Raw genomic sequence first — 116,283 nt, 5'->3', positions numbered from 1 at the left:
ATTTTTACGATCCTGTTATATAAGATTTTGGCACTTTCAGTGCATTTTCCCCATGTCGATAATTTTGTGGGAAACAAAAAAAATTGCAGATAATAAGAAAGTTTGAAAAATAGGAAAAGGTGAATGATGATTGAGAACATCGATTATTTAAACGAAATTTAGTGGACTCAATTGAATAATAAGAGGAAGAGTCAAGGTAATGAGAGATCAAATCCGATAGATGATTGATTGGCCTTCATGTGAATAGGTGTTTGATAAATATCTCACGAAATGAATTACGAATGAGATATGCTAGCTTAAAGAGAGATCTGATTGAAATTCGATGGAATCGCTGCTAACTATTTTAAAAGTTTAAGTTTGTTTAAGTTTTTAGATGAATGTGTGATTTAATATTTAATTATTCTAAAGCTCCCCCTCACACTTTAGTCGGTCGTTTTTTGCTTGGTACTAAACGTAGATATATTTTATTACGAAAGCACATGGGGTCTGAAAAGATTTGAATTCATGATCTCTAACTCTGATACCATGTTAGATTTGATGGGACCGCCATCAACTATTTTAAAAGTTTAAGCTTTTAGATAAATGTATAATTTAATATTTAATTATTGTAATAATATGAATAATGGGAAAGCGGCATGAGAGGGTCATGGGAATGTAAAATGAGATACGTACAAGAGCGTGTTAGGCAAAAGAGCCTCGGATGATGGGACATAATTTATGATATATAAAAGACCCATACTCATGTTGAGGCATGGTATTTCTTTATGCGTACCTCAACTCAACCTGATAACTAAATACAAAATTTAACATATATTTATTTTACGGAAAATAAATGATATGAAAAAAATTTTCCTAAAAATATCATTCATATCGTTTAAAATAATTAGTAAATAAAAAATATTTTGACAATTTATAGCTCGGCATTTAAGTGAATAATTCATTTTTTTATTAATTCATTTTTAAGTAATATAAACGATCATTTTTTAAAAAATATTTTCTAAATCATTCATTTGTCGCTAAACAAACGCACCATTAATTCTTTGAGAGGACGATACATTAGTCCCTCAAAGTTTAACGATTGAGGTTAGCTTATCGTTTTTTTTTTCTTTTCACTTTTCTTTCTTTCCTTCTCTTCCTCTTCCACAAGTGCCTCCTCCTTCTCTAGGTGCATCCTATCACAACCTTCCGCCGCTGCCACTGCTAGTGCTCGCTACGACGATCGTGCTCTCAATGCTGGCCTCTGTCTCACGATCAACGGTCAGAAGACCTCCACGCAGCCAATTCGATCGGTGGTCCCCACCGCGAATCAATCACTTATTTTTCGTGCTCTTTCACTCACACAAATACACATGCAATATCATTATGTTTCAATTATTTATATAGAAGATAAATTTTAAATGTGACCGTATACTCAAACTTTGGAGTATAGTGTAGATACTTATTGTGGACTGCACAATATCTTCCCCATCCTCAGTTAGATTGTTTTTAACGAATAGCTCGGCGCACCGAGGTGGCTAGTCGAATCGAGTAAGGCTTAATTCATGGGGCCTAGAGTCCTTTTGATCAAAAAGTCCTAAATCAATTACACTTTTGCCAATTCAGTCTTAAATCTTTCAATTTTGTCGATTGAATCCTAAACATTTTCATTTCTTGCTAATTAAGTCCATCTAACCGAGAATCGCTGACATGGACGCCGGACGGCCACGTGGCACTAACGTGGACATTTTAAAATAATATTTTAATAATTTATGATTTTTTTATGTTTTTTTTCCTTTTCTCTATTCGTTATCTGGGTTTTGAAATTAGGGCCGGCGAGGGTGGTCAGCCGACCCTCACTGGCTTTGGGCGAGAGCGTGCCGGCCCTCACCTGCCAAAGTGAGGGCGTGCGAGCCCTCACCCAGATCCGACGAGGGTCTCGACGCCTTCGCCAGATCTAGCCAGGCGAGGGCTTGGCGGCCCTCACCGGCCCCAGGCAAGGGCGTGGGGCCAAAGCGAGGCCGCCAAGTGCCTCGCCTGGCCAAATATGGCGAGGGTATCGCGACCCTCGCTTGTGGCCGATGAGGGTCGCTGGCCTTGCCGATGGCCCGCGAAAGTCGACCAGCCACCCTCGCCGACCCTAACTTCAGAACACAGAAAAAGAAGAGAGAAAAGGAAATTAAAAAAAAAAGAGAAAAAAACATAAAAAAATTCATTAATTATCAAAATATTATTTAAAAATGTCCACGGCAGCGCCACGTGACCGTCCAGTGTCTACGTCAGTGATATCTGACCAAAATTGGTTGGATAGACTCAATTGGCAAGAAATGAAAAGGTTTAGGACACAATTGGCAAAATTAAAAGGTTTAAGACTGAATTGGCAAAAGTATAATATGTTTAGGACTTTTTGGACAATTTTCCCCACCGAGGTGGCTGGTCGAATCGAGTAAGGCTTAATTCATGGGGCCTGGAGTCCTTTTGATCAAAAGTTCAAATCTCTCGATCCTCTTCAGTCTGAAAACTTTTCGAGAATAATCTCTATTATTTCTCTTTCGCGGTATTGCTCAAAATGAGCGATACATGTAGCTCAAACTAAATAGTTTGACTAGGGATGAAGTTGCGGTCTTGTCACATCTACTTTTCTATATGATCTTTGCTCCTAGATAATGGATAATGATATAAATGATCTTCGATCTTTAGCTTAATGTATAATGTTGTTTATGAACTTTTGATTTATTTGATGTGGTCTATAAATTTTATCTCAACGTATAATGTTGTCATTTTATTACTTCAAATTTAAGGACTAAATTAAATATATATTAAAAATTTAAAAATCATATTAAATAAATTAAAAAATTATATTATATGCTGAGTTAAAGTTTACGAATTACCTACCTATTTTTTCCTCGAGATAACGATTTGATAGAGTCTACCTCAAAGTCGTCGGGGGAGAAACCAAAAGCAAGCCGACCCTCGTTTTCCATGTGTCGAGAGATTATTAAAAGAAGGACTGGCCATCACCGTCATCCATCAATACGAAGTGATGGCGATGTTGCTGCTTTCGGGATGGTCCGGAACATTTGTCAATCCCCCTAATGCCTAGCCACACTTGTACCACATGATCCCACGTGGCCGGACGGCGACGTTCCACCATTATTCATCTACTTTCTTGATATTGATTGAGAGGCAGAGAGTATCTTTCTTGAGAACTAGTTGTGTCCTGAGCTAGTGAATAGGGATCACCACAAGCTTGCCAACAAAAAAATGAGAATAGGGATCTCTAGAAATAGAGAAATGACAAAATGAATTTTTTTTTAAAGTAAACAAGAAAGAATATATCTGCAAAAAGTAGAATACTTTAAGGGCACGAATAAAAATCATTATCTTTTTCAGTTTAATTTTTTGCTAAAAAATCAGGTTTGATAACGATATAAAATTTATGTTCCCGAAATATAAATTCATTTAATAAGTTATTTTTATATTTTTGTTGCCGGCGGCTGGCAGTGGCTGCGGGCAGGGGCGACTGGTGGCCTTGGGGGGCGGCGGCCGGCGGTAAGGGCGAGCAATAAGAAAAGTTATTATTTTTGTTTCTGTTCCAAAAATAGAAAAGCAAAAAAAAAACTACTTCTCAATTCTATTCCAAACCTATTTCTGGGCAAATTTGTCTCGTAACTAAATAAAAAATGAAGTTGTGTTGTCAAACAGATTTTTGTTTCAAACCTATTCTTGGGAATAAAAAAAATAGAAAACTAGGGAAACCGAATAGTTATTATTCGCGCCTTACATAGTTGGCAAAAAAAAAACACGCTCTATATAAAATTAGACAATAACCTTTATCAAGCACGAGGCAGTCTAGCCTTTGTAAAGTCTCAGGAAAACAGTTTCTTATGAAGAAATTTTGACTGATAAAATTATGATGAAGAAAATGTTAATTTACTGTAATACAGTTATAATGTGATAAAACTCCTCAAAGTCATTATGTAAATGCCAACCTTATAAAAGATAGCCAAAAGATAGGATATTGATTTCTTGGTTAGGTCGACCCGACAATAACAGTTGGATTGGATATGAGAAAATCCAGACATACTCTTGGAGCTCAACTCATCGTATTACTTGCTCGACATACTCATGGCAATCAAAATTGTATTATCGTGATTGATTTGGCCCGACCCCTCTTTGGAGAGAAATGATGATGTGGGAACATCTAGCATTTTTTTTATATAATAATATCATAAAGGTTGTATGAAAAGGAAAGAATTATTCTCAATGCTTGCCAAAAGAAAAATCTCAATGCGAAACTTCTGATAGATAAGAAATCATCATTTTAAACTCATTTTAGTTTTAACACACAATAATTTTTGTGTAATTTCGTTAGAAAAATACCTATATTACCTGCGATAAAGTCATTGTCCCAATTTTCAAGGTTATTATTTCGAAAGATATCTTTGATTTTCAAGGTTACGAAGTCCTTGGCATAGATTTTAATTATGGAATGATATCATTGATTATCAATCTCAAAGTATATCTACGCGAAAGACTCCATTGGCAATTATCATGAAGATGAAATACTTTCCATAGGCGAGCTACTCTATTTTTGGGAATCAATATTTGATCGTATGGGCCACCAAATTCTTTGGGGATTTTGATTGATCGACATTAACGGCTACCTAATCTTCTCAACAATCATGCAACAAGTAGATTGGAGATCGATCCTCTTAAAGATTGTCCAATAAAAAATTTAGAAGTTGAGGAGTATTAAGGGCGCGTTTGGCAACCGGCCAAATAGTAACTATTTCTATTCTTTTATTCCCAGAATCAGTTTTGGAATAGAAATTCGTTTGATAAATTTTTTATTCCCGGGCACAAATTTGCAAAAATTTGTTCCAGAATCAGTTTTGGAATGGAATCAAGAAACAAAAAAAAGTTGCTTATTGATTTTGGGAACAAGAATCAGAAATGAAAAAGAAATTTTCTTCTTCTTCTTCTTTTTCTTCTTCTTGTTTTTCTTCATCTTCTTCTTCATGGCCTGTGGCCAGTCGCCGACTGCCAGCCATCGGCAACTGGCCACAGGCCAGGGCCGGCAAGGTAGTTGTGACCCTCGCCAGATCTAGCATAGGCGACCCTCGTCGCCGCCCTCGCTGAATCTGGCGAGGGTCCAAGCCTCGCCGGAGCCGACGAGGGTAGCCCTTGCCGACCCTAGCCTGTGGCCAGTCGCCGGTTGCCGGCGCCGGCGACCTGGCCATGGCCAAGGAAGGGGAAGAAGAAGAAAAAGAAAAATTAAAAGAAAGAAATATTAAAAAATTCAAAATATTATTAATAAAAAGAAATTTTGTGCTGTTGTTCTTTTTCTATTCCAAGAATAGAAATTTTGGGCAGTTATCAGATACCTTCAAAAGCTTAGAAATTATTTTCAGGAACATAATGATTAACAAATGCACCTTAAAGAACCCAGACATCGAAGAGAATACGAGAAATCAAGAGTTCACAATTCCAAATTTCAAAGGAGCTTCACATATTTTCGTATGTATTCCGTGAGCTTACAATTGTAATCATTTGAGAAGTATTGGCATATTTTAAGTGTGTGCTTAGGTTGAGATAGATTGGGTATGAGTAGCTTGAATAAACGCTTGTGTATAAGTAGGCACATATGACTGTAACTTCTCATTGATTGACTAGTAGAATCCATCTAACAGGCTTCAACATGGGTGAGTGGATGTAGGATTACACTAAATCGAAACACTATAAGCTCTACATCCATTGTCTTCTATCTCTCTACTCATATTCAATCTCTGCTTAATAGAAACACTACGCGGCACTACTTGAATATTATCATAATTTGTTTATATTCATATTCAGTTTTACTTGGTTACTCTATTTTCAAACTTAGCGCTTTTAATTCCGCACTACTTTGCCAAGATTTTTTTAAATCACCTATTCACTCCTCTCTAATTGATATTGTTAGCCAACATCACGTGTAGGTACTGCCCTTCTTATTAATTTTCTCTTTACTTTGTTGGAATGGAATGTTTCTTTTTTTTTTAAAAAAAACTCTTAGCAAATGTCCTAAGACGCTATTTTAACCTCCCTTTTTGTTTGAACAACACTCACGTATCTCGGTTTTGTGCGGGTGGTGCTTAAAAGAGGACCCATGTCTCTAATTGCAAACATTGGAATTCATTCTAGACTTAAAGTAACTTTATCTAAATGCCTTTTTTAAAGCACGATTTAATTGGTTCCCTATACGTATAGATGCAAGATTTTCAGGACCCTCATATCTTATTAGACAGCGACTTGAGAGAAGATAATACCTAGCATATTATAGCCATTATCACTTGACATTAAGTGTGGTGAGACATGTATGTATTATGGATTTAATAGTACGAGAAGCTCTGCTTCAGCTCTTTAACTTGTAGAGGTTTGATCCGACGAGCGATCAATCAAAATTTCTGATTGAATTGATCCATGAACTTCAAAACTTGCACTTCTTGAATGTGGACACTAGGCAATCATCATAATCGTCTACGCTTTGTTTACATGACTTGAGCCAATTCTCTCAATTGCAAATTTCAGGTTAGGGTTTGAAGAATGTTGCCCAATTCCTCAATTTGGGCTTAGGGTTTGAAGAATTAAGCCCTAATTCATTAATTTGGGGCAAATAAATGGGCTAAACGATGTAGTTTAAGCACTATTCTGGCGACTTCATTTTGCCAATAAGCTACGTCGACTAGTTAAATTAAATTAATGACACATTTGATTTTCTAGCCACACAAATCACCAATTGTCGTCAAGGGCACAAATGATAAACATTTTGTTTATTTTTTCTTTCATTTTTTTGTACCCGAGAATAGGTTTGAAACAGAAATCCGTTTGGTAAAACAATTTCATTTTTTCTATTTCCGGCACAAATTTTTAGCCTAGAAATAGGTTTGGAACAAAAATGAAAAGCAAAAATTTTCTACTTTTTTGTTTTTGGAAATGAAATAATAATTCTTTTTAGAGCTCGCTCTTGCCACCCGCTGCCCGTCGCCGCCCGCCGATGTACGAATTCTATACCAGCGCTATCAAAAGAATTTCTTTTTCTGGAATAGAAATTTTGTGTCGTTATCAAATGCTAGTTTTTCCTCATAAACTCGTCTAGGGAATAAAACTATTTCTAGCCAGAAATTGGGCCCAAGAAGAGAATGGTTATCATTCGTATCCCAAATAAATGAGTTTTAATCAATTTGAGACTCAAGTGATCGAAAAAAAAAGTTATGATACTCAAATGACCGCCATATGAAAATTAAGACACTTGTGGTGTCTTTTTTCCTATAAACCACAATATGAGAATAGTTAGATGGCCCTATATCCCACAAAATTTGCAGAAACCCAAATGTCCATTTCCCTATATAAGAAGATATGTCAACTATAATGTAAAGAGGCTTGCAAAAGTTATCCCCATTCCACCTGAACATTTGAAGAAACATAATTCTCTGTGTAATTCATCCTTCTAATATAAAAGTGCAAATTTTATAATTTTACTACTTGAAAGATCTCGTGCATCACACATGTTAATGGAAAAATTGACAAAGGATTAAAGGCTTAATAAAAATAAAATTTCAAAGCGTGTTATGTAACGTTTGAAAGTTAAGAGTAAATACATGCCGCCTCCAAAATTCAGGAGGCTTTTACGTAATTTGCCTGAACTTCTATCAAAGTACCCAAAACAATTATCTTTTAAACTGATAACTCAAAAATCATATCATTAGAGGTTATATTGAAGGTAAGGACCCTTATTTTGTAAGCTATGATAGTTACCGACAAGTTTCAGAAAGTAAAATGTTTACCTTATACGTAGCATATATGCACATCTCATCACAGGTTGCCTGGGATCTAGTTAGGCATTCTTTTGACTTGTGAGCTCTACCTGAATTCATTTTTAGCTATTTATTTCTTTTGAGGACCACGTGTCACATAAACCAAACTCAAAACTTCTTGCCACTATCTTAAAGTATGTAACTGTTCCACATCAAAAAAGCAAATAACTGTTTGTTCAAATAATACAAAGTAGCATGTCGATTCAATTGTTTAATTATGACAACTTTTACTTCGAAGATCCCATCATAATTATGGGATAATGCCATAAATAATCTCAAATCAAACATTAAAGAAAATTCGATCTAATCTTAGTTTCTGTTTGTTTCGAAAAAAATATAACATTTCTAGAACATGTTTTCAAAGAAGCCATTATTTTCCGGTGATTGACTGAAGCCTGAAAAAAAACTAGAAAATATTTTCAGTCGTTTGATATAGAAAATCTGATCTAGTTTTCCTCCGTGCACTCTTTTTTTATAATTTTTTTTCTTTTCTTTTTTTAAAAAAATCAAAATTGTAATTATTTTTATTTTATCTTTTCTCTTCTTTTTTTTAAAAGATAATTCCCAAGCTTGACCTCAATAGACTCGGGCTCGGGCGCTGAAGATCTGGTCCTAAACATCAGGGATCCGAGAACTAGTATTGGAGTTTTTTTGTACCAAAGCGTAGAATTTCAAGTTCAAGCGTTGATATCTAATCATATTTAAGGAAAAATATTCCTCGTTTTTCAGAGAAAGAAATCATTTTCTTGAATTTAAGCATAAATTTTTCATTAACTAGGAAAACATTTTTCGTTTACTTATTTTCACAAGCAAACCAAAGCCAGAAAATGAGAAAAATGTTTTCTCGATAAATATTTTTCGCAAAAAAAAGAGAGCCTTAGTTAGTTTTGGAGAAATACATGGTAAGTAATTTAAAAGGATATTAGATGGAAGTTAACTTATGATAAATTTATTATGTTTGTACTGATTTATGATTTTTTGTGATATGAAATTTTTTTTAGAAATAAAGGTAATACGTACCAACCTTTTCGAGATTTTTGTGGTAAGATATTAATTTTAGGTATAAGTATGCTAGTGACCTAGCTAAATAGGGACAAGTCTACCAAAAACAAATTCTTCTTCCACTTTTCTTTCTTTTTGGAAACCGGATGACTCCATCAAAAGTCATGTCCAATCAACTCAAATAAAAGAAAGCAACGTAGGAAGGCGTGCAAAGAGATGACCCAGCAGAAGGGACAGTCTTGCAGAGCGTGCTCGTGCTCACTTATTATAGAGCATAGACTAGGAAACACATCGTTCAGAATCCATGTACCTAAGACTGAAACGCCGTGGCCCCTCCTCATCTTGATTTCCAAGGAAAACGACGTTGTCCGTTTTTACTCACACGCTCGTGCAAGTTAATGCACAGACTGCACATGCATTGTCGCTGACTCGGGCACCCACACATCCTGTTGAGATAGAAAAGACTGCAACTACGATGATGTGGAGGTGGAGATGAAAAACCCACACTTGGCAGATGCACTGGAATGTCATACTGAAAATTAATGGGCCAATCTTAACTGCACATATTATTTAGTAAAAATCATACACATTTCACATATTGTTTTGGGAATGAGTAAGTTCCGTTTGCTTCGTCGAAAATAAATGATTTTCCTGAAAAACGATCGCTTGTATCGCTTGAAATAATTAATCAATTAAAAAAATATTTTCATTATCAATAACAATTTATGTCTAAGCATTTTCGTGGACGGTAGTAATATCTTTTGCTCGTTCATTTCTGTAAACAATACAAACGATCATTTTTAGAAAGATTATTTTCAAATAATTCATTTATTATGAAACAAATGGACCCTTAATGTCCAGCTACAACATGATCTTGCCAAATCATATAATAGTAAACAATTTTTTCATTTCTCTAAGTGCAGATGATAAATTTACAACTTGAATTGCTTCCTATTAAAAGTTGGTGCATTAACATACTATCTTTTTAATCATGGCTGAGATTTGTTTTTTATTTTATTTCTTTTTCCTCTCTATCACGCTAAATCAGCACCAAAATCCTTTCACACCGCTGTTCCGAACACCGCTACCACGTCTTTATCATCGAACCTCCTTCAGTTATAGCAGCCACCATCAGCCCTCTCGCTCCCAATCTCTTCAAATCCCCCCCGATCTACTTTAGTCAACCCTACACCTGTCAAAATGCGTCATAGACCCATTTTTCAACCCATATTTAATGGGCTGTGTTATTATATGAATTAGTTATATTAAGTAAATGGGTCATAAATGGGTTTAGAATGGTAAAACCCAAAATAATACGAGTGTTAAATGAAACCATAATTTTCTTCGACTCAACCCACATTTATGGCTCTCTCTTCACTATCTCTAGCTTTCATGACTCTCTCTTCACTATCTCTAGCCCTTATTCGATCTTGTGCTCGCTCACTTCTTGCTCTCACCTCAATTTGAGTATGAGTTTTCTTAAATTGAGTTTAATATTAAAGTGTTTTAGCAATATGGCTTGGGTCCGGTATGTGTTAGGTTGGATATGGGTCACTATATTTATATTACATGGAAATGGGTCATAATGGATCAAATGAGTTAATTTGGATTTGACCATTTTCAACCCGATCCATCCATTTGAAGGGTTTAGGCAACCCACCCCAACACCCCCCATATAGTGGAAATTAATATAATGGAAATAAATGGAAGAAATATTCCAAGCTAGACATATACGTTCAATTTGGGTGTCCCTACTCCCCCTTCAAGCTCTAGTAGCTCAACTAGGATGAATTTCACTAATTATGTCAAAATAGGGAAATTGCTGAATCAGTCATAAACTTTTCAATTTTGACAACTTACTCATAAATCTTTGCACAAATTGAATGTAATCATTACGGCCAATTTTCACCGAAATCACTAATGTGGTGGTGTACAGTCGACAATGATTGGATCGCCACATCAGTGTATTCTGGTGAAAATTGGCTGAAAAAACTATATTAGAATTTTGCACAAAGGTTTAGGACTAAATTGACAAAATTGAAATGTTTAGTACTAAACTGACATCCGTATAATAGGTTTAGGACTGATTGGATAATTTTCCTATGCTAAAAGTCTAAATACTACCTCGCTACAAGTTTAGAAGCTTCCATTGAGTTGAAATAGACTCTTTCTACAACAACCCAGATATAGATCCAATCGCTGTTGGAACCCTTTAATAGTTGCTTACACACCCTGCAAGCATATCATAGTAGATCCTCTGCACAAATTATAAATCACGTCTCTAGTGTTTACAAAGAATCCGCTATGCTCTTTTTAGACAAATGCCTTCCCCTTGAGGACAACAACTTTCTGTTGTGTTTACAAATGTGTTTTTCACTCTTGCTAACTCTTAGGAACAATACTCAATTTGGTATTACAAGCTTACAAAAGAAACATACTCAAAACCTCTAAACAATGCTCAATTTCTCTTGTTTTTGCGCTTGTCAAAGGTCTCGCTCCTGTCCAAGTTTTATCCCTTTTATAGTGCTTCTAGTTCGAATGTTACAATTAAATTTTGTGGCCGTTCAAAAACCTCAATAAAATTCCTTAAAAAATCGTGCTTCACATTACCTCAATATGGGCAGTCGATCACATATTCTAATAACGGCAGGTTTTGATTGAGCTATTTCACTAATCTTCTAAGCCTATTCGTCCGTGATTTTTGGCATAAATGGTCTAGGAATATCGTACTTAATTGCTATAAGCTGGGTCTTCATTTTAGGAACTCCAATGGGTGTCAAATCTATCTTTGAAAAGTCCCCAGTAGCACAGTCTGACTTGTTGCAGAACCTATGTTCTGTTCTACACCATTCCTTCTTTAGTTTTACAGACCAAACAAAATTTGATTCCTACGGAGACTCTGAACCTAGCTTCCACATGGTTTACGTACAAGCCTCTGCACACTTAAACGGGTTCTATAGTTATTAATTAATATGAATTAAGTTATGTTATCATTAAAGTCATTTAGGGAAATTTCCAACAGAATCCATGAAATTAGATTCTTAATTTAATGTAAAATAATATCATAACAGGTAAATTTTAAGTCTTTAAAAAAGATGGAACTTCATGAAAGAAACCTAAAATAATTCATGAATAAAATAATTTCAATAATACTCTTCAGAATGTTTATGTCAATAAAAAAAAAAGGCAAAATAGCGGAAGAGGTCTTTTAAGTTTTTTTGATTTGTGTTATTGCGTCCTTTAATTTTATTTTTCTTTCGTGTAATCGACTCGTTAACCTATGTATTTGATTTTTCATGTAAGTCCATCCCTTAGAAAACCAAAGATTGATTAACATTGATGCTGAGTGTTAAGAAGCCGTTAAATGCCACGTTGGCTCCTAACGAACAACCACATGGCGCCTATCTATCTAGTACAAAATTTAAAAAATTTTAAAACATAATTTTATACTTTTTGTGGTCAGAAATGCGAAAAAAAAAATCTGATTCAGTAGGATTGATTAACAGAGAACGTTGCCGCCGCCTCTTAACAACGGACAAGGGCCCAACCACCCCCACGAAGCATAGATGACGGTGGGATCGCCTTTACCCATCACACACACATACAACGAGCGAAGCAAGGCCATTTTCCTTGCCGATGTCACCATTGACTACTGAGGACTGTGACCCTTGTTGCTTATTTGGGTACGGGTCACGACCTTCACGTCGAACTTGCAACCATCGAGAACCCTCGTCACAAATCCAACATGAGGATCTACAATGAGTGTCATTGGCCTCGCGATTGCCCGCGAGGCCAATGACGACCAAGACCCAGTTACCAACTAGGGTCACAAGACTCTGGAGGCTCACCAACGCTACCTACCTTCTCATCTTACTCTTTCTCTCTCTCTCACTCTAGGGTTCGCAAGATCCACTCTATCTTTTTCTCTGACAGATGGTCGGAACCTCATTCTTATTTGAGTCCCACCAAGAAGTCCACTAGAGATCAGAAATTGTTGAGGAAATAACAAGATTTTTTTTTTTGTCCTCTCCAGGCGATTGGAAAATAAAGAAACGGTTAATATTTTTCAAGACAATTACGTAAATAAGACACCGTTCGGAGGTTGCAAAAAAAATTTCTTGCTTTATTCCGGTTGAAGGTTCGTGATGTTTTATTCTGCAGATCGAGCTATAAAGTTCTCAATACAGAAAAGGTGCACGCATTCGTTTTTTTCCACCCTTCATTCATTTGCCAACCCTAACAAAGATGATGACAGCACAAGGGACTCCCTTGGAGAGCCTGCTCTCGAAACCACTTAGAGCTTTAGACTAGGAAAACACGTAGTTCAAGATCCCCCACGTTGCAAAGCATTCCAACATACCTAAGGCTAAGGCCATGCCCTCATGTAGTTTCTAGGAATACGACGTTTCCTCTGCACTCACACACTCGTGCAGGTTTATGCACAAATCGCACATGGATTGTCGCTGACTCGGGCACTCCACATCCCGTCAAGATAGAAAAGACTGCAACTACGATGCTATGAAGGTGGAGATAAAAGAAGAGATATGCCCAATAGACTCGAACTCTATATTGAAAACGAATGGATTAATCCTAACTACACAAAGGCTCACGCTATTCTCATCCATTTATTCGCACCCGACACCCTCTGACCACATTGAATTGACTACATTATCTCTTGCAAGTCCTACTCTCGATTTAAGATTTTTTTTTCTTCTTTTTTTCAATTGTACTAAAAGAAAAACTTATTCACATACCTTTCAAAAAAAAAATTTCACCGCTTCTTCCACAACCACTACATATCAAGTTTCCTTCATGCTTGTCTTCTTTTGAACTTAGGCTCCGTTCGTTTGGCGGAAAATATTCTCATTTTGGAAAATATTTTCCCGGAAGTCATTTTCCTGGAAAATGTTTTTCCGGAACATAATTTTCCGGTGTTCGGTGACCAATATGAAAAAGTTCCGGAAAATATTTTTCACCGGCGACCGGCGGCGGCGGCGGCGGCGGCGGCGAGCGATCGGCGACGGCGGCGGCGGGCGGCCGGCGATCGGCGGCGGCGGCGGCGCGGCCGGCGGTGGCGGCGGGCAGCCAGCGACCGGCGATCAACTTCCTCTCCCACGGAAAATATTTTCCCTGCCATGGGCAATTTTGCCTTCAATTTGGGGGAAAATGATTTCCTCTTTGTGAAAAGAGGAAATCATTTTCCTCAAAACAATGAAGGATTTGGGGGTGGGGAAGGAAAATGTTTTCCCACGGAAAACATTTTCCGCTCCCAAACACCGGAAAACGCGGAAAATATTTTCCAGAAAAATATTTTTCCGCAAACGAACACAGCCTTAGTCTCCGTTATTGTAATATGAGCAAGCACTAATTATATATCGTGACCGTTAGTTTTATCTGCAAATTGTTTACTTTTATTTCCCTAAATTATCCTCGTGACCGTTAATTTTTCGACTTAGATTTTTGGTACAAATTTATGAGAATTTAATCAAAGATTGAATATTGTGGTTGATGCACATGCACTATACACAATGTACTCAAAGATTATCCTCTTACTTGTGCTTGAGTTATTTTTTGAACAATACATTACTAGTATAAAAACAAAAGAAATATACAACCCATTAACAAAATAATTAGTTTTTTGTGAGAAACACAATAATTAGATAGCAATCTGCCAAATAGACTTTTTTTTTTTTTGGAAAAGAGGTACACCAATTTTATTCCAAATGGAGAATAAAAAGGAAAAAACCAAAGAAGGAGAAAAGAAGGCAAGCATTAGTCTTAAATCAAGAGTGGGCTCCACATTTAACCTTAATAAAATATTGTCTAAGAGGAGCAAGGCAAAATTAAAACAAAAGAAAAAGAAGAAAAAATAATGTTGTAGAAGAGAGTATCAGGAGTCAATAAAGAGGTGAAAACAGTGTGAGCCTTACACAAATTATATAAATGTCCAACTTCGACATGATCTTGCCAAAGCATGTACTACGCAATCTTTTTAGATATTAGATTGGATTCTCTAAGTTTATGGGGCAAATTCACATCTCAAATTGCTCCCTATCGGAAATTGGTGCATTAGCATACTGCCTTTTACAATTATGGCTGAGATTTGCCTTTTTATGTCATTTCCTTTTCTTTCCCATCCCGCTGAATCAACACCAAAATCCTTCCACATCGCCATTTCGAGCACTGCTGTCACTTCGCTATCTTCATCGCCTCCTTCAGTCATAGCAGCCATTATCGTGCATATATATATTGTAATTAAAGTTTAGGAGGAGGGGAGGTTGTTCTCCCTATTAATTCTTTTCTTAGAAAATCTAACAGTTACATTGACGTGACCATTAAGACGCCGTTAAATGTCTCGTTGGCTTCTAACTGGCAATCACATGGCGCCTGTCGATTTAGTACAAAACAATAGTTCTATGCTTTTTGCGGAAACAAATGTGAAAAAAAGAAACTGCTTAAGCAGGATTTGAGCCAACGGAGGGCGCCACCGCCACCGCTTAGCTATCGACCGGCGAGGATCCGACCACCCCGGTTGAGCTCAACTGATATCATGATTGCCCTTATCCACGACACAAACCCCCTCGAGCATACGCGATGCGCAGAGTGAGGCCGCACCTCGCCGGCGTCTCCATTGACCGGTGACAATTGTGACCCCCCCACCGCAGATTTGGAAGTGGGTCACGACCTTCATGTCGAACTTGCACAGTGTGAAAGAAAGGTTGAATGGACCTCCCATGCCATTATGTCAAAATAAAAATACTTTTTCTTATTTCAACTTTTATATCGAGTCATCATTCAGTTTTTCTATATAAAATGACGAATAATTGAACCATTTATTAATGTACAGTAAAAAATTTCCTCCCTCCCCATTTCCATGATAATTCTCGCTTCATCACTGGTCTTTAACTAACAGTATTTTTAATAGAATATCCTATATTTCCCATTAATGACGATCCTAATATTGTGAAGACAGGCGAATCGAACAATGATATATCTAAAATTGGAATTAAGTTACACATCAAATTTACATCATTCGGTTGGTATGATCTACATTTTCGGGGAGTAGCAAAAAGCATTACTACAAATCAAGTTATATAATGGAAACTATTACTACACTTGATTCATTCAATCATTCTTATTTATTTCTAGGGCCCCAATGACACTAATAATCTCTTAGTGCTTGACTCACACAATTTTTCGTGAAATGATTATGCAATCACATAAAGGAAAGTACTTAAAACCATACCCCAAGATTTCATTGATTTAATAACTCCCGAATTTCTTCATGGAGTAATTAATGAGCATGCTTCACCTTGGATTGCATGCTGAACATATTGCACACAAGTCATGCTTGCATGCTCCGAGTGCAGTGAGCCTAATTACACAAACACCTTAAGACATAAGGGGTTCACATGGATCTCACATCATCCAACGGTACATATGCACTGGTTCACATCTATTTGGAACAAGCAATAATTCTTCCTTGTAAAACACACAGCGCACCAAACGAGCAGGGAGCCAAATCCCACACACCCTGAAGGATAATATCTAAATAACCACTACAAAAAAACACGAAATTTACGACGAAAATTTGCGACGAACGTTTTGCCGTCGCAAATTTGTGACGGAATTTGCGACGGATTTTGCGACGGTTTTATTTTCCGTCACAAATTTGCGACGGAAAATACAATCCGTCGCAAATTCCGTTGCAAATTTGCGACGGAAAAACGTTCGTCCCAAATTTCCGACGGAAAATAAAACCGTCGCAAAATCCGTCGCAAATTTGCGACGGCATTGTAAGTCCGTCACAAATTTGCGACGAAAACTGCGTCCGTCGCAAATATGTAGTTTATCAGCCCGTGATATTCCAACCCTATCTCTCTCTCTCTCTCTCTCTCTCTCTCTCTCTCTCTCTCTCTCTCTCTCTCTCTCGCTCTCTCTCGTTTTTCTCCCTCTTTCGTTTGTCTGAAATCAGCAAAATCCGCGCACGCACATATTAATCTCGGTGAAGCTTTTGTACCGGTAAGTGTCATAGCTAGCTTCGTGACTATTCGTCGTTGCATTGTAATTTCCGTTTTTTTAATATATGTTTATGTTTGTTTTTTTTTTTGTATCTGCATCACCGGTTTAACGACTGGCGACCGGCGACACCTCGCCGGCCTTTGGATGTGGCCGAACGGCCACGCCGTTTTGCGACGGAAATAGTTTCCGACGCAAATTTGCGACGAATAAATGAAAATTCTATTGCAAATTTGCGACAGATACTATGTGCCGTCGCAAATTTGCGACGGATACCTGATTCCGTCGCAAATTTGCGACGAATAAATGAAAATTCCGTCGCAAAATTTGCGACGGAAACCTGATTTCGTCGCAAATTTCCGACGAATAAATGAAAATTCCGTCGCAAAATTTGCGACGGAGTTGAGTATCCGTCGCAAATTTGCAACGCAAAACTAATTCCGTCGCAAATTTGCGACGGATACATTCCGTTTCCATCGCACATTAAAAAGTTATTAAAAAATGATTCTTAAGTGATTATTCTTTTTTGGGTATGTGCCTAATTGAAGGTCTCGCAATCCAAGTGGACGTTGCAATTCTCATCAAATTGATCACTTTCTCCTACAAATATTTCAGTCAAATAGCACCTGGTAAGTCTTCTTTACATTGTAGTTTTTTCTATTTTTGCAATTTGATATTAATTGTTGTGTGAATAACAAAAATTATAATTTCCAAAATTTTATGATTTTAATTAAGAACAATAGATATGATATTTTAAATATTTTACCAGAATTTTTTATTTTAATACAGACACAATGCAAAGAGAAAGGGCTTGGATGTATAGTTTTGAACTTACCTGGACGTCAAGGATTGACAGATGAGTTTCGTACTGGGTTGGAACTATTTTTAGACTTTGCTAGTAGTAAATATGAGTTTATGGATGGAAATAAGTTAAGGTGTCCGTGTAAAAAGTGCGGTAATGGTAAATTTCTTGTGTGTGATCAAGTTAGAGAACACCTTATTAGATTTGGGTTTACTCCGAACTATTATAATTGGACTTCCTATGGTGAACCATTTATATCTGATGAAGGATATGGAAGAAGTGATCAATTTTCAGTTAGGGAAGAATGTGGCTATTGTGAGCAATTGAACCCATACGAGAGGATGGTGATTGATGCAGCTAGTTATAATTTTGTCACAGAAGCAAATCATGCAAGTACTAGTTTTACTCCTACACGTGAACAAGTGGGTACTAGTCATGCTTCACAATTGGAAGATATAGGAGTAACGGGTTTTGAGGAGAATGTGTATAATGAAACTTTTCAATCTAATCAGTTCTGGGATATCTTGAAAGCAGCAGATGAACCTCTATGGACAGGTTATGAGGACCACACTAAGTTATCGGTGACAGCCCGACTATTAAATATCAAGGCAGAGCATAATGTGTCTGCGGATTGCTTCAACTCTTTTGTTGAAGTAATGCGGGAATCATTGCCTCATGATAACAACATGCCAAGTGATTTTTATGATATGAAAAAGCTAGTGGATAACTTAGGTCTTCCGGTTGTAAGGATTGATGTATGTAGTAGGGGTTGTATGATATATTGGAGAGATGATGAAAATGCGAGAATCTTGCAAATTCGTAGTCAACCTAGGTACAAGATTAACGGGAGGCGGGGTCGTAATCGAAGCGTAAACCATGCAAGCAAATGTTTTATCTGCCCTTAATCCCCAGATTGCAAAGGCTTTATGCGTCTAAAGCCAGCTTGAACACATGACTTGGCATGCAAATCATGAAACAGAAGAGGGTCTAATGTGTCATCCTTCGGATGCGAGAGGCATGGCAACATTTTGATAGAACATACCACGAGTTTGCAATGGAGCCTCGGAACATCGGGTTAGGTCTACGTGCCGATGGATTTGCTCCATTTGGGAGAACAGGAAAAAGTTATTCATGCTTTGGCCGATTATCTTAACGCCGTACAATCTTCCACCTGGTATGTGCATGAAGACACCTTATATGTTTTTGACATTGATCGTGATAGGGCCGCAAAATCCGAAAAAGTTGATAGATGTTTATATGCAACCATTGATTGAGGAGTTACAACGGCTATGGGTTGAAGGTGTCCCTACGTATGACGTTTCTACCGATCAAACATTTGTTATGAAGGCTGCCCTTCTTTGGACGATAAATGACTTTCCAGCTTACGGAATGTTATCTGGATAGAGTACAGCTGGGATCTTAGGATGCCCGATATGTTTGGAGAGGACAAAGTCATTTAGATTAAAACATGGAAAGAAGCCTAGCTATTTTGACTGTCACAGACAATTTTTACCGCCAAGTCATCCTTTCAGAAGGAATAAGAAAGAGTTCACAAGAATAGGACTGAAAGAACGCGTCCACCATTGAGGTTGACTGGTGATCAAATTTGGAAGCGTATGCAGGACTTTCCAACTGTTGTTGAAAACCCGCACGGCACGACTTTTGAGTACGGAAGTACACATAAGTGGACAAAACGCAGTATATTTTGGGATCTACCATATTGGAAGGCCCATCTTATTCATCATAATCTTGACGTCATGCACATAGAAAAGAATGTTTTCGACAATGTCATAAATACTGTGATGGATGTCGCCGGAAAAACAAAAGACAACTTGAACGCAAGAAAAGATATGAGAGATATTTGCGATCGGCCAATACTAGCTGTGGATGCAAGCAGCAGGGGACCAAAACCGAAAGCAGTTTATACATTGGATAAGGAGCAGAGGCGAGTTGTTTGTCAATGGTTGAAATCTGTGCGGTTTCCTGATGGATATGCTTCGAACATCGGGAGATGTGTTGATTTGAAGGAAAGCAAGTTGACAGGTTTGAAGAGTCATGATTGTCACATCCTGATGGAAAGACTAATTCCAATAGCTTTGAAGGAAGTTTTACCGAACTTTGTATGAGGCGCCATTACAGAATTAAGCAATTTCCTCCATGATATTTGCTCGACTGTGTTAAAAGTATCGCACATAGAAAAACTAGAGAGAGATATTCCAATTATTCTTTGCAACTTAGAAAGGATATTTCCTCCAGCGTTTTTTGATTCGATGGAGCATCTCTTAGTTCACTTGCCTTATGAGGCCAAAGTTGCAGGTCCCGTCCAATTTCGATGGATGTATCCATTTGAGAGGTAATGTTTTCTTTAAAATACAGTTCAAATGAGTTTATCATATAATATGTCCCGATAAGCTTCTTTCTATTTCAACTAGATTCTTATATCATTTGAAGAAAAAAGTGAAGAATAAGGCACATGTTAAAGCTTCAATTTGTAATGCATATATTGTGGAAGAAGTGACGACATTTGCATCATACTATTTTGAGCCGCACGTTCAATGCAAGAGGCGGAGAGCAGGCAGAAATGATGAGGGCCCCATTGATCCCAATTGCACAGCATTCTCTATTTTTAATTATCTGGGTCGACCAAGCGGCGCATGTCAGTTTTGTTACTTATCAGGCGAAGAACTTTATGCAGCCCATACTTATATTTTACTGAACTGTCCAGAAGTCGAGCCATACTTCAAGTAAGTGTAAATTTGTAAATATATGTTTTGCGTGTCAAATATTTGCTAATAATGATATGGTTTTTAATATTAGGATTTTCCAAACTTCAATGTTTGGACTACAACCAAATGAGTTTGACCGTTTGTGCGATGAATAATTTGCAGCATAGTTCAAGACATATGTAAGTTGCCTATGGATCAAAACCAAGTTATTAAAATTATATACATCATTTAGTTAAATATATATTATTAACTTTGCATGTGTAACCTTATAGGTTCACAGTAATTATGATGAAATTGGAGGGCAAGGATTGCTACATTATCTGTCATGGGGTCCACAGTTAAGAGTTCGAAGTTGACCAGCATATTTCATAAATGGATATAATTTTCATACTCAAGAATATGGAATGGGAAAATCCACAATGAATAGTGGTGTGTCGTTCGGTCATCCAATGGTGACAGGTTCGAAAGATGATTTTTATGGCTTGTTGGATGAAATCATAGAAATAGAGTACCCTGGACCATTAATGATGCGGGTTGTGTTATTTAAGTGCACGTGGTTCGACCCCGTCAAAGGAATGAAGGTGCATACGAAGTTCAATTTGGTTGAAATAAATCACAAGAAAATGTATATGAAGTATGAACCATTTGTCTTGGCACAACAAGCAATTCAAGTATGTTATGCATCATATCCTAGTTTGAAACGTGACAAAGCTGATTGGTGGGCTGTATGTAAAATCAAAGCACGGAGGAAAATCGAAGAACACTGGAAGGATAGAGCCTACCAACAGGAGGAAGTATCTAACACGGTTGAAATTGAGGAATATAACATACCAACTTTACGAGATCCGTGTGGAGCAATGATAGATGTGGAGCCAACTGAAATTTGCGAGTTAAATGTACAAGAATGTTCAGAATCTGATTTTCAGACAGATGACGAAGACGAGGACGAAGACGAAGACGAAGAATAAAATTTTTGTCACAAAACACTACAGATGTGTAATTATTAATGCTACAGATGCTATTTTGGTTGTTATCATTATTGTTCTTGTTATTATTGTTATTGTGCTTTTTTATTATTGTTATTGTCGATTATTCTTTTTATTTTAATTGATCGTTCGAAATTTTGTCCCTAAATGCCGACAAGTCTAATATTATTAACGTGCCCTAACATTTCTGATATTCTAATTTCTATTGCAACATTTGAGATGCCTAAATTTTGGATTGAAAAGAAAGATGTAGCAAATTTAGGACCCAAATAAATGAGATGCTAAATTTTTGACCGAAAAAAAAAATTCACAAAATTACAACGTTCATGTAGTATGTGCATATTTGCGCCGGACTCAAGCTGTCCGTCGCAAATTTTGCGAGAGAATTTGTACCGTTCGAAATTGTATACGGATAATTTAATCCGTCGCAAATTTGCAACGGAATTTTTTTTACGTCGCAAATTTGCGACGAATTTTTATTTCTGCCGGAAATTTTTTGTCGATCGCAAAATTTGCGATCGATATAGAAAGTCAGTTGCAAATTTGCGACGGAAAGTTGATTTTGCGATAAGATTTTTACCGCTCGAAATTTTCGGCGTAAAAAAAATCCATTGTAAATTTGCGACGGACTAAGATTTCCGTCGCAAAATTTGCGACGGACTATGATTTCCGTCGCAAAATTTGCGACGGACTAATCTGTCCGTCGCAAATTTGCCGTCAAAATTTTGCCGTTTAAATTTGCGACGGAAAAATTAATCCGTCGCAAATTTGCGACGGGAAAATTAATCGGTCGCAAATTTGCGACGGACTAAGCTGTCCGTCGCAAATTTTGCGACGAACAATTGAGTCCGTCGCAAAATTTGCGACGGACTGTGGTTGTCCGTCGCAAATTTTGCGAGGGAAATTTTGCCGTTCAAAGTGGCGACGGAAAAATTAATCCGTCGCAAATTTGCGACGGATTAATTTTTCCGTCGCGAATTTTTGTCGGTGGAAAATTTGCGACGGACTTGCTCGGTCCGTCGCAAATTTACATGTTATTACCCCTCCCCCCTTCCCCGACGCCGCCCCCCGCCCGATCTGCGCATTCCCCCCGCCCGTCGCCGTCGCAGCCATCGCCGTCGCCGCCCAGCTGTCGCCGCTCATCGCCGATCGGCCCGCAAGCCCCCGCCCATCGCCGGTCGCCCCGCGGGCCCCCGCCCGTCGCCGGTCGCCCCCAAGCCGCCCCGCGGCCCCCTCCCCCCGCGCCGTCGCGCCCCCCCCCCGCCACGGTCGCGCCCTCGCCCCCGCCTCGCCGACCGCCCCCACCTCGTCGCGCCTCGCCCCCGCCTCGTCGCCGCCTCCACCTCGCCGCCACCCCGCCGGCCCGTCGCCCGCCCCCACCGGTCGCCCCTTAGCTCCGCCTCGTCGCCCGCCCCCCCGGTGGTGTCCCGGCCACCGCAGCCGCCGTCGTCGCCGCCCGGCCTCGCCGCCGTCGCCCGCCCGCCAGGAGCCGGCCAGGCCGCCGCCGACGCCGTCGTCAGCTGTCGCACCGCCGGGCCGCCGGCGCGCCGTGCCGCCGCCGACCAGCCCGCCACCCGCCTCCCGGTCGCCGGCCGAGGCTGTGGCCGATCGGCCGCCGCCGCCCACGCCGTTGCCGCCGCGGACACCGTCGCCGCCTCGCGATGCCGTCGCCGCCAAGCTTCGTCGTCGTTCTCCCGGTCGTGGCCGAGCACCTGGCCGACTAGTCACCATTTGAGCTCACACTTGCACCGGGACCGCCACTGTTTTATCGGCCGATTTTTATTGTACTTGAACCAAGTAAGCAACTCTCTAAACCCTAGTTAGTATAATTAGGTAATTAGTCGGACTTGTTTAAGGATTATTTAGGATCACTTTTCGTTGGCTAAGTTACTGGTCGATTTCAGGATTGCATGTGGCTTTGATCGATGGTCGACTGGTTAATTTGTCTATTATGTGGATGATTAAGCGTTAAATGACGATAAGTTGATTGATTAAGCGTTTTCACAGAAAATGCTTGAAAATTGAACAATTCTATAAAAAATCAAGGAAAATTACGGAAAATTAAAACAATGGAATATGTTGGCAACAAATATGAAATTTGACCGTAAAAGTTTTTTAAACTTTTTAAAAAACAAAAATTTCAGAATATCACAAAATGGCAAAAATTAATAGTGACCACCCATTTTCAATGAAATTTAGATTTTTTAACGTTCCGGGGAAAAAAATATTAAAAAATTAAAAATTTCCATAACCTTATAAAATGGCTTAATATAAATGTGGTCACCCATTGTGAGGGAAATTTTTATTTTTTTTGGGTGAAAAAAAAATTTAAAAAATATAAAATTTCAATACTGCAAAGAATTGCCTAGAAAACATTTGGCCATCAACTTGCAGTGAAATGTAAATTTCTTTAGATGGCCAAAAAAAAATTAGAATTTAAAAATTTTCAAAACTTCACGGAATGACTTATAATACCTGTGGCCACCCACTTTTAGTTATATTTAATTTTTTTCACGTGCCCTAAAAATTATTAAAATAAATAAGGACAAAATTTTTGGAAATTTTATCTAATAGCTTAGACTACCTGTGGCCACCCAATTTTAGTATGGACAAATTTTTTTATTTCACGAAAAAAATTTATATTAAAAAATAATAATTTAAAAATGCTTAAAATTTTAAAATTTCAAAACTTTACAAAATGTCTTAGAATATCTGTGGCCACTAACTTTTAGTGAAATTTTTTTTTAGGGCCCAAAATTTTTTTTTGCAATAATAATAATTTTTTTCTTACAAAACTGTACAGAATGACTCAGAATACCTGTGGCCACTCACTTTCAGTGAAATTTAAATTTTTGTACGTTGGCAAAAAAAATTTAATCAAAATGAATGAGATTCATATAGTGATGTTTAATACCTGTAGCCACCCAAATCGTGCTCATACATTGATGTTTCATATCAAAATGAATGGGATTCATAGTATATTTGTTTGTAGGAAATTGCACGTCCTAAACACTAGACATTGGCTCATTTCAAGGAAACATTTTCTCAGTCTTTCCATCAAAATGGTAAGCTTCGTCATGTACATCATTATGTGTTCGTAATACGTGTCAATAGTTCTTTACATATTCGCATAACCTTCCTACTTGTCAGTTTAAACGTGGAGGTCACATGCCTAGAAGACAAGGCTCTTCCTCGTCCTCGTCCCCGTCCCTTTCCTCTTCCCCTATCCCGGCATCTAAACCTCAACCACAGTATGGTCCATCACAATATGGACACGTTGGCCCTTCCTCCAACGCTCAACAACATGTTACGGGACTTGGCCACATGCGAACTGAACGTTCTCCAGTTCAATCTCCTTTAGCTCCCTCTCCTTCCGTTCCACCCCATTATTCGGCGGAACAATCGAATATTGACGGAAACATAGGTCAAGAAGATAACCTATTCTTCATATGCCCATTTGGAGATTCGTAAGTACTTCATTTTTATTTTAGTATATGTAATATTTAGGGCTTTAGATATTGATGTCAATTGAATTGTCCATGTTGCACAATATTCATATGAATGCAGATTCACGGATGCTCCGTCTGTTGTGAGGGAATTGAACAAAATAGTAAGAAACTTTTGGATGGGAGAGTATATTACTTACAGAAATGTTTCACAAGAAGTGAAAGAAATGTGGTGGAATGAGTTCAAGGTAAGTTTTACATATTTTATTTTCTCACCAATTAAGTGTGGTGTAATATATTGATGGTCAAGAATGATGTAAACGGAACATAACAACTCTGTAGTTTTTGATACCTAAAGGACCAAATATTTTCCCCGACATGAACTTTACAAAATCTGTCTATATTTGTCTGGTGCATGGTTATGGATATGTAATCATCATAATAATTTTCAATTTGTGTTTTTATTCATTGCAGCGGAAGTTCAAGTGGGAGGAAGCGGAAGGCAATGAAGTGAGAAGAATTTTCGATAAGAAAATAAGTGATTTTATGCGAAATGTCATGAATAGAGCGAAGAGCAAGCAAGCGAAGCCGTATTTCTTTACAGCTGACAATTGGGAGGCAATTAACACATTTTGGGCATCTGAACAGAGTCGGCAACTCTGTGAGCAGAATAAGAAGAATCGATCTTCTAGTTCTAGTGATGGGTCAGCCACATATGCTGGGGGCTCTATCAACATTGCAGAGCATCGCAAACGAATGGTAAGTCTGTTAAATGAGTTATAAGTTAATTTAATTCAATTACTCATGTTTACATTTTGTAGGCACATGAATTGAGGACGGAACCGACATTTGCAGCTACATTTGAACGCACATTTCAAAAGAAAGATAAGACATGGACTGGCGATCGAGCAAAAGCTGTTAAGGTATGTAAGGTTATACTTTGGCTTATATGTAAACTATAATGAAAACCGTGAATGCTTTCAATATTTTTGGTAGATATATATATAGTGATTTTATTTTCATCTACATTGTTAATGTAGAAAAAATATGATGAATTTTAATGAGCAGTGCTAGTGGTAGTGATGATTGTCCTGAGTCCCGGCCACCAGTTGATAATATGGCATTATGAATGGAGGCAACGGGTGGGGCGAGAAAAGGGAAAATATTTGGGATGGGATCATTATCAAGGATGTACATGCCGAATAGTCCTGGAAGTTCATCATCCATTGGGACTGGTCGAAGGAGGTCACGACCAGACGAGCAATTGACCTAAGAAGTGCATCGTCTGAATAATTTACTTGTTAAGAAGGATGAACGAATATATAACTTGGAAGAACAAATGAGAGTCGTTATGCAACACCTTAACATCAATCGCTATGGCGATCCTCCTGTACCTCCAGCCAATCCAGTAGGTGATGGGAACAATGATGACCAACACATTGATGCCGAGAATGCTGCTGATGATGATGATGATGAAGATTTTCTCCGGTCTTTCTAGTTAAAATTCTCGAAATCGGGGGTAAGCTTGCTTCATAATCTTGGTTTTTCATAATTTCACTCATATTCATATGTAAGAACATTTATGTTCGTCCCGAAACGTATTTTTGTTAACCCTTTTGTTATTTTACACCTAGTTCCACATCCATGCATAAACGCTTTTTTTATATTCTGGACTGATTTATGTATCGACATTTCCTCAGGTATCGACAAAAGTGACTACTTTTGGTGTCCTGCCATCGTACCAAAGCCGCGTCTTCTTCTGTATGGTTTTTTTGCGTCTTCTATGGTTGTCCCGTCTCTTAGTTCATGTTTTGACTGTATTGTAAGATTGGATATCAAATAGTATCATGTCAGACTCTACAACTTTCCTTCTGTTATTTGTTTCAATTATATGTCATTGTGGCTGGTTTGCCAGAATTTATGGTTTGTTCGTTTTTCTGTTTCAATTATATATCATTGTCTCCTTTGATTGATATGGACAAGAATTTATGGCCGAAATGATATAAAAATAGCGACGAATATTTTAAGCCGAATTTTGCTATCATTAAAGTTTGTCACTAATTTGCGACGAAATTCGCGACGAATTTTCTGACGAAATTCGCGACAAATTTTACGACGATTTTGCGACGAAAATTGCGACGAAATTGCGACGGATTTTTGCGACGGACAGAGTCGTTGCAAATTTGCGACGAAATTTGCGACGGATTTTTGCGACGAATTTTGCGACGGACAAAGTTCGTCGCAAATTTTCGACGAAATTTGCGATGAATTTGCGACGGATTTTTGCGACGAATTTTGCGACGGATTGAGTTCGTCGGAAATTTGCGACGAAAATTGCGACGAATTTGCGACGGATTTTTGCGACGAATTTTGTGACGGACAAACGTTCGTCGCAAATTTTGCGAAATTTGCGACGAAATTGCGACGGATTTTTGCGACGAATTTTGCGATGGACAAACGTTCGTCGCAAATTTTGCGACGAAAATTGCGACGAATTTGCGACGAATTTTGCGACGGATAGAGTTCGTCGCAAATTTGCGACGAAATTTGCGACGGATATTTGCGACGGACAAAGTTCGTCGCAAATTTGCGACGGAATATTTGCGACGGACTATGTGCCGTCGCAAATTTGCGACGAATTTTGCGACGAATTTTTTTTCGTCGCAAATTTGCGACGAACTTGTGAATTTTCCGTCTCAAAATTTTGCGACGACCGAGTAGCGACGGAATTTTTTCCGTCGCAAATTCGATTTGCGATGGATTTTTCCACGTTTTCCGTCGCTAATCCGGTGTTTTTTTGTAGTGAACTTGGATCGTTGGCGAAATTAGAGAACAATCCTACTCCAACAGGGAAATTAATTTCCCTTTCCAAATTGCCCACCATCAGACTTGAAGTTATCAAAGTCTAATTTGGACTTTCTTTTTCATGAACCAGACTTCAAATGCGCTTCAATTCTTATCGGATTTTGTTCACAGACTCAAACTTGAAAGATAATTTACCGCTTAATGTCTCAATGAGAAACTTTTGCTTTAGAGGTTGCAGAAATTTTCTTGCTTTCTTCAGCTGAATGTTCGTGATGTTTTATTCTGCAAATCGAATAATAAAGTTCTTGATACAGAAAAGGTGCATGCATTCGTTCTTTTCACCCTTCATACTTAAGCAAACCCTAACAAATATACTCCAAATGAATCTTCCTTGTTTCAACGTGAACGACGAAAAACATAATCTATATAACCCTCATCTATTCTCCTGTTCTCTATTTGATAACTTTGTTTCTCTTTCTTGTTTTTTTGGCCAATCTTTAGTCAATTCATTCCGGAGAGATGCATAGGGAGAAACCCCAGAACTAAATTTCTCGTGAAACATTAGTAATCTTCTACGGGCCCGCAAGGGTACAATTAGCGTAAGCCCCACAGAAAAGGGGACTTCAATTGCTATGGCACGTGAAGTTGTGCAACTTGCATCCTCTGGCTTGGAAAGTTAAGTATAACTTTAGGCTTTAGCCCACCCTAGGCTATATCCACGCAAAATTTCACTTTTGATCTTGTTAACTTGCTTGCTTATGGTAACAATGTTCGAATAAGAGTTTTGACAATTAGAACAAGGTAGAAAAAGTAAATAAAAGAACATATTCGGAAGTGTGAAATTGGTTTTGGGTCGATTGTGCAGATGGGAAAGAAACTTTCGAAAGTAAATCGCATAACTAAAGTCATGCGAATTATTTAAACAAATATTAACACTATCACGTGTGCATTGAGTTAAGAATTGGATGAGGGGAAAGGGCACATTTCATCCATGTTGCACTTTTTTATGTGATTTTTAAACTAGTAATTGTACAAAAACCTTTGAATTTAGGGTTAATACTACGAAAAACCCCAACTGGTACACATGTGATAAATTTACCCCAAACTAATCTTTTGACCATCAAAAACTCCAAACTTGTACACCTGTGATAATTTTACCCAAAACTAATATTTTGACCACCAAAAATCTCAAACTGGTACATCTGCGACAAATTTACTTCAATTAAATTGGATTAATACAAAAAAAATCACAAAATAGTACACGTGACAAACGGAGAGTAAAACCCTAAACTGGTACATTCGTCAACTGCCATGTGTTATTTAACTTAGCAATTTGACAGTAAAATTTAATTGAAATTAACGGAGAGTAAATTTGTTACTGGTGTACTAATTTGGAGATTTTTTCGTGGTAATAACCCTTGAATTTATAAAGGCTTTTCCAATCAACTCGCTCTATGTACAATTCCGGCTGATTAAAGCCTGACGTGTAGATAAGTGTTTACCAAAATCCTAATGTTGAAGTAATCAGAGTCATTCTGACATAAAGGCTATTGATAACCTACAAATAGTTGATAAATTAATTAGGGAAACGTTGATAAGTCCTTGAAATTAAAGTTGGTATATTTCTGAGAGGGTTGGTAAGTTCGAAAGTTTCTAAGTTTATATGCACGGCCGCGGGAAAATTTGCCATGCGACCGTCGCGCATGGCGTGTGGGGCGAGGCGAGGCGGGGGACGGGGCATATTTGGTGTGGCGTAATGTCGTCCCACCCTATCAGAATTGGAAAAATCCAGCGATAATTTTTTTAAAAAAATTAGTGAATATTTCCCTATTTTGAAACATATTTAAGCAAAAGAATCACAAAAAGAAGACTTGCAAATTTCTAATCAACCACTCATAACATAAATATAGCAAAAGATATTTTTATCAGTTCTTCCAATTTAGTAGTATTATAAATATGGATAAGTTATCTTAATCCTTGGGTAGTTTACTTTATTGTAATGAAGTAATGTAAAGTCAAATACAAATTTATTCACGTAATAAAATATATGCACTTTAATTGTAAAAAAACTGTAATTTTAAATGGGCAATTTTGATACCATTAGTTATATTAAATTCATGTATTCATATTTTATTTTTAATTACCAGCTATATCACCTAACTAAAATATACAAACTTATGTAATAATTTATATACGTACATATTATATTTACCTATCATTTACATTAAATTAACTAAATATAAAACACATATTATATATATAAATGGGCACAAGGACCGGTTGGGGCGGAAAGTTACTACCCCCGTCCGGCCCCGCCCCGCCCCGCCAAAATCGCGACCTCGTCCCTCGCGGTTGTTCCCTCTAGGTTAGGGCCTCATGGGGGGCCAGCCCCGGTCTCATAATACCCATTCCTAGTTAAGTTATGTAAATAAAAGTTAGTAACTTGTTAGGAAAGTTGATCATTTACAAGCAATTAAAAAAATTGATAAATTCTTAAAAGCGTTGATAACTTATCGACAGGTGACCAAAAGAAAAGGTAACCGATCATACTTTTACCCACACTTCTTGATGCTTACCCAACATTTCTTGAATTTCGTCCGTTAAGGCATGATATCATGCCTTGACACATGATATCCTTTCCGTAACGACGACCCGTTCAATGTATTAAGACAAAGACTGTTATTGCAAGTACAGTAAATCTGATAATTAGCTAATCTATTCTGAAACAAAAATGATGGATTATGAGACTTAGCCCGATATCGCTAATCTGGTAGATTAAGTTAAAACCAGCTCGGGTTTAGGCCCAATACAATGTAGCCACATTTCTCGTCGATAAGACGAAATCCTAATTAATCATTATTAGCTCAAAGACACTACTAATCATCATAACAGGAGCTCATGATTTGTCAGTGTTAATTTATATGTCACTTGGACTAAAATTGATCATTGCATCGACCCTCGTACTAATGATAGTTAGTGGAGTGAGAATCATTAATTAGATGCACACCCCTATCCAATTAAGCACAAAATCATGATCGCATGTATTGCAATTGGCAGAGTTCAACGAACTTAATCATCGCATAAAAGGTCAGAATTCCGATTAGCATCATGGTGATCATAATGGCAAGCACGAGTGGACCGAATTCCTTCCTAGGGAAGAATGAAAATGATCGGAAGATGTTCAATGAATGTGCATTTATTTCACGAGAAATTAATGATTTCATAAATATTTTCTTTCAGAATGATTGTTTGTATTGTTTAGAAAAATTAGTCAACGGAATATATTTTCATTTTTAGCAAGAATCCCTACCTAAAAAATTTTCTTTGATGATGAAAATATATTTTTCATAAATTAATTTCTAAATTAATTTCTGTAAGCAATACGAGTGATCATTTTTAGAAAAATATTTTTATGTATTTTAAATATTTAGAGACTATGGTTTGTCAGAAACATGTGATATATCGATCATACAATGCGCAATTTAATTACATAAGATAAGTGAACTTTACTAAATAGACCTGATACCATATCTTCGAGTAATCATATCCACAACCTCATATCACGGGCTGGCTTTTAGTCGTGAATGAAATCACACATCAGAAGACATTCTTTAACATAGAGATTTAAATCATGTCGTAGATCAATTGTCTTCGTGAATCCGAACAATCTGGCAAATCTTTTGCTTTCAACTCTCGGCACACCACAGACCAAGAAATTCCCCCTGTATTGATCGCTGGAGGGACCCTCTGATGCTTAAGTCAGTAATAGCAAGTAACTTTAAAGCAAGCGTTGATAGAGTAATGTCCAAGTGTCATTAACATTCCTCTCTCTCAATACATTGTTTCTATACAATCTATAATTACTGAGGGGACCTGGTATTCCTTATCTATCAGAGGTGTGGGATCGTGGGGTAGCTTTCTCTGATAATGGGCGTAATTGACTTCATGCCACGCACATTATTTCTTTCCTACTTGTTAGAAACCAAAAAATTAAGTTATTAGGTAATGTGAAATATTTCAACACCTCCTCCCACATACAAGCTGGATTAAGAGTAGCTCGTAAAATTTGATGAATAGGGATGAACACATGCATGAAAGGGATAGAACTTGACTCTGACACCATGTTAAAAATTCCAACTCAAAAACCTAAGCTATTAAGTGAAGAGAGACCACGTGTATATAAAGAGCATATAAAACTCATCATCAAGCGATATGAGATATTTTAACATTGCTAAAGATTCAAGATATGACATTTAGATCCGGATCGCGGATTCCGATCATGTTAATGCCATCTGCTAGGCTCGCAAGTGATTCTTTTACGGATCACAAGTTGGGTCATCATTTGATTGTATATGCATCATTACTCAAGCCCCGCTTGTAGAACTTTCTCGCCGGTGTACCAAATAATTTTCTTGAATCTTTTAGCAGAAGGACAAAGAGGAGTTATTGTCAATAACAATGAAAACCATAGAAATGTAATGTAGTCAAGAATTGATGAATGAAAAGATAATGTACCCAAAAAGGGTGTAATAAATAAGGCAAAACCCACAAAAAATTACAAATTGGTACATCTTTGTCACATTTACCCCAAATTAGTTTCGTGCCACAATTCAAATAGGTAAACGTGTACCACATTTTCCCAAACTGATTTTCGTGTCACAAATAACACAAACTTGTACATCCGTGCCACATTAACCCCAAACTAAATTTTGTGTCACAAATAACCCAAATTGGTACACGAAAATTAGTTTAGTATTTTGAATGAAAGCTGAAAAGTAGACTTGTAGTTTGAGAAATGGATGAGAATTAGTTTGGAGTAAATGTGGTACGGGTGTACCAAATTGATATTTTTCATGACAAGAAAATTAGTTTTGGATAAACAAGGCATGAGTATACTAATTTAGAACTTTTGGTTATCAATAATATAAAACATGAATAAAGTTTTAGCATAAAAAAGGACATGAGGCTCTGAAATTTTTAACCACAAAAATGCCAAATCAAGTATAGTAGAATTATAATTTTTTTTTATTATAATAGAAATTTTCAAGCCAAAAAAATTTATTGTAATATTATAAAGGGAAAATACCACCAAAAACCTCAAACTATGCCACTTGTGATAAATTTACCATGAAATTTTTTTTGTGATACGAAAAACCCCAAACTATGTCACTTGTGACAAATTTACCCTGAACTTTTTCGCCGGCTTCCCTCCACCGGAGAGAAGAAAAGAAAAAAAAAGGAAAAAAAATAGAAAAAGGAAAAAGACGAAAATGTCCATGGGCCAAAGTATTGTAGGGTAAATGTGTCACAAGTGGCATAATTTGGGGTTTTTCATGTCACAAAAAAAAGTTCAGGGTAAATTTATCACAAGTGACATAGTTTGAGGTTTTTCGTGTCACAAAAAAAAATTAAGGATAAATTTATCATAAGTGACATAGTTTAGGATTTTTGGTGGTATTTTCCCTATTATAAAATATATCCATATGGAAAAAATGATATTGAGATACTATGGGTTAGTTTGGTATAGCTATAGCTGTGTCGTGGCTATGTTGTGTTGTGTTGAAGCACATGTGTTTGGCGACACTATTTTTAAAGGCGTGTGCTATGGCTCTAAATGGTTAATGTGTTTGGCAAAAGCTATTACAAAACAGTTGTCGTTTTTAATATGACGAAAAAGACCTATAGCATTGTTGTAGATTTGTTATTGACCCTTATATCTATATCATTAGAACTTTTGCAATATACCTTTTCCACCATATTATAATACTAATAGTAATAATATTTATTATGTTGTTTTTTATTGTTAAAATTTCATGTTTTTTTGTATATATATTGCCATTGCTATTATAAAATTTACATAGTGAGTTTATGTTATATTTCTAGAAAAGTTGTTATAACTTTCCTTCTAGGTTAAATATAGATGAATATTGGGAAATTTTATAATTATTATGATTAATATTGATGATTTTATTATTTTTTATGATCTCATGAAATGTATGGGTGTTTTAGAAGTTATAACATCTCAAAAATACTAGAGGGGGCTTTGTGGAAGTAGTTGCAAAAGTACATCTACTACGAGAGAAGTGCAACTGTGAGACTTTTACATATCTTTGTTGACACAAAAAAAAAAAAGACCAACTTTTAGTTATTATCGACAAGTGACAGACTTAATCGATGAGAGCAGAGTTTTGATCATTACAAGAGTCATCAATGAACTGAACAGTTGACTACTTAAAAGGAATCGACAACTCGATAGTAAAGAAATTGGCACATCATAAGTTGTCAACTAGAACCTTTACTAGTTGACAAGGTCATCTACACCAACATGAAATCGTCAAGGTGATGGAGTCGATGCAATCATTTTTTAACTGTTCCATGTGGGCTATAAATACTCCAACTATACTTGTTGTAAACCCACCCAATCAATTACATAACTCATGTTCTACAAATTTATTTTAATCTTTACTTTCCTGTAATTTACATTGTTGGCAATGATTGTTCCTAGTGCTCGTGCCTTTAAACACCTTGTCATTTACTTTATTGCCCAAAATCAACAAAAGACTATTTACAGCATTTGTTGATTCATATCTATTTTGATTTATATTTATCCATCCATATTCTAAAAGGTGTTTTGTCGACTTTTCGATGAAACATCTTTTTTGATGAGACATAGTTTGCTGTTTCAAGGAAATTACAATGGCAAGAGCCAAAAATCAACAAGAGTTCGACAATGTGGCTAGCAACAACATTCCAATGCCATAAATCGGTGTTGAGGTTGCTGCACATTTTGCATCTTTAGCCGTAGGGAGAGTTTTGGAAGGAAATCGACACAAAGAAGTTGATCTTTCAAGGCATCAAACTGAAGAGCAGTTAATGAATATTGCTCCAAAAGCCAACATTATGTCAAGCATAAGAAGATTGCTCAAAGAATAGGCAAATAATATGACTAATTACATTATGAGCCATATGTCGGATGTGCTCAAGCCAATGGTCAATGCTGTGAATGATGCTCTGTCAAAGCCGAGATCGTCCAATGAACTACCACATTCCAAGTCAATCTAGTGGTATCAGGGTATGTTCCTAGTTACTCTACTATTAATAATGGAAACAATGTTGGTCAAAATAATCAAATTGGTAGTAACAATTTGGTAAACCTGGTCGACAGATTAGTTAAACAACAAATATGAAAACCTCAAGGCATAGTGGTTGTTTTACCGTCACCTAATGTAAATATTCTTGTTTGCCTAATTTCCCGATTAACATTAACATAGATAATCAGGCAAGACCAGCATCACTGCCTAGAGAGCAAGATAGCCAAATGAATCCTCAATTAAACCCAATACAGTTTGCTGAAGAAGTTCGGCAATAGTTAAGTTCGGATAGGGGTGTTGTAAGACATGTATATAGGAAACCTTATTCTACATGGATGGATAATCAATCTTTTCCTAAAGGTTTTTAAATCCTCGACTTTGTCATCTTCACTAGCGAAGATGCACAATCAACCATCAAACACATTGGTCGATTTATAGCCAAGCGTGGGAGGCAGGAACAAATGAATTCTTAAAACTTAGGTTATTTCATTTGTTTTTATCAAAAACTGCATTTACCTAGTACACCAAATTACCACCCAATTCAGTATATGATTGCGCAATGATAGAAAGGCAATACCATTCTCAATTCTATAGAACGATATTTGAAGTATTTCTGATTTGGTCAAACTTCACCAATACAATCATGAGTCAATCAATTAATTTGTTACTCAATTCAAGAAAGCTAAAATTAGATGTCTCACTTCACTCTAAAAAAAAGAATTAACAGATTTTTTTTTCAATTAATTAAATTCAATTTGAAAGAAAGATTTGAAGGCCAAGACTTTTCCAATTTATTTCAATTGGCAACAAGAAAGTTTAAGTATGAGTAATTACTTATAAACATAGATAAAAGACTACATGAATAATTTGCACAAGATGTGGCTTCAATGGAAAGATATGAGTCAAAGGATGAATCTGAAATGAAAATATTGAAATAGCTATGAAAAAAATGGTGCTCCACAAACCTTATGTCGATGGCTCCTAATTATGTAATTTTAAAGAATTGAGTAATTGATTAATTATTCAATTCTTCTAAGGCTCCGTTCGTTTGCCGGAAAATATTCTCCTTTTGGAAAATATTTTCCCGGAAGTCATTTTCCTGAAAAATGTTTTCCTGGAACACAATTTTCTGGTGTTCGGCTAAAATTTGAAAAAGTTTCGGAAAATATTTTCTGGTGTCCGGCGACCGCCGATCCAGCGGTGTCCGGCGACCGGCGGCGACGATTGACAACCGACGGCGGTCGGCGGCGGCGGGGCGGGCGGTGACCGCCGGGCGCCGCGGCCGGCGGCGCCGGGCGGCGGCGCGCGACCGTCGACCGGGCGGGGGACCGTGCGACCGGCGGAGGCGGCGGCGGCGGCGGCGGCGCGCGGCGGCGGCGGCGGCGGCCGGAGACCGGGCGGCGGCGGCGGCCGGAGACCGGCGGCCGGCGGCGGCAGCGGCCGATGGCGATGACCGGCGATCAACTTTCTCTCCCACGAAAAATATTTTCCCTCCCATGGGCTATTTTGCCTTCACTTTGGGGGAAAATGATTTCCTCTTTGTGAAAAGAGGAAATCATTTTCCTCAAAACATTGAAGGATTTGGGGGTGGGGAAGGAAAATATTTTCCCACGGAAAACATTTTCCGCCCCCAAACACCGGAAAATGCGGAAAATGTTTTCCGGAAAAATATTTTTCCGGAAACGAACGGAGCCTAAAAGTGGACATATTTTGACACCAAAATATGAACAACTTTTAGTTATTATTGATAATTGATAAACTTAGTCGATGAAAGCAGAGTATGATCATTACAGGAGTCATCACTAAACAAGAGAGTGGACAACTCAAAGGAAATCGACAATTCCAATGAAGTCATCGACAGCAGAAATGACATATTATCAACGTAAGCATTCACCAGTCGACAAGGTCATCTACACCAGCATGTAACCATCAAGGTAGTGGAGTTGATGTAGCTATCAAGGTAGTGGGGTCATTGTAGCCATCAAGATAGTTGAGTCAATATAATCGTTTATGTATTCATTAAGGTAGTAGAGTCAATGTAACCGTTTGTGTATTTGTCACCTATGAGTTACAATTACCTTAAGTGTACTTTTTGTAAACCCACCCTTAATCAATTACAAAACTCAACTTCTTCTGCAAATTTACTGATATCTTACTTTTCTTCAATTTATCTTTCCTGCAAGTTACAATTCTGGCAATGATTATTTTTAGTGCTCATATTTTTAAACACCTTGTCATTTATTTTTCTATCCAAAATCAATAAATGACCCTTCACAATTAGAGGTGTGCAAAGGGACTAGGAATTGCCAAACCACCCAAAACCGGAATGGCCCGGAACCGGCGATTCCCATGGGGACCGGTCCGATTTCCGGTTCCAATGGAACCGGTAAGTCCTCATCCAATTCCTAGTTCTAGGCATGGAACCACCCACCCGTACTGAATTGGTATATATATATACACATACATACAAATACTTTTAAAAATAATTCATGCTATAGTTGTATTGTGAACTCTATTTATTTGATTTCACAAGAAGTAACATGCATGCATAAAGTCCAATGATTCTGGAAGCTGACAAATAAAACTCTTATTAGATGAAGTGATGAAATAATTCTTCGGAGAATGGTTTATGGTTTGCTTCCCTTGAGAATAACTTTGTCTCAATGTGTTTGCATAGAATCGGTACTTTTTTTTTTTATTAATTGCGTGATGAAACCGAAGAAGTACCTACATAGAAACTAAGTTAACCATAGTATTGATTGATGAATGCACTTTTGTAGAGATTGGGGATTGGTTTTATGGACCCACCTGGGAGCTGGATCGAACCGGACCGATGTTCCGATTCCCGAGTGGATCTATGGAACCAATGGGCGGTTCCCGGTTCCAAGGTCTTTCGCCGACTTTTGGGATAAACAATCTCAAAAAGCCAAATCACCACATTCTACAACTGTAGATGTCACACCCAATCCTACCAGAATGGGGGAATGACACAACCTTCTTTCTCCCCAAAGAATGCAGTCTCAAACTAACCCAAGTCTAACTCCTAAAGTCTCCATTGATATCGCTCTTGTTATAATGGCCACTAACCAAGGAACCTGATAAGATCGGGAATGAAAGGGGCGAGCAACCGCAGCCCAGTGAGTTATGCGTATCTCTTCTGAGCAGATTGAGCATCCACTATGCACTTTACAAAACAATATCAAAACTCACTTTTCTTAATTCTAGTGTATAATACACATAAAACATAAGAATGAGTTATATTGCTATAACATAATCGTATACATATAAGAAAATATTCGTTAAAACATTAATATCATAACAAATATTAATAGTCTAGTTCATTGATCAATCTCATCAATTCACACATATGAATGGTTTATTTCATTAATTAATCTCATAGACTCGCACATCAATGGTCCATTCCATTAACCAATTTATTACTCAATATCAAAGCATGGTCATGATACTACAACTAGTGACGAGGCAACCCAAATTCCTTCCTTGACAAGATCTCCACCTATTATCATCCGGTAGCTTGATCCAGAAGGATATCCTAAAATCGGTATGCATACCCAAAAACCCCTACCTGGGTTCACAGCAATATCGAGCATCAAACAATCATCCTCTAATAATCCACACTTCCAAATCCAGAAACTATTTCATAAATCACAATATATTTCCCAAACGATTTATGAATCAGGTTCATAATTCAATAGATAACCTTTCGCAACACAATTGTTAAAACAATTCTCAGACCATTCACAAATACCAAAACGTAGTGAATATCCGATCCAGATTTTTATGCAACAAACATGTTTATTCATAGTTCATATATTGAATCTCTATCGCTTTTAAGACATGAGTTTACAAATTCATAAAAGTGATAGCACTACTCACCTAGGATTGCACAAAAACTAAACAACGAAGCGCACTCGAGTCGACGATGTCGTAATTCTAACAATTAAACGAGAATCTACGTCAAAACCAAGGAAAATATTACCTCAACTACAAAACAGTTATACTAAGCTTAAACGCTAACAAAATAACTCTCACACGATAACAAATCGCTCAATCAAAGCGGTTATTCAAGTATAAATGCAGCACGGAACCTGCATGCGAAATCCTAAAATTCTCACTCTAACCAAACCATTGCTCTAAACCGACTCCGTCAAACCCATGACTCCACAACGCTATAATCAACAATTTCCATGAAATTCCATAGCTCAACAACTCAAAACTCGGACTTCGTGGCTCGAATTTTACAAAACCTCGAATTTGTGTCCTAAATCTAAAAACTTCTTTATTTGGAAGAGCGAAGGTTGCGAGCACTTACTGAGCATTACGATACGTAGTGAATCTGTTTGACGAAACTTCCGTTGCGTGTACGTGAACCCTTCTTTCTTTTTTACCTTCCTTTCCTTTTCTTTCTTTTGTGCTACTCTCGGCCTTTAAAAGGGCTGAAATCCCTATTGCTTCTTTATTGACTTTTCCACGCTTTCCTCTCTTTTTTTCTTTTCCCTTTGACTTGGTCAATACCCAAATATTACATTGGTTCACATTGTGACATCTCTAGATTAACTTACTTGAGATATTATCTGTTTACCCATCTCATACCAAGTCTTACGGTTTTGTCCTTTGGCATACGGATAGACACTTTCCCAAGAGGTCATCCATCCTGGTAGTGCACTAGCCTGAACACGCTTAACTTTGGTGTTCCAAAGCTACACTTGCCATTACGTCAAAAGGTACCTCCGTGAGTTAATTTCAGTTTTTACATATATATTTCAGAATCACTCTCCCCCTGTTCAATACATAATTCGATTTATTCATGCCCCCTTCACCATGTTAGAAGCCTGCCATGAGCCGCCCATTATTCAGGCTCTTTGGCCCGGGGACCACTCTTTGTCCTTGTCGAACTGGGTTGTTACGTTAGCAGCTATGAAAAAACCGTTCGAGCACACACTACTTCTCAAAATCTTTCTAGTATCATTTTTCTCCCTATCAAAAAGATATCGAGACGCAGTACTACGAGGATATACAAATGACTTGCTGAAAAGTAGTGAGCCATTTAAACCATTTAAAACTCCGTAAAATTATCTGGAAAGCATATCTTCTAGCACAAATGATTGCTTACATGCCAGCTCTTAGTCTTAACATATTCTCACATGATTTTGCTCTTAGTCTTAAAAGCAAAATCAAATGTGTATTGAAAACAAGCGAAGAAAAGTAAATCTTACAAAAGATAAAAATGGTGAGGAACAAGTGGACATGATAAGAGTGGAATGTTAGTGGAAAGTGAAACATGCTAAGAATAATGGGAATTTTTATTATTATGTCTAAGGTTTTAGAACCTTAAGAATCATTCATATCACCTTTACACTAACTTTTAAAATATATTTTTGTTTGCAACACCATGACGACGATCATGGCGCACGTGACGTGGCAGCTGATTAGTCTCCAATGCCCCATTACTTAAGCAATAACTAATTAATCTAATTAACCAATTAAAAGCAGCTATGAAATTTGGTCTCTTTCAACAGAGCAAAAGGGATCGGCAAAATCTCGACAATGTCTCAACTTTGCTTTCGAGAAGATCCCTTTTGGTCGTATTCTCATTCGATCCCTCCAAAATTGTCAATCAAAAGCAGCACAAGATAAGCTCTTTGTACTAATGTTAATGATGTAATCACGTCTTGGCCTAACTCTTGCCTTTGTTTTCCACTGATTTGTCTCCTTCGATAAAACATCTAGCTGGTTTTTTAGTATTTTTGTTAGATGGGTGTTGGGTTCCCACTTGATTTTTTTAATTTATAATTCTTGAAAACTTTATAAGTTGGATGCAATATTATATTAGGCCAAACCAAATCATTTCTCTAGGAAGGAGCTGTGGGTCTTCACCCCGAGAGGTCAGCAAGAAAATGCATTTGATATGATCATGTTATTGGAAAGGTAGTGAATTGCAATGCTTAATGGGGTACACATTTTGACAAAGAAGTCTTGGCAATGTTTCGCTTGACCTTGGACTCATTTCGGATGAAAAAAGATATACGTAGTTGTTTTTCAACCACAAATGAAAGCTCACTATTTCAGGAAAAGGAAAAATAAAATTGACTCCACATTAAAGACGAATAAAATCACTAACGTGATGATATCGAATATCAAAAATCAAATCAAAGTAATTTATGAAAGATTTTCGTGAAACTACTGTTAATTGTTCTAAAAAGTTAGACTTAGATGAAGGCGAGATTTAATAATAAAATATTTTAATGCTCCCCTTCACAGGTATGCCGAATTTTGACCTATCTTAGATGAATGCAGTATATAATAATTAGATACTTTTACATTACTCATCACTCATACGACGAACTTTGGCATAAGATAATTTTGGAAATATGTGAAAAGGGAGGCAAATGAGGAACCTGAAAAGATTTTAACCCAAAACCCTACCATGAAAGATTTTGTGAGATTATTATTAACTATTCTAAAACCCTAAATTTAGATTAATGCATGGTTTAATATTTAAATATTGTAACAATAAACACCAGAGATGACACATGTAGTTCTTCTTTACCAAGTAATAGAAAGAATTAATAGACATATACACTAACATTTCCTCTCACTTGCAAGCCAGATTAGAAATGGCATGAAACTTAACAAACATGAACGCATGCGAAAAATAAACCGGGCAAGAATCTAGTTATGATACCTTGTTAAGATATCCAATACAAAAGTTCAAGCTAATAGATGGAGGGAAACCACATGTATAGAAAGAGCAGATAAATCTCGCAAACAAGCGACGTGGGATACTCTTAGGAACCGCATAAATGAAATGCCTAATAACATAATACATTTGGATATATAAAAAGCTTGTTAGGGTATGTCTCACTTCTTTTTATATTTTTGTTGGAAAAGGAGGCCCACGCAAAATCATTGGTCGATTGCCTTCATGATATTAACATGTCTGCTAATCGAAAACTATTATTTTGCAGACATTAGGAATTGCACATACAACATTTTTTACTTTGAAGATACAAATGTTATGGTCATGGTCATATTGGGTTTGTTATTCCACAATCGCTCATATAAAATAATTTATTATCACCCAATATGATCAGTTCAATAACCTTATTTTTCTTTCAGTGGAAGGTTGATTAAGAGATTCAACCAATGAATTTCTATTTTCACGAGATAGATTTAACGTATTTTGAAATACGGAATAAATCCTGTGATTTACTAACCTTTTCCGTTACTCAAATATTTATTTATGACGAATAATTTTATGTCTCACTGTGCATCAAAGGAACCGATTTTACGGCTAATTACGACATGCATGAGAAATTGAGAACCCATGTTACACAAGTGAAGAGGAATAATGCTACGCCTACTTTGGCTTTTTAGGTTTGCTTCTCCGTTTGTTTTGCCATGTTGCTCGTCGTTTTTCCTTTTGTTTCTTCACTTCCTTCCACTCTACCTTCTTTAGTTGTATTTAAACAGGTCCTATGAACTAGAGTTGGTCAACCGGGTCAATTGAATCGGGAATCAAACCGAACCACCTTACCCGTCCAATTCCAGACCAATTCACACAGAGACAAAATAGGTTCGTGAGTAAAAAATTGGAGAACCAACCCACGTCGATTCTCGATTTTATACCGTGAGTTCCATATGAGAATCGGTTTTGAACTTTTTAACCCTTTTTTATTTTAAAAAAGATGGATATATTGGAGATAGGTTTCAAACCTAGAAAACCTACGAAATCCATCAATGCCCTACCACTATACCATTAATTATTTACATGATATGTTTTCCTAAAACAATTATAATTATATTACAGAAAGTTAGATCTGGTGCTCAAATCGACTCTGCAACCGGCCACAAATCAGTCGGTTCGGTTCTAGACCGGTTCCTAAGGGAATCATTTGATTACCAGTTTTGAAAAATCGAAATCGAAATTCTACTCTAACAGATAAGTTCCAAGTTCTTAGTTTGGAACCTACTTACAGTAAATTCAATCACCCCTACTATGATCTAATCATCTAATTGTTTATATTTGATGAAGCGCATCATATATGAAAAAGCAAGTTCTCACTACCCCAAGCCATCAGATACCCAACGACAAAAGCTAAACACCTCATAATTTGCACAAATTGGGCTGGTTGGTCTGAAAGCCATCATCATCATCATCGCGGAATATCTATTCGATGAAATTATTGTTTCATCTTCTGGTGCTGAGTTAGTGCTGGGATCTAGGGCTCCAAAGGCCACATAGCTATAGACATAATGCATAGGCACACTTTTGGCTGGAAAGCTTGAGCATATCACATGGCAATACAATAAACCGACACCCATAATTGCTCGATTTGAAATTGAGAATCGACGAAAAAAAAAAAAGTGACAAAATCATCTCTTTATGTGTAAATTTCACTTGCCAATATAAAAAATAAGATTTGCAGGCTGACTAGGAATGAAGACCTGGACATAATTTCTTGGCTGCTTCACCACATAATATAAAATAATGCATATGGACTGCTAAAGCCAAGAACCACGGGTACACCATCATTATGTGTGTATTTTATTATATTCTAAGCAGGATTTAAAGCCGCCATATCCGCTGAAAATTCAGCTCCGTCATTGGAGATAACACACCAATATTTGTGCACTTAGCAATTCAATTATGATGTATTCAACATTAACTTTGTCAAATGGGTCATGTTGGAGGGGAAGGGAAATCATCTATGAACTACACCAAAGTCTAGTCTTCTACACATGTACATATCCTGGAAAAGCTTGACAGATGATTAGTTGCAAGATCCATGTGATCTTAGTATTTGGATGTAGATGGTTTACACAATCGTTGGAAAATGGGGCCTTACTTAATATTCACCTGAAAAATATCTAAAGCAGATATTTGCACCTAGGTAGTTAAACCTTATTAATGAGCAGACCTAATCGCGTCGAGCCTATATTGAGCCTAAAGAACTTTGCCCAAACCCACAAGTAATTCTCAAATTTTTTTTAGATTTTTATATAAAATTGACAGAGCCTAACCAACCCGTCTCGAGAGGCCAACTGCTTGCTTAAAACTCAGGCATTATGCCTTGGGTTTGAGAGGGACCAACTGGTCTATTGACTCATGATTAGGGCTAGTAACTCTCGATACGACTTGGTTGCACGACACTACATGAAATGAGACATGTTTAAATTAGACTCCTTTATGACATGATTAAAATCGTGTCTTGCATGATAAACCCACTTAACCCGTTTAATCACATATTAAAGAGACATTTGTTTCAACACATCACTATTGAAACGTTTAATGCTAATATTTTAAATTCCTTTCTATCCTTAAAAGTTCATTAAAATAACACACATGTCGAAAGGAAAAAACAATAAAGTAAAAACGTAGTTGGGGATACAAAAAGTCGCTAAACATAAGGAAAAACCAATTCAATAACACATTTTAGTTAAATGTGTAGTTAAATTAGTTATATTATCTAGAGATGTATAAACGTGTTAACACAAGATCATGTATAAACATGTTTCGCGTATTTATAGTATATCTATAACCAATTAATTTATCATGCAGTGTCGACATTCGACAAAGTAACACATTTGGCAATTGTTTTAATTGGATCTTATTGTGTCAGGTTGGCCTTTCGACACGTTTATTAAATTAGCCATGTTTTTATTATGCGCTTGTTTAAATATAATACGATTGACACGACACGCCACAGATTACCCTAATTTGCATGCAGTTAGTGAAATTAACACATTGGATGGTTAATTTCTTAGCTGGAATTCTCCCGATACCCTAACCAATTGCAGCAACCTATATAGGTTGACAAAGTCAACGTTTCAAGTACACTGGATAATCGACCAAAAAAAAAAGGTACACTGGATAATCAGTTGAGCTTGAATATGTCACTGTACCATGTGTAGAACTTGTCCGAGCTTTCTAATCCTTCCCACCAAAAGTGCCCGGCCCTATGAATCTTTCAGTCTTCTCATCCTAAAAACAGTTCCCCCATATTGCATTTGGAAATCCATGCCTCGGCCATCAATCTCAGCGACAAGCTAGAACGGACAAGGTTAATACTAATTAGATACTTCGATACGTGTCTCTCCTTCGAAACTTTCACAATATATTGGAGAACATATTCATCAACGGGCAGACGAGGAAGTCCTCCGGTGCTCTTCTCTGCCAGCTGCATGTACTATACTAATTTTTGTTCTCTCTCCCTACCAAACTTTAGCACATAATCAAATTAGACTCAACATATGAGGACTTTCAGGAGGTCTAGAGCCAACACAGATCATATTCAATCTCTATTCGAGTAATTTAAGTATATTTGCTAAACAATTCATGAAAGAAAAGGTACGAGATCCGACTGCCAAACGTTTGTAAAAGTGACAAGTTTCGATGGAGCACACATTATGCGGAGAACCAAACATGGGCCAACTACACACAAAAAGAATGCAGTAAAATGCAAAAGTCAAAATCATTACCATCGAAAGTTGACCCCCACTGCCTGAAGAAAGCGCAGCACCCACAGACTTCTCACGACGCAATAATTGGGGGGGACTAGGGAGCTGAAATCAACGAGAAACATTTGTATATTAGGAAGAAAAGAAAAAAGATGCCATGTTGAAGTCTACGTATACCTGACAAGAACATAGTTTCACCCCAACATGTGATGTGGATTTCCACGAAACAGCCCTTCTTTTCTAATGCACAAAAATCTATGCATATAAACAAATAAAGAAATAACGATGTGGCTCGCTCGATCTTTACAAGAGTCGACGAAATCAACGTATTCAGTAACACATCGGACAAAATGGGAATTCAAAAAAACAATTCTTGATTGATTAGCCACTTAGCATATCGATTTCGTAGATCGATTTAAGCATGTACCTAACCATTTTCGAAAAAAGAAATTAAGGGCCGGCATAATTTGGCAAGAGACCCTGTGTTGGAATCTGACTTTCCCAATACAAACCAATTTTGATAGGTCAGAGCTTTTTAGTGTTCCTCCCATTCAAACTGTCCTCTCTTGGTCCACCTCCACAGATGTACCCCCAGGCCCCTACAAAGCTCAAACACCATCCGGAAGCTCCAAAAGTCATATATATATATATATATATATATATATATATATATATATATATATATATATATTCACACACATATTTATTGTATGAGTCATATCATTGACGTGATAGATAGAACTATAGGAACATTGCATATTTATGTAACTCGATGCGAAACTGCTAACTAATAAACGTTTCGAACTGTCGATAAGACTCGGGATCTAAATTTTTATAGTACGCATCACCAACACAGAAGACAAAACCAAAGCCGAAATCGCGTCGGCTTACGCAACTTGGATGCGTGCTATGCCCGCTTTTGAAAATATGTTAAGAGTAAGCCTATTTTGACCATTTGCCGAGAAGGGGTCTCCATAAATTTGGCGCCCCCCTACAACAGAACACACAAAAACGAACAGCCTTTCGTGCGCCTGCTGAACATCCTCTAGTGGTTCACTTTAGCGAAAGCCGTGAACCAATGTCACAGCGAGATCAGTGATCCTTTTCAAAGGTTCTTGAGGCTTAGCTTCATGAGTCGCCATCAGGGAATTGATTCTCAGGGAAAGTGACAGGTTCCCAAGGAGACAGAAGAGGCCCTGCCAAAATGCCTTTCAAAGCCAAGCCCTCGTGACATTCACGTGGCCCAGGACCCCACGCCTGTTCTGTGTTTTCCTCTGCCTTAGCCACCAGAGGGGGATGCCCTCTGAGCCAAAGATTTTATCAGGGACGAGAATGTTTGGCACAGCAACCCACACATGATGCAATAAGATCACCAAAACCCACGAGTTTACTTTTGAGTAAGCTTTAATAATATCTCAATGTTTGGGCAAAAAAAGCAGGAAAGAGCAGTAAGAGTTTCGTTGTCAAAATCTCTTTTGGGCGAAACAGAGAGATATCTTAATTGGTAGAGAACGGGGAAATGCCATAAGATATGACTGATTTCTAAGGAAAAAAGTGCTAAGATCTATTTTCTAAAAATTTGAGGACAGGAATGTTTGGTAAATCATATTTATGGTCCCCACTAAAGGCCCCATTTTGTAGGTGATTTCCCACAACAAACACACCAAGTAAACCTCATGAAAGAACACAAAATGTTCAGCCAAATGGTCTCAGCTCCTCGTGCGACACGCTGTAGGTTTCATGTAGTGGTTAGGGAATACGTGCGGGGTATATGATCAATCTGGCAAATTGTCTCGCATTTAGGATACTGTACCCGGAGTTTCGGCTTTGCACACCTGGCCATGAGATCGATGGGGTATTTCACGGGACCAATTCAGACTTATGAGGAAAAGGGCATTCCACATATCTCTCGATACATTATTCCTCATCCCTCGCTTTATCTAGAGATGCATAGAGTATCTGAAAAAGGAGCAACCAGAACTTCAGAACGAAACCCCCTTTTGAAAACAACATGACTATTGGGTCCAATAAAAGTCTGACTCTACTTCAGAGAACCACACCACAACACAAGACAATTACAACACTGAGTTGCTTTGTAGGGGCCAGCCCGCCAATCACTCTCCAACAGAAAACTGGATCCTTTGCCCCTTCAATCTGACGACACTTCTCAAGCACTTAGCAAGTTAAAGAGGAAATAAAGGAAAAGAAAGCACGCACACACAGAGGTCAAGTACATGTAGAAGTATTGGAATTGAGATTTTTGCTCCAAGTACGAAGCATCTTCTCATTTGGTAAATGAAGTACTAGTGCATGCTTTCACTTTGTTTCTCTCTCTCTCTCTCTCTCTCTCTCTCTCTCTCTCTCTCTCTCTCTCTCTCTCTCTCTCTCAATCTAGACCCAAAAAGAAAGTAAGAGAGAGCCAAAAAGGAGAAATTCTCAAAAGGTTGTGTACATGGTGTCTGTGTAGGCTGAGTCTATGGTCCCCATGAAACATCGTGCCTTTGGGTTTTCAACGTTGGATCAAAAAGCAAAAAATCGCAACCGTCCGAGTTAAATATGTGGAACGTCTGAAACCTGTTGCATTTCCATCCAATGGTAAAAGATTGTAAGGGGCATGGTGCCCCTGGAGACCATAGAATTACCATTATGTACCAAGTCACAAACGGAATATACTTGTGGACTATTGACCATGCAAGCCTAAAGCCTTCCCTTTATATTCCCCTCACTTCCTTTATTTCCCTGCGCACTTCTCACCCGCTTTCTCAAGCTCCTGCCTCACACCAAGCAGCACAACTCCCTCTCTCTCTCTCTCTCTCTCTCTCTAAAATACTATCAGAGAAAGATGGCTTCAAACCCTTCAGCCTTCCTGAAAGAGAACTTTATATTTCACAGGATCATTCTAGTCTTGCTCCTAAGTTGCACACCAGATAGCACCAACCTTTCTAATGATTCATCTCCTTCTCAGGAAATTTCTCCTCCCTATGTTCCTTCAATACCTTCATCACTGAGAACGCTTCCCCTAGATGGACACTTCAATTTTGAGGACATCCAATATGCAGCGAAGGACTTTGGTTGTAGGTACTACAATCTACCTTTTGCAGTCCTCCATCCGAAATCAGTTTCCGATATCTCGTCGACCATAAAATACGTTTTCAAATTGGGGTCTACTTCAGGGCTGACTGTAGCCGCTAGAGGCCACGGTCACTCCCTCCAAGGCCAGTCCCAAGCCCCCAATGGTGTGGTCATCCACATGGAATCGCTCCGACTGCCAAAGATGCAAGTTCACAGTGGGGGGTCTCCATATGTGGATGTTTCGGGTGGTGAGCTATGGATAAACATTCTGCATGAGACTCTCAAACATGGTCTCGCACCGAAATCATGGACCGATTACCTGCATCTCACTGTGGGTGGCACTTTGTCTAATGCCGGAATAAGCGGGCAAGCGTTCTGGCACGGGCCTCAAATCGACAACGTCTATGAGCTAGAGGTGGCTACAGGTACTAATAAAACCTCTTGACTCCCTCCCCGCAGTAACAAACATAGCATTGCTCAGCAAATATTGAAAATAAGGAACAAGACATTCATGAAATAATACAAGGGTGTCACCCGTTTCAGTACTATATAGACAGGTTTATGATAGAGAAGTCAGAGAGCAAGCATAGCAAGAATAAGACTGCCTGGAAATAGTTGGGGTTAAATTGCAGCAGTTTTGGATGAAAGTAACAGCTATGATGATTATTGACTACTGTGGTAACTTTATGCAGGAAAAGGAGAAGTGATTACCTGTTCGAGGAAGCAAAACGCTGATCTCTTCCATGCCGTTTTAGGAGGTCTAGGACAATTCGGCATCATTACCAGGGCCAAAATATCTCTAGGACCCGCGCCAGAAAGGGTACGAAATGTGTCTTGTTTGCCTCTTAAGTCTTCAATTGTGCGATCCTAATTCAGTAGATGATCCGCCGAATTTCGCAGGTTAAGTGGATTAGAATGCTCTACCATGACTTCTCCATGTTCTCCGGGGATCAAGAGCATCTTATATCTCGTAAGATTACCTTTGACTACATCGAAGGATTCGTCAATATCAACAAAACAGGCATCCTCCATAAATGGAGATCTTCCTTCAAACCGAGTGATCCGCTTCAAGCCAGCCAGTTCAAATCCGAAGGGAAAGTCCTATATTGTCTTGAGGTGGCACTGTACTTCAATCCCCACGAATCCAACATAATCAGCAAGGTAGGAATCCACCACAATGCTTGGTATATTACTTGTACACCAAGCAAATGTTATTTTCCGGAATGAAATATTCTAATCCTGTCAAAGTGTAATGCAGAAAGTCGATGAGCTGCTGTCTGAACTGAGTTATATACGTTCGACACTTTTCATGTCGGAGGTTTCTCTTGTGGAATTCCTAGACAGAGTGCACCTAGACGAGATGAAACTCCGAGCAAAAGGATTATGGGATGTTCCACATCCATGGCTCAATCTTCTCGTTCCAAAAAGCAAGATCGGTGACTTTGCTAAAGAAGTCTTCGGCAATATTCTCACAGACAATAGCAATGGCCCTATCCTCATCTACCCAGTGAACAAGTCAAAGTAACCATGTGAAAATTCCTAACACTACTACTATTGCTTCTCGAGTATCAAGGTCTTAAATCTGCCTCTTTTTTCTGCCTTACAGGTGGAACAACAAAACCTCCTTGGTCACCCCAGATGAAGACATCTTCTACATGGTGGCATTCCTGCCGTCTGCAGTGCCATCGCCTTCAGGAACGAAGAGCCTAGAACACATTTTAGCCCAGAATGAGAGGATCAAAAGTCTCAGCTCCACAATGTTTCTTGGAATAAAGCAATACCTTTGCCATTATAGCACCCAAGAAGAATGGCAAACTCACTTCGGCCCTCAGTGGGAAGTGTTCGTCCAGAGGAAATCGGAGTATGACCCTCTAGCTATTCTTGGTCCAGGACAGAGAATCTTCCAAAGGACAAGTGGCAAAAGGACAGTGGCCCGTGTACAAGTCACGTAACATGAACACCGGGAGCATCTTCCAAACCCGTATTAACGGAATGTAAATTCAGATAAATCAATTTAGCTCTCTCGCTCAGGCTTGACGGCAAGTGTAAAATAACTAGCAGACTCAGCTTTTCTTTTCTTTTTTTCCGGTGGTGAGCAGTGATATCTAAAGATGCTATTGCCATTGTCTTGTTCCCAGAACAATTAATGGTCAGACCAAAACAAAAGGTGGATCACGAGACAATAGAATTCCATTACGAGGTGCATTTCAAGTAACCCTTCTTAAAATAACCAGAAGTGCCACATGTAAATTCAAAAGCTTGCTAGATAAGAACAAAACGGGAATCAAAGAAGCTTTATCATTAGTTACTTATCACATGCCGGTATAGCTACTCTATTTTTCACGCTTCTAATGTGTACCTTCGGTCCAGCCCACACTTGGTCTTGATACATCCCCCTGTGGTCCTTCGTAATCTCGGGCCTTGAGTAAGGCTTCTTCAAAGTCTGTAGAATCACTTGCTACTGGGAGAAAGCTACTTATGCCGTCTCTTGCTCCAAGACCTCCAGCGCAAGATCATCTGGGCTTATCGATGCTTCCATATTCACATCCCCAGAAGTTTCAAGATCCACTAAGCGTGCACCCTGTGTTGCATCTTCCCCTTCTTTCTTATCCTTTATGTTAAAAGGAACGGAGATTCCTGCAGAGCTATGGACATCTTTAGACACATCCTTCGCATCAAGTTCAGACTGAGCGGAACCAACTGTTTGTCCCATTTGAATATTATCATTCTTCCCTGTACCAGGAATAGTTCAAAGATTCCATTCAGTAATAAACCACTAGCTGGAAGTTACCACAGTGATAGCCAGGCAAAAAGAAAAGAAGCAGCATGCAATCCAAGAAAAAGAGAAAAACTCATGAAGTTTGAAACCGATGAAAGCATCCACAATTCCATTACCATTGGTTTAATTCATAATTTCACCACCAGTTAATTAGGGAACTGTGGCAGCAGTACCATACATTTCTAAAGCTCGAGAATCTCGAAACAAATTTCTTCCCTTCTCAGGAAAGTTTCACAAATGAAACAAGTTGATAATTCCAAGGAGTGTCATGACACAAGTACGGCAACGTTATTGTAGCACAGCAGAGGGAATTTGCTACAACTAGAGTGAAAACCACAAATGCCTAACAATATACATTCTTCTTACGTATTCACCTTGTAGAAATAGTTTAAATAGACTAGAATTTCTTCAACACGCTACCTTTAACTCTAAAGAACATAAACTCAACTGATCCTAACTACACATCCCACTACACAGAGAGAACAATATGTCCACCTGTGCCACTACATCACCATATTCCTTGCGAAATTAGGTGCAAACCTCTCCTTTTGTAATCATGTCCAACCTTTTTTCTTTGGAATCTGATCTGCTCGATTTAAGAAGGGCACTGGACATATTAACAAGGAGAAGAGAAATGCAACCAGGCCAATTCAGCAGAAGCAACATGAGATAAAACTCGCACAACTTGCCACACTTGTCTTTCTCTGTTTCTCCCTCTCCTTTTATTGTGGTTTTTGAGAGAGGCCCTAAAAGTTTAGCTGAAAGATATTTTATAGAACCGAAAAAAATCTACCTTCAACTAAACCAAATTCCCTATAACACATTTCAGGCTATATACCCCGTCCCCCTTAGATCCAACACTTTTACAGCTATTGTTTCTGTATTACTTATGATATGTCGTTTCATTCAATACTATCCTTCCCTCTGCAGTTACTTTAGCTTTCTATATAGTAATGGCTCCTTTTAATCCAGTTTGTAAAGAAAAAAAAACAGAGCCAAAAGGAATTGAATTAACTGACAATTCATTAAGCATGATATATTAAGCACCAAGGAAGAAAGTGTCACATCGCAAGTCCTGCATGGAGCGTAAAGTGATTCACGAGTGCTGAGTAGATAACAAATTGAGCATTTATTTGGAGGCTTGATGTCGTCCTCTTTCTCTTTGCACCGTTTCCCTCCAACAAATTCTACCCTAAAACGGCCCAAAAAAAAGTCACCACAAAAATTCCATGAATGCAAGAATTCAAGGACTATCCAATACTAGAAAAAAGAGTGCTGACTAGAACAAGCCAACCACTTGGGGAGGAACTTTTTACTTCTGACTTTTACAGCAACAGGAATGGAAAAGGAAGGGGGGGGGGGTTGTTTGGTTTGGGCTCTAGAGTGTTTGTTGCTGCTCATATTTTACAAGGGATGCTTACTTATAAATCAAACATGCCAGAGCTTGTCAACAAGTACTAATAGTAAAATTATTGGACCTTTCATTTCAATAATGCGTTTGGGTTCAAAGCCAGACTTAGATTTACAAATCCCTTCTTCCTAGGTGAAGACTTTCTAACGCCTCACCTCATGGCACCGAATAGAAACGAAAATAGAACACACCGAAAACCATATAAAGAATACCTCTATTCGACAAATTTTTTTAACAAATAAAAAGTTATCAATTTGAATCTGGAATAAATTCATTAATGGCAAAGATCAAACTAATAAGAAAAGGTGAAGAATGATCAATTTCAACTTTTCTATACTTTTTTCTAAAGTGAGAATGTTCCTCTTTGATAGCTTATTTTATGGCTTATGCTTCTTCAGTGAATATCTTGGTAGAAGTTATAAATTTTTAAAATTGAGGTTTAATGACTTCCAATTGGCTTTTAACAAAGGGGAACAGGCTCTAGACCCTCGTGAAGACACATTAATGAGTTACCTAATCTGAATATGTTACCAAAATACAGTCAGGAGCATCCAAGTGATCCATGTTGTCTATCACAGCAGCCCAAACAAAAGAACCTGCAGTTTTCTCTCATAGGGTCAGAATTTATAACAATTCATAATTCCATTATAAACGATGTTGGCAATACAGGAAAATCTACAAAAACCATCAGCTTTTCCCTGCGGCAACACTTTCCACGCTCTAGTTTCAAAAACAAGCACTTTGCACCCTCTCCTACACTCAGCACCATGATATTTCAAGAAAAGACTACACTCCATACGCTGTTTTCTATGGTTTTGTCATCCCTGGCTGCCGTCGCCTCAAAAATCTCCTACGTCTCGCCCTTTCTCTCATTCTTACATCGTTCCTTTGTCCCACTTTGTTTGCCCCCATCGCATTCAGTAGCTCAAGGACGAATGAATCCCCTTTCCGAGGACCAAAATAGAAAGACCGACCCGCTTGCTTACAGGGGGCCAACAACAAAGTTTCCCCAATCATCCATTCTTTTGAGGCTCAGGAGTACAGTTAGCTCCAGCCGTTTGATGCTTGTGCATCATGCACACGAGAGGGACTCCAAGTGGTGGGCTAAAATCCCACTCAGCCACTCAAACTCCAGTGCACGGGGGACGACCGAAACAAAACAAAAACAATCGGCCAAACACATGGAGCATAACCGCAAAACCCGCCATCACTCATAGAGTGTGTGGGCCTGTGAATGATTCCGCCACGGGGAATTTTCCCAACACCCCGTGATCCCACGAGGTAGTTCTCCTTTCGGCCCGACATTTCCAAGACGGCGCACGCATTACGCACGCACGCACCGCACGCCCCTCGCGGGCTTGCCACCTTGGCTAACAGAGCAGCCCGCACCCACCATCTTCAACTTGCGGAAGCGGAACGGACGCCTGCACGACGCGACGAGGAAAAGGGGAGAGAGAGAGAGAGAGAGAGAGAGAGAGAGGAAACCGAACCATTGCTCGTTACCTGGTGGGCGGAGGAGGGAGGAGGAGGAAGCGGAGCACGCGGCGTTGCTCGCCGCCTTTCGGGGACGAGGGTGGGCTTCGTTGCACTTCGGTGGAGGGTCTCTTCGGTTTGGTTGGGTTGGGTCGGGTCGGTGGTGGAGGGAGGAAGGAAGGAAGGAAGGACGGAAGGGAAGATTCAAGAATGGTGGCGCTGGCGTGGCTCGTGCTGGTCGCGGACACTTGTCGCCAGCCCCTGCCACGGACAGGGACAGGTGTCGTTGAGTCGTGGCGCTGGTCGGGAATGATTGACGGGGTGTCGGGGGGGATGTCTTTCGGAAATGCTCGCCTGGAACCGGAATGAACGGACGAAGTGTACCACGACTCACGAGCCATTGATCATGTCCGGCTCAAGGGCGGCCTGTGAAATCAACGGCTGTGATGTATTCGCAGTTTTTAGGCTGCGTATTTGAATCCGGATAACATATCGAATTATCTTAGTCGGTGTTTGACGGCATTCTCCGAACAGGATAGACCCGGATAAAATGCCGGATAAGAAATCCGGCTTAGGGGTGAGAAAAACCCGGAATGGATATGAAATTTAAAAAATTCATATTTTATCTTTTAACGAAACGATAAAGTAACGCATGGATATTGCTTCCCAAAGTCCACCAGCAAAACTACCGATCATCTCACTTCAAATCACCACATGATCGCTGTTGCCACCGATCATGCCAATCATCACCGCTAGCCGGCGATCGTGTTCCGACAAGTGAGGGTGAAAATGGGCCTAAAGACGATCGTCGCGCTGGGTTTGTATAAATCATCCTCTTCATCACAGTCGACATACATCCTTCCCATCAAGCCCAACTCACGAGCCAATTGTTCACCTACTGGTTTGACGAAAAACGGCTGGCACGCCATCAGCTTCTTATTGACCATGTTGTCAAGCTGTTGTGCATCAAGAATGCTGCAACAGCACCGTGGTGCAGAACCTACTCCCGCAAGGCCATCCCACGACGCACACCTTCTTTACTATCGCCTCTCTTAGCATCTTTTTTCAATAATGGAGTTCGGTCATAAGACCCACTGGAAGTGTCTCCCACCGTTCATGAGGTCATCTCAAAATTACATAAACTCGTCGGAGACCTCGTGCTCCTAAGGTCGACTTCCAAGAGATATGGTCGAGAGGGCTTAAGTCTCACATGTAAGAAAGCAAAGTCAATGATGGGATTTTCAAATGAAAAGGATTTTCGAGATTTTCAATGTTATCTTAGGTTGTGGAAAATATTTTTTCCAATGATTCTAAATCCTATATTAGATTGCACCAAACATATAATATGATATTTCTACAATTCTAGGACATGTAGAGGATTTCAAATCTTCCTTTATCCTATCATATTCCAATCTAAATTCGAACCGCCAAACATAGCTTTCCGTCCATGTGAGTTCAATTCACATCTATCGTTTGATGGTAGGGCTCATTTAATGCCCATCTCCATCAGTAAGGGAAAATTTACCAAAAAAGTCTTCAACTTCTTATATTTGTGACAACTCAGTTTTAAATCTTTTAATTTTATCAATTTAATTTTAAACTTCTTGATTATTTGTCAATTCGGTCATAAACTTTTCAATTGTACCAATTTAATTCTAAAACTTTTGACGATTTGCTAATTTAATACTAAACATTTTGACGATTTGCCAATATAGTCTTTTTCGGCCAGAATGACTAGCACTAGCCGTCCTACATGGCACGAGCAGTGTAACGCAGTTAATCTTTTGAAATTTTTAAAATTTTACGAATTTCTTTATTATTTTTTCTTCTTTTCTTTTTTCTTTTCTTTTTTTTTTAGTCGACGAGGTCGCCAGCCACAATCGAGGGTGTCAACACTCTCGCCGGCCAACGGGTGAGGGTTGCGTCTCTTGCCTATGGCCAACGAGGGTCGGCCAGTGACCTTACCAGCCTTGGGTTAGAAAAAAAATGAAAAGAAAAAAAGAAAGAAGAAAAACAGATTTAAAAAAATTATTAAAGTCAGCATCGGCCGTATACATAGGATGGTCAGTGATGACTAGATCGTCACGTCAATGATTTTCGGCAAAAATTAACGGAATGACTAAATTGGCAAAACTTTAAAAGTTTTAAAACTTAATTGGCATAGTTAAGAGATTTATGGCTAAATTGTCAAATCGTCAAAATGTTTAAGACTAAATTGGCCAAATTGAAAAGTTTTAAAACTGAATTAGCACAAATACAATAGATTTAGGACTTTTTTTAATAATTTTCCCGCTAGTAAGTGTTACCTTAACATGGACTAATCTATTTTTCTTGACGAAAATAACGTTCACTAATTTTTCTTACTTCAATCAAAGTACGACTTAGGTTGCGAATGATAGCCATTCTGTTTTTATTTTTCTGTTCCAGAAATAAGTTTGAAACAGAAATCCGTTTGATAACACAATTTCATTTTTCAATTTCTGGAATAAATTTTGATTTCAGAAACAGGTTTGGAACATAAATAAAAAGTAAAAATTTTCTACTTTTCTATTTCTGGAACAAAAATGAGAAATTTTTCTCATCGCTCGTCCTTGCTTCTAATCGGTCGCCCACCCACCACCCATCGCCGCCCACTTGCCGGCCGCCGCCTTCCGCCGTTCGTCGTCTCTCGCTAATAGCCGATGTCCGCCAACCCCCGTCTCCCACAGCCACCCGCCCCCCTCCCGCCACCACCCGCCGTCTCTCTCCGCCGACCGCCCGCCTCCTACCGTCGTCCTCTTCCTGCCGCCAATCGTCGCTCGCCTCCTGCCGCTGCCCAACGTCGCCTGCCTCCAGCCGCTGCCCGACGCCGGCCGCCTCTAGCCGCCATCCTTCACACTGGCTGCATCCACCGCCGCCTCCCCCCACTATCCACAGCCCCCCGTTCGCTGCCACCGTCCGCCCCCCTCTTGCCGTCACCCCCCTCCCCCCGTAGTCCGTCGCCCGCCGTTAGCTACCACCATCCGCCGTTTGCTGTCCGCCATCGCCACCGCCACCGCCATCCGCCCGCTGTCCACTCGCCAGTCACTCGAGAGGGAGAAATTTTGTGTCGTTATTAAATAAATTTTTATTTTGGGAACAAAAATTTGTGTCGTTATCAAACGTGTTTTTTTTGCTCAGAAATTCGTCTAGGAACAGAAATAGAAAAATTTGGCTGGAAATTGATTTATGAAACAGAATGATTGTCATTCGCAGCTTTAATGGCTACACAAATCGACAAACTAATGGCTGCCTCAAAAATCAAAGTAGGTGGGTAATATATAATTTGTCAATTGCCAATGGGCAAATGGCCCTACTGGTGAAGGAATTGGTGGGGTGAGGACAGAGAGAATTAGACTACTAGGTCCATCGATCCCCATGAGCACCGCACATGCATATACATAGTAGGAATGAGTAAGACAAAAAAAAAAAAGGTTTGTCAATTGTTACACACTGTCACCGAATTAATGGCAATTGTAACAAAGTTAATGAAGGTTTTGGGAAAGAGTGATGATATGCTCTCCAGAAACGAAGACATCCAATTGTTAGTGATTCAATAAAAATTGGGTTATTATTACAAAAAATCCAAAACTGATACACCTGTGACAAATTTACTTTCTATTAGTTTTCGTTAAATTTTATTATCAAATTACTTGTTTAAATGACACATAGCAGTTGACGAATGTACCAGTTTGGGGTTTGACCCTCCGTTTGTCCTAAGTGTACTAGTTTGTGATTTTTTTTATTAATACCACGAAAAACCCTAAACTGGTACACTAGTGACCAATTTACCCCGAACTATTTTTTGACCACAAAAAATCACAAACTGGTACACCTGTGACAATTTTACCCCGAACTAATTTTTTAATATTAATTTTCATTTTTTCAAATTTTTTTATTTCTTTTCTTTTTCCTTTCCTTTTCGTTTTTTTTCCTTCATCTTCTTTATCTTCAACCTTTGGCCGGTCGCCGACAACCAGCTAGAGGCGAGGGCCGGCGAGGTTGGCCCCGTCGGCTGCTGGCGAGGCCGATCTTACTGGCAACTGGCGAGGTGGACATTGCCCACCCCTGGCCAGGTTTGACCTTGCCAGTTGCCGGCGAGTTCAAGCCTCGCCAGATCTAGCGAGGGGTCATCCTCGCCGTTGTTGGCGAGGCTTGGCCTCGTCGGCAACTGGCGAGGGCAGCCTTGCCCGCCCCTGGCAAGGCTCGACCTTGCCGTTGCTGGGCGAGGCCAACCTCGCCAACGCCGGCGAGGACGACCCCTTGCCAGTTCTAGCAAGGCTTCAAACTCGTCGGCAACTAGCGAGGTCGGCCTCGCCCAAAAGCAGCGAGGTTGAGCCTTAGCCGACCTCGCTAGTGGCTGGTGGGGTCGATCTCGCCGACCCCCACCTCTGGTCGGTCATAGGATCGGCGACTGGCCAGAGGTTGAAGATAAAGAAGATGAAGGAAAAAGAAAAAATAATCGAAAAAAACAAAAAAAAAAAATTAAAAAATTAGTTCAGGGTAAAATTGTTGCAGGTGTACCAATTTAGGGTTTTTAGTGGTAAAAAAAATAGTTAAGGGTAAAATTGTTAAAGGTGTACCAGTTTGGGATTTTTTACGGTCAAAAAAATAGTTTGGGGTAAATTTATCATAAGTGTACCAGTTTGGAGTTTTTCGTGGTATTAACCTTTTTTTTGTATTTATTCAATTTCATGGAGGTTAAATTTGTCACGAATATACAAATTTGGGATTTTTGGTGGTCAAAAATTAGTTTAGAGTTAATTTGTCACAAATGCACCAATTTGGGGTTTTTTTATGATATTAACCCATAAAAATTCCATCAAAAAGACAGACTTCAGACACTAGATTTCTCATCTTTTCTTACCTTAATGTATTTGATGTTTCAAGTAGGAAAGTTGACATGGAAAATTTTTAAACTTTAGCTTAATGTGCAATATTATGTTTGGATTTTCAATTCGTCCAATGTAGTTCTTAAACTATTTTTAGACGTTCAATGTGATATCTCAACTCTCAATTTGTCCACTAATCCTTCAACTTGTCATGACAAAGTCAAAACATCTCCTTGTACTATTCACACGGTTTGGTACTTACATTATTGCCAAAATTTTAGAATATCTTTTCTTTCTGTCATTTTCCTAAAACAACAAAAAGAAATGTGATATCTTTTATTACCTTTTTTATCTTTATAAAAATTACACGGTCTCATATAAGATTACGATCTCTACAATAGTAAAAGTGGAAACTCATCTAGAGTTGTATCGGGTTGATATTCCAACTTTTTTTATGGCTAAGTGTTTTCAAAATAAAATCTAAAAATTGATACTTGTACTTATATGGGACTATGTAATTTTTTTTCGATCAAAATTCTCAATCTTTTGTGTTTCGTGTTTTATAAGGACTAATATATGCAGATAAATTAATATCGTATATCCTTATGAAAATACTTAGACATGAAATAGCAGGAATATCAACCCGATACAAATATAAATAAACTACTTTTACTATTTTAGAGATTATAAGTTAAATTTTGCTTAAACGAAACTATCATAGTATTTCCAAAAACCAATAATGTAAACAGATAATAAAAAGATAGCACATTATTTATTGATTTAGAAAAAGGATTGTGATGAAAAGATATTCTAAAATATACGAGCAATACAATGAAAACTTGTGAATAAGTTCTAAACAACTTATTGGATCTTGTCGGAAAGTCGAGGAACTAGATCAAACAAATTAAAAATTAAAAGACTGCATCGAATACTTAGGAACAATTTAACAATCATATTGAACGAATCAAAAGTCGAAGAACACAATATACATCGGATCAAAGTTCATAGGCTATTAGTGCCATCTTCCCTTTCAAATGCTTATCATGCTTGCGACGTGATCTTTGTTAATTGACACAATAGATTTAAAGTTGGAATCAGCGTACTAGAAGTCTTAAAATTTATTGCGAAAATGCATTTGAGTTTCAAAACTTTCAATAAGTGCAATCAATTCCTAAAACTTGTCAAATTTGTGCAATTAAATCCTTATATTAACATTGTCATTCGTCTAACAGAAATTGTCAACGTGACATTTTTAAATTAAGGGTTAATACCATGAAAAACCCTAAACTGGTATACCTGTGACAGTTTTACCCGAACTATTTTTTTGATCACAAAAACCCCCAAACCCCAAACTGGTACACCTGTGATAAATTTATCCCGAAATATTTTTTTGACCACGAAGAATCCAAACTAATACATATGTAACAATTTTACCCCGAACTATTTTTTGAACACCAAAAACCCCATACTGGTATACCTGTAACAATTTTACCCCTGAACTAATTTTTTGACTACTAAAAATCCCAAATTAGTACATTTATGACAAATTTGCCCTCTGTTAGTGTCCATTAAATTGGATTAATATCACGAAAAATCACAAAATGTAAACTTGTGATAAACAGAGGGATAAAACCCAAAATCGGTACACCTATCAATTACCACGAATCATTAAACTTAATAATTTGACAGTAAAATTTAACGAAAACTAACGGAGGGTAAATTTGTTATAGGTGTACCAATTTGGGGTTTTTGGTGGTCAAAAAATTAGTTTATGGGTAAAATGGTTACAGGTGTACTAGTGTGTGGTTTTTGGTAGTCAAAAAAATAATTTGGAGTAAAATTGTCACAGGTGTACTAGTTTGAGGTTTTCTGTGGTCAAAAAAATAGTTTGGAGTAAATTTATCACAAGTGTACCAGTTTTAGGTTTTTCATGGTATTAACCCTTAAATTAATTTCTCGCTCCTGCGTGACATTTTTATTATTATTTTATTCAAATATTATTTAAATTAAATTTTTATATTTAAATTAGATTAAAAAACTAAAAAAAGGTAAAATTCTATCTTAAAAAAACAATAGTGAAAAAAACACAAACATAAGGGAGTCTAGCCTGTGGGGTGCTGCCGCCGTCGCCATCGTCGCCCATTGGAAGAAGGGTCGGTGACCTTAGGCGAGGGTGGAGGTAAGGGTCGGCAAGACTTTGGGTTGAGGATGCCCAGATTTGGCTACACTGGCCCTCAGGGCCGCTAACCCTCGCCATGCCCAATCGAGGCCTCGCCGGCCCTTGCTTAGATAAATATGTGAATACAAATTACACACACATATATATATAATATAAATTACACACACACATATATATATATATATATATATATATATATATATATGTCCATGCTAGAGATGATATTCTGTGGGAGGAAATTATCAAATCGCCGTTAAAAACACCGAAATTCAAAATCCTCCCCCCTCTCTCTCTCTCGGTGTCTCGTCAGTTGTCACTCTCTCTTCACTTTCGCCCTTGCTTCGTAACCAAGCATACGATGCCCTACCCCCCGATGAACACCACCATCACCACCGCCACGACCATATAGCTCCGTCTCACTCGTCCCCCGCTCCCTCGTTCCCCTCGATCGCGATCCCGACTCCTCCGCCGCAACCGACCATGCCGCCGGCGATCGACCTCCGATCCCCCGCCCCCCCCTCCGTCCCCGGGAACCCTAAGCCCGAGCCCCCCGCCGCCGGGCGCGGAGGCGGAGAGGGACTCGAGCCTCGTGGAGGGCGGGCGCCGCCGCCGCAGCCGAGGCGGCGGAAGCCGAGGCTCGTGAAGGTGAGGAGGCGCGCGGAGGTGAGGCCGGCGGCGGCGGCGGCGGGGGATGAGGTCGGTTCCGTCTGCAATCCGTTTCGCGCTGAGTGTGATGCCGAGCGCCGAGTGAGGTACGGCAGTGTTGTTAATTTATGTTCGGAGGATACTAGGTTGAGCAACGGGGATGGTGCGATTGGGCCGGAGGTTGAGTGCTCCTTTGAGGATGTTGGTTTTGTATTTGGTGCTCCTCGGAGGAGTTCCGCGCTCGATATGGACTTCTCGGCCAGCGGCGCCACTGCATTTGTAGGTGAACCGGCTTCAGATGATGATGGTGCAAGGGACCGTAGGAAGTTTGAGAGCGCGGGCTTTGTGTTGTTTGGTGCCGAGCGGAGAGATTTGGAATTGAACTCGGGATTGGAAAATGGAAATTCTGGCGGAGATACTCAAAAGTCGGCTTTTGGAAATGGAGCAGATGTGGGAGCAGATTCTGCACGGTCGTGTGGAAACCTTGATGATTTCAGTCATGTTTGCAATAGCAATAAGACTGCTCCAGAGCCAAATTTGAATCTAGGGAAGGGTGGATGTGGTAGAACTGGGCCATTTTCTTGCTGTAAGGAGAATGGCAAGGCCAAGCTGGAGACTGAAGTGCATGCTGGAAATGCAGGCTTTTCTTCTGTTGAGAATGAATATGGCCTTGAATCAGTTTCTGAAAGGGAACAATCCTCTGACGATGTAGAAGAAGCTGGTTGTATTGATGGAAAAGCCTCCAGGAGTAATGATAATGCATTTTTTATGTTTGGTGCTGATCATGGCCAGTCAACATCAGTACCGTGGTCAGAGAAAGGAAGCACCAGGAAAGAGCGTGAGCTTAAGGAGAATGGGGACTCGGGCTTTGTTTTTGGCTCCAGTTGGTTTAGTTTGGGAGCAAACCTGAATACCAAAACAGAAGAATCCAGGGAAAATCTTGAAAATCTGGAACTCCGTGATAATGGTGATTTTAAATTAGGAACTGAGGTAGAGCCCCAGAGGACGCAACCTACAGAAGCTCTATCCAATGAGGGTCACGGGAATGGCCTCTTTGTATTTAAAGGTAGTTCCGAAAAAATTTCTATTCAATGTAAAAGACGGGAAAAAAGTAGCAATACCGGGATGACACTGGATGGTGACAATTTTGGAAATAGGAGCAGTGACTCAGATGAACAAATTGTCAACTTGGGCTCCAATGACATGGAGAATAACAAATCGGCATCTATTTGTAGTGCTGGTGCTGCTGGGAGCAGTAGCACATTAGATCTTCCGGAAAATATGCAGGATTTAAGCATTGAGGATAGACGAGATACTGGTGGTGCTAACGATGGGAATAACAGCACCAATTCTGAAGCTGCATTTGTTTTCAGAAGTGGTCCATGTGTTTCTAACTCTTTCCATGGGAATTTGGCAACTCCCATGGGTCAGACCAAAAATCCAAATTTTGATGGGCTTTCTGATCCTGCGGAGAGTGGGAGTAGTTTCGCAAAGGTTGAAGAGGGTCAATTCATATTTAATAATTATACAAATATTGCTTGTGAGTCTACTGGAATTTCTAGCCACAAGCCATTTATATTTCAAGCTGGTATTAGTGAGAGTTCTGATATGGCTCAGTGCTCTTCTAACCCAGTGAATGATAGTACCCTTGCGGAGAATTTAGACAATAAAGAAAAGTTTAGCTTCACGAACACTTTGGATGGTTCAGGGGCATCTAATGGAGATTTTAGGGTTCCTGAGTGGGATCCTTCATGCTTCAAAGCAAATTTGTGTCAAGATTTGAAAATTGAATTCAATGAAAAGCGTAGAACAACAAAGTATAAAAAGTATAAGAAGAATGCAAAGTTGAGGCAACCTTCTAAAGGAAAGCTAACTGCTGAAGAGGATCATGGGCTGGCTGAAAGCAATTGCCAAGAAATGACGCAAGCTCCGGATTGCTATTCGCCCATGGATTTTTCTCCTTATCAAGAAGCTGCAGCAAACGATCAGTGTTCCAGGCAGAGTTCTTCGGTGACATTGGATGAGTCCATTGCCTTCAGTAATGAAAATGCAGCCTTGGCATCAAGCTCAACAATCCCTACTACCGATGGACATATGGGTAGTTCAATGGAAAGATTAGTCAGTGATGAAGGTAATTCGAAGTTTGGCGAGACTGTTTCAGGTGCTGAAGCTGCTCACTTCAAGCCCAGCACTGATCATCCCTGTAGCACCTTTGGAGCTGCTGTTGCTTCAGCAGAAGATGGAAGTGTTTTCTCAATAGCTGAGAATCAGGCTACTGATTATATGAAACAGTCTGCGTTTGCTTCTAATCTGGATGAAGTAAAATATAAAACTTTTGTCTTCTCTGCATCATCCTCTGCCCAGACTGGTTTACTGGACAGAAAGCGGTTGCATAAAAAGAAAAGTAGAGTTAAAAGTGAGAATTGTCCTTTTGTTATTTCTCCATGTCCAGGTGCCAGGGATGGATCCTTCTCGATGCAGCTTCCAAACTCTTTTGGTACTTCTTTCCCTTCGGACACAAAGCAAGGGCAGGAAGGACGATCTAGACTGTTTCAAGAGAAAGAGCAGAACATTTTGAATTCAAATGGAAATGTCATAGATGGTGAGACCAATTTATCCTCATCTGCTATGATCCAAGAAGCCTGTGAAAAGTGGCGACTCAGGTACCTTTGATCTTCTGTTGTATTACGCTTAAATGGTCATCTCTAATGTGCTAGATTATTTGTGTAAGTTATCGTGGTGAAGGCTGTCCATTGACAGGGTTATTTATTTTGTGTAACAGGGGAAATCAAGCTTATAAAAATGGGAGATTTTCCAGAGCAGAAGAGTATTACGCGAAAGGTGTAAACTCAGTTCCTTCTGGTGAAGCATCAGGATACTGCCTTAAGCCTCTTTTATTGTGCTACAGCAATCGTGCAGCTACTCGGATGTCTCTTGGAAGAATTAGGGAAGCCATTGAAGATTGCATTGCTGCTACGACAATTGATCCTAATTTCCTCAAAGTTCAAATAAGGGCTGCAAAGTAAGGCTCATTCATAGATACTGTTTGGAATTAGAATATGATTGATTCTTGCTGGCTCTTAACTATCTATAAATATTCTTGAATAGTAATTTAACTGTCTTTGAATTAAGTGGTTTCTTATCTTTTTTTGCTTTTCTGAGTCAATATTGTTGTTAGTTTTCCTTCTTGGCAATAGTGTCTCTGCGGAGTAGGCTGGAAGGTAAAAACTGTATCTGTACTCTTTCGTTTTTCCCTGGTAATAATCTATTTTACATTCCATGTTAGTTGACATCGTAAATAGAAATAAAACAAGAGATGCGTGGATAGACTAATTAATTACCAAATGTCTTGTTTGCAAGCAATCTCATTTGTCATCATCTGTCTACATTCTTTAATGGCTGGAGATCTTGGAGAAATATCTTTTACATTTGTCCCCTATGTCCTTGCAGTTGTCATCTAATTTTAGGGGAAGTAGAAAATGCCTCGAACTATTTTAATAAGTGCTTGGCAACCGGTGCTGACATATGTTTGGATCGAAGGCTTGTGATAGAAGCTGCAGATGGCCTACAAAAGGCGCAGGTGATGCTTGTCTACATCTTCTTGTGTGGGTTTTTCCATTTCTAGTCTTTCAAAGTTATCAATACTATGGCTCATCTGTGTTTGTTTTCTGGTGATTAAATGTCAGTGATCTTCTGCTAATCTGTGACTTCATTTTCCATATCTACCATGACATGTTAGTTAGGAGGACATAATAATAGACCATACATCCAAATTTTATAGCAACTACTGAGTTGGGCCTTGCGCTGTGTTTCTCCATGCAAGCCCTTCTTTGAGGCGTCTTTCACTCTCAACTGACCTTGTTTAGTGTTGTGCTTTGAAACATCACATGGACTTCTTTTGTTATATATAAGATGAACAGTTGCAGCTCATACCCAGGTATGGGCTGAGGGTGGTGGTTGAAGGCTTTGAGATTCTTGCATGTGGTGAGATTCATTGCTGAAGTCTCTTTTTGAGCTTTTTTCATCCTTTTGGAAGTCAAAATCCAAACAATACTCCAATCATTGCAAGTCTCTTTTTGAGCTTTTTTCATTCTTCTGGAAGTCAAAATACGCTTATTGCCACTTGCAATGATTGGAGTATTGTTTGGACTATTAAAGGAGCACGAGTCTATTTTTTGTCTTCTTGATGCTGGGTTATAATTAATATGAGAATTGTGGGTAGTAATGAGATACTGTGGAAGTTGTTCTGTGAAATTGATTAGGTCGAGGACGATAACTTTCAGTTTCAAGTTTCGTATGTATCTGCTGCCATTGCTCGGTGTCATAGAACTTGTAAATGATCTCTGGAAACGATTCTTTGTAGCTGTTGCTGGAGAACATGAGGTGGAGTCATTCTAAGCTGTGGGCTTCAAAGAATGAAAGCCTATGTGTTGCCATCTTTCGGATGGAGAGAATTGGTCTATGGACATGGAGCATTCAATCCTTGAGTTTTTGTTTAATTGGGGAATTATGTGATATTTTCTAGCTCAAATTACTCTCTCTCTCTCTCTCTCTCTCTCTTCGCGTGCACACTTTTGTGTTAAGGGATGATAGTGCTTTGTTTGCTCTGCATAGTTTCCGGTGTCTTATCATAAGGAACTCACTTTGATGGTATCCTTCCTAGCAGAAAGTGGCTGAATGTATAAGTCTTTCTACTAAAATGTTGGAAGAGAAGACATCTGATGCAGCAACAAGAGCTCTAGAAATGCTTTCAGAGGCAATATCAATCAGTAAATTCTCAGAGAAACTACTGGAAATGAAAGCACAAGCATTGCATATGGTATGTACTGTCTCAATGACTCAACCCACTGTATTTTCTTGTAGTCCAGATTTCTTCAAGCTAGCTAAGATCTTGAACCATCTGCCCATGTATTTAAAGCATGAAAGAAGTTTCTGGCCTGTCACTGACTTTATTTTTGGTTAAATGCAGCTTCGGAAGTATGATGATGTCGTGAAGTTGTGTGAGCAGTCTCTTAAGTTTGCTGAAAAGAACTTTGGTGCATTAGGTGTGAACCTTACGTCGGATATGGTTGATTCCGACTGTGGAGGAAACTCAGCTGTGAGGCTCTGGAGGTTTTTCATGATGGCTAAGTCTTACTTTTGCCTGGGAAGGCTTGAGGAGGCTCTTGAGTTACTTGAGAAGATTGAGCAAACTGAATGTTATGGTGACAGGTAATGCATCATTTGTCTTGTTTTTTGTTCTTTTTACACTTATATAGGTTAAGGTGCTCTATGCTGGCTGTTGTAGGCACAACTTAGCAATTTCGTTGTATTTTCTTCCATTCATAGGTGCCAGGATAAGATTCTGAAATCATCAGCTTCAGTATCTTCCACAATTCGTCGGCTGCTAAAGTGCAAGGTATGCATGAAAAGGTTTATTTCTTTTTAGGTTGTTGATTTTCATTTTTTGATCTGATTGTGGGACTTCGGTGCACAACATTAATCATGTAAATCGATGCTGCATCCTTCTTTTTTTTTTTTTTGGTTGAAAATGCAGCATCCTTCTTCAAGTGTAAAATTAGCAGCGCTTTCTTTGGATTTGGATACATGGGGCGATTTTGGTATTTAGATAATAACTTCAACTTTCATTTTCACCAAAAAGAAAAAAAGAAAACATTTTTGTATTCATTTTTCAAATTTTAAAATGTGTCTTCGTGAAAATTGTGAAAGTATGTTGTGCTTCTATGATTCAACCAGAAGCATAAAATTCAGTGTTTCAGTGTCAGGTTTTATTTTATGCTATTATTAAACAATTAGTGGTCTTAAATGATTTAGTTAGTAATGAGATGTGTATATAAATGATAGCATAACCTTATACATTATCAATTATGTTTTCCGGAAAACCTTTAGTAAGAAAAGACCTGTTAATACAAATGAATGGGGATGAACTGGTTTGACATGTCTTCCCCTCCCCTCCCCTCATCCTCATCCTTAGTGAAGATTCGTTGGGAACTTTCCTTGTAGCTTCCTTTATTAACTTTTTAAGAAGCTCTTCATTCAGTCAAGCGATGGAGCTTTCCAAGAAGCTCTTCAATTAAACAAGTCATTACAAAGTTGAGGGATAGGGTTACAACATATTTTCAAGAAAAATGTAAGTGTATCTCATCCTGGTAGCATGGAGGTTCATCTGAAAATATGCCCAAGTTGGCATCTCAGCTTCTAAACTAGACTAGATGCAAACGTCAGAAGAAACTCAATGATGACTTGAGATTCTAGCCAGTGAAGTAAACTGCTTAGAACATGTGGCTTTGTTTCATAGCTAAAATATCTTCTTTATTTTCGCCCATAGAATGCAGGAAATGAAGCCTTTCGATTGAGAAGTTATGCAGAAGCAGTAGAGCATTACTCTATTGCTCTGTCAAGCAATGTTGAGTCACGACCTTTTGCAGCAATATGCTTTTGCAACCGAGCTGCTGCACATCAAGCTATGGGCCAAATTGCTGATGCCATTGCAGATTGCAGTCTAGCCATTGCACTTGATGGACATTATGCAAAGGTTTCTTTCATACTTGCATGTTTAGCTATACCGTAGCATAGATTTATATCATGCGCGACCCGTCCTTTTAGATGACAATGGATCTTGGGAGACTCCGCTTCTTAATAGACAAGGCTGATTTATTGCTAGTTACAGTTGGTTGCTCATCTGTTTATCATTTCTGGCTGTACCTGCATACTGATTTCCTGTGGCAAATTACACATTTCGTATTTGAAAGTACTTTTGACATTTCACAGCGGCAACAGAAATGCCTGTCAACTATAACTAGGTGTTAGGTGGCTGATTTGCTCATATATGTGAAGTAAAAGTTTCTTGATGATGTAAAACATTTTCATATTTAAGGAAGGCATTCTGTCTTTGATTTGATTATCATTTAATGTGGTGGCTGGATTCACGTAAGTCCATGTATCAAGACTGAACTTTGTGCATCTGATGCACATTATACTTGAACTCACCACTTTATGCTGAGGCACTTGTTTCAGCTAGACACTAGACACAGATATGGGTACAACGGCAATTCAACGTTGAACTTGTGTGATCATAGGCCACTAGGTTAGGCTTCTGTTTTTCCGGCCTTCATCCTCAATATAGGTTAGTTTTGCTTTGTTTTTTTCTTTTTGTTCCCTTATGTTCCAGCTTTGTCAAATAAAGTACAAATGCAGAACTAATCTTCATTTCTGCTGATAGTAATCTCGGACCTGCTTTTTTGGAGAACAAGATAACTAGATGTTTAGATCCTGTGGATCTGGTTCTGGTCAGATTCACATTTTTTTGTGGTTGTGACCTGCTTTAATAAAGACGTATCTTTTTAAAGGCTTCGACCCAAAAACAGGACCTTTCACTTCACGACCTCCAGTATACAAGGCCTCATAACATCCACTCCCAAAGAATCTTAAATTGTGAAATCCACCTCCGAACATCTCGATTAGATTTGGGCATTTAAATTCACCAAATGATGAAGACAAACCTCTCTCTTGATGTTAATTCATATTATGAACTACTTGTCTTGATAAATTACGACACAGCAGGACTTAAATACCAAATTGAAGCGTGTAAAATTTTCATATGATATATGGATATGTATCTGTAGCCATGTTCTAGTTCTAATTTTGGATACTCTTACTTGTGCTCTATATTCTGTTTCCACATGGGAGAGTTCTTCTAGTAGTTAGCTCTAAGTTTTCCATAGATGTTCAGTACAACTGTACCTAATTCGTCAATGCTTCCGCAGGCAGTTTCTAGAAGAGCAACCTTACACGAATTGATCAGAGACTATAAACAAGCAGCTAGTGATGTCCAGAGGTTTATATCTATTCTTGAAAATCCATCTCATCAAAAGACTAAAGCTTCTGGCACATCGGGGGAGCTTGATAGCAGAAATAATGAACTGAGGAAAGCTAAGAAACGCTGGTCCTTAATAGAAGAGGAAGCTAAGAAAGGAACACCATTGGATGTTTACCTAATTTTGTAAGTTTTTCAGTCACTCAGATAGTGGAATTTGTATTGCTTTGCCACGTTGTTTGTAGACAATATACTTTCTCTCATAGATGGTTTGCATCACATGAATTAATTTTCTCAACCTTGCTGCACGGCATTTTTTTTTTAACATGCACAAATTTTTTAGACATTAGCCAACATAGCTGACAGCCCAATGCCCAAAGTTCTCTTAAGGTCCTCCATCATCACCATTAAATGATCGTGCTTTGTGTAATCTTGAAGTTTAAAAAGTTAAATGGCATGGATTTGGAGTCTGAAAGCCTATTCAAGGCTGCTCCACAGTATGTAGATATACTATTTAGACAGCAATGGGTATAGAAATTTATCTTAGTGGGGGCAAAAAAATTGATCAGTTAGTAGTTTAATAATTAAGACATTGCTCTAACTCCTAAAACTACCGTAAGATTTTATATTATAGGTTTTGTTTGTCTATAACAACTAAGTTTTCAGGTATGAATTGTTTTTATCAATTTGTAGAGGCAAATTAAAATGAAAATATTTACTTTTGACTTAGTTTTATGGTTTGTAAAAATTCAATGGGTCAAGAGTTTGTTGAAGTTGACATATTCCTGAGCTTTGGAAAATGAGTTGAGGCAAGAGCTCCCACTACTCAAAAGCTAAGTCTATCCCTAGTTTTAGGCTTGACTGAGTAAGACTGCAGTATCAATAAATGTGATCTCAATCAGTTGGAGTTGACACAAATATCACGTTAAATTTTACTTGTCAATTATTCTTCTATCCCCCTTTTTAGTGCTGCCTCATATTGTACTTTGATGATGAGAATTGTGAATTCTTGTGCTGCTTTAATTTAAAGTTGTGATTGATGCACATTAACTCTACCTCTGAAAAGCTTCTATATGGCTTTTAAACTGTCGCCAAACCATATGGCAGGGGAGTTAAACAATCCGAAACAGCAGCTGATATCAAGAAAGCATATCATAAAGCAGCCCTAAGGCATCACCCAGACAAGGTTTTTAGTTCATAATTCCAATTTAATACATGACTACATTCTTTGCTCTAATGTTGAGACCTTACCGGCAGAGTTTTATGTCTATACTTGTCCTTATTTCAATTTAGGCTGGTCAGTGTTTTGCAAGAAGTGAGAGTGGCAATGAGGGACTGCTCTGGAAAGAAATCGCAACAGAGGTTCATGAGAGTGCAGACCGTCTTTTCAAAATAATTGGAGAAGCATATGCAGTACTATCAGACCCCTCAAAGGTTTGTTTTCACCTATTTGAGGACTCTAATTAGAGAGCATGTGGGTGATCAGCATTTTGTTAGCAGTGTTAAAGTGGATTAAAGTCTTCTGAATTTACATAACCTAGGTGCTTACTCCATGTGTTAATATTGTTGTGTCTTGGTGGACACCACACTAGCTCTGTCACCTTTAGGGAGAATTTTTTGTTTGACCTTTTTACTTTTGAGTTTCCCTTTATACACTGACCAGAGTACTTGAAAAAGAAATAGAGAATGGTTTGCATTTGAGCAAAGAATTAAGAGATGCCCATATTAGACTGATCAGGGATCCATATGTATGTCTCATTTGTTATGATCAACTTGCAAACATGGATCCCTGATCTGTATGAGTATCGTTTTGAAATGATGACCTTTTTTGGCTGAACGAGTGATTGACCTTTTGCGAAAAGTCCAACGAGAGATGTCCACTGCTGCAGTTTATGGAGGGCTTTAACTGATTTTGAAATTAAATTATTCTTCTGTTACAAAATCAATCAATTTTATGATCTTTTTAAATTGGCTCGTTCTAATGAGCCATTTTATTAATTGTGGCAACTTCTTACTTTTTTGGGAATAACACTGGATAAGTACAGTGGCTTTACGATAAGGAAGTCTAAATTGAGCTTTATTTTAGTAAATATGTCAACTATTGTTACTTTTTGAAATGACGCTGCTAAGTATAGCGGTTTTATTCCAATAAAGAACGCCAAATTGAGCTTTTTGGTATTTGAATGGCGGGCTACATAGTTTGTAATCTTTAACAATTAACACCTTTTTGTTAAAGTCCTCCAATCCGGGGACATTGGCGGGATCTGAACATTATTTCTAACTTACAATATTTTCTTTTCCTCTTTATAGCGAGCAGAATATGATCTTGAAGAGGATATAAGAAAAGCCCACAAAGAGAGCAGTGGATACGGCAATTACAAGAGTGCCTCACATTTCCAAAGCTCTCCCTTCGAGAGAGGCTCCAGCAGGCGGAATTGGCAGGAGAGTTGGAAGACACATGGTTATTCACGCTCCCAATGGTAAGAAGCATTTACAGTTACTTTGGAAACTGCACGGGATATCCTCGAAAGCAGTCGACAAGAGCAATCATGCTCAAAGTTCCACCAAAGGTTGTTTGGAGAAAATGATGGAGGGGGTCAGGTCTGGAAACTATCGAGCTATGACTAAAGACGAACACATAGCAGAGATGGAACTCGCTGGTTTAAGATCGCCTGTTTCCTCTGCGGATACGGGAGATGTCCACCGTAAGGTACACGGGGCAGAACAAGCCGTTTGTCTTATGCCCCAGCAAAATATACCTGTTCAATCTTAGTTCTTTTCCTTCTATAATATTATAAAATCACTGCAGGAAACCAAGTACTCTGCAGTTTGTCGTATTTGCTTGGATGGCCAAGCTAGTGCAGGGTCTGGTAATTTTTTGGCTTCCAGCCTGCGTCATCTTCTTGCTTATAGGCAAGAAAGACCTGGTTTTGTAGTTTAGGAGTCCCGTATCGGGGGTATCTTTTGATTACTTGTACGCCATCATCCCCTTCGCGATCTACTTTTCTTATTTATAATCGAAAGTTGTTTGTCTTACAGGATTCTCTAGTATGCATTGTTCCATTCTTCAGTGTCTTTGAACCTCGCCTCGATGAAATTCTGCTCCCTTTTCTCGCGGTTTAGATAAATGGCCTCTTTGTCTATGGTTTCGTGGGCATATCACGGCCTTGGTTCGGATGTTTCGGTAAGAGGACTATTGTTCAGTGCAATCTCTAGGTGAACGGGCATATGTCTACAAGTAACGTGTCGGTGTTGATCTCTGTTTCCCTCTTTTCATTTGCTTTGCTATCATGGATCCACTCATTTTCTATCAACCTCCAAATTTGAAGTTCATCGAGAAATCGATCGACATGGATGATGGTGCATCTTCAAAAGCAGATCGTTCGCAGATCATTGTGTTCTTCTCTGAAAGAAAAAGAAAAAAGAAAGAAACAAAGAAACAAATCACCAAAGGCCCACCCCACCCCACCCCTCTTATCTCCACTCAAAAAAGGGACAATGGTCGAGCACTTTTCACTGTAGCGTGAAGACAATTCACTTTGATAGTACCGTGCGATGTACGGATTCTGACCACATCAAAAAGTATAATGATTTTATCGTTCGGCATTGTTATGGCATATACAAAAGAGAAATCGTGAAAATCGTTTCGAAAATTGAACAAAATAGAGATGACAAATCACCAAACATATCGAAACTTTTAATTTGTTGTTAACTTTATCATGGTAGATCATTTACCGATCCATCCATCTATTTAATTATTTTTATTATTATTACATCATAAAATTTAAACTGTGTGTCTATTATGCGTTTAGAAAAAATTAGAAGCTCGCTAATTTGCCAAAATACGGATATATTATTGTTAACACCAAAAAAATGGCCAACTTGTCGACATGGGAAACCCAGGACAAAGGCATGAATTACACGTTCCATCGTCCACGATCGTAAAAGGTGATATCCATTTTAGTGCAACAGTGATGGTTCAATAAAAATAACATTTGATTAAAGATGATCGACAAGTGTTTGTACCAAAGATCATCAAGTTGCCAACGTAAGGGAGATGTGACAGAGGCTTGAGGCGACATGGAAGCAAGGATCATCAAGGGACACATGACAGAGGCATGAGGCAACGTGGAAGCAAATATCGTATAAGTTGCCAACATAAGGGACACATGTCAGAAACATGTGTCCTGTGTATGACCCAAGATCATCAAGTTGACACGGAGGTGCATGATGGCGATCTATAGATATAGCAATCGATATCAATGTTAACACGTCAATAACAATTCGATCGTTGAAAAATGATGACGTAGGTTCAAAAATGATTGGGAAGAATACTAGTGGATATGATCGACAAAACCCGCGAAAATGCAGGCGAAAGATATCGAGGTGACGTCATGGCGCAATTACAAGCCTAAAGTCGTAGGAGGTTGAGTAATGTGAGTCATGAAGTGGCTGGCATGTGTATTTTAAGGGAACAATTACTTGACAAGGTGGATCATGAAGCGCTTATCACTTAGTGAATAAGATCACTGGGATGCTTACTGTGCTTGAAAGCAATGATCATAGGAAGAACACCAGTGCACAAAGTATAATGAAACCGCTAACGAACAATTACTACATGACCGTTACAAATATCACTAGTCATCAATCGTCGAAAACCGTTTCGCACAAATCAAAACAAAATAGTTATTTTTCAATTATCTTTAAAGCTTTCCTCACACGATACTTTCAATTTTCCCTAGTTGTAACTTGCATCATTCGCATCGATCGATTAAATTCCGGCCATGTATCTTTATAATCTCAGACGCGTTGTTAATTAATATTCCCGGCGTGGTATTTTGGTGCACTTTGACCCCGTCGTCGTTTAAGTTCCGGCAACGTTTATTTACATTTGTACCTGCTGTACTTTTTGGGCTTTGTTGTCGATTAAATTTTGATTCCATAATTTGCCTGGATACCTTATGTGCGGAATCGTCACGAACTCGGTCTCCTTCATTTAAAAAACCGAACAACTTTTGGTTAAAGATATTTCGTCGCGGAACCAATTTCGGCTCCCTCACTTAATTACAATCAAAGTAAATGATACTATTTATCACCTACGTGTCAAATTGAAAAAAAGGAAAAGAAAAAATAATCCACAATGCTATGAAGACCACAACATCAAAAAGTCAACGCTTCACATTGATCGTAACGTGAATTTATACATAGAGGTTTGCTACTTTTTGCAAATGTAAATACTTTTTACTTTGATAAAAAAAGTAACATTAAAATACATTTAATAAAGATTGAGTTTTAGAAAATAAATTTTAGGAAATATTCAAGAAGACGGACAATCTCTTTGTAATTATAATTTTTTTATGCAATAATTTTTTTAAATATTTTTCAGATAATTGTATTTAGTTAGATAGATAGCAGGAATAGTAATAGAATGAAGTATGGGAGTAGGATACAAAAAATTTAAATGGTGGAAAAATCATCTGAAGAGGCCACATCACTGGGTGAGCGGTCTAGGTTTCTTACGGGTTCATCTAGAATCTGAATCTATCTTCGTACGGGTTTCTCATTTTTAGAATCGAAACCTACCTTGTCACAAGTTTCAAGGAAGGTTCCAAGGTTTAACAGGTTTTTTTTTTAATTTCATTTTTAGTTAAACAAAATGAAAATGAACGCAATAATATTTAACAAGATTGTCATTCACTAAAGAGAATACAAAAGACTAATTTTCCTAGCATTACGGTTCAAATAAATACAATCACAATAAGAAGTCGTTGAGTGAATCGATACAAAATGTTATTTTTCAATTATCTTTAAAGCTTTCCCACACGATACTTTCAATTTTCATGAGAATAGTTCCTCATTTTTAAACCTAGAACCTACCCTATCATAGGTTCTAGGGTTTACCAGGTTCCACCGTATTATTAATTGACAATTGCGGTGAATTATCACATTTAATGATCCGGCTTCCCTCACTTAATTACAATCACAGTAAATGATACTATTTATCACCTACGTGTCAAATTGAAAAAAAGGAAAAGAAAAAATAATCCACAATGCTATGAAGACCACAACATCAAAAAGCCAACGCTTCACATTGATCGTAACGTGAATTTATACATAGAGATTTGCTACTTTTTGCAAATGTAAATACTTTTTACTTTGATAAAAAAAAGTAACATTAAAATACATTTTATAAAGATTGAGTTTTAGAAAATAAATTTTAGGAAATATTCAAGAAGACGGACAATCTCTTTGTAATTATAATTTTTTTATGCAATAATTTTTTTAAATATTTTTTCAGATAATTGTATTTAGTTAGATAGATAGCAGGAATAGTAATAGAATGAAGTATGGGAGTAGGATACAAAAAATTTAAATGGTGGAAAAATCACTGAAGAGGCCACATCACTAGGGGTGAGCGGTTCTAGGTTTCTTACAGGTTCATCTAGAATCTGGAATCTATCTTCAGGTACAGGTTTCTCATTTTTTAGAATCTGAAACCCTACCTTATCACAAGTTTCAAGGAAGGTTTCAAGGTTTAACAGGTTTTTTTTTTAATTTCATTTTTAATTAAACAAAATGAAAATGAACGCAGTAATATTTAACAAGCTTGTCATTCACTGAAGAGAATACAAAAGACTAATTTTCCTAGCATTACAGTTCAAATAAATACAATCACAATGAGAAGTCGTTGAGTGAATCGATACTAGGGGTGAGTAGTTTCATGTTCCGTACAAGTTTCCCCTGGAACCTGTAACCTACCCATGAGAATATGTTCCTCATTTTTTGAACCTAGAACCTACCCTATCATAGGTTCTAGGGTTTATCCAGGTTCCACCTGTATTATTAATTGACAATTGCAGTGAATTATCACATTTAATGATTACCACTTGTTATTATGATCTACTGACCATAACTTATATTTAGACACACAAAGAATAAGAAACATTAAAAATTCATAAAATGAAAACTCAGACTAGTGATTTCAGATTATACATTCATCATCTAACCCCACGAAATACTACAGGATCACGTGAAGACATAGACCAAGAAAAAGCACAAAAACTTATTTAGGTTTCAGGTTCCAATTCCCGATTCCAGGTTTCAAGTTCCATCTACTTAGAACCCGGACCTACCCGTCGAAATAGGTTCAAAAAGACGAAAATGCCCATGGACTAAATACATTGGGGTAAATGTGTCACAAAAAGCAAAGTTCGGGGTTTTTGGTGTCACAAAAAAAGTTTGGGGTAAATGTGTCACAAATGGTAAAGTTTGGGGGTTTTTGTGGTTTTTTCCTTTTTTTAAATATAATATTGAGCTTATTTTTCAAATTTAATTTAATTTAACTAATTTTTTATTAAAAAATAGATTTGTACCAAAACAACGTCATTTTATCCACGTTGTCGCCACGTAAGATAGAGAAAATTATAATAAAAAAAGCCACGTTAGCATTTTCAGTGAGCCAAATTGAAGAGAGTTAAATGAATGACTCAATTGAATCAATTTGACAAGTTTTAGGACTTGATTGCACTTTCTGCAAGTTTTAGGGCTCAATTGCGCTTTCGTAACAAGTTTTAGGACTTCCAGTGCACATATCCCTCAAAAGAATTAGACAGAAAGAAAGCAATTAAAAAGTGGAATTGGATCACACGAACTCCTCTTAAGCCAGTTTGATAACACAATTAAGTGCTGAAAATTAAAGGTTCAATACTTTTCCGTGAATCTTTGAGGATCTATTTGTGAGTACCGCATCGAATAATATGAATTCATGTAGGCCAATTTGTCAAAAAAATAATCCTATCCTTCTTACTAAAAATAATTACCGATATCTTGAATTGAGCGATTAATTTTCCAGTAAAATAATTTATAAGATCGTTAAACTAAAAATTGGAATTCTAAGTATATTTATCAAGACTACTTGTGCAAACTTACCACAGGCTTCACAAAACAAAACAAAAAGGAAAAGAAAAAAGAAACAAATCGGAAAAAAAAAATTGGGAGATGAGCCACGTCAACTACGTTCATTGTCACCTGCAAACAATTCATTTTAATATGTAGAAACTAGAAGGAATAATGATATAAATGGTTTCTAAATTTTGACTCAACGTACAATGTGATTCATGAGCTTATAATTTGTTTAATGTGCTCCCCAGACTTTGGTACATGTTCAATGTAGTCATTGAAATCGAATTAATGAAAGGATTACATTGAACATTTTTATATAGTTCAAGGACTAAATTGACATATACCAAAAGTTCATGATCGACATTAAATAAATTAAAAATTCAGGGACTATATTGCACGTTAGGTTAAAGTTTAGAGGCCATATTGAATAAATTAAAAGTTTAGGGACCACATTGCACGTTAGGCGAGAATTTAGAGACTATTGGTGTCATTTTCCCAAACTAGAATGTTACCCCCTGCGGAATAAAGGAATTGATTAGGCTCATAATAAATAGCTTAGCGGTCTCATTTCTATCATAAAATTTAAAAAAAAATTGTTAAAATTATTTTGAAATTGAAAAGGAAGATGACAAATCGCCAAAACTTATTATGGCTTTCAATTTTTATTCAATTTTATGATGGTAGATCATTTACTTGTCCATCCACTCATCCATCGTTCTGTCGATTTATTGTTTCTACTATAACTATCACAAATATTAAATTTGGTGTATATTATATGCTTAGAAAAAGACTTAGAAATTGACTATTTGAAGGCTCACGCTATTTCACCCATTTATTAGCTCCTGACACCCTTTTATGACATTGAATTAACTGCATCATCTTTTACGGGTCCCACTCTCAGATTTAATATTATTTCTTGCCTTTTTTCTTCGTTTTCTTTTATTTCAATTTTATTAAAAGAAAAACTACCCACATCCCTAACTTTTTTTCACTCTAGCCGCTTTTTCCACACCCATTACATTTTAACGTTGTCTTCATGTTTATCTTCTTCTAAACTTATTCCGCCAGTTATTAACTTTATTTCCCAGGCAATTCTTATGATCCTGAATTTTTTTTACTTCAATTTTCGATACAAATTTACGAGAATCTACTCAAAAATTGAATATGGTGATTGATGAATGAATTATACACAATTTACTCATCTTCCATTGTATTGTTTTTTGTAGTGTAGTTACTATGGAGGACAATATTAAAGAGCACCCAAATTGCTTAAATGTATATATTGATGATGAAACTGCGAACGGAGAATAACAATCAATCATGTTAACAAGTTTATTTATACCTTCTCACACTATAACATTGAAAATTGTTCCTTGATATATATTGTTTTAAGTGAATAATGACTCCATTATTGATTGGATTTCGTCTGATTCATGGAAAATATCTTTTTCGAGAGAGTAACCTTTTTTAGGAGAGTTAAGGAGCTGGATGGATAATGTCTTTTGTTAAGCTACATGTGCAACTTGTTATTATTGCAGTACATTTGCATTTCGAGGATAATTTTTTTTTCATTGATGATTCTATGAAAATTCCGATGCATTTAGAATTGACAAAAAATTGTGTTTGCAAATGGTTTGATTGGGATGTATTATAATGTTATTACAGTTGTCGTAATTTCTTGTCAACAGCTAATTATACCATGTTATCAAGGCAAAGATAGTATTATATGTAATAATGTTTTAGGGACAATTTTCTTTTGCATTTGCATGATGATAATGGATGTATAATTTTTTTATATATTTAACTTTGTCATATTTTTAACATCATGCAATGATGGCATGAAAAATATTAAAAATTGGACTATTAGATTCACTTAATAGAATGAAAGTAGAGAAGTTAAAATACACAAACTATAATGTAATGACACATATTAAAGTTATAATTAAACGAAATGCATACTAAAACTACTAGATAGTTCTTTTTACTCTTACTCATCCTTTGATTATTTTTTAAATAATAGTTTCCTAGTTCAAAAGACAATATACAGCTCATAAAATAATAATTAGATAGATATCTACTAAATGAACTATTTTTGGAAATTAGGGACACCAATTTTGATGTCAATGGAGAAAGAAAAGGAAAAAAAAACCGAAAAGAAGAAAAGAAGGCAAGAAATAATCTTAAATCAATAGTGGGCCCCTCATTTAACCTTTATAAATGTTGTTTGAGAAGAGCAAAAAATAGAAACAAAATAAAAAGAAGAAAATAAAATGTAAGAAATCATCTTAAATAAGGAATGAAACTCGTAAGAGATAATATAGTCAATTCGATGTGATGGGGCGTTAGGAGCCAAAAGTGGTAGAAATAGCGCGAGCCTACTTATATTGTGAAAGTATTCATGATGAAAATTGAATAATTTTTTTCGTATCACGACTAGTTGGTCCCTCATTTAAATGTAAATTCGATAAATGATAATGTCTATTATGTACACATCAACTTGTTAGTAAGATTCCTCGTAAAACTGAGTATTATTAGTAAATATATATAATGCAATCATATCTGATAATGACAGACATCAGCTCGCTCAGCAATCTCTTTGATTGGAGCAAAGCACAAAGAACATGGCGATGGGCATCCTCTCAACCCGCAGCAGCTTCGTCTTCTTCGCTCTGGTTTTTGTTGCTCTTCACGGTCTTCTGCTCACTCTCTCCAATGCTGAATCTGAAGTTGGTATATGGTCTCTCTCACACTCTGTGTTCAATGTTAGAGTCTCACGTACGAAACGAGTTTACAAATTTTTTGGGGTGGAAATCTATTGCATTGAGGGTGTGCGAGCGTCGTGCTCTGTCATTTGAAGCTTCTTCTTGATCTGGTGCACACACTGAACACGACGCGCTCTCTGTTGTGCTATTGCTGCCGGTTACCGTGGACAAATCTCCATTTTTTTCGTCAAGTCTCAAGCTCTTGCTCTGCATGACTTCATCTCGGTTGTGTTACGTGTTGAAGGGGGTCCACTTGGACCTCAGCAACCATACCCATCATAAATCTCTTTCAAACCCGCCATGGAAAAAAGAAAATGGAAATACGCAAAAAACATTTCATCTTGTAATCAATGAGAAGTATATTGAGATCTCTACGAAGAATCTTCACTATGGTGTTGGCATGTCACAGGTTATACAGAAATTCCCCTGAAAATGGCATACCATATACATCTCCAGATAAGTGGGCAATTCATCATGTGAATGAGTTTTCAAAAAGATTCAGTAAAAACATATTCTGTAAACATAAAAATTTGAAAAATAAATGTCATTCTAGCTCCACCTATTTTTCTAATGCCATTTTCTCTGTTGTCTCTCGTGCTTTTCGTTTGACCCATGCAATTCTTCCTTAACACACCTCCGGCTGTCTGTGGAGGATTGAGCCAACGGTTTTGATCTTGGCATTCGTGATTCAAAATCTTTGTTGTCGTTTAGATCTCTGACACTTGCTGTGAAACTGGATCGAATGATGAACGGCTCGTTCAGCTTCACACAAATAGCCATAAAACATTGACTTTGAGACTCTCAACGACGTGCTTTAACAGTTGATATAGCAGCAATTAGCATTACATGTCCGGTTTCTGTGTAGTATTACTAGGAATAAAGAAAAGTTTATGGTTCCTTTCTTGGGTGACGTTGTAATCTGGGACATCATTTTCGCTTGGCTCGACATCTTAGAATTTGCATCTTGCAGTTGTCTGCTTTCATAAGTAAATCTTGCTTTTCCCTGTTCCTGTCTGTGTTCTTTGAGCATGCTGTTCTGTTCCCAGATCCAATTTCAGCCAAAATGTTTCCTCAGTAACATTGAGAACAAGAAAATAACATATTATAAATGCAAAGTGAAGCCTTATTGGTAAGGATTTGACACCAAACTCAGCCTCGAGAAGCATGGCTCTGTGTGTGCAAGGTCTCGACAAAGGCAAATCTTTTGGCCCCGACAATATCTGACTACAGTGGACCTGAGAGACTGCCATGACCCAATGCAATTAGATGTGATTAGTCAAGCTCATCATGTGTGGAGCTCCTTATCCTACGTAACTTGGGGTCTTTAGGCACATGCCTGTTTTCCTTCATGTAGGAGTTAAGTCCTTGGATCATGCTTCATCACAAAAAAATGAGGCATTTTTGTTCGTGGATCATATGAATTAGATCCTTTATTACATGTTAGCAGTCTGCGAAATTGATTTGCCTGACTCTCCTATTCCGTGCACGCTATTAATATGTGTCCGGAAATTACGTTTTTGTGGTGCCTTTTACTTTGTGAGTTGGATTTTAGAGACATTAGACCAAAATGTCAGATAATAGAATCAGCTTTTATGCTTTACGAGCTGTGTTACCCGATTGGTGAATTGTGCTTCTGTCAACTTCTTCGCTAATATCTTTTATTTTCCTTTCCTCTACTCTTTTTGGGGGGATTGGGGCTGGCCCGGGACAGATGATGAGTCTCATTTCAGTTATATCGAAGGAACCGGAAAAGGGCCGAAAAAATGGGGCCTGATCGACCCGCATTGGCGAGCATGTGGCACCGGGAAATTGCAGTCTCCGATCGATCTGCTCAATGAGAGAGTGCAAGTCTTTTTGAATCTGGGGAAGTTGAAGAGAGACTATAAACCAGCTCCTGCCATTGTGAAGAACAGGGGACATGATATCACAGTAAGAGCTACTTGTTGCCTTTGTTATTCTTTGAAGTGGTGTCATGCACAGCTAAACTTGAAAAAACCCAATTTTTAGTGATGGTACGACTGTCCGCTCGTGTAACCAAGCCCGGGCGCCTAGTCGCCGTGCTGAAGGAAGTGCCAATGATTCGAGAATTCCTTTTTTCAGTGGAAGCACAAACCACAAAGATATTCGAATCTTTAAGGCTAATGTTACAGATTATTATCCCCGAGCAATTCATATTCCCTGATATCCGACAGTGGCATCTGCCTTTCCATCTATTAACCTCCTCCAAAGAAAAGAATTCTCGACCAACTACGTACTCGATATTTTTCAATAATGAACTGTTATCACATTTGTTTTTACTAATGACTCTTCAACCAGGTAATGTGGAAAGGAGATGCAGGGAAGATCAACATTAACGGGACTTACTACAAACTTCAGCAGTGTCATTGGCATTCCCCCTCTGAGCACACGTTTAACGGATCAAGGTACGAAGGCTTTGTCTCTGTTGTTTGTACATGATGCGATTTCCTCATGAAGTAAAGCGCGGTGACAGCGTGCACTTTTCACTGGATTTCTTTTTCTACGGTATACACAAATTACGCTAAACAAGATGGTATTTTTCCCCTTAGTACTGGTGAGCGATGTCAAAATTCATTCTGCAGATATGACTTGGAGCTTCACGCCGTCCATTTAAGCTCTCACGGAGAAGTAGCTGTGATTGCGATTGTCTACAAGTATGGTCGACCCGACCCTCTCCTCACAAAGGTGCAAAGGCCGCTTTATCTCGCTCTCCTTACCGCCACATACACATTTATAAGTGCAGCCACCGTATTGTTATCATACTTGCTCATAGGTTATGTGAATGCTTTGAACTCAGCCATAGTATGCAAAGTTGAGCTTGTACATGTGCACGTTCATGAATCACTGATGCAATGCATCATCTGTCTGATATTTTTTAGCAATTTGCTTCCCCTTCTTTGCTCATATGGAACCTGAAGATCCCGTCTAATATAGAATGGACCGCGTGGTCTCTGCCTTATGTCTATTTGTCCTTCTGATTTTGCTTCGCCGTTTCAATCTGTTGGCAGATACTCGAACACATAAAAGTAGTCAGGAAGGAAGACATAGACTTGGGGGTCATAAATCCAGGGATCATCAAATTCGGCAGCAGGAAATACTTCAGATACATCGGCTCTCTCACAGTCCCTCCCTGCACCGAGGGCGTGGTGTGGACCATAGTCAATAAGGTAATATATACTGCGTCTTCCATGACAATTCTCGACATACATGGTCGTATGGCGCATGGATGATCTTAAGACATGCTGTTTTGTGAACTTCGATTAGGTGCGGACAGTCTCGAGCGAGCAAGTACGAGCACTGAGAGAAGCTGTTCATGATGTAAGTGCTCTCTAAAAAGAAGGGTGTTACGTTTTGATTTGCTTGCCACTGGACAGGGGGACCTTTTACAGAGAAGAAACGTGAGCTATACGTGCATCTAGGTCCTCTATAAAGACTTTAGTGATTTCTTTGTTTGATAACAAGTGATACTTATTCTCTTCATATATGCATAAACACGTACACGACACAAAGTCCCGTGATCGAAAACAGAGTCCTCCTTCGTGTGACTGATTAGATTCATCTTTCATCTTTCTTGCCTTGTTTGATGCTTGTCCATTTGGATAGGGATATGAAGCCAATTCAAGGCCGACTCAGCGATCAGAAGGAAGAGCCGTCGGGCTATACACTCCAAGAAACGATCGAGGTGCTGCTTAGGCCAAAGCCAGAATTTGAACTAATAAATGTTTTCTGAGCTTCGAGACTGTCTTTTATTACCTCACCACTTGGAAACATTTGCAATTCAAACAAATTATTTGATTTTGATTAGCAACATCACACCACTCGTTCGACACAACTCACAACATGTTAAGCACTAAAAATCATTCTGATAAGTAGATACCGAGACCAGGTGGGGATGAACAAAAGCTCAAGTCAAGCTTCGAGTATCGAGTAGTATACAAGTCGGGTCTAGCTCGAACTTGGCACCGTATTGCCTCAACTCGATTATGCGATGGTCCCCTTTTACCTATTATTCGTGGATAGTATACCTCTCAAAGTTAGAAGAAACAAGGAATCGCTCAATTTCATTTTTCAGAATGACACAATTTCAATATATATTTCTGTTGACCAGCTATCATGCAAAGCAAATCCTTTTCGAATAGATTTTTATCCTTACTCTACTCTATTTAGTATCTCATCAAAGTTGAATGTTTTTTTTAAGCCCATTCGAATAAGTTTTATTTTATCAAAAGATTTCCCTTTATTTTTTTTGTTCACTACTTTATATATGTATTCGTAATAAATATAAAAAAAAAAGGTTATGATAAACCTGGAAAAAAATGTAAACTAAGGATAGTAATTTTTGACGAACGGGATCAAAACCGTTTTTATGTAGACACAAGAATGAAATGCAGAAAATTCCTTTCTTGTGTCAAAGAAAAGACTAAGAAGGAGAAGGCGAATAATCCTTTGTTTCATATTCTACACTAACTTATCTTACGTTTAGTATCCATTGAAATTTTAGATTTTATTCGATTAAAATAGAAAACGTTTGATCCATTCTATGACATTTTAAATCTCACTAGAGTGAACTAGTGACACCGCTCGAATTTGGCTTGAAAAAAAGAAAAAGGATAAAATAAAAGAATCTTATTCACAATATACATACTATGACTAAGGAATGCAGTACAAATAATTCTCGATATCGACATCTAGAATAGAAACAAGCAAAAGTAGCTAAGTCCATTATGACTAATCTGACCAACAAGGAGGCGGATTAGGAGTTATCAAATACATTGAATGATGTACTTAGATTATGCGTCAACATATATTCTAAGTCTTGTCACTTGACAAAGCTACCTCAATGATTGGAAAATTGTCCAAAAAGTCATAAAATTATTATACTCTTGTCAATTCAGTCATTAACCTTTTAATTGTACCAATTAAGTTCTAAACAATTCTACGTTTTACCAATTGAGTCAATCCGGGCAATTTTGATCGAAAATCACTAACGTGGACGTTGACCGTTCTACGCGGCATGGCTAGCGCTGATGCTGATAAATTTTTTAATATCATAACATTTTTTTCGAATTTTTTAATTAATTTTTTAATTTTTCTTTTCTTGTCTTTTCCTTATTTACTTTTTTTTATCTTTCTTTCTTTATTTTTCTGTTTCTCTTCTCACCTGAGGTCGGTAGAGGGAAAAAAAGAAAATAAAAAAAGAAGAGAAGAGAAAAGGAATTAAAGAAAAAAGTAAAGAAGGAAAAAAGAAGAAAATTAAAAATTAAAAAATATCATTAAAATTGTCAACGTCAGCGTTTCTATGTTACGTAGGACGGACGACGTCTATACCAGCGATTTTTCAGCTAAAATTGGCCTAATGGATTCAATTGGCAAAATGCAAAAAAGTTTAAGGACTCAAATTGGCACAATTAAAAAGGTTTAGAACTCGTTTGACAAAAATACAATAGGTTTAAGACTTTCGGAACAATTTTCTCGTCAATAATGTACGTATTGAGATATTTCTTTTCATATCATAACCATGCCCTCCCTCACTTAAGTATAACCGCGGTGCACGATACTATTTACCACTTACGTGCCAAACTAGAAAGAGGAAAAGAAAACTCAATCCACAATGCTGTGAAGGCCGCATCATCAAAACGCCAATGCTTCGTAGAAGAAGAGAGCACTTCCAACAATCTCTCTCATCTTTTACTGTCTAAATTTCTAAAAACTGCCTGATCCTCAAAATGTTATTTACCTAAAGAGTTAATACAACGGAATATCCCCAACTAGTAAGCCTTTGATAAATTTACTCCAAACTAGTACACCTGTGACAAATTTACTATCCATTAGTTTTCTTTAAATTTTACCGTCAAATTGCTGAGATTGAAGACATGTGATAATTGACGAGTGTACCAATTAGGGTTTTACCCCTCTGTTTGTCACGGGTTTACCAATTTGTGATTTTTCGTGGTACTAATCCAATTTAACATATGGTAAAATTGTCACATGTATACCAGTTTGCAGTTTTTTGTGATAAAAAAATTAGTTTGTTTTCCGTGGTATTAACCTTCCGAGGATTGCGTTGTTTTACCTCGCCATTTGTGATTTTCGCGATACTAATCCACGATTTGGGAGTTGAATAAAATTGTTACATGATTCTCGTGCGCGGGTTTTGGTAAAAAACCCGGTTAGTTTGTTTTCCGTGGTCATTAAAAAAAAAAAAAAATCTTCGGAGGATTGCTTTTGACTTGTTTTGCCACTTTTGGACTGTAAGACAGGATCTTTATCGTCTTTTTTTTTCACCAAATAAAAAATGAGGGCAAGTATTATCCAAAAAGAAATCGTGTACTATGCGAAGTGAACCCAATGTACCGAACACGTATCTGTGAAAATGTGTGGAATTGAAACTCAAACACCAGAAGATTTTCAGTGAAATGAAAATTGGAAAGATCCTGTCAATCACAGCTGCACAGTAACTTGTTAATATTCTGTGTTTAGAGGATGATTCTTAGGAGGGTTTTTTGTTGTCTTGTTTTGATTCTTGCTTTGGAAGATGATTTGTGCTTAGTTATAACTTGTTACCTTTTATTGTATCGGCCAACTTTCAAGTGATTGAAGCATCGGATATTAGATCTCCTAGATAGGCATCGTCCTAAGGTACCTTTTGGTAGACCGCTCCGATGTCCTTTACAAGGTTGTCGGCACCGCCGGCGCCATCATGAGCGGGCTCTCACGGCCTGACCCTCATATTGGGCAACATAATCCGTTCTTTCGGCTCCACCAACCGTGATTATGTTGTTAGGGAAGTCTCAAAGTTATATGCATGTTGCGTTTAGCTCTTTTCAATTGTGATCGGCTGCAATCTAAATTGGATCCATGAACCCAACATCAATCCACATTGTAAAGTAAGAGATGCATGGGCTCATTGGTCGGCAAAGATTTGGTCGGTTGATCAGTTCGGGACCTTATTTGAGACTGAATTGGCAATTTCAAGGCTTTAGTTTAGACAAGTTCCGCTTTGGATCATCTTTTGAGAAGACGGCTTCATTTCATACCCTTATTTGAAATTTCCCCTAAAAGAGTTGATTGAGCTCATAAAAATAGCTTAACCGTCTAATTGTTATCGTGAAATATAAAAAAGAAATCGTTAAAATTATTTTGGAGTTGAAAAGGAGATGATAAATCACCTAAATTTATTTTCATTTTTTATTCAATTTTATGACGGTAGATCATTTAGTTATTCATCCATTCATCCATCTATCAATCCATCTATCATTATTACTACAACTATCACGAAAGTCAAATTTGTTGTATATTACAAGTTTAGAAAAAGGCTTAGAATTCTAATACTTAAATTGTCAAAATACCCATAACGAAAATCAAATATTTTTTAATACTTCGGTCCTCAATTAGATGCAGTCGCAATAAATGATAATATTTACTATCTCAGCATCAACTTGAAAAAAGGAAAACAAATAGGAACAATCCACAATGCTAGAAGATGATATCATCCAAATATCAATGCCTTACATCGCACTACTAATTTATATATTATATTAATAAATGCTTAAATGGTAATTTTGATATGATAAAAAAGTAAGAATAAAATAAATTAAGCAAAGAGTGAAACTTAAAACAAAAGTAATTCAAAAATATTCAAGAAGAAACGCGATATTCTTGTAATTAAAATTGATTTTATGTAATAAATTCGTTTTGTTTTAATACATTTTCAAATACGGTACAATTTTTTTTTGGTCGAAAAAATATGGTACTTAAATCCTTTATCGGTTTGCTACGGAACGTTTATCCTCTCTGGTCCTCATCTTCTTACGGTAATAAAAAGACACGAGTTCGACTTATATGAATGGATTACTTTCTAAATATCGATTGCACTTAATATACAAATAATTAAATACATTGATAATCATAGAATTTTCCTTATTGCCGCTTGCAGCTGTACTTGCTTAACAAAATTCTTAATAAAAATGAGCATTATAAATCAGATATCTAATGCAAATATTTTTAAGGCATATAAGGCCTGTCACTCTCAGCACTCTCTTTGATCTCCTTGACTGCACTTGTATCCTGTGTGTGTGACAGGAGCAAAGCACAAAGAACAGGAAAATGGGCGTCCCCTCAATCCGCAGCAGCTTCTTCGTCTTCTTCGCGCTGGTTTTTGTTGCTCTTCACGGCCTTCTTGTCACTCTCTCAGCTGCTTCTGAATCTGAAGTTGGTATGGTCTCTCAGCTCTTTCTCTCTCTCCCCATCTGTGTTCAATGTCAGAGTCTACTGTCGTCTTGGTTCAAGATTCTGCATTGAGGGTGTGCGAGCGTCGTGCTTTGTCATTTGAAGCTTCTTCTTTGATCTGGTGCGCACACCATCTATGTTGTGTTATTGCTGCTGGTTACTGTGGACATATCTCCATTTTTTTTCCTCGAGTCTCAAGCTCTTGCTCTGCATGACTTCATCTCGGTTGTGTTCCGTGTTGAAGCGGATCAACTTTGGACCTCAGCAACCATCATAAATCTCTTTCGAACCCTGCCAGGGAAAAAGGAAAATGGAAATGCGCAAAGAGATTTCATCTTGAAATCAATGAGAAGAAGATTGAGATCTCTGTGAAGGCTCTTCAGTATAGTGTTGGCCTGTCACAGGTCATACTGAAATTCCCCAGTACAAAAGCTGAAAATGGCATGCCACATACATCTCCAGATAAGTGGGAAATTCATCATGTGAATGAGTTTTCAGAAACATTCAGTAAAAACATAATCTGCAAACATAAGAATTTGAAAAATAAGTGTAAATCCAGCTCCACCTTCTTCTTTTTTTAATTTTTTTATGCCATTTTCTCTGTTGTCCCTCGTGCCTTTCGTTTGCCTCATGCTCTTCTTCCGTAACACGCCTGCGACTGTCTGGGGAGGATCGAGCCAACGATGTTGTTCTTGGCATCCGTGATTCAAAATCTTTGTTTATGTTTAGATCTCTGTCACTTGCTTTGAAACTGGTTGGAACGATGAACAGATCGTTCAGCTTCATCGAAATAGCCATAAACTATTGACCTTGAGACTCTCAACCACGAGATTCCACAGTTGGTGTAGCTGCATTTGAAATTTCATGTCTGGTTCTGTGTAGTACTGCTAGGAATAAAGAAAAGGTCAGGGTTCTTTTCTTGGGAGACGTGATGGGACATCATTTTCGCTTGGCACGACATCTTAGCATGCGCATCTTGCTGTTGTCTGCTTTCAAAAGTAATTCTTGCTGTTCCATGTTCCTGTCGGCCTAATTTCCCCTCCCCGAATTTTTTCTTTGCCTAAAAAAAATTATCAAGTTTCACCCTTGGTCACTCATCTCTTCAAAATTACCAATTAACATTAGGAAGCTGCTGTTATTTCATACGAAAGTTAGGATATTGGTGAAAACGCATATTCTGATCTCTAACCGGCTCTGATATTGATAATTTCAAAAAAAATAATGGTAATTTGTACACGTGAGGGCAAATATGAGACTATAGCAAAAGTTTGTGATTTTCTTTTAGACCAAAGAAAAATTAGGATCAGAATTGAGATTCGACCTAAAATTGGGGGTTTTGTACGCAACAAAGAAAAGAGAGCAAACTCTCTCTGTCTCTCTTTCTCCCCCGGAATGGTTTATGTAGGCATATTCATGCCTGTTCTCCAACGTGACATTACAACTTTTCTTCATGTAGATGTGAAGTACTTGGATCGTGCTTCGTCACCGAAAATTGAGGCATTCTTGTTTTTGGATCATATGAATTGCATCCTTCGTTACAATTTAGCACCTTCTTTGCTAATATCTTTTCTTTTCTTTTCCTTTCCTCTACTTTTTTTTTGGGGGTGGGGCTGGCCTGGACAGCTGATGAGACTCCGTTCACTTACATCGAAGGAACCGGAAAAGGGCCGAAAGAATGGGGCCGGATCGATCCGCGTTGGCGAGAATGTGGCACCGGGAAATTGCAGTCTCCGATCGATCTGCTCGATGAGAGAGTGCAAGTCTTTCCGAATTTGGGGAAGTTGAAGAGAGACTATAAACCGGCTCCTGCCACAGTGAGGAACAGGGGACATGATATCACTGTAAGAGCCACCCATTTACCTTTTCAATTCTTTGACGTGTTGTCGTGCACAACTAAAGCTGAGAACAATTCGACGTTCACCGACGGTATGACTGTCCCGCTCGTGAAATCAAGCCCGGGCGCTCGGTCGCCGTGGTGGAGGAAGAGCCAGTGATTCGAGAAATTCCTTTTTTTTCCGGCGGAAGTAGTACTAACCACAAAGATATTCGAACCTTCAAGGCTGATTTTACAGATTATTATTATCCATGAGCAATTCAGGTTCCCTGATTGATAGTCGACAGTGTGGCATCTGCCTTTCCATGGATTAACCTCTGCTTAAGAAACGAATTCTAAACCAACTGCGTACTCGGACAATTTTTCAATAGTAGAACTGATCTACCGTTTGTTTTTACCAATGACTCTTCAACCAGGTAATGTGGAAAGGAGATGCGGGGAAGATCAACATAAACGGGACGTACTACAAACTTCTGCAGTGTCACTGGCATTCGCCATCCGAGCACACATTCAACGGATCGAGGTACAGAGGATTTGTCTCTGTTGTTTGCACAGGATACGTCTTCCTCGCGAAGTAATGGGATGCGCGCACTTTTCGCTAGATTTCTTTCTCTGCAGTATGCACATATTATACTAAACAAGACAGTTTTTTCCCCCTCAGTACTGATGAGCGATGTCGAAATTCATTCTGCAGATACGACTTGGAGCTTCACGTCATCCATTTAAGCTCTCACGGAGAAATAGCCGTTATCGGGATCGTCTACACGTATGGCCGACCTGACCCTTTCCTCACAAAGGTGCAAAGGCCGCTTTATCTCGCTCTCCTTACCGCCCCGTGTGCACTTATACGTGCAGCCGCCGCATCGGTTATCGTACTTGCTCATAGGTTATGCGAATGCTTTGAACTCGACCAAAAAAGCAAAGTCGAGCTTGTGCGCGCGCATTTTCGTGCTCATTGCTGCAAATGCATCATCTGTCTGATTATTTATCCAATTTGCTTCCCCTACTTTGCCTAATAGAATGGCCTCTGACTTGTGATTTCGTTTCGCCCTTTTAATCTCTTGGCAGCTTCTCGAACACATCAGAGCAGTCGGGAAGAAGGGAGTAGTTGGGAAGAAAGAAAGAGACTTGGGGGTCATCAATCCAGGGATCATCAAATTCGGCAGCCGGAAATACTTCAGATACATCGGTTCCCTCACGGTCCCTCCGTGCACCGAGGGCATCGTGTGGACCATTGTCGGGAAGGTAATATACCGCGTTTTCCACGACAATTCTCAACGTACATGGTCGCATGGTCCATGGATGATCTTAAGACATGCTGTTTTGTGAACTTTGACTATAGGTGAGGACAGTCTCGAGGGAGCAAGTAAGAGCTCTGAGAGAAGCTGTTCATGATGTAAGTGCTCTACATATTTACGGGAAAATTACCAAAAAAGTCATAAACCTTTTGTAGTTGTGCCAATTCAGTCCTAAACCTTTTTTTTTTGCCAATTCAGTCCTAAACCTTTTGCAATTTAGCCAATTCAGTCCTTTTGCGGCGGCGGAGGCGCGTGGGCGCCGGACGTGATGTGGCAATATTTTAATATTTTTTGAATTTTTTTTCCTTTCTCTTTTTTTTTTTCTTTTCCTTCTTCCCCGGCCCGGTCCGGCCGGGCTCGCCGGCGAGGTCCACCGGGAGGTTTGCCGTCGCCGGCAAGGCGAGGCGACCTCGTCCAACCTCGCCACGGCTGTGCGACGGCGAGGGCGGAGCTCGCCATGGCTGGGTGAGCTCTACCCTCGCCGCCGCCGGGCGAGCTCTCGCCGCCCAGGCCGCCTGGCGCCATGGCGAGCTCCGCCCTCGCCGGTCCTTGCCGGCTTGCGACAAGGGCGAGCCTCGCCGTCGCACAGCCACGGCGAGGCTCGACCTCGCCAGATCTGGGCGAGGTCGAGCTCGCCCGGCCATGGCGAGCGGTCGGCGAGGGCGACCTCGCCCAAATCTGGCGAGGTCGAGCTCGCCCGGCCATGGCGAGCGGCCGGCGAGGCGACCTCGCCCAAATCCGGCGAGGTCGAGCCTCACCGTGGCCGTGCGACGGCGAGGCTCGCCCTCATCGACACGGCGTGCGACGGCGAGGCTCGCCCTCCATCGGCCGGGCGAGGCCGCCGGCGGAGCTCGCCATGGCCGGGCGACGCCGAGCTCGCCCTGCGGACGGCGAGGGCGAGCTCGCCTGCCCATGGCGAGCTCCGCCCTCGCCATTGCACGCCCGTGGCGAGGATGGGCGAGGTCGCCTCGCCTTGCCCGGCGACGGCAAGCCTCCCCAGTGGACCTCGCCGGCGAGCTTCCCCCTGGCCGGACTGGCCAGGGGGAAGAAGGAAAAGAAAAAAAAAAAGAGAAAGGAAAAAAAAAATTCGAAAAAAATATTAAAATATTGCCACATCACCGGCCGGCGTCCACATCAGCACCGGCCAACGCCGGCCGGCCAAAAGGACTGAATTGGCTGAATTGCAAAAAGTTTAGAACTGAATTGGCCAAAAAAAAGGTTTAGGACTGAATTGACACAACTGCAAAAGGTTTAAGACTTTCTTGGTAATTTTCCCCATATTTACAGTCCAAACATACTAGATTTGCACATTCAGCAACTGATTAAGATGCACAAACATGCACACGACGTAAAGTACCGTGATAAAAGACAGAGTCCTCCCTCGATAAAAAAACAGAGCCCTCCCTCGTGCGACTGATTATATTCATCTTCTTTCTATCTTTTTTGCATAATTCAATGCTTTGTCCATTTGGATAGGGATATGAATCCAATGCAAGACCGACTCAGCAACTGGATGGAAGAGCCGTCTGGCTATACACTCCAAGAGTTGACGGAGGTGCTGCTTAGGTCAGACTTACGTCGAGCCAGCAGTTGTGAGAGATTGCTTTCGACACAATAAATCGCAGTCTCAATCTCAAGCTGCTCAAGCACCGGCCAGATCGTTCATCCGTGCAGTTTCAGAGCTCTTATTAGTATTTTCTCAGCTTCCAAACTGTCTTTTAGCTCCTCACAACTTTTAACTATTTACAGTCCAAACATACTATTTCATTTCAATAAGCAAATATCACACCACTCGTTTGACACAAAAATCATTCTGATAAATAAATACAGAGATAACAACAAGCTGTGCCGTCAGGAAGGGAAAAAAAAAAAAAGTGCGATCTAACCGAGCTTGACATCTGAAATCAGCTCCCACGCTAGGCGATGAGGAAAGGAAGAACTGCCAACATAAAGGCCTCATAAGTGAAGGTTGCTGAGCCAGAGTACGCGGTATCCTTTTCCTTAAATTTTTCAGTCAGTCCCTGCAATACGAAATACCGATTCAGGCATAAATTCCGGCGGACTGAGTACAAAAAATATAAGATCGAGTACAAGATCTCACCTTGACAGTAAGGCAGCATCTGCAAGAAATAAGTACAAAAGGTAATGTGATTAGAGACCATCATGACCATTGGCAAGCACGAAAAACTTTCAATGGCTGAAAATTTTTAGAAATTAAAGACAGGACGGGAAAACATACTCGATGAAGTTATCGTATTCGATGGCTTTGTTCCTCCCGCCAGTTTTGTCAAACTTAGACAATAGCAAATCCAAAACCACGGGCGACACAGAAAATCCTAGACTGAGCAGTGCTTCCCTCAACTCATTGGCATCGATCCTGCCACTCCTGTCCCGGTCAAACCTCTCGAATATCGCCTGAATCAATTTCCAGAAAGTACGCATCACCGATCAAAATATGGTTGCAAAATGAATGTTCTCCGGGGATAACAATAGGTTCCAGATTCCACTTACCCTCCAGCTCTGAAGACTGTAAAACACCTGAACAAATTCCTTGGGTCCTGCAACAGGGACAGTTCACACATAAATCTCAATTCTAAGGAGGGAGAAAACACAGCCAATGCTCCGAGGTTGCATATTCTTGTCATAATTTTTATGGGGGGAATGATTCTTGCATCGAGTCAACCAACAAATTATACAGAAATGAGACAATGCAGGTAAGGTAAAATGACTGTTCTTAACCAGTTCATGCGCCCCCCGTTAAAACAATGAATCGGGTTCCACTCAGAATGAGAAAAAAATCGGCAAAAGGATGTCGTCACGACCGAAGAAACACCGACGAAAAGCTATTGCAAACGCTGCCCCACCACGTGCACGTTTTGACCAATGAATGCGATGCGATGAAGAATTGGGCAAAAAGACAGAAGAAATAGATTGATTAAGCCACAGTCATCATCTTCATCGTCAAGATCTGGACCTCTCCCACCTAACCCACTTTTCCAGAAAAATGAATACGGGCCTTCCCCCAAATCATCACCTAATCCACTCAGATCAGGAGAGCTTAGCTCAACCCAGCATCATCATCATCCCCAACTTCACCACCATCTGTTTGCAGCATCTCGCCTCGCGGATTAACCGAAAAAGTTCATAGCACAAGGCTTCAAAGAATTCCTAAAACAGAACTGGGTATGAAGTTCGAAGTCACCCGTCACTGCAAATTCTAAACCAACACTAGAGACACCGCCATTACAGATCTTACGCAACTTCACTCGAGACTTCGGGGAGTAGAGCATGCAAGATAGTTGCGCCTCACCGCGCGGTCAACCGCTTGACCCTGACGAAAATCGGTAACGCTGCAGCCACAAGCGACGACGATGTTTCTAGGCTGATCGCCGCATGATCCCCCGGCGGCGGCGGCGGCGGCGGAAGCGATCGCGGAGAATAGTAGGAGCTAAAGAGGACTCACCGATCTTCCTCGTGTTGGTGCTCGTGAAGAGGTACATGAGGAGATGCACCGTCCTCAGGCTGAACCCCTGGTTGTACGAGGACAGCGCGCTCTGCAGCTCCCTGTCGTCGATGAGCCCGCTCCCGTCCTGGTCCGCCATCTGGAAGCACGCCACCACGCTCGGATCCGTCCCCGGCGGGAACTGCGACGGCACCAGCGCCGCGAACGGGCTCCCGTACGCCCCCGACGGCGGCGGCGGGGCGGGATACCCGCCCGGAGCAGCAGAATACCCGCCGTGGGCCGGGTACCCGCCGGGAGCCGACGCCGCCGGGTACCCGGCCGGGGCCGACGGCGGGGGAGCTCCGTAGCCGCCCTGCGGCTTGTCCTTGGGGGGCTTCCCACCCTGGTGGGGCGGCGGCGCGTAGGGCGCGGAGGGGGCGGCGTACGGGGAAGCCACCTGCGAGCCGTACGGGGAGCTGGACGGGGGTGGGGCGCCGTAGGCGGAGGAGGAGGATGTGGTGGTGGCGGTGGCGGTGGCGGTGGCGGGGTAGGGTTGGCCGTAGCCGTAGTTCGGCGGCGCGTGGGGGTAGCCCGACATTTTCAGGAGGAGGGAAGCGCGAGAGAGGATTTTTTTTCCCTTTTTTTTTTTTTTTGTCGAACTTCTTCTTCTTCTTCTTCTTTTTTTTTGGGGGGGGCAGGTATTGACGCGCGTATATAATAGAGGTGGAAGGGCCCCCCGCGTTTTGAGTTTTGGGGGTCGGGAGAGGAGATAATTACGAGACCGCCATTCTCCGACCGGGGGAACCGAACCGTGCGAGTTCGAGACGATTGTTTGTTTACATGTTAAGCAAAAATGATGACCTTCTCAATTTCATTAGGCGGTGGAGAGTTTCAAATTCGGTTGGCCTCTTGCCCCGCCTCGGAATCAAAAGTCAACATCGTCGTGAGACTTTCAACTTCTTCTTTTTTTTCCCATATAGTTGAAAATTCGCCGCGTCCACGATCTTTATATCTTTCCATTTAGTTGATCGCGTTTTTTGCGAAAAATAAATATAATTCAAAATATATATTTTTCAAAAAAATGATCGCTCGTAGTGTTTAAAGTAATCGGTCGATGGAAAAGGCCTTCTTTATCGAACAGCAATTCACGTCTGAACATCTCCGTGCCGTTCATTCAATTTTATAAGCGATACAAGTAATCATTTTCGAGAAAATATTTTCCAATTCATTCACTTTCCACGAAAATAAACGGCGCGTGCGCCCTCGTTCAGAGGTTCAAGAAAACATTTATCTATAGATACATTCAAATTTGAGTTCTTTCCATGCACCTACACATTACAATGGACTATGGTTGACAATTCTTTCTATTCTGCACTAAAAAGAAAAAAACCATTTTGGGTTAATTTATTGAGGGTCAATATCATAATTAGAAGGAAAAAAAAAACCGCCATATAATTGTTCAATCAATATGTCATGTTTTTCGAAGCGCAAATGTTGAATCAATCTCAATAAATATTGCTATTATAATTCCTCGAATTTCTAGTGATGTCGGTCTCTCGATAAATATTTGATGGTTTTTCTTTTTTGCATGTCAATCGGTCCCTTGATAGCTCGAAAACTCGTACCGCATTCCATTTTATCTCCCTCTTGTTACGAAAAAATAAAATAAAATAAAACAAAAATAAAAGTGAGTCTTGGGTTAATATTGTTTTTTGGAATGATAGTTTTTGAAAAAAATAGAAAATTAAAAAGTGAGCACTTATTGCATCCTTATCGCCCACCACCTTCACTATCACTAACGCGTGTTTCTAAGCACTATGATCCCATGACATCACCACCGTATCGACACTTCACGCTCCGCCGCTTTCGCCGGAGTAAACACCGCTGCCCTAAAGCCGCCTTCTCCGCGGCCATCTTCATCGTCCCTCCGCCGTTCCACCACCGCTAGTTCCTCTCAATGTCGATGATCAGGGGTGAAATCGAATCGAGCTATTTTTATTTCACTTAAGCCGTTATGTCAACACCGTTTGCTTTCTAGCGTACATGTAAGCAAATTTTGGTTTCTGGCATCTATATAAGCAGATTTTTAGCAGTTCTTATTCACAGAATTTTGACAGAAGGTAAATAGGTTACACAGATATGAATTTGAGATTTTTGATGTCATAAAAAAAAATTTATGATTTTTTATGATTTTTGCATTTAAATTTAAGCATGGCCAGCAAATCCATAACTCAATACAAGGTCGAGTCAAAGTTTCGAATATCGAGTAATGAGTACACGACTGCCCCTTTTCACCTATTGTTTGACAATTTGATTTCGTAATCTAGTCTAGCCAATAAGGTGGCGGATTAGGAGTTGATCAAGTGCATCGAATGATGTGTTTACATCATGCGTCGACATACATTCATGTCCCAGCGCTTGACAAAGCTAACCCACGTTATTACCCTGTTCGGTTCCATTGTCGCGTGATTTCTCATGCATTCTGAAAACTATTTTAGACATGGAATGACACAGCTCGATCACAGCTTTCGTACCAGAAACAGCGTCAAAGTTCCTTGCTACTGAAGGCATCGTTTCGACTTGTTCCAGACTCGTATGTTCGTTTTGTTCAGAAGATTCATTGAAGAGAGAGCAGAAATCTTCATCCGAAGGCTAAAAAGAAAGGAACACGCAATCTTGCTTGGTATTTATTATCGGAGCGTTCCCATTCAAGCTTCAAATGGAATCACAGCTGCTCTCCGAAATTACGATACGCGTATTCACAATGGAAGCTAAAGTAGTACTTCTGTTTCAGCAAACCACCTAACTCATACACCAGCATCATATGACAGACAGGCATCATTTGCAAACTTCATAAAACAGGGTATGAAGCAAACAAAGCCACTTCAACAAGACGAGTACCCCAGTTCCCGCATAAGATGAAGATAATTATGTATTCTTGGAGACCGCTAGGCCCGAAAACTACAGGTTGAGGGCTTGGGCATGATGGAGGATGTGATCGTCGATGAAGGTGGCGATAAAGAAGTAGGAATGATCATAGCCCGGCTGCAACCGCAAAAGAACCGGGACTCCATGTTTCTTGCAAGCTTCTGGGAACTTGTTTGGCAACAGTTGATCGTGCAAGAATTTGTCATCTTCCCCCTGCGGAAAGAAATTACCCCATGATTAATGGCCAATACATGGTCCATGATTCAAAACGAATTAAAGATTTTCTGCCCACAAGCAAATAGAACAAATGCATTTAAAAGTTCAAACTGGGCCGCAGATAAGCCAGTCAAGGGTTGGGCAGAAATCCAGGCAATCTTAACATTTTCAACTGCTGGGTCCGCCGTAGTTGCATTTGTTGACTGATTATTTTCGTTACTTTTTAATATCAAAATTGCACTCAGATCATTGGTAAGCGACCCGTGAGGAAGGGAACACCCACGATTCTTTCAACTAACCATAGCGTTACTTTTAATCCACACCAAAGACACCAAAGAGAGACAGACAGCTTTGCCTCCCCAAGAGTTTTGAATTGTCTTATAAATCCCATACTAGTCTGCAACCATCAGCTTAAACAACCCAATGCTGAAGAAAGCTGTAATTTTGAGATGAAGATGGCCGAATAGGAGAAAGATGTACGATTGAGATAGCAATTTGTAAAAGATTTCGTTTATTAAGATCTCAATAGCTCAGTGACACTAAACTTGTCTTCCATTGACTCCTACTTGGTTGGGTTGATTACAGTGCAAAGCCATGTGCGTGCTCTTCAGCTGCAATCGTAAAGTCTAAAATGGGTTTCTCTTAATGGGTTTATTGGTCCACCTGCAACTGCGACTAATAATACTTCAACTCGGTTGCAATTATGTGCAGGCACAATGCAAAGGCATGTGCCCCTTGGCTGCAACGGTGAAGTACAAATGGGTTTCTCATAAGCGACAGTTTCCAACTGGACTGGCTTAACCAAGATTAGACCGACCTGTTTTATCAATCCATCTGTGATCAAAACCAATACAACCTGGGTACAACTATTTCCTGAGCAAAAGACTCAACAAGATCAGACTCTTGAATCAGTTCTAGATAAGGAACCCCACCTTAGATGGGCGAAGCCCTACACTGACTAAACCATTAGCCGAGTACGATGTGAATTGCAACCCGATTTGGATGAGGCAGACACCATATTGTGTGCATTAACAGGTGTTGGAAGCACTGATAATCACTAATCAAGTACTTCCTGGAAAGGGAAAAAAACTAAGCAGCTTCATGTACATATTTCCCGGAAAAAGTATGTGCTGACATGAAGTCTCACAAAAGAGTACAACATGCAGGTTGTTCGACTTGTTTTTCTATTGTGTCAATAAATTTGTATATAGATACAGGCTCAGCAGAATGTTGAATGATTACTTTGCTCACTGTAACTCCAAAAAAGGGACAGAGAAACTAGCTTGTTAAACCAATCCGGTGATATTACTCTAGAAAGAGCAATTTATTTCTGTAGCGACTTTCTCATTCAAAATTACCCTGACTAAATGTCATCCGGCACCAGCATAAATAAGGCTATTAATTCAAAGAAGGCATTTTCCATGAGAGAAGATTAACAAAAAATATATAAATTCTAGAATCACAAGCTCAAAGGACAAACTTACTTGATCAATTAGTATGGTAGCAGACACATCATGGAACTTTGCAACTAGGCAAGTAGCATCATATTCCTCCCAATCAGCTTTATTTTCACCTAAATAGTTGATAAAAGCCTTCTGGCCCCATGCACAGTTTATAGGATTCACAATTGGAGCAAAGGCAGAGACCGACTGCAAAATGAGTGAGTCAGAAAACACTGAGAGTGAGTCTGCATAAGTGGATACTAATGCGAAATATTCTAGTTAATTCTCAAATTCAGATTATAGACGAGTTCAAATTAAAAAACTTTATAACTTTAGGAAACTGCAGATTTAAAAATGGGGCACTAGAGCAAGATGAAGATTTCCATTTGCTATAAATGGACCGTAGAGCCTAGGTAAATAGTCTGCAGACATATAATTGCAAGAGAAAATCATTTTAAAGTGTCAAGCATTTGCACTTATTGGATTGGGACTGAAAGTTGAACAAAGGTAGCAACCCTCAGGGCTATGAAATCAGTAGCAGGTAGGCTTATGTTATTTACCTTATATTTGTCACGATTTTTTAGGTAGATCGTCAGAGCACCATGTCCTCCCATAGAATGACCAAATATAGATGCCTTTGCTGTATCAAGCTGTGGGAAATTCTCAGCCAGAAGTTGGGGCAATTCCTTGACAATGTAATCGTACATACGCCAGTTCTTCCACTTTTCTTGGGTAGCATTAAGATAAAAGCCAGCACCTGGTTAAAATAAAGGAAACAACCACTCAAGACAAATCGCATATTGCAACAAAGAATTTGTCTAAATTCAAACTTCTCGTGGCTCTTATTTGGGGTATCAATCATAAATAATATTGGAGCATTCGTCACACCCTAGTTCATTTGGCTTCGTCAGAACCCATGACAACATCACCGATCACCAATCTTCAGGAGGAAAACAATATTTGCATCACACCCGATGTTATTCTATCAGTAAAATGAGTACGAGGTCACCAAAAACCAAAATTCAAGATAGACAATAGTAATAGGATGACACACTCCACTTTTCTAGTATGATGAAAATACTATATGAAGCTATGACGTCAAAAGAGATACCCTTCAAAATTAGAATGGAAAGTGCCCATAAATTTCATACAATAGACTGCCATACTGCCTCCCATCTCAGCATGACTGTGTATTAGTGAATAAATTCTTAAATAAAATTCTCAGTTTGAGTCATCAAAACACATTCTGCTGACAAATCTTAAAGCAACTCCAAAAAGTAAACTCTTTCTCAGAACAATTGGTAAAAGAAACAATTTTAATTTATTTATCCTACATAGAGGTGAGGCACACGAGGATTATACTTCTTAGCAACTTGGACCTGCTGATAGGGGTGATAAATATAATAGTATATCTCTAAATAAACATCAGCCGGTCTGGGGGTACTCTAAGAGCAGTATATTGTGGAGGTAGAATACGTCATAGCATTGAAGATGAATGCACTCTGAAAAAGTCGATGGAGATACTAATGCGGCATACCTACGCCAAAATCCCAGCTGTCTGCTTCTCCTTCCACATTCAGGCCTCCTGCAATGTATAAATAACAAACATAGCTTCGATATCAAGGAAGAAAGCAGCAGTTTTAGCGCTCACTCATAATATATCCTCAGGTTTATCAAATACGAAAAGTTTATAAGCCAAGATATAGCATGCAAGTATTGAGAAAGCTAATAAGATAAGAGAGCGAAATAACAACGGATTTGGCAGATGAATTGTCCAAGTTGCTCCATACTAATGGATTTGGACTCCGACTGTGGCATTACATCAAAATTAGCACCATAAGAACTCCATCCTTTCTGCACCCGAAATTGAAAATACCGGGTAAGACCCATCACAGTTCCATTACCGATATCCAAATCCCTCTGATGGAAATCCTATCTCTGCAACAGGCTAGAACCAGCAACACAAATGGACGCACCAAAAAGCGAAACGATAAAGCGGGCTAAACCGAAAACATGCGATGGACAAGTAAACAGGGATACGGGTCACCGACTCGGAGACGTATCGGGCACGATCAGGGCAATGCCCTCTTTGGAAGCCGCGCGTTGAGCGCCGGATTTCGCAATGAAATTCTCGTCCGTGCACGTGAGCCCAGACAACCAGTACAGCACCTGCTCATTCACACGGCCAAAGCAATTAAGGGAGCACAATCGATCGACGCCAATCCACACCCCCCCACGCTCACGTACACAAACATACACACACACAAACGCACGCTCATCTTAAATCGTCGAATGCGGAAAGCTAAAAAGACACGAACTTTTCTAATCCGCAGACCAAACGAGATGAACCCAGATAAACCCGGAAAGTGGAATTGAGAAAGAAGGCCTTCGATGAGCAACGGAAGGCGAAGATCGAGGACTTACAGGGGATCTGTGAGAAGGGGAAGGAGCAGGAGGGAAGAAGATGTGGAAGTTCATGGAGCAACCGAGGGTTGGGCTGAAATGCTTATATCTCCGGTTGTAACCCCCGAACATCTTCGAGCTGCTTATCTCGCTTGGCTTCGTCTCCATCTTCTTCTTCTTCCTCGCCTCTCTCTCTCTCTCTCTCTCTCTCTGAGTGCCTACAGTGAGTCGAGCTCGAGCTCACTCTCACTCGAAGCTTTCTCGGAGAGACTAGCAACGAGGCAGACAGGATAGCTACAGTGGCTTAACCTTATGATATAAGTATTTATACGAGTGATTAATTCCGGTGAGGGTATATAAAAATTCGTAATTACAGAAAGACCTCGCCATACATGTAAATTACATGCTAATACTCCCATCAATTCAAAGTCAACTCGATACTGTTTGGTGCGAACATGAAAAACGGGGTTGAGAGTGAACTAAATGGCGAAAATGTTGTCACGGTAAACAGTTGGATTTATAAAAAAAAAAAGAGGAACGCCCAGCTCATAAAGTAAATAACAAATCCAAATAATCTTTCTAACGCAGTAAGCGACAACACGATATGAGATTTGCCTACATGACATGACTCTCAGGATACTGACTTAGAATTAGAATTTCAAACATGACTCAAAACTTGTTAATTAGGATGGCCTAGACTAACATGCCATCAAGCAAGTGAAGTGAAGGAAACCACCATAAGATACAAATAAGGTGATATCAATGAGTTGGAAATCGCATAAAGACCATGAGAAGAGTCAGCTTGGATGACAACTTACCCTGTTCGTTGATCCTTCAAAGAAAATGATGAATCATTAAAATCAGTAACATAAGAATTTTTACGGCCAAGTTGAGTAATTGAGAGGAGACTGCGAGCAAGATTAGGAACATAATAGACATGAGATAACAACAAGGATCGAGAGCCAATATGCAAAAAGACTTTACCCACTTGCTTAATAGGCAAGAAATGACCATCACCAACCAAGACTTTTATCAAATTGTAAAAGGGTCTAAGATTTAGGATTTTATTAATGTCATTAGTCATATGTACTGACACTCCTCTGTCAAGATACCACATTGGATCAAAAGTCTCACCAACTGAGAAAGCCGAGAAGGAGTCCAAGAGAACGTTGTCGGCGAAGGCGTGGTTAAATAGTTGTCGACATTCCCCATTATAGATTTGACAAAAAAGATGAGGCCTAGATCCAAGAATGCCTCTATGAGTGAATGGAGAACAAAGGGTGGGAGTCTCGAACCACAACGGAAGAGTAAGAGACGACAGGGTTGATTGCACAGCTATAATTTGAGCAACAACATAAATCGATGCAACAAAGAAGATGGAAGAAGAGGTGAAAGTAGACGCAATGTTGTTGAGAGGTGATGGGAAATTTGGATTAACGAAAAGAGAAGATGGTGGGTAAAGAGATGAATGAGAAGAAGAAAAAATTGGAGATGCATCGCACATTGTTGAGATAGCAATTGGAGCCAAGGAAGTCTTGATCTGGGGTAGTAATGTTGAAGAATTTGATGCATTTTCCTTCTTTGATACCATGATGAAATTTAGAGCCACAAAGAAAATAACGAAAACGACAGAGAGTAGCGAAACGGGTCAAGTGAATAATGCCAGAGAGTTTATAGTGGCTTAACCCTCAATTAAAGTTGTATGACATGTATTTATAAGAGCGATTAATTACAATCAGAATACACGCGAAAATATAATTATAGAAAGACCCCTAATATTTATAAGGGAAAAAACCACCAAAAACCCCAAACTTGCGCCATCGTGACACATTTACCCCGAACTTTTTTGTGACACCAAAACCCCGAACTTTGCTTTTTGTGACACATTTACCCTAATGTATTTAGTCCATGGGCATTTTCGTCTTTTCGCTTTTTCTTTTTTTTTCCTTTCCGGCGAGGGGCCTCGCCGTCGGCTCAGCCGCGGGTTCGGGCGAGGTTCGCGCCTCGCCCGGGCGAGCGAGGGCGGCCCTCGCCCGGCTCGGGCGACGGGCGAGGTCGACCTCGCCCGAGCCGGGCGAGGCCGCCTCGCTCGCCCAGGCGAGGCGGACCTCGCCCGACGCCGGCGAGGGTCGCCCGCTCTCGGCGAGCGAGGCGGCCCTCGCTCGACTCGGGCGAGGCCGACTCTCGCCGACGCCGGCGAGGTCGACCTCGCTGGTCGAGCGAGGACGCCTCGCTACGCCCAGCGAGGGCGAACCTCGCCGCGCCGGCGGGGGCCGCCCTCGCCCGATCTCGGCGAGGTCGACCCTCGCCGGCGTCGGCGAGGCGGCCTCGCCGATCCGGGCGGGAGGCCTCGCCGAGGCTCGGCGAGGTCGACCTCGCCCGGACGCCGGCGAGTCGACCTCGCCCGGGCGAGGCGGCCCTCGCCGCCCGGCGGGCGAACCTCGCCCGACGCCGGCGGGACGCCCTCGCCGGGCGGCGAGGGCCGCTCGCCCAGGCTCAGCGAGGTCGACCCGCCGGCGTCGGCGAGGGCGGCCCTCGCTCGCCCGGCGAGGCGAACCTCGCCCGACGCCGCGAGGCCGCCCTCGCTCGGCGCGGCGAGGCCCCTCGCCGGATTCGGAAGGCCGACGCCGGCGAGGCCCCTCACGGAAAGGAAAAAAAAAGAAAAAAAAAAGAAAAAGCGAAAAGACGAAAATGCCCATGGACTAAATACATTGGGGTAAATGTCACAAAAAGCAAATTCGGGGTTTTTGTGTCACAAAAAAGTCGGAATCTGTCACGATTAAGAAAGCAGTGTTTTGAGGTTTTTCCTATTTATAAATTACGTAATCAGCCAGGGAAAGACTTTGTGGGCTCAGGCCATCACTGGGCTCGAGCCCAATTGAATCGAGTACCACCCACGCAACGCTAGGTGCTCCTATGACAGCCGCGAGACGGCGGTGGTTTGCCGGTTGCGTGTCCTGGTCTCCGAGGGTTTTGGGGTCTCTTCCTCCTCCGACCATCTTCTTCTTCTTCTTCTTCTTCTTCTTCTGGGTCGGGTGGCTCGCCGGCGATGGCGGAATCCGAGAAGCCGGCCGACCTGAAGAAGCTCCTGGAGCAGTTGCGCCGGAGAGCATCCGAAGCCGAGGTCAGCCCATGATGTTTTTACGTCACTTGCAATCCCGTGTTGGTCTCTGTACATTCATGTCCGTGTGCACATGCCGTGTAGATCAGTGCGTGTGATTATCTTCCTCGTGCAGATGTTCGCCGTTTGACGTTTCTGTCGTCAGTACGGTCGACATTGTCGTTAGCTGTACATTGATCTGGGCATAGTTGATAGGGATGCGCGAGGAGATGTGCTCATTAGCAGATGATTCTGCAGGTGTCTCTTTGCAGAATCGCGTGTTCTTTTCTGTGACTTCGCGCGCTATCCGCGAGTGCCCGCATGTATGTTGATACGGGCGACTGCGTCTGCGCGCGCGCGCGTGCTGGGTTTGGGTACTTGTATTTGTGCAGTTGCGTGTGTGTGCCGTGGGCGTGCTTGCGTGTCTGCAACTTGCAGGCACGGGCTTTGTGTGCAAACCCGAGCTTGTTAGATTCGATGTGCTGAAGTAGTTATTGATTTTGCTTCTTGGATCTTCAATCGATGTCAATCGATTGTGTCGGAGGTGCTTCATTCGGCTTTGCTTACAGATGACGGTCACTTGCCAATTGCGGAAGTTGAATATCCATATGGTCTTGGTTATCGAGGTCTAATTTGCTTTGCAATCACCTGACCGTCATCACGGTGCATTTGGTTTTTCTTTGACTATATATTTTAAATTGTCTGGCAACTCTGGTTTAGCAAGAGAAAACTCATTTCTTCAAAGAAATGGTGCAGGATTTGTAACAGTGATGACTTAAACATCAAGTCTAGGTTTTGGTCTTGGACATGTTTTTTTTTTCGTTGCATGAACTTTTTCTTTTGCCAACAATTTCGAGTCCTTCAACTTCAACTATCATGAAACAAGAATTGGGATTGTATGTCTTATATATTCCCTGAAACTGACATCTTGCTGGTGCATTCATTTTGCTTGAAAGGATCGCTTGTCCAGACTCGAAGCTGCTGTTGCAAAGGAGAAAGGTAGGTCCTGAGGCTGCCCATCTAAGTTCTGTCTATTATGCTCCAGTACTTCCATTGTCTCATTCATCGACTTAAGATTTGCTTGCTGATCTAGATTCTTATGAGGAGGAATACTTGAAAAAGATTAGCAAACTAGAGTCGGAGCTCGAATGTGCAAAATCGGAGTTAGCTGCAGAACATAAAAAGGTAGCACGAGTGCCTAATTGTTCCATGTCTTGTCTCATTTGGGGAATCATGGATTATTACAGTATCTCTGTTGCATGAATTGCAGGCAGGGGAGCTTGCTGCGGAGAACGCAAAACTCAAATATCGCGTGACTCATCTTGTTCAAGCAGTGAAGGAGGCTGATCTAAAGCTAGAGAGCAAGGGAATCTGAGTAGATATCTAAATCGATTCTCCTTTTCGGGAAATGAATAGGCGACATACAAAAGCAATATTTAAGGTTGAATAACACGATACCTTTGAATTACCCCCAAACTCTAGAATGTATTGTAGACCTTTTTCTGTTTATAAGAACTTGACACTTGTGACTTGAATGTTATGAATCACAGTAACCTTATTTCCCTTAATTAGTTTACTTTTATGAGGAGGGTTGATTGACTTGTCATTAAAATAGTACGAGTTTTTTCGGTTATTATGCTCGGTTTGACCCTTTCTTGGGTTTACTGAATGGGGTTATCATCCCATTCTAACAACTCTCGTTTCTTCACTTGAAAGATCGGAACTTTTAGCCCAACTGGAACGATAGCCTCTTTTGGAAGTGCTCTGTGGAACTGTTTTGGACATTCTGCTTTTGGGATTTAATGGTCTTTTAAATAAGAAGCTTTGAACTGATACACATTAGCATCTTTCTCTTGAAAATATTTGTGCGGGGAATACCTGCTATAGCCATTCAATATCAACTGTAGGCAATCAAGTGCCATTCACAGAACAAATCTGGTTTTGGGAGTCAAGCGGGACTTGTTTTGTTTTCGTTTAAAATGACGTAAGGTTAGGTACAGTTTTAATACTCTTGAGTATTACTGTTTGTGTGCCATTTGGTTGCCTTTTAACTGTTTCTTTTTATCAAGGATGTATCCTCTTACCTCTCAAAGTTTGCATAATAGAGTCGTTCATCTTTGATCATTGGCTAATATCATTTGCACGTGCGGGCGGAGAGAGAGGAGGAAAGAGGGAGGGATTGGGGGGCGGTGTCGGTGTCCGCGCGGTGGCCCAATCTCGGCCGAAAAAGCCGGCAAAGGTCGGCCGACGGCCCTCGTGGGCCGCATACGTGGGACCAGCAACGGCAAGCGAGCGATGCCTTCTATTCGTTGGGGCTACTCCCTGCCCAATTTTTCCCCTTCTTCTAGCTTAGTTAGCCCCAACCCTCTTTTCCCTTCTTCTAGCTAGTTTGGCAACCCATGTTTGAGCACCTTGCAGATCGCTAGACCCCCGCCTAGGGCGGGCAAGGGTTATTAAACCCCTCACCGGGGAGGCTGGGCCACCGCGCCTAGCGCCCGGACTCTCTCTCGTTTCTTCTTAATTGCTGATGTGAAGCCAAGTCAACATCGCATTCTCAAATTTCACCCCATTGATGGGGTTATTCTATGGTTGATAAAAGAGGGAATCGATTGCGCAAAGTGTGAGAAGTAAGAGGACTGCATTAGACAAAAGAAGAAAAAAAAGAGCTAAAAGGACCAAATAACATAGGCAATAATACTTGTAGGACTGAAAATGAGCATGACCCAATAGTTGGAAAAATTTTGGTAAGCAAATCTTTACAACAATTTCCAGGCCACCGCTCAATTCAATAAAATTTAAACTAGGTAGCTTGGTTGGCACCTTATTTTCTAAATGATAAGGATACTCTCATTATGTAGATAAGCGGGTGGCTTAAACATGAAATTATTTCACTAGGTCATATGGGAATTCGCATTTGGGTCATGCGCCAATCCACATGCATAAATGCATCTAGTCATTGCCGTGAAATCTAATCTCGACACTTTCATCGAACTTAGAAGTGGTAACTTGTATACGGACTTAAATTTTGTAAGTTCAAAGTGCAACATAACTTTCAGGAAGGAAATTGCCTTTCCGTCTATCTTGGAATAGATAAGTATTTGGATACTAAATTCTTTTCATTACCTCTTATAGAGTTATCTCATGTTTATCAAGCGATGAAATATGGATAGTAGATTTACGATGTTAAGTTTTTGAATTCGACTTTAGGCCCTTTTTCATAAAAAAGAATTTGGGCAAGTTCATCACGGTTACAGCTAAATCTACATAAAATAGTAAACATCATTTTTTTTCCCAGAGTGTATGGTAAAGATTGACATTGGTTCTCAGCATAGCAAGTCAATTTTAAATTGTTTGAGAGTATTGCGTATCAAACCATAAAAGTAAAGGGTTGTTAGCACATCACATAAGCTGTCTCCTGATTAGTAAATGCATAAACGTATCATATAAGATCTGTCCCTAAAGTCCTAGAGAGATGGCATGAAGTAGAAGCTTTAGAGTAGTTTCGTGAAGTCAAAGAATCTTTCCTCATCTTCCTTAATCATGGATCATTGCATGGCACGTGACTGATTAGAGTACTTCCAAAATAAAGAATTTCCATACTTAATTTAGTGTTTAGCATCGTTTGATCTCTATTATTGTGTTACCTAATCTCCGTTAACGTCTAAGTCTATGATGAAGCTGGAGGTAACCCGTTGTTGTTTAGTCATGCAATTATTTACAAACTAGCAAGCTAAGAGTTCTCTAAGGTATTCTAGCAAGACGACGACGGGGAACGCAATTTTGGGGAAAATTGTCCAAAAAGTTCTAAACATATTTGCGCTTTTGTCAATTCAGTTCTAAACCTTTTAATTTTGCCAATTAAGTTATAAATATTTTCACGTTTTGCCAATTGAGTATATCTGTCCAATTTTGGCTGGAAATCGCTGCCATAGGTGCTAGTTGTCCGACATGGCGCGACTGATGCTGACGTGAATAATTTTTAATAATAATTTTTTTCAAATTTTTTTATTAATTTTTTTTCTTTTCTTTTTCCTCTCTTCTTCCTCTGCCAGTCTCTGGGCTTGGGCAATGGTCAGTGACCAGCTAACGGGAACCACCAGCAATTGTCGCTCCTCATCGAAGGTCGGCGAGGTCGAGCCTTGCCCCAAGTTGGCGAGGTTGACCCTCGTCGGTTGTTTCCTTTTGCCAATTGCTAGCCATTGCCCAAGCCTAACGACCGGCGAAGAAAGAATGGAGAAAAAAGAAAAAAATTGTATGTGTCAGCATTGACCGTGTCACGTAGGATGGCTGGTATCCACGTTAGCGATTTCCTACTAAAATTAGACAGATTGACACAATTGGCAAAACGTGAAAGGTTTAGGACTCATTTGGTAAAATTAAAATGTTTATATTTGAATTAACAGAAGTGCAAACATGTTTATGACTTTTTGGACAATTTTCTCGGCATTTTTGCTATACATTCACGCGATTGGTAGCATGACTTGTAATCTAGGGTTGGTCAAATAGTCAACATCGAGATTTTGGTTTTCAAAGAAGCTTAAATGTTTGATGCAAGCTCGCGAAAAAAAGTATGATTAATACCATAAAAAATCTCAAATTAGTAGTATCTCACGACACATTCACCTGAAACTGATTATCATCTAAAAAAAATCTCAAACCGGTATTGCCTTATCCAAATCCATCCTCCATTAGCATTCTATCCAATATTCCCTATCATTCAGATCTTTCTTATAATCGTATGTCACGTGTATTGACACGTACGCAATTTGTCAGGATATCGAACGGAATACTGACGGATCTTTGAATTCCGCGTGTTATTTAAGTTTTCAGAGTCCTTGCTTCTTATAATCTTTGGTACCATGCAGCACATTCACTCCGAACTACTTTTCATCCCACAAAAAAATAATACCGGGCCCTTATTAATTCCAAAGGGTAATATAATCTTTCTTTGTACCTACGAAAAGTAGAATCTCAAAGGATTTAAGAAAGCAGCACAAGTAAAGAGAATGTTGTACAAAACAATGGCTGCTAACTGACACTTCCCCATTTACCAAAAGCCGTTTTTACGGGCCAAGCAAGAACCCAAAAGAATGGCAAGTGGGGAAACGACACTCTCTCTTCCACATGTGCCCCTCTTCATGAATTTCTCCACAAAAAAAACAAAAAAAATGGATAATGACACAAACAGTCCCTGAACTTTGACTCAATATGTAATTTGATCCCTGAACTTTTAATTTGTTTAATGTAGCCCCTAAACTTTAAAATAATGTTCAATTTGATCCCTGAACTTTTAATTTGTTCAATGTGGTCCCTGAACTTTTAATATGTGTTCAATTTAGTCCCTGAACTATATAAAAATATTCAATATAGTCCCTGCACTTGAATTAATGGACGGACTTAATTGAAATTTTTTAAATATTTATGGGAATAAATTGAACAAATATTAAATGTTCAGGGACCACATTGACAAATCAAAAGTTCAGGGATCAAATTGAATATTAGGTTAAAGTTTAGGGATTATATTGAATAAATTAAAAGTTAAGGGATCAAATTGCACATTGGGTCAAAGTTCAGGGACTGTTTGTGTCATTTTCCAAAAAAAAAACAACAACACATCACTAACAAACGACAAATCAAACTTCAGCAGACATCGCTGTTTCTTCTTCTGCTGCTGCTGCTTCTTCTTCTTCTTGCTCTTCTTCCACCTGCACTGATCCCAGCCAAATTGGACGCACCGATCGCTTTCACATCACATTTGCCCCCTACCTTTGCCCACCCACCAATCTAGCCTCCCACCCAGATACTCATTCGCCGCCGGGAGCGACGGAGCATGCTCAAAGGTGCCTCCTTTTCCCCATCCCGACCCGCATAAGATCTGCCCACGAATCCGAACCGACCGCCGAGCGATTCCCCAATGTCGTCGGCCCCAAAGAAGCAAGCCCTTTTCATAGCTTCCCTGATCACGCTGTGGTACTCGTCCAACATCGGCGTCATCCTCCTCAACAAGTTCTTGCTCTCCAACTATGGCTTCCGGTTCCCCATCTTCCTCACAATGTGCCACATGTCGGCCTGCGCCGCCTTCAGCTACGTCTCCATAGTCTTCCTCAAGCTCGTCCCGCTCCAGCTGATCAAATCCAGGCCCCAGTTCATCAAGATTGCGACCCTGAGCGTGGTGTTCTGCGCGTCGGTGGTGGGGGGCAACGTGTCGCTCCGGTACCTCCCCGTGTCGTTCAACCAGGCGGTGGGCGCGACGACGCCGTTCTTCACGGCGGTGTTCGCGTACCTGATGACGTTCAAGAGGGAGGCTTGGGTCACTTATGCCGCCCTCGTGCCGGTTGTCACCGGCGTCGTAATTGCCAGTGGGGTATGGCTTTGCATGTGTGAATTAAATCACTTAAATTGAGTATCTGTTGTTTTGGTTGCATTCTGTTTTTTGGAGCGATTTTAAGGCTTCATTTGAAGGTTGATCTGCATCGTTGAAGGATTTGGTAGAATCTGATTGATAATGATCCAGATCTGCATTCTTGTTGCTAGAGTTGATGTTTTTGTTGCTCTGTGATGCTTACTCCTGCTGAGTTTTGTTGTCCTGTTGGAGCAATAGTAAATTTAGGCAGTTTTTTTTTTCTAAATTCGGTTATTCATGTGGAGATTTCCTCAAACTGCAATAATGTATTCACTGTAAGTTTGAATATAGGTGATAGATAGTTAGCTTCTCAAGCTTGAACTTGAGATCATTACCACTACTTTCATAATCGTAGCTAAGTTTTCAGTTTATTTGAGACAGGTCTGAAAACAAACTGAAAAGAGTTGCCTTTAAAGATATCGTTGCAATAGGATTTGTGTTAGAAGGGATGCATCAAACATTTTGCCAAGAATGGAAGGTGAATTTGTCTCTTGGGAGGAGAGGTGGATCTTTCCAAGCCTTGGGAAGATCTCTGGAAAGAAGAAAGTCATTACTTTTATCTATAAAGAAATTGCTCTCCTTCTCCTCTTGGTTAATGTGGATTTTACACTATCACCTGCTTAGAGATCTCAGAGAGAAGGATGCGTAATCTTGGCATGAGCGCTTTGCCAAAAGTTTTGGTCGATGTATTTCATTCAGTGGGTTGCTTGTTTGTGAAGATGTTGATAGTGTGTTTGGCTCTTCTTTTACACTACATCAGGCTTTTATAGAAATTGAAGAGATAAAGTGATGTTCAAATGAAGATGGGATGGAGATCAGATCCACAATTGATGTTGGAAAGTCTGTGGTTTATTGGTTTTATGGCTAATACACTTCTTGTCTTCTATAGTATGAAACGCCCCTTAGAAATTATGTAATGTGGACCTCCTTGATGTCTCTTGCCTGCTTACTCATTTATCTAAAGAACTCTATACCCATTTTGGAGACTTTTGTCGTCTAGCCAAGTATATTTTCCGCTGTCAGCTACGGGTTTATGGCAGCAGAATACCAGATGGCACAAGAGGATTTTATTTTACTACTTCCTTAACTGATGCCCCTGCCAAGTAGAAGTATTTCAGTTACCTTATGCATCCATTGGCGTCTTCAAAGTGACTTGAAAAGGAAAGATGCATGACATGGTGATTCTTTGCCATGAGTTATTGTCAAAATTGGAGCCTCACAAGCTTTACATTAGAGTTGTCCATTGGTCAAAGATGCTAAAGAAAACAGAAAATGTTTAAAGTGCCAAAAATGGTTTCTCGATAGATGAATGAATTCTTCTAGCTGAGAATGCTGCTTTCCTGGAAGCTTATGGAATAAGTTGATCATCTCCTTGTCCCACATTAACGTTCTATCTTATCTCTCCGGCATGATAAATTTTCCTTGTTGGTGGCAGGGGGAGCCAAGTTTTCACTTGTTTGGATTCATCATGTGCATCAGTGCAACTGCTGCAAGGGCATTTAAGTCTGTACTTCAGGGTGTCCTACTTTCTTCCGAAGGGTAATTGCTTTCTAAAATACCTCTTATGATACCCTGTTAAGAATTCATTAACAACTTTTGATGCAGTTTAAATGCTCAGAGGCATCTAAGTCCCATGCAACAGTTTAAAGTAGCCCATCTATATTGTATATTGGCCTCTTTTCCTGGTTAAGCAAGGACATGCTAGATGGAAGAAGGAACAAATATTTAGATCACAAATAGAAAAGTTTTAATAGACAAATAGTTCTACTGTGTTTTTACTATCTCCATCTGGAAAATAGAAAATTTTCTTCCCTAAACAGTCCGAATCCTATTTCCGAAATTTGAATGATGAGATCCAATGGCATACCATGAATGTTCATGAAGTACAGGTACTTGCTCTATGCAAATGAAATGCCATAAAAAAATTTGTTAGCTTATTCCCAGTCTATGAGAGTGGCCATTATATTCAGAGGTTTTGCTCTCCTGTCTCCTGAGAAATTACTCTACCGTTGAATCACGACTTGGAAATTGACATTCAATTACGATACAGGGAAAAACTGAATTCGATGAACTTGCTGCTGTACATGTCACCGATTGCGGTATTAGTCTTGCTACCGTCGACACTCATAATGGAGCCAAATGTCTTAGAAGCCACTTTATCACTCGGAAGAGAACACAAATTCATGTGGCTGCTTCTTTTGGTTAATTCAGCCACTGCCTATGCAGCCAACTTAACTAACTTTCTGGTCACCAAACATACAAGTGCCCTCACGCTCCAGGTTGGACATACTTTATCTTTGTTTAGTCCTCTATCATGATCCTGATTCTCATATTAGCTTGTAGCTTGCCTAATTCTGTTGAAGCAACTGACAAAATCACTATTATACTTGTCCAGAAGAACATAAGTTATAGACTGTTGTTCGATTAAATGATGGTTTTTTCTTGTTTTTATAGGAATTCTCGCAGTGAAAGAGCAGTAGCAGGGATTGTCAATAATTATTGATTAGACTGCTTAGAGAAAAGTCTATTTTAGACTTGTGGTCATCAACTCCTATTTTGATGTTATAGCCTCTTAATCTGTAGCTTCTTCTATGAGAAGTGAAATCGTTTGTTGCATGTTGATGAACATTTTTATTGGCTACATAAATTAGGACCCTCAAAAACTTTATGGAGACAAGGACAATAGTAATTGGTTAGTCTATCCAAGCTTTTTGTTTTTCACAGGTAGTTCTTCATGTTTCTTTATTGTGGCAGTTAGATATTTGTTCTTTGCAACTTTCATGTTGGAGTTATGAGCAAGACCAGAAAGAAGCTCGAGAATTACTTGCTAAAAACACTCTCTGCATTAATTGTGTCGACATCACAAATAAGTTGGTTGAACTATGTTGATTTGATTTTAACTTTTTTGTACATTATGTATTGATCAGGTACTTGGAAATGCAAAAGGTGCTGTCGCTGTTGTGATCTCTATACTATTGTTCAGAAATCCCGTGACAGTGATGGGCATCGGTGGATACGTGATAACAGTCTTGGGGGTTGTTGCATATGGAGAAGCAAAACGGAGATTCAAGTAAAGGTGGCGGACTTGCCTATGGGTCACTTACACGACCCGATTCCTATTAAAATTCGCGGTGCGACATTGCCTGATTAGGTGGAGGTGGTATTTTTTATTCTAGTATATGATTATTCTTGCTATTAGGAACGAAATCGAGGAGGGAATGGAGCAAGATTGCTCAACAATCCGATAGTGGAATTCTTCGTTTAGTACCCCGTCATTGTATACCTCACTTTGGAGGTGGCATGAGATGCTTCCTAGCAAATTTGATGTCACCACACTTGTTAAATAGTCAGCCTTATCACTTAGGAGTCATTTGGCCTGGAGCATTACTTAAAATATATTCAGGAACTGTCCTTCTTACGAATATAGATTGCAAGGAATCTGCCTTTTCTTTTTATCAATTCTGGGCCTTAAATCTGCAAATCCTCTCGTTTCTTTAAGTGGCTACATTGGTGCGCATCTCTGGATGAAGGAAGGTTGGAGGAAGTTTCTCTGAATGTTGAGTTACACGTTATGAACATAATTCACATGCAAATTTAGCGAAATGATGATTCGGGATCTATCAACCAGAAAAGTGGTCGGAGAAAGTTTTCGATGGATCAGAGATGGAGTTGTTTTAAGTCCCAAGCTGACCTAGAGCTAGATCAATTCAAAACAGCTTCAATTTTGACACAAAGCGATCAGTTTCATAAGGGACTCAGAAGACACCCTCCTCGTTTGTAGGTGGAAGAGAAAAAAACATGTTACATTGTTAATCGGGTTAGATATTGATTATCTGAAAAGCTTGGGAATTGCATTACTTTGCCACTTACCGAATCTTTGCTTTAAGAATTTGAATTTATTTGGGATAAGTGCGGAAACGGGATTTAAGGTTTTGGCTATTGGTCGATGATTTAAAGTATTGGTTTTGGTCCATTGAGGACTTAAGGTCAAAATAACCTCAATCAGATATTGAGCTCGCCGTCAGCAGAATTTAGGCATCTAAAATGGGACGTGTTTCCAACTCGTCATTTACGACGAGATATTTTCGGCGCCTGATTACAATACTGATGATGAGTTGGAGACTTAGCCGTGGCGTTCTCAAAATCTCAAGTTGTCAATTGACTAAAATACCAGTAATAACGAGCCGGAGACTTTGATTGTGGCGTTTTTTAATACTCTAATAAGTCCTCAACTGAACAAAATAAATTCTTTGCATTTTCAATCGGTCAATGACCAAAATTTTGAATCAGGTTGCTGCATTTGTCACTTTAATCAGGTAATGCACCAAATTTCTAACTTCTTGTTATTGATGCACTTGGACTGAAAATTCAATCTATACTTTCGGCTAAATGTTGACACGGTGCTCACGAGGCAACAATATGACGTTTGGAGAGGAAGGTTACGAGTATGCCACATTAGCAATCTGTCGGGAAATCGGCTCCGGACTCCCATCAGTGTGCGCCAATTGCAAATGTATCGAGTGACTGAAATCGAAAGCCAGAGATTAAACTTTAATTACCATGAACGGAGTTTGCGTCTCTGAAATTCATGTACCGAACCCCACGTTCCCCACACGCTCATTCCTAAATCCTCAACCAACTAAGTCGTGAACTCACAAAAATTCTTCGACCAAAAAAAAAAAAAAAGAACTCACAAAAATTCACCGGGGCTTTAGCTTTCAGAAACCCAACTAGGGTAGAAAGTTTTAGGCCGGGCCCCCTCCAATCCCTCTCTGTATTGTCGGAAAAAGTACCAAAAAAGTCATAAACCTATTGCATTGGTATCAATTTAGTCATAAACCTCTCAATTGGACCAATTTAGTCATAAACCTTTTTACATCGGTGCCAATT

General features: G+C 39.3%; 9 protein-coding genes across 10 annotated transcripts; 6 read left to right on the top strand and 3 right to left on the bottom strand.

Moving 5' to 3' along the window:
• The first annotated feature begins 47,967 nt into the window (after window positions 1-47,967).
• LOC115678708 (cytokinin dehydrogenase 1) lies at window positions 47,968-50,396 on the top strand. The gene is made up of 5 exons (XM_030602122.2): window positions 47,968-48,688; window positions 48,956-49,083; window positions 49,164-49,424; window positions 49,522-49,784; window positions 49,870-50,396. The coding sequence occupies exons 1-5, from the start codon at window positions 48,034-48,036 to the stop codon at window positions 50,213-50,215; spliced, it is 1,653 nt and encodes a 550-aa protein (XP_030457982.1). The 5' UTR covers window positions 47,968-48,033; the 3' UTR covers window positions 50,216-50,396.
• A 64-nt stretch (window positions 50,397-50,460) lies between these two features.
• Window positions 50,461-54,873, bottom strand: LOC130139090 (uncharacterized). The gene is made up of 3 exons (XM_056315323.1): window positions 54,702-54,873; window positions 53,957-54,280; window positions 50,461-50,996 (listed from the first exon to the last, which is right to left on the bottom strand). The coding sequence occupies exons 1-3, from the start codon at window positions 54,871-54,873 to the stop codon at window positions 50,740-50,742; spliced, it is 753 nt and encodes a 250-aa protein (XP_056171298.1). The 3' UTR covers window positions 50,461-50,739.
• Window positions 54,874-61,252: 6,379 nt separating this feature from the next.
• Window positions 61,253-72,467, top strand: LOC115678635 (uncharacterized). 2 transcript variants are annotated; one of them, XM_030602025.2, is made up of 11 exons: window positions 61,256-64,263; window positions 64,383-64,622; window positions 65,051-65,180; window positions 66,267-66,419; window positions 66,570-66,811; window positions 66,929-66,998; window positions 67,929-68,135; window positions 69,367-69,602; window positions 70,524-70,602; window positions 70,710-70,850; window positions 71,727-72,467. In XM_030602025.2, the coding sequence occupies exons 1-11, from the start codon at window positions 61,436-61,438 to the stop codon at window positions 71,898-71,900; spliced, it is 4,500 nt and encodes a 1,499-aa protein (XP_030457885.2). In that variant the 5' UTR covers window positions 61,256-61,435; the 3' UTR covers window positions 71,901-72,467. The 2 variants fall into 2 exon arrangements, with proteins under 2 accessions (XP_056171351.1, XP_030457885.2); XM_056315376.1 differs by lacking the exons at window positions 69,367-69,602; window positions 70,524-70,602; window positions 70,710-70,850; window positions 71,727-72,467 and having other exon boundaries at window positions 61,253-64,263; window positions 67,936-68,044.
• A 7,444-nt stretch (window positions 72,468-79,911) lies between these two features.
• On the top strand, window positions 79,912-83,911 carry LOC115678530 (alpha carbonic anhydrase 4-like). Its single transcript, XM_030601920.2, has 7 exons — window positions 79,912-80,048; window positions 81,792-82,009; window positions 82,397-82,503; window positions 82,681-82,783; window positions 83,107-83,265; window positions 83,363-83,416; window positions 83,702-83,911. Exons 1-7 carry the CDS (start codon window positions 79,940-79,942, stop codon window positions 83,789-83,791), a joined length of 840 nt encoding a protein of 279 aa, XP_030457780.2. The 5' UTR covers window positions 79,912-79,939; the 3' UTR covers window positions 83,792-83,911.
• A 4,186-nt stretch (window positions 83,912-88,097) lies between these two features.
• LOC115678531 (alpha carbonic anhydrase 4-like) lies at window positions 88,098-93,214 on the top strand. Its single transcript, XM_056315378.1, has 7 exons — window positions 88,098-88,313; window positions 89,951-90,168; window positions 90,578-90,684; window positions 90,856-90,958; window positions 91,230-91,406; window positions 91,504-91,557; window positions 92,936-93,214. Exons 1-7 carry the CDS (start codon window positions 88,205-88,207, stop codon window positions 93,023-93,025), a joined length of 858 nt encoding a protein of 285 aa, XP_056171353.1. The 5' UTR covers window positions 88,098-88,204; the 3' UTR covers window positions 93,026-93,214.
• LOC130139099 (calcium-binding protein CBP-like) lies at window positions 93,202-95,514 on the bottom strand. The gene is made up of 5 exons (XM_056315377.1): window positions 94,923-95,514; window positions 93,971-94,017; window positions 93,699-93,874; window positions 93,561-93,579; window positions 93,202-93,480 (listed from the first exon to the last, which is right to left on the bottom strand). The coding sequence occupies exons 1-5, from the start codon at window positions 95,497-95,499 to the stop codon at window positions 93,376-93,378; spliced, it is 924 nt and encodes a 307-aa protein (XP_056171352.1). The 5' UTR covers window positions 95,500-95,514; the 3' UTR covers window positions 93,202-93,375.
• Window positions 95,515-97,577: 2,063 nt separating this feature from the next.
• Window positions 97,578-102,186, bottom strand: LOC115678529 (S-formylglutathione hydrolase). The gene is made up of 6 exons (XM_056315379.1): window positions 101,912-102,186; window positions 101,539-101,656; window positions 101,025-101,072; window positions 100,048-100,244; window positions 99,530-99,694; window positions 97,578-98,042 (listed from the first exon to the last, which is right to left on the bottom strand). The coding sequence occupies exons 1-6, from the start codon at window positions 102,056-102,058 to the stop codon at window positions 97,863-97,865; spliced, it is 855 nt and encodes a 284-aa protein (XP_056171354.1). The 5' UTR covers window positions 102,059-102,186; the 3' UTR covers window positions 97,578-97,862.
• A 2,659-nt stretch (window positions 102,187-104,845) lies between these two features.
• Window positions 104,846-106,602, top strand: LOC115678532 (uncharacterized). The gene is made up of 4 exons (XM_030601922.2): window positions 104,846-105,014; window positions 105,947-105,989; window positions 106,084-106,175; window positions 106,261-106,602. The coding sequence occupies exons 1-4, from the start codon at window positions 104,940-104,942 to the stop codon at window positions 106,363-106,365; spliced, it is 315 nt and encodes a 104-aa protein (XP_030457782.2). The 5' UTR covers window positions 104,846-104,939; the 3' UTR covers window positions 106,366-106,602.
• Window positions 106,603-110,671: 4,069 nt separating this feature from the next.
• On the top strand, window positions 110,672-114,852 carry LOC115678527 (probable sugar phosphate/phosphate translocator At3g10290). The gene is made up of 4 exons (XM_030601913.2): window positions 110,672-111,354; window positions 112,829-112,932; window positions 113,444-113,672; window positions 114,321-114,852. Exons 1-4 carry the CDS (start codon window positions 110,905-110,907, stop codon window positions 114,465-114,467), a joined length of 930 nt encoding a protein of 309 aa, XP_030457773.1. The 5' UTR covers window positions 110,672-110,904; the 3' UTR covers window positions 114,468-114,852.
• The last annotated feature ends 1,431 nt before the right edge of the window (window positions 114,853-116,283 follow it).

Source organism: Syzygium oleosum, unplaced genomic scaffold, assembly GCF_021117445.2.
Source record: "Syzygium oleosum isolate NSW1041296 unplaced genomic scaffold, Sole_v2.1 Sole_v2.10, whole genome shotgun sequence".
NCBI lineage: Eukaryota > Viridiplantae > Streptophyta > Magnoliopsida > Myrtales > Myrtaceae > Syzygium > Syzygium oleosum.
This window is presented reverse-complemented; position numbering and strand designations above follow the sequence as displayed.

Coding starts and splice junctions, on each gene's coding strand:
- LOC115678708 (XM_030602122.2), top strand. CDS start 48,034: ATGGCTTCAAACCCTTCAGCCTTCCTGAAAGAGAACTTTATATTTCAC. Junction 48,689..48,955: donor TGAGCTAGAGGTGGCTACAG/GTACTAATAAAA, acceptor AACTTTATGCAG/GAAAAGGAGAAGTGATTACC. Junction 49,084..49,163: donor TAGGACCCGCGCCAGAAAGG/GTACGAAATGTG, acceptor CGAATTTCGCAG/GTTAAGTGGATTAGAATGCT.
- LOC130139090 (XM_056315323.1), bottom strand. CDS start 54,873: ATGGTCAATAAGAAGCTGATGGCGTGCCAGCCGTTTTTCGTCAAACCA. Junction 54,281..54,701: donor GCCCATTTTCACCCTCACTT/GTCGGAACACGA, acceptor TTCCGGTTCCAG/GCGAGCATTTCCGAAAGACA. Junction 50,997..53,956: donor CTCCCTCCTCCGCCCACCAG/GTAACGAGCAAT, acceptor TTCCTGGTACAG/GGAAGAATGATAATATTCAA.
- LOC115678635 (XM_030602025.2), top strand. CDS start 61,436: ATGCCGCCGGCGATCGACCTCCGATCCCCCGCCCCCCCCTCCGTCCCC. Junction 66,420..66,569: donor AAGCACAAGCATTGCATATG/GTATGTACTGTC, acceptor GGTTAAATGCAG/CTTCGGAAGTATGATGATGT. Junction 68,136..69,366: donor TTGATGGACATTATGCAAAG/GTTTCTTTCATA, acceptor ATGCTTCCGCAG/GCAGTTTCTAGAAGAGCAAC.
- LOC115678530 (XM_030601920.2), top strand. CDS start 79,940: ATGGCGATGGGCATCCTCTCAACCCGCAGCAGCTTCGTCTTCTTCGCT. Junction 80,049..81,791: donor CAATGCTGAATCTGAAGTTG/GTATATGGTCTC, acceptor GGCCCGGGACAG/ATGATGAGTCTCATTTCAGT. Junction 82,784..83,106: donor CCGACCCTCTCCTCACAAAG/GTGCAAAGGCCG, acceptor ATCTGTTGGCAG/ATACTCGAACACATAAAAGT.
- LOC115678531 (XM_056315378.1), top strand. CDS start 88,205: ATGGGCGTCCCCTCAATCCGCAGCAGCTTCTTCGTCTTCTTCGCGCTG. Junction 88,314..89,950: donor TGCTTCTGAATCTGAAGTTG/GTATGGTCTCTC, acceptor TGGCCTGGACAG/CTGATGAGACTCCGTTCACT. Junction 91,558..92,935: donor TGAGAGAAGCTGTTCATGAT/GTAAGTGCTCTA, acceptor CCATTTGGATAG/GGATATGAATCCAATGCAAG.
- LOC130139099 (XM_056315377.1), bottom strand. CDS start 95,499: ATGTCGGGCTACCCCCACGCGCCGCCGAACTACGGCTACGGCCAACCC. Junction 94,018..94,922: donor CACCAACACGAGGAAGATCG/GTGAGTCCTCTT, acceptor TCCCTGTTGCAG/GACCCAAGGAATTTGTTCAG. Junction 93,875..93,970: donor ACAGTCTTCAGAGCTGGAGG/GTAAGTGGAATC, acceptor AAATTGATTCAG/GCGATATTCGAGAGGTTTGA.
- LOC115678529 (XM_056315379.1), bottom strand. CDS start 102,058: ATGGAGACGAAGCCAAGCGAGATAAGCAGCTCGAAGATGTTCGGGGGT. Junction 99,695..100,047: donor AAAATCGTGACAAATATAAG/GTAAATAACATA, acceptor CTCATTTTGCAG/TCGGTCTCTGCCTTTGCTCC. Junction 98,043..99,529: donor CTACCATACTAATTGATCAA/GTAAGTTTGTCC, acceptor TTCTTTCCGCAG/GGGGAAGATGACAAATTCTT.
- LOC115678532 (XM_030601922.2), top strand. CDS start 104,940: ATGGCGGAATCCGAGAAGCCGGCCGACCTGAAGAAGCTCCTGGAGCAG. Junction 105,990..106,083: donor TGCTGTTGCAAAGGAGAAAG/GTAGGTCCTGAG, acceptor TTGCTGATCTAG/ATTCTTATGAGGAGGAATAC. Junction 106,176..106,260: donor TAGCTGCAGAACATAAAAAG/GTAGCACGAGTG, acceptor CATGAATTGCAG/GCAGGGGAGCTTGCTGCGGA.
- LOC115678527 (XM_030601913.2), top strand. CDS start 110,905: ATGTCGTCGGCCCCAAAGAAGCAAGCCCTTTTCATAGCTTCCCTGATC. Junction 111,355..112,828: donor GCGTCGTAATTGCCAGTGGG/GTATGGCTTTGC, acceptor TGTTGGTGGCAG/GGGGAGCCAAGTTTTCACTT. Junction 112,933..113,443: donor GTCCTACTTTCTTCCGAAGG/GTAATTGCTTTC, acceptor ATTACGATACAG/GGAAAAACTGAATTCGATGA.